This window comes from Coregonus clupeaformis, chromosome 3 (assembly GCF_020615455.1).
Source record: "Coregonus clupeaformis isolate EN_2021a chromosome 3, ASM2061545v1, whole genome shotgun sequence".
Classification (NCBI taxonomy): Eukaryota; Metazoa; Chordata; class Actinopteri; order Salmoniformes; family Salmonidae; genus Coregonus; species Coregonus clupeaformis.
The window spans coordinates 23,128,166-23,247,394 of record NC_059194.1 but is presented as its reverse complement, the minus strand read 5'-3'; the positions used below and the strand labels follow the sequence as shown (position 1 = coordinate 23,247,394).

General features: G+C 44.8%; 7 protein-coding genes, 1 long non-coding RNA gene and 2 other non-coding genes across 13 annotated transcripts; 4 read left to right on the top strand and 6 right to left on the bottom strand.

Moving 5' to 3' along the window:
- Window positions 1–4,908: 4,908 nt before the first annotated feature.
- LOC121542356 (GTP-binding nuclear protein Ran) lies at window positions 4,909–8,822 on the bottom strand. The gene is made up of 7 exons (XM_041851762.2): window positions 8,776–8,822; window positions 7,794–7,857; window positions 7,587–7,671; window positions 6,371–6,496; window positions 5,759–5,946; window positions 5,455–5,625; window positions 4,909–5,288 (listed from the first exon to the last, which is right to left on the bottom strand). The coding sequence occupies exons 2-7, from the start codon at window positions 7,824–7,826 to the stop codon at window positions 5,244–5,246; spliced, it is 648 nt and encodes a 215-aa protein (XP_041707696.1). The 5' UTR covers window positions 7,827–7,857; window positions 8,776–8,822; the 3' UTR covers window positions 4,909–5,243.
- Window positions 8,823–9,110: 288 nt separating this feature from the next.
- On the bottom strand, window positions 9,111–21,239 carry LOC121542342 (NADH dehydrogenase [ubiquinone] iron-sulfur protein 8, mitochondrial-like). Of its 2 annotated transcripts, XM_041851747.1 has the most exons (7): window positions 21,092–21,239; window positions 20,295–20,349; window positions 20,082–20,150; window positions 19,761–19,850; window positions 10,811–10,983; window positions 9,945–10,073; window positions 9,111–9,575 (listed from the first exon to the last, which is right to left on the bottom strand). In XM_041851747.1, exons 2-7 carry the CDS (start codon window positions 20,332–20,334, stop codon window positions 9,444–9,446), a joined length of 633 nt encoding a protein of 210 aa, XP_041707681.1. In that variant the 5' UTR covers window positions 20,335–20,349; window positions 21,092–21,239; the 3' UTR covers window positions 9,111–9,443. The 2 variants fall into 2 exon arrangements, with proteins under 2 accessions (XP_041707681.1, XP_041707686.1); XM_041851752.1 differs by lacking the exon at window positions 19,761–19,850.
- Window positions 21,240–22,924: 1,685 nt separating this feature from the next.
- On the top strand, window positions 22,925–30,483 carry LOC121542322 (titin homolog; the record flags this gene model as incomplete). Its single annotated transcript, XM_041851725.1, has 10 exons — window positions 22,925–22,997; window positions 25,223–25,374; window positions 26,013–26,112; window positions 26,210–26,317; window positions 26,456–26,562; window positions 26,719–26,833; window positions 26,937–27,002; window positions 27,196–27,385; window positions 27,582–27,739; window positions 27,889–30,483. Coding segments are annotated over exons 2-10 (3,585 nt in total), but the record flags the coding sequence as incomplete, so codon positions are not given.
- Window positions 30,484–30,656: 173 nt separating this feature from the next.
- rad9a (RAD9 checkpoint clamp component A) lies at window positions 30,657–34,645 on the bottom strand. 2 transcript variants are annotated; one of them, XM_041851735.2, is made up of 13 exons: window positions 34,553–34,645; window positions 33,853–33,982; window positions 33,669–33,739; window positions 33,434–33,507; window positions 33,307–33,355; window positions 32,887–33,001; window positions 32,646–32,745; window positions 32,438–32,544; window positions 32,182–32,288; window positions 31,993–32,057; window positions 31,785–31,892; window positions 31,454–31,691; window positions 30,657–31,353 (listed from the first exon to the last, which is right to left on the bottom strand). In XM_041851735.2, exons 2-13 carry the CDS (start codon window positions 33,884–33,886, stop codon window positions 31,231–31,233), a joined length of 1,191 nt encoding a protein of 396 aa, XP_041707669.1. In that variant the 5' UTR covers window positions 33,887–33,982; window positions 34,553–34,645; the 3' UTR covers window positions 30,657–31,230. The 2 variants fall into 2 exon arrangements, with proteins under 2 accessions (XP_041707669.1, XP_045063590.1); XM_045207655.1 differs by lacking the exon at window positions 34,553–34,645 and adding an exon at window positions 34,248–34,533.
- A 2,413-nt stretch (window positions 34,646–37,058) lies between these two features.
- zgc:113229 (uncharacterized protein LOC550612 homolog) lies at window positions 37,059–42,769 on the top strand. The gene is made up of 5 exons (XM_041851716.2): window positions 37,059–38,984; window positions 39,141–39,289; window positions 40,310–40,775; window positions 41,706–42,047; window positions 42,199–42,769. Exons 1-5 carry the CDS (start codon window positions 38,007–38,009, stop codon window positions 42,439–42,441), a joined length of 2,178 nt encoding a protein of 725 aa, XP_041707650.1. The 5' UTR covers window positions 37,059–38,006; the 3' UTR covers window positions 42,442–42,769.
- A 5,842-nt stretch (window positions 42,770–48,611) lies between these two features.
- Window positions 48,612–48,683, bottom strand: trnad-guc. Its single transcript has one exon. It is a non-coding gene; the product is annotated as a tRNA-Asp (tRNA).
- Window positions 48,684–52,837: 4,154 nt separating this feature from the next.
- trnad-guc lies at window positions 52,838–52,909 on the bottom strand. Its single transcript has one exon. It is a non-coding gene; the product is annotated as a tRNA-Asp (tRNA).
- A 4,143-nt stretch (window positions 52,910–57,052) lies between these two features.
- ssrp1a (structure specific recognition protein 1a) lies at window positions 57,053–76,421 on the bottom strand. Of its 2 annotated transcripts, XM_041851698.2 has the most exons (19): window positions 76,361–76,421; window positions 75,694–75,775; window positions 73,054–73,239; window positions 63,139–63,244; window positions 62,726–62,919; window positions 62,382–62,482; window positions 62,022–62,151; window positions 61,703–61,806; window positions 61,391–61,519; window positions 60,933–61,157; window positions 60,773–60,845; window positions 60,644–60,649; window positions 59,390–59,513; window positions 59,040–59,082; window positions 58,825–58,957; window positions 58,359–58,526; window positions 58,073–58,170; window positions 57,734–57,935; window positions 57,053–57,635 (listed from the first exon to the last, which is right to left on the bottom strand). In XM_041851698.2, the coding sequence occupies exons 2-19, from the start codon at window positions 75,745–75,747 to the stop codon at window positions 57,570–57,572; spliced, it is 2,142 nt and encodes a 713-aa protein (XP_041707632.1). In that variant the 5' UTR covers window positions 75,748–75,775; window positions 76,361–76,421; the 3' UTR covers window positions 57,053–57,569. The 2 variants fall into 2 exon arrangements, with proteins under 2 accessions (XP_041707632.1, XP_041707634.1); XM_041851700.2 differs by lacking the exon at window positions 60,644–60,649.
- A 6,902-nt stretch (window positions 76,422–83,323) lies between these two features.
- Window positions 83,324–93,703, top strand: LOC121538264. The gene is made up of 3 exons (XM_045206552.1): window positions 83,324–83,338; window positions 91,902–92,048; window positions 92,356–93,703. Exons 1-3 carry the CDS (start codon window positions 83,324–83,326, stop codon window positions 93,682–93,684), a joined length of 1,491 nt encoding a protein of 496 aa, XP_045062487.1. The 3' UTR covers window positions 93,685–93,703.
- A 4,042-nt stretch (window positions 93,704–97,745) lies between these two features.
- LOC121546417 lies at window positions 97,746–105,707 on the top strand. The gene is made up of 4 exons (XR_005996384.1): window positions 97,746–97,826; window positions 98,018–98,107; window positions 104,496–104,538; window positions 105,411–105,707. It is a non-coding gene; the product is annotated as an uncharacterized LOC121546417 (long non-coding RNA).
- Window positions 105,708–119,229: the final 13,522 nt, after the last annotated feature.

The following is a 119,229-nucleotide window of genomic DNA, read 5'->3' as shown; positions in this document are numbered from 1 at the left end:
GCTTCATTTTTGCAAACACATTGTTAACCTATGATTAACCAGCTAAACAGCTGCTATTGGCAAACGTGTTTGGAGTAGGACTGGGGAAATTATTGTATAATTATCGTCTTAAAGAGATTCTCTAGTACTTTTGTATACTTTTTAGCCAGTAGTTCTGAAAGTAGCACTCACGGGCCAAAAGTGGTCCCCGAAAATTGCATATACAGCTGCGGAAAAAATTAAGAGACCACTGCAAAATTATCAGTTTCTCTGGTTTTACTATTTATAGTTGTGTTTGGGTAAAAATAAAATTTGTTTTATTCTATAAACATTTCTCCCAAATTCCCAAAAAATAATATTGAAATTTAGAGCATCTATTTGCAGAAAATGACAACTGGTCAAAATAACAAAAAAGATGCAGTGTTGTCAGACCTCGAATAATGCAAAGAAAATAAGTTCATGTTCATTTTTAAACAACACAATAGTAATGTTTTAACTTAGGAAGAGTTCAGAAATCAATATTTGGTGGAATAACCCTGATTTTCAATCACAGCTTTCATGCGTCTTGTCATGCTCTCCACCAGTCTTTCACATTGATGTTGGGTGACTTTATGCCACTCCTGGCGCAAAAATTCAAGCAGCTCGGCTTTGTTTGATGGCTTTTGACCATCCATCTTCCTCTTGATCACATTCCAGAAGTTTTCAATGGGGTCCAGGTCTGGAGATTGGGCTGGCCATGACAGGGTCTTGATCTGGTGGTCCTCCATCCACACCTTGATTGACCTGGCTGTGTGGCATGGTGCATTGTCCTGCTGGAAAAACCAATCCTCAGAGTTGGGGAACAATGTCAGAGCAAAAGGAAGCAAGTTTTCTTCCAGGACAACCTTGTACGTGGCTTGATTCATGCGTCCTTCACAAAGACAAATCTGCCCGATTCCAGCCTTGCTGAAGCACCCCCAGATCATCACCGATCCTCCACCAAATTTCACAGTGGGTGCGAGACACTGTGGCTTGTAGGCCTCTCCAGGTCTCCGTCTAACCATTAGACGACCAGGTGTTGGGCAAAGCTGAAAATTAGACTCATCAGAGAAGATGACCTTACTCCAGTCCTCTACGGTCCAATCCTTATGGTCTTTTGCAAACCTCAGCCTGGCTCTTCTTTGCTTCTCATTGATGAAGGGCTTTTTTCTAGCTTTGCACGACTTCAGCCCTGCCCCTAGGAGCCTGTTTCGAACCGTCCCCGCCGTGCACTTCACCCCAGCTGCCGTTTGCCATTCTTTTTATAGGTCACTTGATGTCATCCTACGGTTGTTGAGTGACATTCGAATGAGTTGGCGGTCATCCCGGTCAGTAGAGATTCGTTTTCGCCCTCTGCCGGTCTGTAGCTTTGTTGTCCCCAATGTCTGCTGCTTGACCTTGTTCTTATGAACTGCCGTCTTTGAAATTTTAAGGATGGAAGCAACCTGACGCTCACTGTATCCCTCTGCCAGTAAAGCCAGAATTGAACCCTTCTTTTCCTCACTCAAAACATTCCTTTTCAACTCTTTTGGCATTGTCAATAGTTATTTTTTGATTAATATTACTTTTGAGGTACTATTGTAGCACTGTTTTTGCCATCCAGCTGGTCCTATTGCAAGAGGATAGTGATGACCACAAAAGTGGTTTTTATACTTTTCCTCATTAAATAAGATTTGGTTCATGTGATCACCTAATCAGTATCTAATTCAGTAGAATGAGGTGTGCCTGTGTTGGAATTCAACAGACACTGGAATGGCTGTCATACATGTCGAGATGCTGATTTAAGAAAAATGTGCAGTGGTCTCTTAATTTTTCCCACAGCTGTATGTCACATATGTGCACCACGTCATTGCTCTCACTCTGCTGTGTCCACTGAGCTGTTGGGCCTGTCCTGCAACATTTTACTATTTTATTAGATGCTCTTATCCAGAGCAACTTACAGAAGTGATTGCATACATTTTTGTACTGGTCCCCCGTGGGAATCAAACCCTGGCGTTGCAAGCGCCATGCTCTATTAAATGAGGCACACGGGACCATCAACCTCATTTGATAACACTGTGCAGGCCTCTTGCTAGCTTTCGCTCAAATGCGAGGGACTGAAGCTCATTGGCTAGAACTCGAATTGCATGGCACAGCTTCAAGAAAACGGTTGCTTTCAAACTACAGTGGCCTCCATCATTCTTAAATGGAAGAAGTTTGGTACCACCAAGACTCTTCCTAGAGCTGGCTGCCCAGCTAAACTGAGAAATTGGGGAGAAGGGTCTTGGTCAGGGAGGTGACCAAGAACCCGATGGTCACTCTGACAGAGCTCCAGAGTTCCTCTGTGGAGATGGGAGAACTTTTCAGAAGGACAACCATCTCTGCAGGACTCCACCAATCAGGCCTTTATGGTAGAGTGGCCAGATGGAAGCCACTCCTCAGTAAAAGGCATTTGACAGCCCGCTTGGAGTTTGCCGAAAGGACACTCAGACCATGAGAAACAAGATTCTCTGGTCTGATAAAACCAAGATTGAACTCTTTGGCCCGAATGCCAAGCGTCATGTCTGGAGGAAACCTGGCACCATCCTTACGGTGAAGCATGGTGGTGGCAGAATCATGCTGTGGGTTTGTTTTTCAGCGGCAGGGACTGGGAGACTAGTCAGGATCGAGGGAAAGATGAATGGAGCAAAGTACAGAGAGATCCTTGATGAAAACCTGCTCCAGAGCGCTCAGGACCTCAGACTGGGGCGAAGGTTAACCTTCCAACAGGACAACGACCCTAAACACACATCCAAGACAACGCAGGAGTGGCTTCTAGACAAGTCTCTGAATGTCCTTGAGTGGCCCAGCCAGAGCCCGGACTTGAACCCGATCGAACATCTCTGGAGACCTGAAAATAGCTAGGCAGCGACGCTCCCCATCCAACATGAAAGAGCTTGAGGATCTGCAGAGAAGAATGGGAGAAACTCCCAAATACATATGTGCCAAGCTTGTAGCGTCATACCCAAGAAGACCCGAGGCCGTAATCGCTGCCAAACGTGCGTCAAATTACTGAGTAAAGGGTCTGAATACTTATGTAAATGTGATGTGTTTTATACATTTAACTTTTCTAAAAACCTGTTTTTGCTTTTTCATTATGGGGTATTGTCTAGATTGATGAGGGGGGAAAAAACTATTATCCATTTTAAAATAAGGTTGTAACAAAATGGGGAAAGTCAAGGACCAGTATGAAAATATATGCGCTCCGGATAAGAGTGTCTGCTAAATGACTAAAATGTAAATGTCTGAATACTTCCCGAATGCACTGCATTAATTAGGTACAGTGGGGAAAAAAAGTATTTAGTCAGCCACCAATTGTGCAAGTTCTCCCACTTAAAAAGATGAGGCACGTCAACTATGACAGACAAATTGAGAAAAAAAAATCCAGAAAATCACATTGTAGGATTTGTAATGAATTTATTAGCAAATTATGGTGGAAAATAAGTATTGGTCACCTACAAACAAGCAGGATTTCTGGCTCTCACAGACCTGTAACTTCTTCTTTAAGAGGCTCCTCTGTCCTCCACTCGTTACCTGTATTAATGGCACCTGATTGAACTTATCAGTATAAAAGACACCTGTCCACAACCTCAAACAGTCACACTCCAAACTCCACTATGGCCAAGACCAAAGAGCTGTCAAAGGACACCAGAAACAAAATTGTAGACCTGCACCAGGCTGGGAAAACTGAATCTGCAATAGGTAAGCAGCTTGGTTTGAAGAAATCAACTGTGGGAGCAATTATTAGGAAATGGAAGACATACAAGACCACTGATAATCCCCCTCGATCTGGGGCTCCACGCAAGATCTCACCCCGTGGGGTCAAAATGATCACAAGAACAGTGAGCAAGAATCCCAGAACCACACGGGGGGACCTAGTGAATGACCTGCAGAGAGCTGGGACCAAAGTAACAAAGCCTACCATCAGTAACACACTACGCCGCCAGGGACTCAAATCCTGCAGTGCCAGACGTGTCCCCCTGCTTAAGCCAGTACATGTCCAGGCCCGTCTGAAGTTTGCTAGAGTGCATTTGGATGATCCAGAAGAGGATTAGGAGAATGTCATATGGTCAGATGAAACCAAAATAGAACTTTTTGGTAAAAACTCAACTCGTCGTGTTTGGAGGACAAAGAATGCTGAGTTGCATCCAAAGAACACCATACCTACTGTGAAGCATGGGGGTGGAAACATCATGCTTTGGGGCTGTTTTTCTGCAAAGGGACCAGGTCGACTGATCCGTGTAAAGGAAAGAATGAATGGGGCCATGTATCGTGAGAATTTGAGTGAAAACCTCCTTCCATCAGCAAGGGCATTGAAGATGAAACGTGGCTGGGTCTTTCAGCATGACAATGATCCCAAACACAACGCCCGGGCAACGAAGGAGTGGCTTCGTAAGAAGCATTTCAAGGTCCTGGAGTGGCCTAGCCAGTCTCCAGATCTCCACCCCATAGAAAATCTTTGGAGGGAGTTGAAAGTCTGTGTTGGCCAGCGACAGCCCCAAAACATCACTGCTCTAGATGAGATCTGCATGGAGGAATGGGCCTCACCAAATACTTATTTTCCACCATAATTTGCAAATAAATTCATTAGAAATCCTACAATGTGATTTTCTGGAGGAAAAAATGCTCAATTTGTCTGTCATAGTTGACGTGTACCTATGATGAAAATTACAGGCCTCTCATCTTTTTAAGTGGGAGAACTTGCACAATTGGTGGCTGACTAAATACTTTTTTCCCCCCACTGTATAAGGAACCTTAAGTAATTTATTTCCGGAATTGACCCCAACCCTAGCCTTATATCAGCTACTTAAGATTAGCATCTACCATGCTAAACTTCTACCCCTAGTCACACGTTAAAACACTTAGCAAAACAATGAATCAGAGAACTGCATGTTATATTGAGAATGTTTTTATTCAAAGTTTATTCCCCCCCCCAAGTGCTTCCGGTTGGTCGGCCTTAGCCCAGCGTGTGCCGGGGAAGGGCAGAGGGTGGTGCTTGATGATGGTGAGTAACATTGCCATGCCAACACTAGGGCGGTGTCTTACAGTGAAACTAGAGAACCACACGACTTCACCATGTTTGTATTTCTTTCCGTTTTAAAACAAGCGAAACAAAAAAATAGAGTTCAAAAATAAAAAATAAATCTGCAACGGGATTTTACAGTAAAGGGGCCAAACTCAGACAACTTCCTACCACGCGGGGGGGGTGAGAGATCATAGGTAACAGGTTAAAGGTCATCATCTTCATCTGGGAGCGCTGTTTCTGATGCAACCTGGAGAGGGTGGAGAAAGTGAATAACGGTTAGGACGATACATAACAAAAGACATTGATATATGTAATAATCTAGCCAATCTAATCCAATTTCATCTGATAACATTTGACAGTCTGGTCTCTATGCAGTCAATATACCCGTGCTGGGCCACTGTGGTTCTACTCACTTTGAGGTCGTGCTCGTACTGCGCGGCGAGAGAGGGGTCCATGAGGATCTCTGGGGGGGCGAGGGCGGGCATGGCCACAAACTCCAGGTTGGGGTCTCCAATCAGCTTCCGCGCTAGCCACAGGAAGGGCTTCTCAAAGTTGTAATTACTCTTAGCAGAGATGTCGTAGTACTGAGAGAGAGGAGGGGGGGTCACAAATGTTGCTTATTTACCCATTATTTCATCAGGGCAAGTCTTTCAGTTTGCACAGAAACCCAAATACACTGCATAAGAACAGTCTACTGTACTAAAGTGTAATAATTACCTGGAGGTTCTTCTTGCGATGGAATACGATGCTCTTGGCTTTGACTTTCCTGTCTTTGATGTCCACCTTGTTGCCGCAGAGGACTATGGGAATGTTCTCACAGACACGCACCAGATCACGATGCCAGTTGGGTACGTTCTTGTAGGTGACTCGAGATGTGACGTCAAACATGATGATCGCACACTGGGCTGGAGAGTGGAAGGTGAGAGTACAAAGTAGGAGTGGAGAGAAAAGAGAAAGGCACAGATGGAGTGAAGAGTCAAAGAAAGCAAGAGAAGGATATAGAAAGGGAGAGTCACAACATGAATCTACTCAACACAGCATCCTTAGAGGGGGCAGTGATTACCCATTGTTAGAATAGCTATTGTCATTCATTAGAGTTCCTGGCCCTGGAGGGCACAACTTCTTCTGGTGTCAAATGGGCTATCAGAAGTACTCTGCTTCAGGGCAAGGTTAACAATGGGTGCAGGACTTTAGCCATTGGTTATAAGAACTTGCCATTGACCTTCCATACAAAGCTCTGTATGCAAGTATTTTAGTAGAGCACAGAGTTCTTCCTCCTGGTCATGAAAAACTCCAGGATAAGCTAATAAGCACTGTTTTATACCATACCTTGGATGTAATAGCCGTCTCGGAGCCCTCCAAACTTCTCCTGCCCGGCTGTGTCCCACACGTTGTATTTGATGGCCCCTCTGTTAGTGTGGAAGACCAGCGGGTGCACCTCCACCCCCAACGTGGCTAGAAGGAAGGAAAGGGGAGAGAAGAGGGGAAACACAACAGGAGAAATGAGGGAGGGGAGAGATTGCAGGAAATAAGGGAGTTAGGTGGAGGGAGAATGGGAAAGAAGAGAAAGGGACAGTTTTACAAGACAGGTCCTAAGAGGCTAGAATGGTGTCTGTGTTTCACTGTGTCACACGCTTTCTGCACATTGCTATTTACATTTAAGTCATTTAGCAGACACTCTTATCCAGAGCGACTTACAAATAGGTGCATTCAACTTAGGATAGCCAGTGGGACAACCACCCCCTGCCCCTTTTATTTTTTATGGGGGGTGTGGGGGTTAGAAGGATTACTGTTATACTATTCCAGGTATTCCTTAAAGAGGTGGATGAACGTAGTGCCCTCGTTTGGGTCTAAGGTCTGATCAGAGCCTGAAGGTAAGGAGGTGCCGTTCCCCTCACAGCTCCGTAGGCAAGCACCATGGTTTTGTAGTAGATGCAAGCTTCAACTGGAAGCCAGTGGAGTGTGCAGAGGAGCGGGGTGATATGAGAGAACTTGGGAAGTTTGAACACCAGACGGGCTGCAGCGTTCTGGATAAGTTGTAGGGGTTTAATGGCACAGGCAGGGAGCCCAGCCAACAGCGAGTTGCAGTAATCCAGACGGGAGATGACAAGTGCCTGGATTAGGACCTGTGCCGCTTTCTGTGTAAGGTAGGGTCATACTCTGCGAATGTTGTAGAGCATGAACCTGCAGGATCGGGTCACCGCTTTGATGATAGCGGAGAAAGCTATCTGATGCCTCCATCCAACCTTTCATATAGGAGGCATCTGCACCCTGACAGTTGAATCTGCCACCATGGCTCCCTCCCAATGCCTAAAACTCTGATTAAGCGTTATACAGTATGAAAAAATGTATGGGGGGGGGAATGTATGCACTCACTAACTGTAAGTCGCTCTGGTAAGAGCGTCTGCTAAATGACTAAAATGCAAAACTATTACAGGCTGTGTTCAGAGGCCTAGCACCCATTTATCATCCCATGTGGCTGTGTTCTCACTATAAATTGTGTGTTGTTGGTTTAAGTAATTACATGCCAATTGGAGTGACTTACCAACATATTTCTTCTCAAACTCTCCCGTCAAATGTCTTTTGACGAAAGTGGTCTTTCCTGTTCCTCCATCGCCAACCAACACAAGCTGAGAGGAATAGAAGTTGAAACATGGGTGGAAACAGCAGCTAGTTACCCATGACCAAACTCAAAATATAATCCTGCTTCATGTTCTAAAACCGTAGACGTCTGAGATATAATAGCCCTCACCTTGAACTGGACCTGTGGCTCGCCTTCTGCCATTGTTAAATGTGTTGTGGTTTTTGATGTTCTCCTAAAAACAGGACAGGGCGCAGTAATGGTTAGCTAGTTACATAACCTGGGTAGCTGGGTTAACTAACTAGCTACAGAGTTAACTGGTTTGCTAACTAGTTGGTAATGATGGGATCGCTAAACTGCAGCAAACTTTCGACATATCGAGACAGCAGCACGCGCCCAGGAACTAGCTAACAAACAAGTAACCTCGCTAGTTAACGCTTGTTTTAGGGCGGTTTTAATTCTAGCAACTTCTTCCAAATCCATTGCATATTTTCCGACATTTGACAACACGATATTAAAACGTGTAAACAATCAGATGATTACAATCGAAATGCAGTTATATGCCTTCTAAATGAAATATTAATCAGTGTTTTATTTGATGTACCTAGTACGGCATGCATTTTTAACGCAGAGGATGGCTAGCTAACAGTTAGCATTTGATGAGTGCGCCACTGATTCAGCAGGCTGCCGCACTTTTCTAGTTTCGACTGGAACAATGTCTGTGCAGCGCTAAAATCTGTCCCCGTTTAGCTAGCTAACAGGCTAAGTAAACGTTTGTTGTGTAAAAACTAACTCAGTCTCAAAGCACAACTGGTAGAATCTGTTATTTGTATGGACAATAACAATAGATAGCGAAACATCCTCAATCACAGAAACAGAACAATTTTTTTAAAAGTCTCGAAATCCAGTTAGTTAGCATTTCGCAAAGCTAACGTTCGCTGCAAGCTAACATGGTAGCTAACGTTCGCTAGTATGGTCTTGAAAATCAATAAAATGGTCTAATAACTCCGCATATTATCAAAATATTTACTAAACTGAGTGTATAAGTACACCAATAACGTTCGTTAGTGTCTCCAATGAAACCCATTTTATTCACAATGATTAAAAATTGAATTTAGACAAGCATCACATCAGGAAAAATGTTTAGACTCACCGCTGTTGAAACGAAGAGGAAAAGAGTAAATGGCTGCGTTCGCGGGAGATTCAGCGTGGATCAGTCAGTTTCCGCCCATGTCATGTGATCAACGCCAGCAATACAACGCTTTTGTTACAACTCCCGATGATTTCATACACGTACAGATGTAGGATCTTAATTTGAGCCAGTTTGCTAGAGCAGGAAAATAATCCTGCAGCAACATGAAATGTTTATTATGCCGATAATGATGAATGGACATTTTTGTAGGTGTTGACACATTTTTCATTAGGGCAAATCAAGCTACAGTATCTACAGTGCCAAGCTATCACTTTTTAACTTCTTCCAAAAGTGGATGAAGAGTACACAAAGAGGCCTTCAGAACATAATTTATTTTCTTCATACAAATACATAACCTACAATTTCATCTACAGTTATAATACTTAAAAGTTTTTGTTAATGGACAAAATGTGCATGAGGTATACACTGATCAAATAATGATTAATGTACAATTTGTGTGTGCACTTTTACACTTGTGTTTATTTGCCTTTGACAATAGGCCTACTGGCTCTCTCTGTTAAAAGTATGATCTATTGCTTTGTTTGTGTAATATTAATTGACATTAGATTGTCTTAGTGTTTACGGTATGCATAGTATATGTAGTTAGGTTGGTTTGCCAGTACGATGGTCTATCTATAGAGGTAGTCTGCATGTATGTTGGCAGCAATCTCTGACTCCCACTGATCTCCATTGTTCAGTAGCTTCTCTTTGTTGTACAGCAACTCCTCGTGGGTCTCCGTGGCAAACTCAAAGTTTGGACCCTGAAGGACATGAAAGAGAGAAATAAGTCCAGAAAGCCCTAGAATACTCCAGAAGTTCTGGAATAGGCTACTGAATGTTCTGTTTTAGAAGTTGACAAGCTGAGAGAAAGAAAGATATATTTTCCTCAGATTATTTTCCTTTTTGTAATTTAACTTTTTGCACATCATTACAACATGGTACATAGCCATAATTTGAAATGTTTCTATTCCTTTGAAACTTTTGTGAGTACTGTTTACTGTTTTTGATTGTATTTTTCACTTTGGTTTATTATCTATTTCAATTGCTTTGGCAATGTAAACATGTTTCCCATCCCAATAAAGCCCATTGAATTGAAAGAAAGAAAGAGAGATGGGTTGTCAGCTGTTTACCTCCACAATAGCATCAACAGGGCAGGCCTCCTGGCAGAAGCCACAGTAGATGCACTTGGTCATGTCGATGTCGTAGCGAGTGGTCCTCCTGCTACCATCTGCACGTGTCTCAGCCTCAATGGTAATGGCCTGGGGCAGACAAGGGGCAGCAGAGAGAGGACATAATGAGCAGGAGGAGGGAATGTAAACCATGTGAACTCTATGGGGACTTAACTGGTCTTTGTAGGGGTTACCTGGTTGGGGTAGCATTCCATAGTAAAGTATATGAAGTTACCTATACCCTGGGTACTGTTGTGAACTGCAGGTACATACAAGCAGGTATTACTGATGTATAAATCAAATCAAATCAAATTTTATTGGTCACATGCGCCGAATACAACAAGTGCAGACATTACAGTGAAATGCTTACTTACAGCCCTTAACCAACAGTGCGTTTATTTTAAACAAAAAAAGTAAGAATAAAAAAAAAAAAAAAAAAAAAAAAAAAGTGTTGAGAAAAACAAAGAGCAGAAGTAAAATAAAGTGACAGTAGGGAGGCTATATATACAGGGGGGTAACGGTGCAGAGTCAATGTGCGGGGGCACCGGCTAGTTGAGGTAGTTGAGGTAATATGTACATGTGGGTAGAGTTAAAGTGACTATGCATAAATACTTAACAGAGTAGCAGCAGCGTAAAAAGGATGGGGTGGGGGGGCAGTGCAGGATAGGCCTATTTACAGGCCTATGTATAGGCCTATTTACAGAAGTTTGTAGTACTAGTGTGTATAGTGACCAGGGCATTGAGGGCAGTGTAGTGCATTGCCAGTGCCAGTGTGTGTATAGGGTGCCAGTGTGTGTATAGGGTACAGTAGGTGTGTATAGGGTCACCTGGGCAGGGCAGACAGCCTCACACAGCTTGCAGGCGATACAACGTTCCTCTCCGTTGGGGTACCGGCGCAGAGCGTGTTCACCACGGAAACGAGGAGACAGGGGACCCTTCTCAAATGGGTAGTTGATGGTAGCGGGCTCGCGGAAAAGGTAACTCATAGTCATCCCCAATCCTGGAGGAGTATGGGAAGACAGGTAAAGGAATGTTATAGAATCTATTAAACAAGAGACAAAATTCACAAATTCTACAGCACAACCGCAGAGTAATGTCTTAAGTGTAAAACTAATTCATGCCTTTTGGTAGAGCTATAAAGTCCGAAAGTTATGGGCAGAGTTAGAAAACTGTCTGTCAGTTTTACAATGTAAATGTACTTTTAATCCGTCTATCTGCCTCTTCCATCAATCCTATTAGCCAATCTGGACCCCTACAAATCATCTGGGCTAGACAATCTGGACCCTTTCTTTCTAAAATTAGCCGCCGAAATTGTCGCAACCTCTATTACTAGCCTGTTCAACCTCTCTTTCGTAACGTCTGAGATCCCCAGAGATTGGAAAGCTGCCGCGGTCATCCCCCTCTTCACAGGGGGTGACACTCTAGATCCAAACTGTTACAGACCTATATCCATCCTGCCCTGCCTTTCGAAAGTTTTTGAAAGCCAAGTTAACAAAACAGATCACTGACCATTTCGAATCCCAACGTACCTTCTCCGCTATGCAATCCGGTTTCCGAGCTGGTCATGGGTGCACCTCAGCCACGCTCAAGGTCCTAAACGATATTATAACCGCGATCGATAATAGACAGTACTGTGCAGCCGTCTTCATCGACCTGGCCAAGGCTTTCGACTGTCAACCACCGCATTCTTATTGGCAGACTAAATAGCCTTGGTTTCTCAAATGACTGCCTCGCCTGGTTCACCAACTACTTCTCAGATAGAGTTCAATGTGTCAAATCGGAGGGCCTGTTGTCTGGACCTATGGCAGTCTCTAGGGGGGTACCACAGGGTTCAATTCTTGGGCCGACTCTTTTCTCCGTGTATATCAATGATGTCGCTCTTGCTGCTGGTGACTCTCAGATCCACCTCTACGCAGACGACACCATTTTGTATACATCTGGCCCTTCATTGGACACTGTGTTAACAAACCTCCAAAACGAGCTTCAATGCCATACAACACTCCTTCAGTAGCCTCCAACTGCTCTTAAACACTAGTAAAACTAAATGCATGTTCTTCAATCGAACGCTGCTGGCACCCGCTCACCCGACTAGAATCACTACTCTCGACGGGTCTGACCTAGAGTAGGTGGACAACTACAAATACCTAGGTGTCTGGTTAGACTGTTAACAATCCTTCCAGAATCAAATTAAGCATCTCCAATCCAAAGTTAAATCTAGAACCGGCTTCCTATTTTGCAACAAAGCCTCCTTCACTCATGCTGCCAAACATGCCCTCGTAAAACTGACTATCCTACCGATCCTTGACTTCGGCGATGTCATTTACAAAATAGCCTCCAACACTCTACTCAGCAAATTGGATGTAGTCTATCACAGTGCCATCCGTTTTGTCACCAAAGCCCTATATACTACCCACCACTGTGACCTGTACGCTCTTGTTGGCTGATCCTCACTACATATTCGTCGCCAAACCCACTGGCTCCAGGCCATCTATAAATCACTGCTAGGCAAATCCCAGCCTTATCTTAGCTCATTGGTCACCATAGCAACACCCATCAGTAATATGCGCTCCAGCAGGTATATCTCACTGGTCATCCCCAAAGCCAACACCTCCTTTGGCCACCATTCCTTCCAGTTCTCTGCTGCCAATGACTGGAACTAATTGCAAAAATCTCTGAAGCTGGAGACTCTTATGTCCCTCACTAACTTTAAGCATCAGTTGTCAGAGCACCTTACCGATCACTACACCTGTACACAGCCCATCTGAAATTAGCCCACCCAACTACCTCATCCCCATATTGTAATTTATTTTGCTAATTTGCACCCCAGTATCTCTATTTGCACATCATCTCTTGCACATCTATCATTCCAGTGTTAATACTAATTGTAATTATTTTGCACTATGGCCTATTTATTGCCTTACCTCCATAACTTCCTACATTTGCACACACTGTACAGTGGGGAAAAAAGTATTTAGTCAGCCACCAATTGTGCAAGTTCTCCCACTTAAAAAGATGAGAGGACTGTAATTTTCATCATAGGTACACGTCAACTATGACAGACAAATTGAGAAATGTTTTTCCAGAAAATCACATTGTAGGATTTTTAATGAATTTATTTGCAAATTATGGTGGAAAATAAGTATTTGGTCACCTACAAACAAGCAAGATTTCTGGCTCTCACAGACCTGTAACTTCTTCTTTAAGAGGCTCCTCTGTCCTCCACTCGTTACCTGTATTAATGGCACCTGTTTGAACTTGTTATCAGTATAAAAGACACCTGTCCACAACCTCAAACTCCAAACTCCACTATGGCCAAGACCAAAGAGCAGTCAAAGGACACCAGAAACAAAATTGTAGACCTGCACCAGGCTGGGAAGACTGAATCTGCAATAGGTAAGCAGCTTGGTTTGAAGAAATCTCCCTCGATCTGGGGCTCCACGCAAGATCTCACCCCGTGGGGTCAAAATGATCACAAGAACGGTGAGCAAAAATCCCAGAACCACACAGGGGGACCTAGTGAATGACCTGCAGAGAGCTGGGACCAAAGTAACAAAGCCTACCATCAGTAACACACTACGCCGCCAGGGACTCAAATCCTGCAGTGCAAGACGTGTCCCCCTGCTTAAGCCAGTACATGTCTAGGCCCGTCTGAAGTAATAAGTATTTGGTCAATAACAAAAGTTTCTCAATACTTTTATATACCCTTTGTTGGCAATGACACAGGTCAAACGTTTTCTGTAAGTCTTCACAAGGTTTTCACACACTGTTGCTGGTATTTTGGCCCATTCCTCCATGCAGATCTCCTCTAGAGCAGTGACGTTTTGGGGCTGTCGCTGGCAACAGACTTTCAACTCCCTCCAAAGATTTTCTATGGGGTTGAGATCTGGAGACTGGCTAGGCCACTCCAGGACCTTGAAATGCTTCTTATGAAGCCACTCCTTCGTTGCCCGGGCGGTGTGTTTGGGATCATTGTAATGTTGAAAGACCCAGCCACGTTTCATCTTCAATGCCCTTGCTGATGGAAGGAGGTTTTCACTCAAAATCTCACGATACATGGCCCCATTTATTCTTTCCTTTACACGGATCAGTCGTCCTGGTCCCTTTGCAGAAAAACAGCCCCAAAGCATGATGTTTCCACCACCATGCTTCACAGTAGGTATGGTGTTCTTTGGATGCCTGGCGGCGTAGGGTTTTACTGATGGTAGGCTTTGTTACTTTGGTCCCAGCTCTCTGCGGGTCATTCACTAGGTCCCCCCGTGTGGTTCTGGGATTTTTGCTCACCGTTCTTGTGATCATTTTGACCCCACGGGGTGAGATCTTGCGTGGAGCCCCAGATCGAGGGAGATTATCAGTGGTCTTGTATGTCTTCCATTTCCTAATAATTGCTCCCACAGTTGATTTCTTCAAACCAAGCTGCTTACCTATTGCAGATTCAGTCTTCCCAGCCTGGTGCAGGTCTACAAGTTCAAACAGGTGCCATTAATACAGGTAACGAGTGGAGGACAGAGGAGCCTCTTAAAGAAGAAGTTACAGGTCTGTGAGAGCCAGAAATCTTGCTCCTTGTAGGTGACCAAATACTTATTTTCCACCATAATTTGCAAATAAATTCATTAAAAATACTACAATCTGATTTTCTGGATTTTTTTTCTCATTTTGTCTGTCATAGTTGACGTGTACCTATGATGAAAATTACAGGCCTCTCATCTTTTTAAGTGGGAGACCTTGCACAATTGGTGGCTGACTAAATACTTTTTTTCCCCACTGTATATATATTTTCTGTTGTATTTTTTGACTGTTTTGTTTATCCCATATGTAAGTCTGTGTTGTTGTTTTTATTGCATTGCTTTGCTTTATCTTGGCCAGGTCGCAGTTGTAAATGAGAACTTGTTCTCAACTGACTTACCTGGTTAAATAAAAAAATTAAGTTCAATCATTTGAAAATAAATTAGACGACCAACAGGACATTAAAAACTGTAATATCTTATGTTTCACCGAGTCATGGCTGAACGACGACATGGATAACATACAGCTGGCGGGATATACGCTACATTGGCAGGATAGAATGGCTGACTCCGGTAAGACAAGGGGTGGCGGTCTGTGTATATTTGTAAACAGCTGGTGCATAAAATCTAATACAAAGGAAGTCTCTAGGTTTTGCTCGCCTGAGGTACAGTATCTCATGATAAGCTGTAGACCACACTATTTACCAAGATAGTTTTTATCTATATTTTTAATAGCTTTCTATTTACCACCACAAACCGATGCAGGCACTAAGATTGCACTCAATTAGCTGTATAAGGCCATAAGTAAACAGCAAAACGTTCATCCGGAGGCAGCGCTCCTAGTGGCCGGGGACTTTAATGCAGGGAAACTGAAATCCGTTCTACCTAATTTCTACCAGCATGTTAAATGTGCAACCAGAGGGGGAAAAAAAAACTCTAGACGTCTTTTACTCTACACACAGAGACGCGTACAAAGCTCTCCCTCACCCTCCATTTGGCAAATCTGACCATAACTCGACCCTCCTGATTCCTGCTTATAAGCAAAAACTAAAGCAGGAAGCACCAGTGACTCGTTAAGGAAGTGTTCAGATGACACAGATGCTAAGCTACAGGACTGTTTTGCTAGCACAGACTGGAATATGTTCCAGGATTCATCCGATAGCATTGAGTACACCACATCAGTCACTGGTTTCATCAATAAATGCATCGATGACGTCATCCCCACAGTGACCGTACGTACATACCCCAACCAGAAGCTATGGATTACAGGCAACATCCGCACTAAGCTAAAGGGTAGAGCTGCTGCTTTCAAGGAGCGGGACTCTAACCCGGACGTTTATAAGAAATCCCGCTATGCCCTCCGACGAACCATCAAACAGGCAAAGAGTCAATACAGGACTAAGATTGGATCGTACTACACCGGCTCTGACGCTCGTCGGATGTGGCAGGGCTTGAAAACTATTACAGACTACAAAGGTAAGCACAGCCGCGAGCTGCCAGTGACACAAGCCTACCAGACGAGCTAAATCACTTCTATGCTCGCTTCGAGGCAAGCAACACTGAAGCATACATGAGAGCATCAGCTGTTCCGGGTGACTATGTGATCAAGCTCTCTGTAGCCGAAGCCGATTTAAGCAGGTCAACATTCACAAGGCCGCAGGGCCAGATGGATTACCAGGACGTGTACTCCGAGCATGCGCTGACCAACTGGCAAGTGTCTTCACTGACATTTTCAACATGTCCCTGACTGAGTCTGTAATACCAACATGTTTCAAGCAGACCACCATAGTCCCTGTGCCCAAGAACACCAAGATAACCTGCCTAAATGACTACCGACCCATAGCACTCACGTCTGTAGCCATGAAGTGCTTTGAAAGGCTGGTCATGGCTCACATCAACAGCATTATCCCAGAAACCCTAGACCCACTCCAATTTGCATACCGCCCCAACAGATCCACAGATGACGCAATCTCTATTGCACTCCACACTGGCCTTTCCCACCTGGACAAGAGGAACACCTACGTGAGAATGCTATTCATTGAATACAGCTCAGCGTTCAACACCATAGTGCCCTCAAAGCTCATCACTAAGCTAAGGACCCTGGGACTAAACACCTCCCACTGCAACTGACGGGCCGCCCCCAGGTGGTAATGGTAGGTAACAACACATCTGCCACGCTGATCCTCAACACGGGGGCCCCTCAGGGGTGCATGCTCAGTCCCCTCCTGTACTCCCTGTTCACCCATGACTGCATGGCCAGGCACGACTCCAACACCATCATTAAGTTCGCCGACAACACAACAGTGGTAGGCCTGATCACAGACAATGATGAGACAGCCTATAGGGAGGAGGTCAGAGACCTGGTCGTGTGGTGCTAGGATAACAACCTCTCCCTCAACGTAATCAAGACAAAGGAGATGATCGTGGACTACATGAAAATAATGTGGAATGAGCACGCCCTCTTTCTCATCGACGGGGCTGTAGTGGAACAGGTTGAGAGCTTCAAGTTCCTTGGTGTCCACATCACCAACAAACTATCATGGTCAAACACACCAAGACAGTCGTGAAGAGGGCACGACAAAGACTATTCCCCCTCAGGAGACTGAAAGGATTTGGCATGGGTCCTCAGATCCTCAAAAAGTTATACAGCTGCACCATCGAGAGCATCCTGACTGGTTGCATCACCGCCTGGTATGGCAACTGCTCGGCCTCCGACCGCAAGGCACTACAGAGGGTAGAGCGTACGGCCCAGTACATCACTGGGGCCAAGCTTCCTGCCATCCAGGACCTCTATACCAGGCGGTGTCAGAGGAAGGCCCTAAAAATTATCAAAGACTCCAGCCACCCTAGTCATTGACTGTTCTCTCTGCTACCGCACGGCAAGTGGTACCGGAGCGCCAAGTCTACAGTGAGGGGAAAAAGTATTTGATCCCCTGCTGATTTTGTACGTTTGCCCACTGACAAAGACATGATCAGTCTATAATTTTAATGGTAGGTTTATTTGAACAGTGAGAGACAGAATAACAACAATAAAATCCAGAAAAACACATGTCAAAAATGTTATAAATTGATTTGCATTTTAATGAGGGAAATAAGTATTTGACCCTTCTGCAAAACATGACTTAGTACTTGGTGGCAAAACCCTTGTTGGCAATCACAAAGGTCAGACGTTTCTTGTAGTTGGCCACCAGGTTTGCACACATCTCAGGAGGGATTTTGTCCCACTCCTCTTTGCAGATCTTCTCCAAGTCATTAAGGTTTCGAGGCTGACGTTTGGCAACTCGAACCTTCAGCTCCCTCCACAGATTTTCTATGGGATTAAGGTCTGGAGACTGGCTAGGCCACTCCAGGTCCTTAATGTGCTTCTTCTTGAGCCACTCCTTTGTTGCCTTGGCCGTGTGTTTTGGGTCATTGTCATGCTGGAATACCCATCCACAACCCATTTTCAATGCCCTGGCTGAGGGAAGGAGGTTCTCATCCAAGATTTGACGGTACATGGCCCCGTCCATCGTCCCCTTTGATACGGTGAAGTTGTCATGTCCCCTTAGCTGAAAAACACCCCCAAAGCATAATGTTTCCACCTCCATGTTTGACGGTGGGGATGGTGTTCTTGGGGTCATAGGCAGCATTCCTCCTCCTCCAAACACGGCGAGTTGAGTTGATGCCAAAGAGCTCCATTTTGGTCTCATCTGACCACAACACTGTCACCCAGTTCTCCTCTGAATCATTCAGATGTTCATTGGCAAACTTCAGACGGCCCTGTATATGTGCTTTCTTGAGCATGGGGACCTTGCGGGCGCTGCAGGATTTCAGTCCTTCACGGCGTAGTGTGTTACCAATTGTTTTCTTGGTGACTATGGTCCCAGCTGCCTTGAGATCATTGACAAGATCCTCCCGTGTAGTTCTGGGCTGATTCTTCACCGTTCTCATGATCATTGCAACTCCACAAGGTGAGATCTTGCATGGAGCCCCAGGCCGAGGGTGATTGACAGTACTTTTGTGTTTTTTCCATTTGCGAATAATCGCACCAACTGTTGTCACCTTCTCACCAAGCTCCTTGGTGATGGTCTTGTAGCCCATTCCAGCCTTGTAGGTCTACAATCTTGTCCCTGACATCCTTGGAGAGCTCTTTGGTCTTGGCCATGGAGGAGAGTTTGGAATCTGATTGATTGATTGCTTCTGTGGACAGGTGTCTTTTATATAGGTAACAAACTGAGCTCAGCTCATTACCTGTATAAAAGACACCTGGGAGCCAGAAATCTTTCTGATTGAGAGGGGGTCAAATACTTATTTCCCTCATTAAAATGCAAATCAATTTATAACATTTTTGACATGCGTTTTTCTGGATTATTTTGTTGTTATTCTGTCTCTCACTGTTCAAATAAACCTACCATTAAAATTATAGACTGATCATTTCTTTGTCAGTGGGCAAACGTACAAAATCAGCAAGGGATCAAATACTTTTTTCCCTCACTGTAGGTCCAAAATGCTTCTACCCCCAAGCCATAAGCCTCCTGAACAGCTAATCATGGCTACCCGGACTATTTGCATTGCCACCCCATCCCCCTCTTTTACGCTGCTGCTACTCTGTTTATTATCTATGCATAGTCACTTTAACTCTACCCACATGTACATATTACCTCAATTACCTCGACTAACTGGTGCCCCCGCACATTGACTCTGTACCGGTACCCCCTGTATATAACCTCCGTACTGTTATTTTATTTTACTGCTGCTCTTTAATTATTTGCCATTTTAATTTTTTTCTTAAGCTGCATTGTTGGTTAAGGGCTTGTAAGCATTTCACTGTAATGTCTACACCGGTTGTATTCGGCGAATGTGGCAAATAACATTTGATTTGCTTTGATTTGTCTATTGGCATACTTCAAGACACGGTATATGGGTTAGACAATATTATTTTTGTCACATATTGAAGAAGCTATTACTTAAATACTGGGAGTCAAATGATACTCCACCATTAAGAGAATGGAAGAATCGAATGCTTTATTATTTAAATATAGAAAAAAAATCTGCCTACAGACAGAAACAACATAACACAATTTGAAGTCATAGGGGGCAGTCTTACAAGTATTAGAAACAACATAGGGTGTGGATACAGTGGGAATGTGAGTCTGAGCAAATGTGATGTCATTAATGTTTGTGGAAATGTATTTAAAACGTTAAGTTGTTTATTGTTTTTGTCTATGTAAATTCCACAAATAGTAAAATAAAATACAAAAAATAATGTAATTCAGGCCTTCGGTGTGTGTGTCACCTCTGAAGAGCTCTGTCCACAGGAGAGTCTGAGCAGCTCGGTCTGTGATGGACCTCATATCAAGGGGAAGCTCTTTGGCATTCACATACTCTACACACACACAGACAAACAGACAGACACAGAGAGAGAGGAAGAGAGGCAAATAATACGAAAGGAAAGGGAGATACCTAGTCAGTTATACAACTGAATGCATTCAACCCAAATGTGTCTTCCACATTTAACCCAACCCCTCTGAATCAGAGAGGTGCGGGGGGCTGCCTTAAATCAGAAACACAATCAAATGAGTAATTACTGCTAAATTTCAACATTTGTGTTACTTACTGTACATCCCTCTCTGTACACTGAGGCTGAAGTGTCGAACCAAGGCAGGGCTGTTGACTCCAAAGGTGCCTAACGAAGAAACATAGAGGACAGTGACACAGGTAGCCATCACCCCTAAATGAATGCAGACAGTCATAAGGATGCAATGCAAGTCCACAATTCACTAACATTGGAAGCTTCTGGGCAATTTAATTTACAGGTGTCTCGTGTTACCTGGCCTGGAGCAGTAAAGCAAACACAATGCAGTAGACATCACAGAAAGAAGAAACTGGAGAGAGAGAGAGAGAGAGTTGGTGCATTTGTTGAAAAGTCAATGTAAAATAGACAAAATATTGGATTCTGATCCCACATGTCCAGCAGCAAAAATAACCCTTCCATGTGACCTCCAGTGAGCACATCCTAAACACATAAGCTATTTGTTAGTGTGCAAGGTGGTGAACAGACTTCCAGGCAGCTGCTTTACCCTGCACTTTCCTAATCTCCCGTCCACAATCTGGCCCTTACGTCACACTGACCTTACAAATAAATGGCATACAATTATAGCCGCACAAACATTTAGGCCTACAGTATAGGTTACTACTGTAGGAATAAATATGGTTAATGTCACTGGCAAACAAAGTTGAAAGAAAAAGCGTGCAGGTCCTCTTAAATCACGTACAGTGTGATATAACATTAACTAGGCTATGATTTGATAAATAAACCTTGAGGAAAAACGGTTCTAAAAAATAAAATAAAAAACACTTTAATAATAAGGCACTATGGACGGTAGGCTATATGAGCTGTCTGTAGCCTATGACAGGTGAAGCCGTCCGGTCAACAATAACTACATGCTACGCACTTGAATATCGTTTGGACAAGTGACGCTCAGTATATCCTTATATTTTCTGAGCATTGATAGTAATTGAAAATGCAGGAATACCAGTTACAAAACTAAATAAACATGACAAATGACTACTTTGTGTAATATAACTGCAAACAGTATCAATCATTGTAAAGATATATAAACCTACCTGCTCCGACAACTTGCCTGTGATAGCATACGCAAGGGGCAGCAGTCACGCCTCGATCACATCGACAGTCTTTTGCATTTTGGTACACCAGAAGTACATTCATTTCCAATGGAATCTGCGTTTGCCTTGCAGCATTGCATTGCAGAGTCTGTTGCAGTGCGTTCTGTGTGGTGCATATGTTGGATTTATCGAACATATGCTCAAACTGTATGCGTAGGCCTCCTGTAGACTCCACTTTTCCAAGCACATACTTCACAATTTTCGACACCTCAAATGGGTTTCCTACATATGCATCCTAACAAAACAAACGCATCCCAACAAGAAGCGATTCATGATCATTTACACATTTATCCTCCACTCCAATTTTAGACTACTACTGTTGTCCATTCAGAACATTTATTTTCACCAAATTCGCTTCACCGACCTCTACTGGACACCGTACTTACAAATATATACTGAACAAAAATATAAATGCAACATGTAAAGTGTTGGTTTCATGAGCTGAAATAAAAGACCCCAGAAATGTTCCATAGAAAAGCTTATTTCTCTCAAATTTTGTGTACACATTTGTTTACATCCCTGTTAGTTAGCATTTCTCCTTTGCCAAGATAATCCATCCACCTGACAGGTGTGGCATATCAAGAAGCTGATTAAACAGCATGGTCATTACACAGGTGCACCTTGTGCTGGGGACAATAAAAGGTCACTCTAAAATGTCACACAACAAAATGTCACCAATGTCTCAAGTTTTGCGGAAACGTGCAATTGGCAGAGCTGTTGCCAGATATTTTAATGTTAATTTCTCTACCAGAGAATTTGGCAGTACCCCAACCAGCCTCACAACCACAGACCACATGTAACCATGCCAGCCCATGAAAAATAACTTTTTTAAATGTATTTTTTAGGAGCTTAGTCCTGCTTTCAACTTACTCTTGAATGCACAACGTGCAATTTCGCAATTGGGTAGTGCATAATCAGTTTTCCTCTTGTCATAGCAGGCATTGCATCCCTCATGTCAGTCATTCCAATGCTGGAATGGTGGCCTAAATGAAAACGTTTGGGAACCCCTGGCGCAGCAGGTCGAATACATTCAGGGACGTGTGGGTATAAGGTCGAATCCCATTGAAGGCACACTTCTGAATTTTTAAAATGTGAAAACACACTTTCTGCACTGTTGTTCAAATAATTCGTTTTATTTAGTATAGTATAAGGTTCTGTTTAAGCACCCTAAAGAATGCCATAGCTTTCGTTTTTTAAAAAGAGTAAACTTGACGGCAAAAAAAGGGGAGCTTGATGTAAATCTGGCATTACAAATGATTATTAGCTAAGAAAGCCAACGATTTACCGCTACGCCACGGAGGTTTGATGAAAACAGCGGAGATAAAAAAAAGTTAATCTAATAATCACACGCTCCTATTTATTGCTGACCAGCAGATGTCACTAATGTGCATTTTGAACCGATAATGAAAAAGCTCTGAGTAATGAACCGTTTTTTGGCACAATATGGTGAAAGCTCCTATCACTACGCTCTGGCACTGTCGCTCTCAGAGGAACTCAGAAGAGGCGTGGAAAACAGCAGCGTGGGCCTGGGTAGACATTGTCGCCATTTTAAATGTGGCAAATTGTTAAGGTTTGCTTACTTAATTTCTCACTAATTGTCCAGTGCATAGTCAACTAAGGTATTATTACTTACACAACATCACCCTCCTATTATAAAATGCTATAACACTGTAATTCACACACACACACACATTATTGTAATTACTTCCTATGAGTGTGTTTGATAGAGAGAGCAAGTGACAGCATCAATAGCGGAAGTTTCTCTCTTCCTCTCCAATCTCCTAACCAAACACTTCTCTCCAGCAAGCATCCCACCCAGTGATCAAAGAGGAGAGAGGACTCAAAGGTATTTGATTTTACATCGTTTTACATCATTACTACTTTATAACTACCAGGTGTGGTTACAGTCACAGTTGGTGGCATGGCAGGGAGTAGATAGGGTATCACTTCTGCTTCAAATGGAACAACTTAATCTGTTGATGCTGTGGCTAGATTATGTAGCACCACACTGTATGTTTGTGCTGTATGTATGTATGCATGTACAGTTGAAGTCGGAAGTTTACATACACTTTAGGCAAATAAATTTAAACTCCGTTTTTCCCAATTCCTGACATTTAATCCTAGTAAAATTGCCCTGTCTTTGGTCAGTTAGGATCACCACTTTATTTTAAGAATGTGAAATGTCAGAATAATAGTAGAGAGAATGATTTATTTCAGCTTTTATTTACAGTTGATGTCGGAAGTTCACACACACCTTAGCCAAATACATTTAAACTCAGTTTTATACCATTCCTGACATTTAATCCTAGTAAAAATTCCCTGTTTTAGGTCAGTTAGGATCACCACTTTATTTTAAGAATGTGAAATGTCAGAATAATAGTAGAGAGAATGATTTATTTCAGCTTTTATTTCTTTCATCACATTCCCAGTGGGTCAGAAGTTTACATACACTTAATTAGTATTTGGTAGCACTGCCTTTAAATTGTTTAACTTGGGTCAAACGTTTCGGGTAGCCTTCCACAAGCTTCCCACAATAAATTGGGTGAATTTTGGCCCATTCCTCCTGACAGAGCTGGTGTAACTGAGTCAGGTTTGTAGGCCTCCTTGCTCACACACGCTTTTTCAGTTCTGCCTACACATTTTCTATAGGATTGAGGTCAGGGCTTTGTGATGGCCACTCCAATACCTTGACTTTGTTGTCCTTAAGCCATTTTGCCACAACTTTGGAAGTATACTTGGGGTCATTGTCTATTTGGAAGACCCATTTGCGACCAAGCTTTAACTTCCTGACTGATGTCTTGAGATGTTGCTTCAATATAGCCACATAATTTTCCTTCCTCATGATGCCATCTATTTTGTGAAGTGCACCAGTCCCTCCTGCAGCAAAGCACCCACACAGCATGATGCTGCCACCCCCGTGCTTCACGGTTGGGATGGTGTTCTTCGGCTTGCAAGCCACCCCCCTTTTTCCTCCAAAGATAACGATGGTCATTATGGCCAAACAGTTCTATTTTTGTTTCATCAGGCCAGAGGACATTTCTCCAAAAAGTAAGATCTTTGTCCCCATGTGCAGTTGCAAACCGTAGTCTGGCTTTTTTATGGCGGTTTTGGAGCAGTGGTTTCTTCCTTGCTGAGCGGCCTTTCAGGTTATGTTGATATAGGACTTGTTTTACTGTGGATATAGATACTTTTGTACCTGTTTCCTCCAGCATCTTCACAAGGTCCTTTGCTGTTATTCTGGGATTGATTTGCACTTTTCGCACCAAAGTACGTTCATCTCTAGGAGACAGAACGCGTCTCCTTCCTGAGCGGTATGACGGCTGCGTGGTCCCATGGTGTTTATACTTGTGTACTATTGTTTGTACAGATGAACGTGGTACCTTCAGGCATTTGGAAATTGTTCCGAAGGATGAACCAGACTTGTGGAGGTCTACAATTTATTTTCTGAGGTCTTGGCTGATTTCTTTTGATTTTCCCATGATGTCAAGCAAAGAGGCACTGAGTTTGAAGGTAGGCCTTGAAATACATCCACAGGTACACCTCCAATTGACTCAAATGATGTCAATTAGCCTATCAGAAGCTTCTAAAGCCATGACATCATTTTCTGTAATTTTCCAAGCTGTTTAAAGGCACCGTCAACTTAGTGTATGTAAACTTCTGACCCACTGGAATTGTGATACAGTGAATTATAAGTGAAATAATCTGTCTGTAACAATTGTTGGAAAAATTACTTGTGTCATGCACAAAGTAGATGTCCTAACCGACTTGCCAAAACTATAGTTTGTTAACAAGAAATTTGTGGAGTGGTTGAAAAACGAGTTTTAATGACTCCAACCTAAGTGTATGTAAACCTCCGACTTTAACTGTATGTATGTATGTATGTATGCAGCCTAGATTGTAAAAGGTTTTAAACATCTTAATTTCTAATATACAGGATGAGTATTCTGTCGCACTTGTACTTGCTTTCACTCTGAACACACACAGTACAGATACACAACACACACACACACGCACAGAAGTGAGCACTATTTTGTAACTGAAACCATTGTCTCTCCTCTCTCTGTTCTGTAGGGTAAGATGCTGAGTGCGTCCACCCCGACCCAGACGCTCCCCAGCGGAGAGGACAGTTCTGGTTCTGACAGGGGGTCAGAGGTCAGTGTTGGAGCTCCAGCCACAGAGACAGACCGCTTCGGCTTCATCCTGGGGAATGGATCCACTGCTGGGTCAGTACTAAGCAGAGCCTCTGGCTCAGCAGCACTGAAAACCAGTTTTTGCTCTCTCTCTCTCTCTTCACTGCAGAGGTGACCATTCTCTTTCTCTCTCTGTTTTTTAAAGATTGATTAGTTAAGATAAGAGAAACAATGCATTTCTGGTGAATAAAAGACACTAAAGACATCCTATAGCTTGCAACTTGCAACTGAATGCAAAAAAACACAGTTATGGCAGGAAAGGTGACAGTTCAGCATCACAGACAGAAACCATTTTTTTCAATAGATGCAAATACAAGTCAGTCTTTATTTAGTCCAAAGAATGGACCCAGGTAGAATCAGAATACAAATATAACAGTCACCTCCTACACTCTCTCACTCACTCTGTGTCGTTGAACATCCTGACCTGTTGCCATGGAGACAGTCGCACCGCCACCTTGTGGTTTTCCTGTTTCCTGTGTGTCTTTATGGTGTTTTCGTTCTCTGTGACGAGAACTGAAGGTGCAGTTGACTCATCTCAGTAAATGTGCAGATAATTTGGTCTACAGAAACAGGTGAGCCATAGTGAGGAGTTTGTTACCTGCCCTAGACATTTTATTATGACAGTTTTGTTTAAAGTGCTCACCATATTCTGCTGATGATATGTTGGTCAGGAGTGAAGGCCCGCCCCCTGAGCTCGTTAGACAGAGAGAGACCAAGTGGATCAACATCATCAGCCAATGGGATCGTGTCTTACTAAAAAAGTCCAGCAAGGTGTGTACTCTGCCTTTTAAATGTAACCTTTTCTGGAACACCAAACCCAGGTGTTTATTCTGGCATGACCCTTACACACCCTCCACCTGTCTCTCAGGTCAAAGAACAGTGTCAGAAAGGCATCCCAGCATCCCTCAGGGCTAAATGTTGGCCACTGCTGTGTGGCGCCACAGACAGAATGCGCCACAACAAGGACCTCTATCAGGTAAGAGAGCAACCACCTCTACAGATAGAACCAACAATTAGAACCTTACTGTGCCATTTGTATGATATACTTACTGTAAATCTACAAATATTGCAGAGTAAAACCTACTCATCAGGTACATCTCTCCCCCGCTATCAGACTCTGGACTCCAGGCCCGCCCTACAGAGCTGGGTGGACGTTATAGAGAGAGACTTAGACCGCCAGTTCCCTTTCCATGAGATGTTCCTCTCCAGAGACGGCCATGGGTAACAAAGCCTTATAATACTACAAATGGAATGATGATGATATACGAATCACATCTTTCTCCATCTCTCCTTCTTGTAGAGTTGTATAAATATCGTCTAGAGCGTTATCCCGTCAATGTCTGGTTCATCTGAGTGTTTTGTTGTTTGTGTGGGCAGACAGCGTGGTCTGTTCCGGGTGCTGAAGGCCTTTACTCAGCTGAAGCCTGAGGAGGGCTACTGCCAGGCCCAGGGACCTGTAGCAGCTGTACTGCTGATGAACATGCCTACTGAGGTACTGTTACAATCACCATGTTATCACCAGTGATCCTTCATCATCACGTTGAAAGGACTGGACCTTCGATCTCTCTTAATACCTTTGCTTTCCCCTCCTATAGGAGGCATTCTGGTGCCTGGTGCAAATCAGTGAACAGTACCTCCCTGGCTACTACAGTCCCCTTCTGGTAAGATGATGGCTCTACACGCACCGTTACTTTACTACACATGATCAATTTGGGATACAGTGTACTCGACAGTATAAACTGCATACGTGCTACTGTTACATCAATATGTTTTTCCATCAGTAAAGGGTTTGGATGTTGTAACATAGCTGAATAGCAGCTCTCCAGACACTTGTCTCTTTAATGTTGTCTGTAGGAGGGGGTTCTCTTTGACGCAGCCATGCTGACCAGGGTGCTGAAGAGGACGTGTCCCGCGGCTCACAAGCACCTGCAGAGACACGGCGTGGAGCCTCTGATGTTCGCCACCGATTGGTTGATGTGCCTGTTTACACGCCACCTACCTTTTAACACCCTGCTCAGGGTCTGGGACCTGTTCTTCTGCTACGGTCTGTACCTGAATAAGGGAATTAATTAATCCATCATCTATAGTCATATTTATTCATTCTATCAATCTTCTATCTATCCAATCTACCTATTCTTATTTCTTGGCCCTTCTGTCCACACTCAACGTTGAAAGAATCTCTCTAAGAGATTTGATTGCTCTGTTTCCCTCCTTGTGTTGTTTTTATCCCCCTCCATCAGGAGTGCGTGTGTTGTTCCAGGTGGCGGTGGTGTTGGTGCGCAGGGCTCTGGGCCGGGTGGAGCAGAGGGAGGCTTGCGATGGCCAGATGGAGACTCTGGAGAGGCTGAGGGGTGTGAGGGAGCAGGTGCAGAAGGAGGACGACACCTTCATTGCAGAGGTCAGACACCTGGCCTCAGGACCGATACACATGTACACCAGTTATACTTGAACTATCTTACCATGTATATAAATACACACACCTGTGTGATAGCATATAAACCCGCACTTTTACCACCTCCCCTCTATCTCCCTTTCACCCCCACCTAGGTGTGTTCTGTCCCCCTGTCGAGTAAGGATCTGGAGAGGCAGACAGAGAGAGAGCTGGAGAAGTGGAGAATGGAACGGCCCGCCTCCACCTTTGATCCCCGGGGTCGTTGCCATGGATATCGGATGGCGTGGGCGAGGGCTCAAGAGATGGAGGAGGAGAGGAACAGGAAGAAGAGGGAGAAAGGTAACCTGTCCCTTCCTCCGATTTCCTCGCACTCCCTCCTCTCTCTCTCTCCCTCACTCCTCCGCAATAGGAAGAAAGGGAGCAAGACAGACACAGGAGAGTGCGAGGGAGGGAATCTGAGGAGAGGAAGTGAGATGGATGGTAGTCTAGTGAGGGCTCAGGGTGTTCCACCTCCAGCTACAGAGGATAGGGCCCCAGTGGAAACGAGAGAACCGTTAGAACACAAAGAACCACTAGGACAGGAGGACAGAAGCCAGAAAACCCAGCTGACCCCAGATTCAGACGGAGAACCGTCCCAGCAGCGTCAGCTCACCTCTGACCACAGCGTCACCTCACAGGGTCAAGGAGAGGAGCAGGGGGGTTTCAGCCAGACCCATGCCTCTGAGCAGTACAGCGACAGCCAGACACAGGAAACTAACCACAGTAAAGGCACCATGCAAACACAGGAAGTACTGAACAAACAGTCAACAGCGAGTGCAAATATCATCACAGAGCACATAGTGACAGAGACGAAGGGTGAGGCAGAGAAAAGCAAGGATACAGAGACACATGCAGAAGCAAATACAGAGGAGGAAACTGCTCCACACACAGACACAGAACTGAAGACATACACTGAAGCAAAGACAGAGGAAACAGCTCCACACACAGACACAGAACTGAAGGCATACACTGAAGCAAAGACAGAGGAAACAGCTCCACACACAGGCAAAGAACTGAAGACATACACTGAAGCAAAGACAGAGGAGGAAACAGCTCCACACACAGACACAGAACTGAAGACATACACTGAAGCAAAGACAGAGGAGGAAACAGCTCCACACACAGACACAGAACCGAAGACATACACTGAAGTAAAGACACAGGATGAAACAGTGCCAGAGACCCACACATATGCAGAGACCCAGATACACGCAGAAGCCAAAACAGAGGAGGAAATGGAGGCAGAGGTACAGAAAGGACTACATACAGATAAAAGTGTAGGGACCGAGACAGACATGGGGTCAAAAACAGAGACTCAAACAGATGTGAATACAGACATGGAGACAGACACACAACAAGAGGCAGATGTAAACTTAGAGGCAGAAACAGACATGGGTTCACTGACAGAGACAGAGAGAGACAAAGACACTGACACAGAGACACACACCGACAAGGAGATAGAGGCACGTACCGAGATACAGTCACAAAAAGGGACAGAGACACACACAGATGAAAAATCTGAGGCAGAGAGAGAAACAGAGGTAGAGGCACATACAGAAACAGAGACACAGGGAGAAAATGAGTCAGCAATGCACATAGAGGCAGACACAAGAGTAGATGCAGAAACAGACTTGGGGTCACAGGTGGAGGCAGAAACACAGACAGAATCAGAGATAGAGGTGCCTGTATACACAGGGGTCGAGACGGGCACAGACGAAGCCACTGAGACAAACACAGGGATAGAGACGGCCATGGAGTCTCCAAATGAAATTCAGAGACAAACAGAGACAGCAAAGATAGAGGTACAGTACACAGAGCCCTCTAGGATAACACCAGCCAATCAGAGCCAGGTTTCTCCAGAGTTGACCTCCACTACTGAGCCTGAGGGGGAGAGGGACTCATCAGGCCAAACAGGCCAAGACCAGAAGCTACCTGAAGAACCCCAGAATCCAGTCAGAATCCATCCAGAGGAGAATCAGGAGACCCAGAACGTCAGAGAGAGTGAAGGAGAGAAAGAGGAGGAAGTATTCACACTTCCCTCTCAGGAAGACTCAACTGAAATCCTTCCATCATTACATCAGGGGGAATCACTGAAAGCTGACTTCCCTCCCATACCTGGCAACCCAAAGTCACAAAGTCAGAGTGAGAAGAGTGAGTCTCCCCCTCCTACAGACTCAAAGGCAGGCTCTGGCAACTCAGTGTCCACACACGCTGATGTCTCGTCCGAAAGGACCACGCCCCGTGATGGACCGTGGGCAAACCCTTCCGGAGACTTCCGGCTCTGCAAGTCCTCCAGCTCCCGGAGGCTCACCCGCAGGCTCTCTGAGGATCTCTTCACTAACCCCAACCAATCACAACCCACCTTCACACACTCCAATCAATCAAATACAAGTTTAATTCAGTCCAATCAACCACAGCCCACACCTCCCATTCATGTACCAAAGCACACAGAATCACCCCAACGAGTGACAGGGAGCACCCCGGCCACTGTCCCACCTCAGACTGGGCCCACACCAGACAGAGGGCCGACCGACACCCCCAGGCGATTTGGTCTCTTCCGCAGGCACAAAGATCCCGTCCCCAAAATCCTGATCCAGGACTTCAGTGATGGGACGGGTGAGGGGCGCACGGTCAAGGGGAAGGAAGAGGAGGAGAAGCTGAGCTCCAGAGAGAGGAGGAGGAGACGGAGGGAGCAGGAGAGGAGGGAGAAAGAGGAGGAGAAGTTACGGAAGAAGAGGGAGAAGGAGTTGGAGAAAGAGAGAAAGAGGGAGAGGAGGAAGCCTCAGACGAGGGGGAAGAGTTTTCAGGTGCAACCCAGCAATGTTCCCCTCCCTGGAAACAGTGGCTCACAGACATTTGGTTCCAAAAGAAACTCAACTCCATCTATGGAGACATACTTTTAATAAGCAAGGAAAGAAATCGACATACTAAGTTTTTACAAACCACAAAAATGACCCATAAAACATCTCATCCAAGTGTAGACTTAAAAAATTAAAAATGTAAATAAAACAATTTATATTTTCAAACTGAGGAAAAAATGTTTGTTTTTTTATTCTAGGGCTTGTGTACATTGATCATCGACATAAACAGGAAGTGCTTGTTGTCCATTTCCTCATAATTCCAGAATCCCCAGTGTGATATCATCATCATGGTCCAATAAAAAGGCTGAATGTCCCGTCACTGTCCCTCAGAGAATCTACTGAGTGCAGACTTTCTTCTCAAAGCTGCAACGGTCATTAGAACTAGAAAGGTCTGCATACTTTAAATCCAGATTCAAAAAAATTATTACAAGGTTAAGTCTGCATCCAATGTGATTAGTACAGTCTTCAGATTAGATCCAGACCTTTTTTAATCTCTTTAAATATCTCCTCGCAGGGATTCTATAAGTAGGTTTAACAAACAGTCTCCCAAACACATACACACACAAACACACGTGGCTTCAACTCCACCACCCCAGGTCATGGCAATGATGCTTGGGTGTCGTCGTCGCTGTCACTGGCCAACACTTCTTGGCTCTTGATCGTCTGATTGGTCAGTTGAGAATCAGAGGGACAGACTGACCCGAAAAACAGCGAGCGGAACTGAGCGGGGATAAAGTGAGAGATGGGGGAGAGCGGTTCGTTTTACATTGATCCCAGCAGTTGTATAAGTAACAGCAAGCCCTTTGACAACAAAGCTCACCTTTTTATTTGGAGGTCTTTCAGTGTCCTCGGTCTCTTCCTCCTCCTCCTCCTCTCCGCTCTCTAGCCTGCGCCTGTGTATGGCTACAGATGGCTGAGTTGTAAGTGTGTGATTGGGCGAGGGGGACCGGGGTGCAGGGGCATCGGAGGGACCTGCTAATTCACTGGTCTCCATGGCAATGAGGTAGGAGTCAATGTCGTCGTTCATAAAGTCGTCAGGAGGTGGCGGCGAGCGAGCTCTGGGGAGAGCGGAGAGGATTCTGGGTAAAGAGCAGGGTCCTGTACAAAGAGGTATGACTGTTCTGAATGTTTGACAGTTAATGTTCAATTACTGTTTTGTATTATTGTTGTTATGGTTACGGAGGTTGGAATCATCAGACAGAGTGGCAAGCACGAAGTTCACCTCCAGAACACTGTCTGTTACACTTAACACCAAGGGTCTGACAAAAACAGATACACAGAAATTAGTGATACACAGGAAACAAAATATCCTAATACCTTTCATATTGGTATGTGTGAGTTGTGAATATGTATCCTTACCTGCCTGGCTCATCAAAATACACAGAGACAGGAAGACCTGTGGATTCTGCAAACACCAGCAAGCCCTGAAAGACAAGGCAACACTTCATTAAGTGGCCTGCTATGATGCCTTCAAATTACTTATGACATACCACGCCAGATTATAACAACAGTAATAACCCATTTGACAAGTGACATAACCCCACATACCCTCAGCTCCTTTAGGCAGAATGTGATGCTGGTCTGAGCTCCGACAGCAAAGTGGTCAAACTCATCAGAACTCAGACACAGTTCAGTCAGCATGGCTTTGGATTGCTCTGCAAGAGAGAGAGAAAGGGAGTGGGGGGAGATTAAATATATTACTATCATGTTGCTATATTGGGTTATTGACTTATTAAAAAATACAAAATAAACACTATACCACCAACACTTCAATAGTGTAGAAAAACAAAACGTTTCTCCTCACCTGCCTCGTCATCTACATGGTTCCTGAACCACACTCGTTCTCCACTCACTGACACACTCACCTCTTCCAGAGAGGGAGGGAAATGCAGCACTGTGTCAACCAGCAACCTGGAGTAAAGAAAGAAGGACAAATAAAAGCGATGCACAGGAGGTAAGATGACAGGAGAGGAACACTGAAAAAGAGAGAGCGAGAGAGAGAATGTGTTGACCTGGGCTGGGCGCGAAGCATGTTGGCACAGCTCTCTTTATCAAACACGGCCTGCAGACTCTCACTGTCCTGGAATGACAGGTTGTGTGTCTTCAGCAGCCCTACAGAACGCAAACACACACACACACAATTGATATGCCTTGGTTAGGGGAAAGCTAAGGATGTAAGGAAGTTTAAATTGGTTGACACTCTTTAGATAAAACTGTTCTATGGTTATTTTATGGCACTTTAACGGTCTGTACCATGTTTGCAGTGCAGGGTGAAGGTGAGACGACTCTTCTCTCCATCCAGTTCAATGTGACACTTCTCTACTGTCTTCTCCAGAGACGACAGGGACCTGAACACAGCCTGCACACACTGAGAGAGAGGGAGAGAGAGAGGAGAATAAGTAGACAGTATTAAACTGTAGATAACAGAAATGTGTCAAACAGGGTTGGGCTTAATTCGAATTGAAGGCAGTCAATTCAAGAAGTGATTAGAATGTAAAATTCAGAATATTTTATTTTTTATGAATAACTTATACTTCTCAGTTTATTGAGAAGTCATTGAAAATAAATGTAATTTTTTTCCATTATTGAATTGTTATTTTAGTTTACTTCCTGGATTGACTGCCTTCAATTCGAATTGAGCCCAACCCTGGGGTCAAAGCAATGTGTCTGTACCTTGATGGCCATCTTGCAGCGAAAAGCATGTCCACAGGGAATGGTGTACCTGTAAAAGAATGTAAGCAGCCATAGGTAGTGTACCCTATCTTTCTTTCGCGTTCTCACACACACACACACACCATACCTGCTGAAGAAGAGTGGGGAGAAAAGGAAGCATGCGTAGGCTGAGCGGGACGAGTTCACAGAACGCAGAGCCAGCTGGGAGACAGGAAACAGGAAAGATATACTTTACAGTTTCAGCCCAATCCCTGGGCCGCAATGATGTCTTGGCAACAATAGTGTAGAAGTTAGTGAGAATGAGTGTCAGTGTATTTTGGTATGCATATCCAAGTGTGTGTGTGTGTATCATGGTAAATCACCCCATTCTCCTGTGGCTCCAGGTACAACTCATCACCTATCCTGGACAGAGAGTGGATGGCCTTGGCCAGCACTGTAAAACACAGACACACAAATCATCACAATTTCATTCAAGAAAAAGGCATGTAACTAGCTAGCTAGGTGGTGGTATAAAATGTATTCTCAAATGTCAGGTGGGATAAGTACCTTTCACGTTGCCCCCTGTCACAACGCAGTCCATGTCAGGGAGGTGACAGTACTTCAGTGTGAGTGGCCTCTCTGGATGCAGGGTTGTTTGAGTTACCTTACAGGTATACAGATCACACTTTCATAGCGCCTGGACAGGAAGGGTGTGTCAGTCAGAGACATATATAGCTACAGTTACAAGGGGTTTCTTGGCTACTCATCCCTCGCAGAAAGCTGACAAATATCAAGGTGACTATGTTTGATAGCAAATTATCAGTGAGCAAAGGTTGCTCCAGGGACTTTTGAAATGGGTAGCACTTGTCAACATGATTGCAGAAGGAAGCTAGCCAGCAAAAAATGTAATTCCAAAGGAGTAACGTTATATTAATGGCAAATTAGCAAAGTTATTTACTGACCAAAGATTGCTAGCGACGTTATAACACCAGTTCACAATGTAGCTAGCTAAGGGTACTTGCTGCATGGATAGCTTGTTAGCTAGCTAGCTACTTAGCTAGCTAGCAAGCTAACAGTACCAGCTAGCTAGCTAGCTAGTTGAGTAAAGTGAAATCTGTTTAGCTAGCTAGCATTTTAGTCAGAAACTATCATTCCTGCTCGACTGGCTAGATTCAGAAGGTTTGTGCATTATACCGGCCATTAATATTATTCACTAACTTCCATAGCTAGCTATAAATATACACAGCAAAGCGTTGTAAATACTCACTTTGTTTACTTCAAAGCCGCCATAACGCGCCTCTTTCCGGCCGACCAATCAGAGAAACGAATGGGCGTGTTCTTGGTGATGAAGGGCCTGCGCATATACTGATCTGTCTGTATTAATGATGGGAAGTTCGGCTCTTTTCTGAGAGCCGGCTCTTTTGACTCGGCTCCCAAAGAAGAGCCGGCTCTTTCGACTCCCGAACGGCTCTTTATTTAGGATCTTTTGTAGCCTATATTTTACCTTAACTTTGAAAAAAAATCATGGTTTATGTGTTGAAAACCCTTTTGCTTTCAGTGTTTTTATGAGAGACCTTATAATGCCTAATTCTGTGCATTTATTCTGTGACAAAACCACTCTTACATTTGTTTATTTCAATTAAACTTTTTTATTGCACAAATTAACAATAAACTTCAAACAAATCCACAGAACAGAATCAAAACCAGAACCAAACTCCAGCAAACAGCATTAGTCCTCAGGGCAGGTTGGCATTCAGGAAGATCAGATGCCTCAGCTTGGATGGGCTGATAGGCCTGATACGATTTCGCCTCTCCGTGAGTATCTGCCCTGTTTTGGAGAAGATTCTCTCAGAAGGAACTGATGTGGCAACAATACATAGTCTCCCCTCCATCACATCAGTTGCAGTAGGAGAGGTTATACTTGCACGCATGGGGATGGCAGTAGACGTTACAGCAGCTGTTGTTCTGGTATGAGACACACCAGGATCAGTAGATGGTGAGCTGGCTTGCCCTCTCTCCTCTAACTGCACTGTAGGATGGACAGTTCTTGTATGTCTATGCAGGTTTGTGGTGGAACCTGCTCTTATAGTGACCTTCGTTTTGCAGTGAAGGCACTCTGCTTTCTTGTTCCCAATATCTTTAAACTGCAGCCAGATGCTGCTTCGCTTTCTAGTGTCACTCATAGTTAAACGACACGACAATGCAAGACGCACACACGCTCCTCAGTCCGCTCTGTCTCTCTCTTCACTTGCAGTGGAGTCAAGTGGTGTGTCTGCCCCGCCCCCTCTCTGTTTACACATCCTTAATTCTCACGTGAATGCCGCATGCTGGTCGCCATGCTGGCCAATCATAACAGACCTCTGTGAAAGTGAAACCTAAGCAGCGAATGGGCAAAAAACTGGGAGCCGGCTCTCACTCGATGCGAGCCGGCTCTTCTGATTCACTACAAAGAGCCGGCTCTCAGAGCCGATGCTTGTGCGCATGACCCATCACTAGTCTGTATCTTTGGGCAGCTTCCAAACAACGCGGAGTATCAAGTCTAATCGGTAAATCCTTCATTAGAGAAACAGGTCCTATCAATCAATTCACACACTCCACAGCTTTCAATTGGAGGTTGTAACTATACTGAACAAAAATATAAACGCAACATGGAACAATTTCAATGATTTTACTGAGTTACAGTTGGTAGAGCATGTCGCTTGCAACGCCAGGGTTGTGGGTTCGTTTCCCACGGGGGGGGCAGTATGAAAAATGTATGCACTCACTAACTGTAAGTAGCTCTGGATAAGAGCGTCTGCTAAATGACTAAAATGTAAATGTAATCTATGGATTTGACATGATTGGGCAGGGGCACAGCCATGGGTGGGCCTCCCCAGCGAATCAGAAGGAGTTTTCCCCCACAAAAGGGCTTTATTACAGACAGAAATACTCCACAGTTTCATCAGCTGTCTGGGTGGCTGGTCTCAGATGATCCCACAGGTGAAGAAGCCGGATGTGGAGGTCCTGGGCAGGCGTGGTTACACGTTTGGGTGTACTGCCATATTCTCTAAAACGACGTTGGAGAGAAATTAGCATTAAATTATCTGTCAACAGCTCTGGTGGACATTCCTGCAGTCAGCATGTCAACTTGAGACATCTGTGGCATTGTGTTGTGTAACAAAACTGTACATTTTAGAGTTGCCTTTTGTTGTACCCAGCACAAGGTGCTGTGTAATGATCATGCTGTTTAATCAGATTCTTGATATGCCACGCCTGTCAGGTGGATGGATTATCTTGGCAAAGGAGAAATGCTCACTAACAGGGATGTAATCAAATGTGTGGCAAAAATTTGAGAGTGGCGCAGTGGTCTAAGGCACTGCATCACAGTGCTAGCTGTGCCACTAGAGATCCTGGTTCGAGTCCAGGCTCTGTCGCAGCCGGCCGCGACCGGGAGACCCATGGGCGGCGCACAATTGGTCCAGCGTCGTCCAAGGTAGGGGAGGGTTTGGCCGACTGTAAGTCGCTCTGGATAAGAGCGTCTGCTAAATGACTAAAATGTAAATACTGTTTTTGTCTGTATGGAACATTTCTGGGATATTTTATTTAAGCTCATAAAACATGGGACCAACACTTTACATGTTGCGTTTTATATTTTTGTTTATATAACATTTGTTTGCAAAGAACATCTCACAGTTGTTCAAAATCACTCATGTTCAAAATCAGCTTCAACATGATCAAATTTCTGTTAGAAGAACAAAAAGGATTTTGTAAATGTATCACAGATATATCTTCGTGTGGAACAGTAGAAGCAATGTCTTTCCTAATGTGAAGCCAACTCCTTTTGCTCAGACAAAAATAGCCCCAAAAAAGCCTCCTGACCACACTATGCTGAGAAAGAGGGCATGTGCCAGTGTATACATGTGTGGCAGAGAGACAGAATGAGAGAGAGAGAGAGAGAGAAAGCAAAAGAGAGAGAGAGAGAGAGAGAGAGTCACTGTCACTTGTGGATGAAAGGGCTATAGAGTAGTTAGACCAGCCTCACTGGTCTTTCTCGTTGGTCTGGGTGCATGTCTCTGTCTGTAAGGCCTGTGGAATGCTGATGACCCTCTTCTCCTCCTAGTGATGACATGATCACTCCCCGATCGAAAGAAGGAAAACTTCTCCACCACGAAAATAGGCACGTGTGACTTCTAGAGATAGAGAGAAACAAACAGGAGAGTGAGATAATTTGATAGAGAGGAAAAGGAAGAGAGAGTGCCAGAGTGAGAGAGAGCGAGAGAGTGTAAGAGAGACAGAAGAGTTTGAGCGGTTTTTAGCGTTGCTGTTTTTTGACACTGCGGAGTCGACAGAGCAATGTTACAACTTTTCTGACAACCCATGGAGGACTGGAATGAGCATGCAACAGACAGAGGAAATAAGGGGAAAGAATATGTCAACAATCCATCGGGAAAAACTGGTGAAGTATGACAGTGGAGAATGACTGGAATGAAAACGAGAACAACCCTAACATGCTTCCTAACAAGACAAAAGACGCCAGGGCACATGCCTGAAACTGAACTAAGACTGAGGACAAACACAAGGAATATTCCAGATTGTTCTCTGTAACTCAATCTCAATAGCCGCTGGTCTGTCTAATCCATAATCCATATACAGCATATCATATTATGTACTGTATGTTTGTTTGTATATACCATCATTGGTCTAACCTAGGGGGTCTGATGTAAGAGTGCTCTCTGTCCTGGATGTCTCAACCAAGCCCCTCCGTGGACACCCAGACTCTGCTTCAGTCCATGCTCCAGAGACTGAGGCTCCAGCCTGGCTCAGAGACCCAGCACGGCAGGCAGGGACAGGCCCCCCACGGCCCCACCACAGCTGCCCAGGGCCAGGGGGAGGATGGGGGGAGACCTGGGGCTAACATCATTGGCAATGGATCTGTGGCGCTGTCTCCGGCTGATGATGTCAGAGGGGCTGAGGGCAAAGGGGGATGTGAGAAGGCCAGGAAGCATGAGATGAGGATGTGGGACTCCAGGGAGGAGTTTGGGATACCGGCTTGGGACAGTAATGTTTGGGGATCCAGACGGAAAGAGAAAGGGGAGGAAGGGAGGAAGCAACCCACTGGCAGTCTCCCCAAGTTGGACAGGGGACAGATGGTGTCATCCCCTTCGGCTGCTCAGGGTGCCCCTGTCCTCACCCCCTCCCCCTCACAGGATGCTGGCAGTGAAAGAGGTGACCCAGGGGGGTCAGCGGGGGCTCTACCAACAATGATGACCTTCACAGGAACTCAAACCGGGAATGAGGGCCACATTGACCCATCACCTCTGGGTAACTCATCTCTAAACTCCAAGACCAAGGGTGCTCAGAACCATGATGGGTCGGTTCTAATGGCGTCAAACTCTGACTTTACCCCCAGAGTCTATGATTGGTCCTTGAAGAGCACAGAATTATATCCAGACATGGGGAGTCAAATGGAGAGGTGGCGGCCTTTGGAGAATGGGTCAGAGATTCCGGGACATGATGTCATGGAGATTATGTCACCCAGTCAAGGTGTAGCAGAAAACACCTCGTCAACTAAGATGATGAAGAGATTGTCTGAGAACACAACACAGAGATGGACACAGAGGATAAAGGAGAAATGGAGGGACAGGCATGGGAGTTTTGGGAAGAAAAGGAAAGCGGAGGATGGAGTGAGAGAAGAGAGGAAAGATGCAAAACAAGTTAAAGTAGGTACAGTAAAGTTTACTTTGACTCATTTTATTTATTTGATGATACAGATCATTTCATTAGCAAATACATCAACAAGTAACATCTTCGCTAACCTTTGTTAGCTTACTGACTAGCATTACACTCGAAGATTCAATACATTTTTCATTCAACAGTTTCCACGGCAACATCAGCTGTCAACCAGAGAAGATAAAGTCACTAAGATGTCCAATAAAGAAGGCGATACTCAGTCACCAATCAGAGAGGGCAAGGAGGAAGCCCCTCCCACTCTGTCAGAAGACAGTGGTACAGAGGGTCAGTTCAGGTCGGTTCAAAACAACCAGACAATCAAACAGCTGTCAGTGTAGCAGATCAGCGTCGATATGTGTTAGCGGCCATGGTTTGGTTGTTCAGCCTCTGTGCATTTGGCTAACTCATTACCCAAGGAAGTAGATTATAACTACTGTCTTGTGATTTGATGTGCATTGGTTCAAATGTAATATGTGTACCAGTTTGCCTATAGTTACGGCATGGAGTATTTCCTAGTCAGGTCATGAAAACCTTTTTGCCTTAATTATACACTATGGAACAGCGGGGACTGTGAAGAGACACACAGGCACAGACACACATACACATGATAAGACCCGCACTCTACACACACGTACAGACAGACACACATACACATGATAAGACCCGCACTCTACACACACGTACAGACAGACACACATACACATGATAAGACCCGCACTCTACACACACGTACAGACAGACACACATGCACATGATAAGACACGCACTCTACACACACGTACAGACAGACACACATACACATGATAAGACCCGCACTCTACACACACGTACAGACAGACACACATACACATGATAAGACACGCACTCTACACACACGTACAGACACACATACACATGATAAGACACACACTCTACACACACATACACATGAAGGGATCCTTAATAAATACAAATACAAACAGGGCTAAGAGATTCTTCTGACTATGTGATCTAACTAGGAATAACACCTTGCTCAAGATATTACCTACCTATGATTTCACATCTGAGTAAGTTCTGTGTGCTATTTGTGTATGCAAGGGGAGGTTGTCATAGCTGAGACATTAGTTAGGGTGATACTGTGCACTTTCAGCTTTGAGGTGTCAGACACACCCTAGTCACTGACAGTTACTGTCTCTCTCACTCGCACACACACAGGAAGTTCTCAGTTCCTGTTTTAGTTAGTATTGAGTAAGACAGTGGTGCTTTGATAGATAGTTATATACTGTATGTACATGTTTGATATATCTAATCTAGTATTCCTTATTTGTCATGACAGATCCCCAAGTTCCTTTGAGTTCAGTCTTGGATCCTTTAGCTTGTTGGAGGAGATCCTCACAGGGCAGGAGTGGGCCAGGTTTCTAAACCCATCACAAGTAGACGCCTCAGCCAATCAAACACCAGCTGAAGAGGTCACAAATCAATCAGAGACCAGCCAGAACCGCCCACAAGATCATGAGAGCGCCCAATCAACTTTGACCTTGGACAGAGTCAGCCAATCAGGAAACGTGAACAGTCAGTGGGACTTCAGACCAAGTGAATTGGACCAAAGTTATGATAGAAGCGCTGATGTTTCTGCACCTGTCAATATGAATATCACAGAACCAAGCCTTGTCCAAGAACAGAACAGTAAATGTGAACTCATCCAATCAGCACCAAAGGAATACTGTCATGTCCAATCACAAACCAGCTCTGATGAAGTGAGGCCAAATCATATCCCTGTGTTAGAGTTCTCCTTCATTAAGGTAAGATTTCACTCAAACATTATTGGGTAGTTTCCTGGATGCAGATTAAGCCTAATCCTGGACTAAAAGGTAATTTAAATTAGGAGATTCTCCATTGAGTTTGCATTTTAGTCCAGGACTAAATTTAATCTGTGTCCGGGAAATCGCCCCTATAGGCCTTAACTTAAACCCTATCACTAACCTTTTATGTAACCCTGAATTAACTCATCCTGATTAACTAAAATATATGCCTTTGGGGGGGTTCTACTAAGATACCATATGGAATTGTTTCAAGATGGTCATACCATGGATCATTTAGCTATTTGATTTGGAATTTTAGGACCACTGTAGGTATATAAAAAAATAATAATGAATTTGTCCTTTACTACTGTACTATAGCCCATAGAAATGCATTGAATAACATTAATAAATGGCAAAACAGAGTAAAAAAAAGAATCATAAGGAATAATTTTTGAAGTGTCTGTCCTATATCTAGGAGTTATAAGAAAGCTCAGGAAATATTTTAGTTTTTTTGACACATATTTAACCCCTTTTTTTGTTGGCACAAAACTACCTCCATACTTCCACTCATTTTTTAAACCAGTACCGGGTTACCTTCAGACGAGTGTAGCCCAAACGGTTTGGACACTACAGACAGAAGTTGGCACATCGGCGGTACTGACTTCAGACGAGTCCAGTGGGACCAAACCGATTTTCGGGATGTCTCATGGTCTGACAAACACCGCTGTAGTTCCACCGCAGATGCGGAAGGTCAACATAGGCGGATGCAGTGGATTGACTCAGCCCTTGCAAAAAAACGATATCTCTATCTTAAACTGACAGATTTTGATGGGGATTTTTGTATTATGTTACATAGATTGATGCACTGGTGCGTCAGTAATAGACTCTTAAGGATTAAAGTTGATAATAGTGTACCTTGTTGTTCCACAGCCAGTGGAGGTCTTGGACAGCTCTGCCCTGAAAAGCAGGGTCCACCTGAACAGAAAAAGAGTGCACCAGTCACAGGAGAGGGAAGAAGAGAGGGAATGTTTAAAAGGAGAGGGGAGAGAGAGAAAAGAAGACAACTCAGTCCCATCTGATGAGGACAAGAGGGAAGAGGGGGACATCTTCATGATGCCTCTCTACCCCCTGAAATCCTCCCTTTCCCCTCTCACTCCATCCTCCCCCTCTTCCTCCCCCTCCTCACATCCCCTTGTCACCCGAAGTATACTGCGACACTCCATGTCTCAAGATTTAGAGTCCTCACTATCAATGGAAACAGTGACCAAAAAGGTAAGGACAGATTTTACTCTCAGTTGTCTGTCCCACACTGTCAGCATTTGGACTACTGTAAATTGAAAAATCACCTGGGGCATTCACCCAACCCTTCTCTCTCACTCTTTCTCTCTGTCTCTCTCTCTCTTCTCTCCTCTCTCTTTCTCAGAGGCGGATGTCAAAATCTCGTCACGTGCGGTTCTCTGAGGAGGTAGTTACCATGCCGCCCAGCCTCCTGATCCAGCAGGATTACGAATCAGAGGAGGATTGTGGGACAGAGGAGTACTCCACACTAGAGGAGAATGCAGTGATGAAGGAGGAAGTTGAAGTTGTGCCGATGATGCCACAGCCCACTGCTGCTCTCCCCGCCTGGATATTAGCTCTGAGGAAGAAGACAAGGAAGAAACACTGAACAATAACTGGCTCATCCTTGTGCTTATCCTTGTCTACCCTTATTTAAACAAGAAATTACCTTGAGAATCTCCTTTGCAAGAGAGACTTGGCAATATAGTGAAAGCACTTTGTAATTACTTTTGCATCTTTTTTTTTGCTTCGCTCAATCTACAAGCAAACACACTCATGTCATTACATGATCGTTATGTTTATGTCTGAAAATGTTCTAAGTACATTAGCATGGAATGTCAGGAGACAATAGTTATAATGGACTGTTTCTCTCTCTAAATTCAATTCAATTTGCTTTATTGGCATGACGTAACAATGTACATATTGCCAAAGCTTACTTTGGAGATGTACAATATTAACATAATTTTCTCTCTCTCTCTTGTCTCTCTCCTCTCTCTCCTCATCAGTCCTTATTAACAGTGGTATAACACCATTAAGAAGCTCTTTAGCTGATCTATTAGTGCTGTGATGGGTCCTTGGTGAGAGGAGGAGTGCACAGGTTGTGTATGTGTGTGTGTGTGTGTGTGTATATGTATATGCGCATATTTGTTTTCCACCAGGTTCCAAGATCACTATAAGTCCACGTAATCTCTTCTCATACCCCCTTAAACCCCCCATCGTTATAGTACATCACAAATGGAGATCATAAGAGCAAGACAGAGATGGAGAAAGGGATGAGGCCAGGTACCTGTAACATATGAACTACAGAGTATGTACAAAGGTAATGGGACCAGGGCAAAGCTTTTATGTGGCGGCAGACTGTGTAACAACTATAATATTGAGAGTAACAATTTATAAAGTCCCCTGTAGCTCAGTTGAGCATGGCGCTTGCAACGCCAGGGTTGTGGGTTCGTTTTCCCACGGGGGGCCAGTATGAAAATGTATGCACTCACTAACTGTAAGTTGCTCTGGATAAGAGCGTCTGCTAAATGACAAAAATTTAAAATAAAGTTATTTTAAGCTATAATAGTTTGTTTTTACTCATTTATTCATCCCACCGTACAGAGATAGTTTGCCCCAAAAGATTGGAACATTTTAAAAGTTCTTCAAGGGGTTCAATTGTTACCTTCACCCACATGAACATGGAACATATCAACAGCTGCTGATGAACTTAGGAAGTGGGGGAGGATCCTCCTCTCTGCCGATTGGTTGAAGTGGAATGTCACTCAAAGCTGCTGCTGCTGCTGCGTCTTCTTCTTCTTCTATGGTATAATGCGGTCCACAAATGTTTAAGGTGCATGCCGCCACCTACTGTGCTGGAGTGTGCAATTAATCATGGTTTGCCTAATTCTGTACTACAAGGAAAGAAAAAAAATCAAAAGAAAAAAATCCCTACTAACTTCTAACAAACCCTGTCTCATGTCACTCAAATTATAACCAACTAATTGCAGCATTACCGCAAAAATTGAGCAGGAAAGTGGAAGGGGGAGAAGCTAAGGAACTTGTCTGTCGGCCCTGCATTAAAGACCAAAATTGGTTAAAGAACATTGTGATAAATAAGAAAGTATACCAGTTTAATTTAAGGACCCAAAATTCGACAGCTGTGCCATAGAGGTTGCAAAAAAGTTGGGAAGAGATTTTCGATTAATTGATTCCAAGGCACATTGTTTATGAACTGATACACAAAACGAAGCCGGATTCAAAACTTAGTTTTTCAATTTTAAAGATTAAACAAAAATCTTGCAACCAATAGAATGTTATATATATATGGGGGATACAACCATTTTGCTGCGAAGAGACAGAATCATTAGCTCACCTGTTTTGGTACTGCCCATACAGTGGGGGAAAAAAGTATTTAGTCAGCCACCAATTGTGCAAGTTCTCCCACTTAAAAAGATGAGAGAGGCCTGTAATTTTCATCATAGGTACACGTCAACTATGACAGACAAATTGAGAAGAAAAAAAATCCAGAAAATCACATTGTAGGATTTTTAATGAATTTATTTGCAAATTATGGTGGAAAATAAGTATTTGGTCACCTACAAACAAGCAAGATTTCTGGCTCTCACAGACCTGTAACTTCTTCTTTAAGAGGCTCCTCTGTCCTCCACTCGTTACCTGTATTAATGGCACCTGTTTGAACTTGTTATCAGTATAAGAGACACCTGTCCACAACCTCAAACAGTCACACTCCAAACTCCACTATGGCCAAGACCAAAGAGCTGTCAAAGGACACCAGAAACAAAATTGTAGACCTGCACCAGCCTGGGAATACTGAATCTGCAATAGGTAAGCAGGTTGGTTTGAAGAAATCAACTGTGGGAGCAATTATTAGGAAATGGAAGACATACAAGACCACTGATAATCTCCCTCGATCTGGGGCTCCACGCAAGATCTCACCCCGTGGGGTCAAAATGATCACAAGAACAGTGAGCAAAAATCCCAGAACCACACGGGGGGACCTAGTGAATGACCTGCAGAGAGCTGGGACCAAAGTAACAAAGCCTACCATCAGTAACACACTACGCCGCCAGGGACTCAAATCCTGCAGTGTCAGACGTGTCCCCCCTGCTTAAGCCAGTACATGTCCAGGCCCGTCTGAAGTTTGCTAGAGTGCATTTGGATGATCCAGAAGAGGATTGGGAGAATGTCATATGGTCAGATGAAACCAAAATAGAACTTTTTGGTAAAAACTCAACTCGTCGTGTTTGGAGGACAAAGAATGCTGAGTTGCATCCAAAGAACACCATACCTACTGTGAAGCATGGGGGTGGAAACATCATGCTTTGGGGCTGTTTTTTCTGCAAAGGGACCAGGACGACTGATCCGTGTAAAGGAAAGAATGAATGGGGCCATGTATCGTGAGATTTTGAGTGAAAACCTCCTTCCATCAGCAAGGGCATTGAAGATGAAACGTGGCTGGGTCTTTCAGCATGACAATGATCCCAAACACACCGCCCGGGCAACGAAGGAGTGGCTTCGTAAGAAGCATTTCAAGGTCCTGGAGTGGCCTAGCCAGTCTCCAGATCTCAACCCCATAGAAAATTTTTGGAGGGAGTTGAAAGTCCGTGTTGCCCAGCGACAGCCCCAAAACATCACTGCTCTAGAGGAGATCTGCATGGAGGAATGGGCCAAAATACCAGCAACAGTGTGTGAAAACCTTGTGAAGACTTACAGAAAACGTTTGACCTGTGTCATTGCCAACAAAGGATATATAACAAAGTATTGAGAAACGTTTGTTATTGACCAAATACTTATTTTCCACCATAATTTGCAAATAAATTCATTAAAAATCCTACAATGTGATTTTTTTTCTTCTCAATTTGGCTGTCATAGTTGACGTGTACCTATGATGAAAATTACAGGCCTCTCTCATCTTTTTAAGTGGGAGAACTTGCACAATTGGTGGCTGACTAAATACTTTTTTTCCCCACTGTATGTAGCTTGTTTTTGGTCACAGGTTCAGGAATGGCTGAAGAATTACAACATTTACCTGAAGCTAATTCTGCAAATAGCATTGCTGGGTGATTTGAAAAGTCATAGTCAATCGATCAATAATATAATACTCTTAGCAAAACATTTTATCATTAATTTACAATCTGTAGAAACAATGAGAATAGAAAGGTTCAGGACGTTTGTGAAACATCACAGCACAGTTGAAAAATATATGGCAGCTAGAAATCAAAACTGGATGTTTCATCAGAGGTACATCAAATCCAATTTTATTGGTCACATACACATATAATATAATAATAATATGCCATTTAGCAGACGCTTTTATCCAAAGCGACTTACAGTCATGCGTGCATACATTTTTTTGTGTATGGGTGGTCCCGGGGATCGAACCCACTACCTTGGCGTTACAAGCGCCGTGCTCTACCAGCTGAGCTACAGAGGACCACATATTTAGCAGATGCTATTGCGGGTGTAGCGAAATCCTGAAGGATGGGACTAAAAATAACAAAAAAACAAGATAACTAATGTAAAATATACTGTGTCCGTAAAATGTATATAGTATGTATAAGCTGGAAGTAGAAAGCTAAGTATTGTTGTCCATTAGTTTAGTCCAATTAGGGGAGGGTTAGAGGAAGATAATAAATGAGAAAAATAAAATATATATTTACCAATAAATATATGGGGGATTGGAAATGATGCAGACAATTACATTGATAGAAGCCACAATATATCTGCAATATTAAAGCTGATCTACCCACCCAAACAAAAATGGATGGACTATGTACAAAAAGTGCTGTAATGTCTAAACGGTTCACCCGATATGGATGAAAATACCCTCAAATTAAAGCTGACAGTCTGTACTTAGCTCATAGTCATTGTATCATTTCAAATCCAGTGCTGGAGTACAGAGCCAAAACAACAAAAAATGTGTCACTGTGCCAATATTTCTGGAGCTTACTGTATTTGCCTCAAATCTAGGGTTAATGGTGGTAACATTCAAAACGTATTACATGGCCTCCTTTTAAAGCATACAGTCTGAGTACAGAAGCCTTACCAGTCCCACAGAGGTAAAGGTGGCTACTACGTTGATCAGAGTAGGAACTGTGTTGAACTTCCCCGCCTGAAAGGACAGAGACAGATGAATTCCATATGATACACAGATAACAGGTACGAAAGCGCGCACACACACACACACACACCCTAATCCACACTCACGAGGCCAGTGACCAGGATATCAAAGCGGATGGCGTAGGCCTTGTGGAGAGTGCTGAACTCTGTCCCATTCTCATTTTTGTCATATTTGGCAAATCTGTGGATGGAGATAGAGGGGGAGACAGTGTCAATGAACACAGCAATAAAACAAGGAAGAGGGGGGTAAGGAAATTGGAGAGGAGAAAAGGGGGGTGGAAAATGACCTGAAAGAAGAAGGGGAGAAGGAGGAAGAAAGGGGGATTCCCTTGAATGGTACTAAACTGAAAGGGGTTTCAGTACTTGAAGTTGTATCCCTTAGCGATGCCGTTCTTCTGAAACACATCGTCACGTAAAGGAGTAGTGTGGTTCACATCTCTCTTCTGACACATCCAGATTACACTGCCATTCAATGTTGATCGCAATCTCTCCACCCTGATAGAGGGAGATAGAGGGAGTGAAGAGAAGGGTGGATAGGTGAGGAGGGGGAAGAGGAAATGTAAAGAGAAGCATGTGGGACTGGAGATATATAAAATGGAGAGGGGAAGAGAGGTTGAGAAACCAGAATGAGAGAGAGGTGGAGAGTAGAGGAAAGAAATTGATGGAGATATAGGAGAGGATGAGGGGGAAGAGGGGATGAGATAGGTCTCACTGTCTGAGCGATGGTGGAGAACTTCTGTCCTGTGTAGCGCAGCACTTCTCCCACCTTGAAGATGGGTCAGTGGCGGTTGTGCTCCAGGTCATATGTAGAGCTCCTGATATAAATTGCATTCAGGGACGACGGGAAGTTCCCTCTGTGGGGGAGAGGGTGAGAGGGAGAGGGAGAGGGAAGGTAAAAACGAGAGTGATAGTGCCAAATCTCCTTCAGCAGAAAAGAGAGAGCAACGAGTTGACAGGAAAGTGGGAGGGAGACCATAGGAAAGTAGGGGTGCTGGGGGTGCAAGGGGAGAGGGAAAAAATGGGATATTTAAAAATTTAATTAATATTCAAACTGTAGGCTACAACCAATCATTGACAATGCACTACCGCGAGGTTGAACATTTCCGGTTCATTCCTTCCTGTAGGCTAGCAGTTAGCATTTACAAGATCAAGGTCAATCAAAATCAAAATGTCTCCGAATTCTTTTTCAGATATATTCGTTTCCCATTTAACAACTAATGTTTTGCACAAAGTAAATCACCTCACACACTGGAAATCTACAATGGATTCACAAAAGTCTACCTACTGAGAATGCGTAAATGTCCAAACTGTAAATGAAAGCAAACTCGGACTTTACAAGAGGCAGTTGAGAATTCTACCACGAAATCAAACACAGATTTATACCTCTGGGGATTGCATAATTGTCGACGATCCATGTTCGAAAGCTGTTGCATTGGACGGGAATCGAACCCGGGAATCGAACCCGGGCCTCTCGCGTGGCAGGCGAGAATTCTCCCACTGAAACACCAATACATTGCAATTCTGAAATTACCCCACAGGCTGGAAGTCGTATATCAGAAAGCATTAGCTTGAACTCCAATCGTTTATTCTGCTATGTGGATTTAGCGACGTGTTACACCCTAGATACGCCTTTAAAAAATTATAAAAAACTCTACACTCCCCGTCGGGGAATTGAACCCCGGTCTCCCGCGTGACAGGCGGGGATACTCACCACTATACTAACGAGGAGCAGATAGTTTAAGTTTACCCCATTATAGTAAAAAACTATAAGGTCTCTTCCCTCAGCTGGCATACCATATTGTTACTTAATTGGTGGATATAGTGCTGACAAGCTATTATGCACAGAACGGTGGGTCGACCGTGTGAACAAATTAGGAGTGTTGGGTGCGATGGACAACTACAAATACCTAGGTGTCTGGTTACACCGTAAACTCTCCTTCCAGACTCACATTAAGCATCTCCAATCCAAAGTTAAATATAGAATCGGCTTCCTATTTCGCAATAAAGCCTCCTTCACTCATGCTGCCAAACATGCCCTCGTAAAACGGACTATCCTACCGATCCTTGACTTCGGCGATGTAATTTACAAAATAGCCTCCAACACTCTACTCAGCAAATTGGATGTAGTCTATCACAGTGCCATCCGTTTTGTCACCAAAGCCCCATATACTACCCACCATTGTGACCTGTACGCTGTCGTTGGCTGGCCCTCACTACATATTCGTCGCCAAACCCACTGGCTCCAGGTCATCTATAAATCTCTGCTAGGCAAATCCCCGCCTTATCTTAGTTCATTGGTCACCATTGCAACACCCACCCATAGGATGCGCTCCGGCAGGTATATCTCACTGGTCATCCCCAAAGCCAACACCTCCTTTGGCCGCCATTCCTTCCAGTTCTCTGCTGCCAATGACTGGAACGAACTGCAAAAATCTCTGAAGCTAGAGACTCTTATCTCCCTCACTAACTTTAAGCATCAGTTGTCAGAGCAGTTTACCGATCACTGCACCTGTACACAGCCCATCTGTAATTAGCAGCCCAACTACCTCATCCCCATATTGTTATTTATTTTGCTCATTTGCACCCCAGTATCTCTATTTGCACATCACCTTCTGCACATCTATCACTCCAGTTGTAAATGAGAACTTGTTCTCAACTGGCCTACCTGGTTAAATAAAGGTGAAATAAAATAAAATAAAAAGTCAGTGTGAAAAAATTAGGAGTGTTGGGCGCTAACCCTAACCCTTCTCACAAACACGTACATGTAATCGGTTTTGCTCTATGACGCTCACAAGCCACACAATAGTAGTATTCTATCCTGGTACAAAAGCCCCAACGAATGAAAACCCTGGACCTACTGCATCTAACACCTGAACGATGACAAGAGTGTCAAAGGAAAACGATAGCAAAAATCGTGGGACTGCACAAACCTACTTCTGCATACTGTGTTGGGAAGCACAGTTCGGGCCCTGTGAGGCAGTGGCCAGGACCCTAAAGACAGAGATCCAAGGCAAGTGCTTTCGTCGCCCTCAAATGTGCCAATGTGCTGAGGGAACAGGTCAGGGCACTGAGAGATGACCTCGTCGTGGAGGAGATGACACACAATGCTTGTATTAAAATAAAATGTTATTAAATGAATGACACAGATAGACAACACAAGGTTAAACTACATCCAATACTTACAGTGAGTGTACTAGCTCTTTCCATGACATACCAGCAGCGGTGGAAAAAGTACCCCATTTTCAAACTTGAGTAAAAGTAAAGATACTTTAATAGAAAATGACTCAAGTAAAAGTGAAAGTCACCCAGTAAAATACCAGTGGTGGAAAAAGTACTCAAAACTCATACCTGAGTAAAAGTAAAGATACCTTAATAGAAAATGACTGAAGTAAAAGTGAAAGTCACCCAGTAAAATACTACTTGAGTAAAAGTCAAAAAGTATTTGGTTTTAAATATACTTAAGTATCTAAAGTAAATGTAATTGCTAAAATATACTTAAGTATCAAAAGTAAAAGTAAAAGTACTAATCATTTCAAATTCCTTATATTAAGCAAACCAGATGGCACAATTTTCTTGTTTCTTTAAATGTATGGATACCAGGCACACTCCAACACTCAGACATCATTTATAAACGAAGCATTTGTGTTTAGTGAGTCCACCAGATCAGAGGCAGTAGGGATCACCAGGGACGTTCTCTTGATAAGTGTGTGAATTTGACACTTTTTCTGTCCTGCTAAGCATTCAAAATGTAACGAGTACTTTTGGGTGTCAGGGAAAATGTATGGAGTAAAAAGTGCCTTACTTTCTTTAGGAATGTAGTGAAGTAAAAGTAAAAGTTGTGAAAAATAGAAATAGTAAAGTAAACTACAGATACCCCAAAAAACTACTTAAGTAGTACTTTCAACTATTTTTACTTAAGTACTTTACACCACTGCTGACCAGGTGAATCCAGGTGAAAGCTATGATCCCTTATTGATGTCACCTGTAAAATCCAGTTCAATCAGTGTAGATAAAGTGGAGGAGACAGGTTAAAGAAGGATTTTTAAGCCGTGAGACAATTGAGACATGGATTGTGTATGAGTGCCATTCAGAGGATGAATGGGCAAGACAAAAATGTAAGTGCCTTTAAACGGGATATGGTAGTAGGTGCCAGGCGCACCAGTTTGAGTGTGTCAAGAACTGCAACACTGCTGGGTTTTTCACGCTCAACAGTTTCCTGTGTGTATCAAGAATGGTCCACCACCCAAAGGACATTCAGCCAACTTGACACAACTGTGCATTGGAGTCAACATGGGCCAGTATCCCCGTGGAATGCTTTCGATACCTTGTACTCCATGCCCCGACGAATTGAGGCTATTCTGAGGGAAAAGGGGGGTGCAACTCAATATTAGGAAGGTGTTCCTAATGTTTTGTACACTAAATGTACATAATAATGTACTAATATGACATGTAACATCGATAAAACAAAGATAATAATGTAACAATGAAACAATGAAAAAATCGAAATAAAAATAATAATGATAGCCTGATATAAATATTAAATAAGAATGATTCCATTTAGGACCCAGCCCACTCGGCACAGACGTCAATTCAACATCTATTCCACGTTGGTTCAACGTAATTTCATTGAAATTATGTGAAAACAACGTTGATTCAACCAGTGTGTGCCCAGCGGGAGGTGATGGCATGTGCTACCCAAATCGGCCTCAAGATGCCAACAGACAATGCGCCCCCCAAAAGTGAGCAGAACCCCAGCCCACTATCGCCAAACAATACTCTGAAGCAGTGGATCTGGTGCAATCAGAAGTGGAGAGAATATTAGACCTGGAAGAGCTAGGGATATGAGCAAGACGAGAGAAAACCATCATTGACGCAGCAAAAGGAAGCACAACTCAACTGGATGCACAGTCCTTTGACTCCCTTCACCTCCCCATGCAGCTGGACACAGGCCGCCTGCTGCTCCAACTCCACAGGTTGGGTGACATCACAAAAAATACCCCATGCAGCACTGTCCCACAGGTTGTTCGACTCTGACCCAACTTCACCCACAAACAAGAGGTCTCTTAAGAGAAGAAGAAACCCAAATCAAACTATAGCTAATTAGCATTTTTGAATCTGAGAGCAAAAAGAGCCGAATATATTGATAAAAGTCACCTTGTCCTAGAGAGATTTACACAGTTTTCAAAACGTCACGCCAGGGTAAGCTTACACGAAACACAGCCCTTATTTGAAGTGTTTCTAAAATTCCCTATGGGAAAAATGAATGGTGGAAAAACAATTGGAACCATTTCCCTGTTTGACCGCTAGGTTTTATGGGTATTATGACACTTCCACTGTGGGGACTTACATGCCCTGATGAGGGCCTTTATCAGAATCACCCCCAGCACAAGGCCACTTTTGGTGTTTTATGACTGCCGGCTAGCCTGGCCCTGCAGACCAATGGTTTCATACGCTGTGTCTGTGCGGTTAGTATTCTTTATTTAATGTGTTTTGAGGATGTATTAATAGAATTTGGGTGTTTTCCAAAATGTTATATTATTGCAATGTTACACTTCAGCTCCACTATCAGGGTTGTGTTGCTATGCCATCAGTGTCACATCAATGTGACGTTCTACCTGAACCACAGAGCCTGTTGTTTTGAGAGCAGAGGAACAGAGGGGAAGAGCATCTTTATTCTATTTTTCCCTACTGTACCATACCATATTCATCGATTATGCATAAGTACAGTACATTTGGTCCAGTTTTTCGCAAGTAGTCATTAAATTGTTGCACTAAATGATCCTCTAATTACACAAGTTGCTTTTGTTTACATTGTGAACCTAGCTAGGCAATGTAACTAGCTCGCTCGTAGTAGTAGCTTCTTGACTTCATAAAAGTCTTTACTCCCCGTCGGGGAATTGAACCCCGGTCTCCCGCGTGACAGGCGGGGATACTCACCACTATACTAACGAGGAGTAGGTGGTTTCATTTTGCCCCATTATAGTAAAAAGCTATGGAGGTCCATAAGGCCTGTTGTTTTGAGAGCAGAGAAACAGAGGGAAAGAGCATCTTTATTCTATTTTTCCCTACTGTACTGTACCATACCATATTCATCGATTATGCATAAGTACAATACATTTGGTCCAGTTTTTCGCAAGTAGTCAATCAATTGTTGCTAGTGGTTGTACTAAATGATCCTCAAATTACACAAGCTGCTTTTGTTTACATTGTGAACCTAGCTAGGCAATGTAGCTAGCTCGCTAGTATTAGTAGCTTCTTGACTTCATAAATCTTAGTAAAATAACCAGAGGTGTCTAGTGGACACCATACGCAACCAAAATCAACTTTATTTCTCATTATTTCAATTCACAATATAGAATGAACGCGCGCGTCAGCCATCAAAAATGTAACCTCAGCGATTCTTGAGGTTGGGACGCTGCCATTGGATGTGACGCAACACGGGCAGCATAGCAGCTTTCATTGATTTCAAAGGAAGCATTCCCTCAACGACTGATGTCTGACAGCAAAGCCGCACCCGCACGCCCGATGGTGTTGCGTAGCATGGCCATTAATGTGTTGGCTTCAGAGGAGGCTGGTGTGAGAGCTGTAGGAGGATGGGCTCATTGTAATGGCTGGAATGGAATAAATGGAAAGCTATCAAACACATATGGAAACCATGTTTGACACCGTTCCATTTAATCAATTCCATCCATTACAATGAGCCTGTCCTCCTATAGCTCCTCCCACCAGCCTCCTTAGGGTAGGTTAAACAGAGCAAATGAAATGTGACCATACTTTATTACATATATCATCAAGGATGCTATTTAGGCCTACAAAGCATTTGCAAAGTTATCAACAGCTATTGTTTCAATTCAACCCAGAATTCAACTATATTGAACAAGAAAAAAACAATTTTACTGAGTTACAGTTCATATACAGTCCCGTGTAGCTCAGTTGGTAGAGCATGAAACTTGCAACGCTAGAGTTGTGGGTTTGATTTCCACAGGGGACCAGTACGAATTAAAACGTATGCACTCACTACTGTAAGTCGCTCTGGTTAAGAGCGTCTGATAAATGACAATAAGGAAATCAGTCAATTCAAATAAATAAATTAGGCCCTAACCTATGGATTTCGCATGACTGGGCAGGGGCACAGCCATGGGAGGGCATAGGCCAGGCCCAGTCAATCAGAATGAGTTTTTACCTACAAAAGGGCTTTATTACAGACATAAATACTCCTCAGTTTAATCAGCTGTCCAGGTGGCTGGTCTCAGATGATCCCGCAGGTGAAGAAGCCAAATGTGGAGGTCCTGGGCTGGATTGGTCTGCGGTTGTGAGGCCAGTTGGACGTACTGCCAAATTCTCTAAAACGACGTTGGAGGCGGTTTATGGTAGGGAAATTAACATTACATTCTCTGGCAACAGCTCTGGTGGACATTCCTGCAGTCAGCATGCAAATTGCATGCTCCCTCAACTTGAGACGTTGTGTAACAAAACTGTACATTTTAGAGTGGCCTTTTGTTGTACCCAGCACAAGGTGCACCTGTGTTTAATCCGCTTCTTGATATGCCACACCTGTCAGGTGTATGGAACATTTCTGGGATCTTTTATTTCAGCTCATGAAACATTGGACCAACACTACATGTTGGGTTTATATTTTTGTTCAGTATAAAAATAGACAATACATATAGGCCTAGGGTTTAAGCTCTAGTTGATTTAAAATGTAATGATATTTAGTGACATTGATTTTTGTTTGGTTGTCAATGTAACCAAATATCAACATTTGAAGGAGATGTATCTTCTGCTTAGTTCCATATGTGCCACTGTCTTAGTCTGGCTTTAAATCCAGTTGTTCTACAAATTAATAATTTCTATATTGGATTCACTTATTTTTGGTTGAGTTGGAGAGGTGAATGCAACATAATTTGTTAACTTGTCGACAAGTTAATAGGCTATTTATTGTTCCAGTTTGTCTACAGATTAATAATTGATATGTTGGAATCACATCTCCATCTCAACCAAAAATATAAGTTCAGGAATAGGGCTAAATCAAATCAAACTTTATTTAAAGATTGATTTAGTCTTAATAATAATAATAATAATATGCCATTTAGCAGACGCTTTTATCCAAAGCGACTTACAGTCATGCGTGCATACATTTTTGTGTATGGGTGGTCCCGGGGATCGAACCCACTACCAGCTGAGCTACAGAGGACCACGGTCTTCTTTAACTTAGTACCCGATGGTCACTCTGACAGAGCTCCAGAGTTCCTCTGTGGAGATGGGAGAACCTACCAGAAGAACAACCATCTCTGCAGCACTCCACCAATCAGGCCTTTATGGTAGAGTGGGCAGAGAGAAGCCACTCCTCAGTAAAAGGCACATGACAGCCTGCTTGGAGTTTGCCAAAAGGCACCTAAAGGTCTCTCAGACCATGAGAAACAAGATTCTCTGGTCTGATGAACCCAAGATTGAACTCTCTGGCCTGAATGCCAAGCGTCACATCTGGAGGAAACCTTCCACCATCCCTACGGTGAAGCATAGTGGTGGCAGCATCATGCTGTGGGGATGTTTTTCAGCGGCAAGGACTGGGAGACTAGTCAGGATCGAGGCAAAGATAAACAGAGCGAAGTACAGAGATCCTTGATGAAAACCTGCTCCAGAGCGCTCAGGACCTCAGACTGGGGCGAAGGTTCACCTTCCAACAGGACAACGACCCTAAGCACACAGCCAAGACAATGCAGGAGTGGCTTCGGGACAAGTCTCTGAATGACCTTGAGTGGCCCAGAACAGATCAACATGTGAACAGTACTCTGCAGAACAGAACAACATGTGAACAGTACTCTGCAGAACGGAAAAACATGTGGACAGTACTCTGCAGAACAGAACAACATGTGAACAGTACTCTGCAGAACAGAACAACGTGGACAGTACTCTGCAGAACAGAACAACGTGGACAGTACTCTGCAGAACAGAACAACATGTGGACAGTGCTCTGCAGAACAGGACAACGTGGACAGTGCTCTGCAGAACAGAACAACATGTGGACAATACTCTGCAGAACAGAACAACATGTGGACAATACTCTGCAGAACAGAACAACATGTGGACAGTACTCTGCAGAACAGAACAACATGTGAACAGTACTCTGCAGAACAGTAAACACAGAATAGTAGACGCCTTTGAGAGATCAAAACAAACTACATGACATATCACTATGGGTCTAATGATAATGGCTATTATAGTCATGCTTAGAGTCATCCACACAGTGTGTTAATGCAATAATTTCAACAGTTGTGTTTGCCACGTGTGTAGTGTCTAGAGACCGAGCTGGAAGATAGCATCTCTTCTTTTCTTAAGTGGTTCCATTCAATTTAAGCATGATGGAGGCCACTGTGTTCTTGGGGACCTTCAATGCTGCAAAAAAAATGTGGTACCCTTCAAGTTGTACAAACATCTCAAGGATGATCAATGGAAACAGGATGCACCGGAGCTCAATTTCGAGTGTCATAGCAAAGGGTCTGTAAAGTGTGTTTTAATTATTTAAATGTGCACCAAAAAAATTACCTATTTCACTGTCATTACGGGGTATTGTGTGTTGATTGCTGAGGATTTTTATTTATTTAATCCATTTTAGAATAAGGCTGTAACGTAACAAAATGTGGAAAAAGTCAAGGGTTCTGCATACTTTCTGAAGGCATTGGATCGCCCAGTACAGCCGCTAATGCCAAACTATCTACAGCAAACTTAATTAAGAGCCAGTTAATACAAAACATGAAAAAGGTGTCTTTTTGGAAGTGTGTACTGCTATTATCGTTTGTGTAAATGAGGGTGTGTTAATGCTGTCCTCTTCTGTCTCCTTTTGATGTTCCATCTGATGTGGTTGCTAACCTCACAACATGTTATAGCCGAGTGTGTGTGTGTGTGAGGGAGGGTTTGTGGTCTTGAGGGTCTTTTCAGGGTATAGAGACCAGTCTCTAGGGGTTTAAATCTCATTCCACTACCAGATAGTCCTCCACTCATAAAATACATTAATCCTCCCACCTGGCTCCATCCCAATCCTCCCAAATGCCGCCCCTCCCCCATCTCATTACCTTTAATTTCCTCAAGCGCCCACAAACAATCACTCAGATTTTATTTAAAAAGATGTATTCTTTCACTTTGAAAAAGACAAACTTGACATGGCAAATAAACAAAAATGCACAGAATTGCAGTTCTTCATTTCTCTAAACAGTTCAAAATGACTATAAAAAAAAAGACTGAAGACCCCTCTGCATGTCTCAGTGCTATTAAACTACAACCATCCCCATGGGGCGAATAGAATAGAACCCAGTAGAATCATGGGTAATGTGGTACATAATATGCTGTTAGATAGATTGGACTTAGTCTGTTGAGAAACCCTCTATTTAGCATCAGGAAAACAAATAGTTTGTCAGCACAGCAAGAGGTATTCATTTCTGAGAATGTGTGGGACATCAGAGTGGAAGTACAAATTCTTGGTCCATTTAACGCTTAGTGTGTGTGTATGATATGATCTGCGTGTCTTCGTGCACCGGTCACTGAGTAAACTTGTCCAAATGTTCCCCGTTCGTTGTGATGTCATCAGCAGGTCCAGCAAGGCTCCTCCCCCTCTCCTCAGTCAGAGTCCTCTTCAGAGCTGGGGGGTGTGGTCATCGCTTCCTCTTCTTCCTCATCAGACTCCTGAGACAGACAGACAGACGGACAGAGAGAGAGAGATATTCTTCACTATGATAATCCCATCAATTCATCCTATTGTTGCCATAGTGACAGTGCAGTACCTTGCCCTTCCTCTGGGGTTTGCCTTTGGCTTTCTTGGCCTTCTTGGCTTTCTTGCGTTCACCGTCAGACGAACTCTCCTCGCTGGAGATAAACTCTCGGCTCTTAAAACTGTCGTTCCCTCCTTGCTCCTTTTCCTTCTCTACTCCTCCAGACTTCCTCTTCTTGTCCTCCTTCTTGCCTCCCGCCTTCTTCTTGCTCTCCCTGATGGAGTGAAACGCAAAAGCATGGTCAACATGGTCATACATTTGAGGTTGTTTTTGTGTTTAAAACAGGGTTACGAGTGCGTGTGTCAGAGAGCTTCTAAGTGCACCTGGTAGTGTGTGTGTGTGGTCTCTTACCTCTTGGCGGGTGTGGAGGAGCCTCCACCATTCTCTCTGTATTCCTTCATGGCTTTCTCATAGTTCTTCTTAGCCTCGTCTGCCTTCCCGTCCCACTCCTAGCAGAGAGAGACCTTTTGTTATCAATCTGTTCTCCTAAATAATGGTTTAAATACAGAATTACAGTTAGCTAGGGTGACAATTATTTTATTCAAAATGCCCAAACAGAAAAATGGGAGAGAGAAGAGCAGAATAGAGGAAAAAGAGAAACTGGGAGAGCAAAGAGAAAGCTCTCCCCCTCCCTCACCTCTTTGTCGTCCTTCCCTATCTGTTTCCACATCTCTCCTGCCTTCTTGGAGATCTCTGTGATGGAGATTCCGGGGTTTTCCGACTTGATGCGCTCGCGGCTGGAGTTGAGCCACAGCATGTAGGAACTCATCGGCCTCTTGGGGGCGTTAGTGTCCTTCTGCTTCTTCTAAAAGACAGAGAGACCGAGCAAGAGAAACATGAGCACTCACCCACACACATATCACCCACACACATATCACCCACACACATATCACCCACACACATATCACCCACACACATATCACCTGCATAAATACATTAACTATGCAATTGCTGCCATAGGTCAATATGAAGGTATATTTTTCTCTGATACAATAAACTTAGATATTACTGTTCATGACTCCCTCCTCATCCATTCCCCCCTTCTTTCTCGCACCTCCTCTTTCCTCTTCTAGTTTACTCCTAATCCCTCTCCTCTCTCTCACCTCTTTACGTGGTTTCCTCTCCTTCGTCTCTTTCACTACTTTGGCCTTCTTTGCAGGTTTCTTCTTCTTTCCCTCCTCATCGCTGCCATCCCCCCCGCTGCCGCTGTCGCTCTCCGACGCGTTACTGTCATACCTGAGGGAGAGACAGGGGAGGAATACTGTTAAACAGAGAGGGGTGGGGGGGGACGAGTGAGGGATGATTGGTAAAAACTCACTCCTCAGCGACATCACTCTCCTCTCCAGGGTTGAAAGACTCATCTAGTAAAAAGAGAGAAGAAAATCACTAACACAGCTCTCTCCCAAACCTGCTGCTCTCTTGGACATGGACACAACAAGCTCACAACAGCCAGACCTATGACGTTTTTACATTTCTTCATGTATGAATGAGTCCCATTAAGATCTCTTATTAGGGAGGCCCTGATTGACTGTGGGAGCTGTCACTCAGCGGTCTAGCCACCCTAATGGTTGCAGGAGCTGGCACATAGCGGTCTGGACACCCTATCGGCTGTGGGAGCTGTCACTTAGCGATCTGGCCACCCTATTGGCTGCAGCAGCTGTCACTCACCGGTCTCTTCGTCTGAGTCGTTGCTGCCGTCTCCTTCCTCTCTGATCTTGCCCTCGGCTTTCATCCTCTCCAGGTAGGCATCGTGCTGGTCGTCGTCTGAGTCACTGTACTCGTTGTTCTTTGCCTTCATGCCATGTCGGGGGGCAGCAGAGAGTCAGACTACACTACCCATGATGCTCCAACAAGGCCCTGTATCTCTTCCTATGGACAGCAGTTTACTGTACAGAAGGGGCTGTGTTCCAACAGTTTACAATGGCTTCCTTTCCTTACCTCCTTACCTTTAGGACTACTGCTGGGAATGCAGAGACTAGGGGAGAATCTCATTGCATTTCCTTGATTCATCGCGTCCTTAAAACCCATTGGATGAGAAGGTCAAAGACCTCTGACCTTCTCATCTAATGGGTTTTGAGGAGGAGGCTAGGAGAGAGGACGCGAGGAATCAAGGAAATGCAATGAGATTCTGCCTAAGTTAAAAGCTAAGAAGCTAGACCAACAGGAGGAAGTGGCGAACAGGATCCTTTGTAGTTCTTGACCATTCAGGTGACCTCAAGGTAATAGTTTGTTGCCGTGGCAACTACCACCAAGGGGCAACAGAGTGGGCTGTTTATATTACCAGAGAGCATTTTGGGAGAAAAATCAGGACTTCCTGTATTTGGTTTAGAGGATGTGTTTCGTCTTTCAGTTAACACACTGCAACACCTTGGGCAATACATTAGTCAAGACAATACAGGCAACCCCCCCCTAACCCCACACACAGCATGTTTTACTATCCTTGTGGGGACCTAAAATTGATTTCCATTCAAAATCCTATTTTCCCTAACTCCTAACCCTAATTGTAACCCTAACCCCTAAGCCTAAAATAGCCTTTGTCCTTTACTATCGTTGGAGACTTTTGGGGATTTCCGGTCCCCACAAAGATAGAACAAGACCACACACACCTCTCTCTTTCTCACACACTCTCCAAAACACATCTGTAGATGTTTTTCACACAAAAATGTGGATAATCATAATCAGTAATCATATACCGATTAGTAGATCATTAATGGTTCTTCACAGCAATCAACCACCATGATTAGAATTATAGCACACTCCCCCCAACACCCACAGACACGCCCCCCCAACACACACATACAGACACGCCCCCCCCCCAACACACACATACAGACCCCCCCCCAACACACACACCATGCGAGCAGTAATCGCTCCAAACCAAAAATCAAGCCAACACTCCCAAACCCCCGTAACCATACCAACCTTCTTCTTCAGGGGTACACAACAGACAGACAAGAAGAGAGTGACATCATCAATATTTATAAACACATCATTTATCTTGGAGAGGAGTCGAATGTATTTCCACCACAGTAAACATCTCCTAAAGGTTACCTCCTTGAATCCTCTGTTCTTGATGTCGAGTTTCTTGGCGTTTACAAAGTCAAACAGCTTCCCGTACTCTTCTCTGTGATGGAGAGAGAAAAAAACCCAGAAACCATGACTTAGGCAAAGAATCAATACGGTTGCGTGTGTTTCTAAGTCCCCTCCATACCTCTCTATGCTGCTGAAGGTAAACTGGTTGCCCTGCTTGGTCTCCACCTCGAAGTCGAAGGAGCGCGTTGTGGTGGTGCCTCTGGCGAAGTTGACACAGGAGATCTCCTCGAAGCGCAGGTGCACGGGGGGCTTGTGCACGTAGATGAAACCCCTCTCCAGGGGGTAGAGCAGGCCTGACTGCGCCTTGTAGGAACATGTTATACACTGGGCCCCAGGGGTGTTACTACAGGGGAGAGGAGGGGAGGGAGACTCAATTATTATGAAATACATAACACAGTGTTTCATGATAATGTGTTTATACTGTAATGCCTCTAAAGGAACAGTGTACAGCACCACAAGAGGAACATTGGTGCATATTTGCAAGTGATTCTGCATGCGTGAATTGGTGATCGTGTGTGTGTGTGTTGGTGATCGTGTGTGTGTTGTGCGTGAATGTGTTGGTGATTGTGTGTTTACCCCTGGAAGTTTCCGGGCACGGTGATCTTCCTGTTGACCAGAGCTTTCATCACCCTACTGACCATCTCATAGAGAGAACCGGACATGTTCTTACTGAGTTTCCCTTCATAACGCTTCTCCACCTCCTCCCTATGGAGAGAGAGGGGCAAGAGAGGGATGGTAGAGGGAGAAAGAACGGGGGAGAGGGGCCCAACGAGAGAGAGGAGAGGGAAACAGAAATTGTATTAAGGGATTCTTGACACCCAACAATACGAGTTCATTCTTCCTCTCCCATGTGGTGTTGAGCTGCTGTCCTTTCTTTCTCCCACTCACTCGCTCATGTTGAGGGTGAGGTGGAGCTCCTCCTCCTTAGAGAAGTGCAGGATGAGGAAGTGGTAACGCGTCTGTCCCTGCTTGATGGGCGGGTCCAGACTGATCTACAGACAGAGGGAGGGGGAGAAGAAGAGCGGGAGAGAGAGGGAGAAGAAGACATAATGATTATGAATCGAAGACGATGGCAAAGGGTTTGAAGTGAGAATGATTACAGTGTAAATGCATTGTCCACACGTTTGGTGCCAAACACCAACTTAATACAATCTACACTCGACTGTCAACCACTCACCTCAATCAAAACACACACACACACACTTACCACAAAGAACATCTGCCTCTGGTCCTTGCTTGGTAACAGGAAGAGACGCAGCACGGTAGTGTAGGGGATCTTGTAGTCAAAAGTCTTACCATGGAGGTGGAGGAAGGCAGGGTAGATAAGGATATCATACCTGACACACAGAGGGAGAAGAACGTGGGTGAACAAGGGCAAGAAAGAGAGGAAGACCTTCCTTCAAAGTAGGTGTTTGTCTAGTATGTGGTAGGTTTTTGTTGGAAGGGGGGGGTAGTGTTAAGCCAAGTGAACAATGTTGCTCAATCTGATAAATAGAGAGTAATGTTCAACAAAACAATGATGGCTAATACTGATGAATAGTGGTTCATGGTGCTGATGGCAGTGTACCTGCCCCTGGGTGTGAGGCACTGCAGCTCTTTGAAGACACACACAGCATCTCCTGTAGCCTGGATCACATCTGCCTTAGACCGCACGTTCTGGGCAAACGCCTGACAGGGAGGGAAGGAAACAGGGTTCAAACAGGAATAACATCAATCACTGCATCAATGATCTTTGTGTGAAAATTAACTGTTTCTGAGTATAGGGACATCTGTAGTGGTAGCGCCATCTGCTGGGGAGAAGTCAGTAAGGCACTGACGATCACTCCATTCAACCAGCGGCAGGACAGAGTGGTTGGTTAGTGGTTGTTAGTTCTATCTCCGGTACAGGTCCGGTAGTACAGCGTGGGTTACCTCCACGGGGTCTGCCCCCTCGTCTGCGGTGCCAGGGGGGACGTAGAAGCGGACCTCCATAAGAGAGACCTCAGCGTCATCGTTCTGGTGGAACTCCAGCGTCACCTCGTTCTTTCCTGTGGCACACTGGGACACGCTGGCCAGGGGGATCTCAAACACTGAGCTGTCATTCACGTCAAACGACAACAATGGACCTGTGGAGGGAGGGGAAAGGGGGGGTTCAAGACTACAGCTCCCATAATGCACCACAACATAGCTGGAGGAACGCTACAATGGGCTTAGTAAGAGAGATCCAGAGATGAAAAAAGTTGTTTTCTAAATGTCCCAGCCATCCAAGAAGTCTTTTTAGAGTGATTAGACCCACTGCTGGTGATGTGTGATGGGTGTTTAGTGAGATTTAGTGGGTGTTTTACCAGAGAATTTAGCAGTGCCCCAGTTCCAGCCCTTCACACACATGTCCTTCTCTGTCAGCTCCACCTTGTAGTTGGCCTTGAAGAACTCAGAGATCCTCTCATAATCCTGCAGAGAGAAAGGGTGGAGAGGAGGGAGGAGTGGAGGGAAAGAAGAGGAGTGGGGAAGTGGAGGGGGAGAGGGGAGTGGGAGTGGAGAGAGGTAGATGGGGGGGAGTGGAGGGAGATGAGGGGGGAGTGGAGGGGAGATGAGGGGGGAGAGGAGGGAGATGAGGGGGGAGTGGAGGGAGATGAGGGGGGAGTGGAGGGAGGAAGTGGAGGGAGGTCAGGGGGGGAGTGGAGGGAGGTGAGGGGGGAGTGGAGGGAGGTCAGGGGGAGTGGAGGGAGGGAGATGAGGGAGGGAGATGGGGGAGTGGAGGGAGAGAGATGAGGAGGGAGTGGAGGGAGGTGAGGGGGGTGAGGGGGGAGTGGAGGGAGATGAGGGGGGGGTGGAGGGAGATGGGGGGAGTGGAGGGAGGAAGTGGAGGGAGGTCAGGGGGAGTGGAGGGAGGTGAGGGGGAGTGGAGGAGATGAGGGGGGAGTGGAGGGAGGGAGATGAGTGAGGGAGTGGAGAGGGGGAGTGGAGGGAGGTGACGGGGGAGTGGAGGGAGGTGAGGGGGAGTGGAGGGAGGTGAGTGGAGGGAGGTGAGGGGGGAGTGGAGGGAGGTGAGGGGGAGTAGAGGGAGATGAGGGGGGTGGAGGGAGATGAGGGGGGTGGAGGGAGGTGAGGGGGGAGTGGAGGGAGATGAGGGGGGAGTGGAGGGAGATGAGGGGGGTGGAGGGAGATGGGGGAATGGAGGGAGATGAGGGGGAGAGTGGAGGGAGATGAGGGGGAGGTGAGGGGGAGTGGAGGGAGGTGAGGGGGGAGTAGAGGGAGATGATGGGGGTGGAGGGAGATGAGGGGGGTGGAGGGAGATGAGGGGGAGTGGAGGGAGATGAGGGGGGGGTGGAGGGAGATGAGGGGGTGAGTGGAGGAGATGGGGGAATGGAGGGAGATGATGGGGGAGTGGAGGGAGATGAGGGGGAGTGGAGGGAGATGAGGGGGAGTGGAGGGAGATGAGGGGGAGTGGAGGGAGATGAGGGGGGAGTGGAGGGAGATGAGGGGGGAGTGGAGGGAGAGCAAAATAGAAAAACAGAGGAAAGATGTTCTCAGTTAAATCCTTACTGCCCCCACTATTCAACAGTGAAAAACAAAGAAACATCCCCTCTTTCCTTCCCCTTGATGAGGAGGCTAACTAATCAAAGCTCAATCCGGACGCTCTCTCCCTCTCCGCCGCTTACAATCAGGCTGTTTATTTATCCTGCAGGCCCGATTAGAGCTGGAGCACACAGACGCCGCAATCACTTCCACATGTGTGTGAAGGACAGAGTGCATGTGTGTGTTTTTGAGAGAGAGAGAAGGAGAACGTGTGGGAAAGAGAGTTTCTGCACCTGGGTATCAGCTTGTCTGTTAGTTCAGGGGTTTTCAAACTTTTCCACATATTAAAATGAATTTATTTGGTATACCAATTAAGTTGAGAGAAACGTTTGCAGTTTTAAAGTAAATTTCATGCAATTCTATGCATTTTGCCATGGCTAATGCTGTGTTCCTCTGCTCAAACGTTAGAACAAAATAAATGGGCATGTACCCTGAATGCACAGTTTTGGGATTTATAAAATGTTTTCCTGACTATTAGTTCTAAAAGATGGTTTAAAAATGAAGTTCAATATCTTTTCTGCATGCTTTCTATCTGCTTTTGGTCATTTAACCCTTAACACGCGTACCTGTATACGGGTTGAAAATGGCCAATTTGGGCACTGATAAACACCTCAATTGGAACACAGTGGCTGTACAGTAACATGCTCTCCATTTCATCAGAGCTCTGTCTCTGCGCTTCACAGCGCTGTATGGGTTTTGACTGACAGCCATTCTGAACTTGAGCACCTCGTGGGACAAGAAGTTGCCCCCATCCCTCCCACTAATTTGGCAACTTTTGCAAATGTTTTATTGTCTGAGTTTGGAAAATGCTGTAAATTAAGAGGACAATGTATCTTGTAAGATGATATGTTGAGGATTATAATAAATACTGCTTTGATGTCATACAAGCAAGCCAAACACCTGTGAGTCCATATGTGCACTTCACATTTCCATATCATAAAACTCATGTCATATACAGGGTCAAGGTTTATGATCACTATGTTTGATGTACAGTTACAAGATGACATGGCGTCATACCCTGGGTTGTTCTGAACAGACTGAGCCTGTTTGTCTATTGAAGAAAAATTGCTACGGCACACGCACCTGAATGCACTAAAGGCTCCTTAGGCCTTTCTATGTGCACCAAAATGATTATCGGTATCCCTTTAATCACTACAAGTGTGCTTGCTCTAGTTCTTCAACGGCACAGCTAGGAGAGCTTATTTGAGTCACAGAAGTGCATTGAAATGCCTTAGGAACTGTGCACACTTTGGAGAGGTGTGTGGCCACTTGGAGACACCAGTTAGTTATCTCACTCAAACCCTTGTCATTTTGTAGTCTTTTGTTGCACCTACCTTACATTTGGAACGTATCCAGAGTATTTTCAACGGCAAAGTACAATACATTTAAAATCCACATAAAATCAATCAATTCAATCTTGTGTCAGCTGAACTGTTGTGTCCTCATCTTTGGTCTAATATTTTCTCATAATCTCAAAACTGTTCCTTTCAATTGCTACCATGGTTATGAATATGTTTTCATATTTATTTTTGTCCAATTAGGGATGATACCAGTATCGCAATATGTTTTCCAAGGCAAAAATGAAAACACAAAGCAGACCAAACTCTTTGGTCCTTTAAACACCTGTTGTATGTAAATTATAGTGTGCTTTAGCATGGAAAATAAATAAATGAGACTCTGGGTGACAACATGATTTGGGCTGTTTTCCTAAATTAGTTAAATCCGCTTGGTTTCCTTGCCATGATACTAATGAGTATCGCAATACTGGTATCGTTCTGGCCCTACTATCCATATAAAAGGGTTAAATTGACACAAACTCTTTTTCTATCCTAAAAATGTGCACTCAGACGGCCCGCTTAAGAACTTTGTATACAGAAAACCCCCTGTAATTAGCTCAAATTACTAATTTCCTCCATATTAAAGGGTTTGTTCGAGATTTTGGCAATGAAGCCATTTATCTACTTCCCTAGAGTCAGATGAACAGGAATAGCTAGCAGGCCAACTGTTCCTGTAGACTTCCAGTCATTGTGCTATCGCTAGTTAGCATTGCCATGTAAAACTAACTTCCGTCATACTGGACACAGAGACATACAAATGGTATTCGGTTGTAGCTAGAGATAATAATAAAAAATATATTTTAAAAACATCCTTTTCAAAATGCGGACCCCCTGCAGTAACTCGGACCCCAGTTTGAAAACCCGTGTTAGGTTATTCGAGTGTGAAAGCCCACAGTGTATGTGTGTTGGACAGAGAGAGAGAGAGAGAATATACGCCAGACTGTGTGTGTATGCGTGTCCATCTGTGTGTGTATAGAACATCAGATCAGTGTGTTGACAGCATCTCTGCGCGTGTTTGTGAAGATGTATGAAGACATTGTGTTTGTGTGTGACAGCACGTGTATACAGATCTAAGTTTACATTATATAGTATACACTGGATATAAATCTGTGTGTGTGTGTAATGAGTGGCCGATAACTGTGTAAAGATGTACATATCAATGTGTGCGTGCGGTGTGTTCCTGCTGTCCCCATCAGTCCCTATGTGTAGAGCTCAGTCTCTCATTACTGCTTTGGCAGAGTGCTGTTGCTTACCTCACACAACCATAAAAATAACTCATCCCAGCCTCCCCGTCCTCTATCCACACACACACACCAATTTCCTCCCAAAAACAACGGTCCCAATTCTCCCTCCACCCCTTCCCTATCTGTTCCACTCCAACACCCCTAACTAATATGATGCCCTGTAACACAGATGCTGCTATGTGATCTTGACACCAGTGTCCTTCGCATTAGAGGACACCGAGTTTTGCAACAGGAAACGAAAAACAAGCGTTTCCTATTGGACAGGATTGTCCTTTGTTTAATTTATTTTTATTGTGCCTAGTGAATAGACCCAGTTATGGCTAATACAGTCGAGTCCAGATCAGTGCAAAGCAAACTCAGAGTAAGTGCAGTGCGGTTTATAAGATGAACCAAATTAGTAAACAGATGACTCGTGATAAGTGGATTTCATATTTAAAACTCGTCAGTGCACTTCACCAGTCCTAATTCAAATACATTATCTTTACTTGTTTAGGACAGACATTCAAAACATTGTATATACATGAGTAGGCTGAGGTGGTGTCTAACCAGTGAGGATATTAGGGCTGTCCAAGAGTCGTCTGTTCTTTCGACCAATCGATTGGTTGAAAATGTAAAACGTATCTTTTCATATATAGACACATCCTATGTGTTTTAATCAAATGAATGATATGCACTGAGCTTGTCTGATGCTTTAAGCGCACTGTTTGATGAATGAATTAAGGAACACAAATAGAGGGAGTCCGACCGCAATCCTGTCGGGCTGTATCACCGCCTGGTACGGCAACTGCACAGCCCGCAACCACAGGGCTCTCCAGAGGGTGGTGCGGTCTGCCCAACACATCATAAGGGGCACACTGCCTGCCCTCCAGGACACCTGCAGCACCCGATGTCACAGGAAAGCCAAAAAGATCATCAAGGACATCAACCACCCAAGCCACGGCCTGTTCAACCTGCTACCATCCAGAAGGAGAGGTCAGTACAGGTGCATCAAAGCTGGGACCGAGAGACTGAAAAACAGCTTCTATCTCAAAGCCATCAGACTGTTAAATAGCCATCACTAGCCAGCTACCACCCGGTTACTCAACCCTGCACCTTAGAGGCTGCTGCCCTATATACATAGACATGGAATCACTGGTCACTTTAATAATGGAACACTAGTCACTTTAATAATGTTTACATACGGCTTTACTCATTTCATACAGTACCAGTCAAAGGTTTGGACACACCTACTCATTCAAGGGTTTTTCTTAATTTTTTACTATTTTCTACATTGTAGAATAATAGAAGAAATCAAAACTATGAAATAACACATATGGAATCATGTTGTAACCAAAAAAGTGTTAAACAAATCAAAATATATTTTATATTTGAGATTCTTCAAATAGCCACAGCTTTGCACACTCTTGGCATTCTCTCAACCAGCTTCCCCTGGAATGCTTTTCCAACAGTCTTGAAGGAGTTCCCACATATGCTGAGCACTTGTTGGCTGCTTTTCCTTCACTCTGCTGTCAGACTCATCCCAAACCATCTCAAATTGGGTTGAGGTTGGGAGATTGTGACGCAGCACCCCATCACTCTCCCTCTTGGTCAAATAGCCCTTACACAGCCTGGAGGTGTGTTGGGTCATTGTCCTGTTGAAAAACAAATGATAGTCCCACTAAGCCCAAACCAGATCGGATGGTGTATTGCTGCAGAATGCTGTGGTAGCCATTCTGGTTAAGTGTCCCTTGAATTCTAAATAAATCACAGACAGTGTCACCAGCAAAGCACCCCACACCATATCTACACATGAGGAAATCATCTGTTCACCCACACCGCGTCTCACAAAGACACGGCAGTTGGAACCAAAAATATCAAATTTGGACTCCAGACCAAAAGGACAAATTTCCACCGGTCTAATGTCTATTGCTCGTGTTTCTTGGCCCAAGCAGGTCTCTTCTTCTTATTGGTGTCCTTTAGTAGTGGTTTCTTTGCAGCAATTCGACCATGAAGGCCTGATTCACAGTCTCCTCTGAATAGTTGATGTTGAGATGTGTCTGTACAGGGGGGTACCGGTACCGTTGACTATGCAACGGTACCCCCCTGTATATATAGCCTCCCTACTGTCACTTTATTTTATTGTATATATAGCCTCCCTACTGTCACTTTATTCTACTTCTGCTCTTTTTTTCTCAACACTTTTTTGTTGTTGTTTTATTCTTACTTTTTTGTTTAAAATAAATGCACTGTTGGTTAAGGGCTGTAAGTAAGCATTTCACTGTAATGTCTGCACCTGTTGTATTCGGCGCATGTGACCAATAAAATTTGATTTGATTTGATTTGTTACTTGAACTCTGTGAAGCATTTATTTGGGCTGCAATTTCTGAGGCTGGTAACTCTAATGAACTTATGCTCTGCAGCAGAGGTAACTCTGGGTCTTCCATTCCTGTGGCGGTCCTCATGAGAGCCAGTTTCATCATAGCGCTTGATGGTTTTTGCGACAGCACTTAAAGAAACGTTCAAAGTTATTGAAATGTTCCGTATTGACTGACCTTCATGTCTTAAAGTAATGATGGACTGTCGTTTCTCTTTGCTTATTTGAGCTGTTCTTGCCATAATATGGACTTAGTCTTTTACCAAATAGGGCTATCTTCTGTATACCACAACACAACAACTGATTGGCTCAAACACATTAAGGAGGAAAGAAATTCCACAAATTAACTTTTAAGAAGGCACACCTGTTAATTAAAATGCATTCCAGGTGACTACCTCATGAAGCTGCTTGAGAGAATACCAAGAGTGTGCAAAGCTGTCATCAAAGCAAAGGGTGGCTATTTGAAGAATTTCACATATAAAATATATTTTGATTTGTTGAACACTTTTTTGGTTACTACATGATTCCATATGTGTTATTTTATAGTTTTGATGTCTTCAATATTATTCTACAATGTAGAAAACAGTAAAAAAATAAAGAAAAACCCTTGAATGAGTAGGTGTTCTAAAACTTTTGACCGGTAGTGTATGTACTGTATTCTATTCTACTGTATTTTAGTCAATGACACTGACATTGCTCGTTCTAATATATATATATATCTTAATTCATGATTTTACAGTAGTATCTAACAAGTCACAACAATACACATATATCTAAAAGTAAAGAATGAATTAAGAAATATATATATATATTTTTTTCTTTTCTTAATTCATTATTTTACTTTTAGATATGTGTGTATTGTTGTGACTTGTTAGATACTACTGCACTGTTGGAGCTAGGAACACAAGTATTTCCCTACACCCGCAATAACATCTGCTAAATATGTGTATATGACCAATAACATTTGATTTGATTGTGCTGCCTGGCTCAGACTTGCTACGCTAAAAAAAGAAAAGAAAAAGACAGCGAGTGACTGAAAAATTGTAACCGCCTTTATTACAGCATAGCAAAGATTAAAAACAGACGAATTTATGAAATTGTGTGAGGCTTGGTGCTCACGGAATCAGTAGGCTATTAACCAAACACTCAAACAGGCAACAGAAGCAGGATCTGTCTTATTTCTGTAGATACAGTGCATTCGGAAAGTATTCCGACCCCTTGACTTTTTCCACTTTGTTACGTTACATCCTTATTCTAAAATTGATAAAAGTATTTTGTTCCCTCAATCTACACACAACACCCCATAATGAAAAAGCAAAAACTGGTTTTTAGAAATGTTTGCAAATGTATTAAAAATGAAAAACAGAGATACCTTATTTTGATAAGTATTCAAACCCTTTGCTATGCAACTCGAAATTGAGCCCTGTTTCCCTTGATCATCCTTGAGATGTTTCTACAACTTGATTGGAGTCCACCTGTGGTAAATTCAATTGATATGACATGATTTGGAAAGGCACTCACCTGTCTATATAAGGTCCCACAGTTGACACTTCATGTCAAAGCAAAAACCAAGCCATGAGGTTGAAGGAATTGTGCGTAGAGCTCAGAGACAGGACTTGTGTAGAGGCACAGATCTGGGGAAGGATACCAAAAAATGTCTGCTACGTTAAAGGTCCCCAAGAACACAGTAGCCTCCATTATTCTTAAATGGAAAAAGTTTGGAACCACCAAGACTCTTCATAGAACAGGCAACCCGGCCAAACTGAGCAATCAGGGGTGAAGGGCCTTGGTCAGGGAGCACTCTGACAGAGCTCCAGAGTTCCTCTGTGGAGATGGGAGAACCTTCCAGAAGGACAACCATCTCTGTAGCACTTCACCAATCAGGCCTTTATGGTCGAGTGGCCAGAGTTTGTCAAAAGGCACCTAAAGGACTCAGACAATGAGAAACAAGATTCTCTGGTCTGATGAAACCAAAATTGATCTATTTGGCCTGAATGCCAAGCGTCACGTATGAAGGAAACCTGGCACCATCCCTACGGTGAAGCATGGTCGTGGCAGCATCATGCTGTGGGGATGTTTTTCAGCAGCAGGGACTGGGAGACTAGTCAGGATTGAGCGAAAGATGAACGGCGCAAAGTACAGAGAGATCCTCAGACTGGGGCGAAAGTTCACCTTCCAACAGGACAATGACCCTGAGCACACAGCCAAGACAATGCAGAAGTGGCTTCAGGACAAGTCTTCGAATGACCCTGAGCGGCCCAGCCAGAGCACAGACTTGAAACCGATCAAACATCTCTGGAGAGACTTGAAAATAGCTGTGCAGCGACATTCCCCATCCAACCTGTCAGAGCTTGAGAGGATCTGCAGCGAAGAATGGGAGAAACCACCCAAATACAGGTGTGCCAAGCTCGTAGCGTCATACCCAATAAGACTTGAGGCTGTAATCACTGACTAGGTGCTTCAACAAAGTACTGAGTAACAGGTCTGAATACTTATGTAAATGTTATATCCATTTTTTATTTTTCTTACATTTCTAAAAACCTGTTTTTGCTTTGTCATTATGGGGTATTGTGTGTAGATTGATGAGGGGGAAAAACGATTTAATCAATTTTAGAATAAGGCTGTAATGTAACAAAATGTGGGAAAAGTCAAAGGGTCTGAATACTTTCCAAATGCACTGTATATATGGATGATTTATAAAGCCCGGCACATCAAGAGTTAGGCTATTGATTATAGACATAATTAAGTTGGGGTTTCCTCTCTCCACACATTTCTTAGACAATTATGGCAAGGGCTGTTTCCTCACCTCCTAACTCTGCTGCTTCCGCATTGTTCTCAACACCAATATGCTGGTTACCTTTGCAATTATGCACATAGCAACATGGTCTAGGAAAAGGCAGCAATTCAACAGCGCGTTGATGTGTTTCAGAAGCACGGACAGTGACCACTATCCAAAGCGGGAGAAAGCGCATTTGTTATAAAATAATATAATTGTTATTTGTATTGCACCATTGTTCTTACATAATATAACCATAAACAATTTCAGTATCACATGTCTTAGACTGATGGACTGTGCCATCCCCGCCACAATGGATCAGTCCACTCAGACAGGAGCCAATCAGACAGGTGTCTTGTACACAATGATTTGTTTATGTTGCTACTGCTCGACTAAAGAAATCTCGGTCGACCAACAGCCTATCGACCAAACAATCGACTAAATGGGGTCAGCCCTAGAGATATAGAGGGTGAACACATCAAAGTGACTGACTGGCTGGCTGCTCCACCAACCGATGTTAGAATTCCTCATGAGTGACAGTGTGACACCATTGTCTAAACCCTCACAGTCAGAAGATCAAATCTTCAAAAATACAATGACTACCCTCAGAAGCCCAGCTTTGCTTCTCTCTCTGTAGCAGCTACCCTCAGAAGCCCAGCTTTGCTTCTCTCTCTGTAGCAGCTAACCTCAGGAGCCCAACTTTGCTTCTCTCTCTGTAAAAGATAACGTCAGGCGATCTGGTAAACACTGGTAAGGCTAGATTATACACACATGCACACATCCACTCTTGCACAATACACATACACAGTCACTCACAAACACGTGTGAACAGATCAACAGGTTTCTCTAAAAGCTCACCAGACACCTACCCACGCAGTACTCACACAGAAACACAAAACCACAGCAGTCACTCACACAACCATTTTCAAACAAATTCTCTCACTCGTTCACACACACACACACTGCCTCACCGTGTCTCTGAAGCCGTCATATTTGTAGACATGTCCGGTGCTGGTGGCCAGTTTGATGCCGTGTCCCAGACACACACGCCTCCATGTGGCCACAGACAGCTCTGCTGCCGGGATGTTGTCCACCTTCCCCGTCTTACTGCTCTTATACACCAGATTCTGCTTACTGAACCGCAGACGACCGTCGTTCTGCAGAGAGACCACACACACATAAATACACGTAGGTTACTGGTTGGTGCAGGTGCCAGATTGTGGCAATTTATTTGTATATCCATTACAATACTCTATTTTCCTTGGCTAAAAAGAAAACACGAAGCAAAGACTTCACTCTATGGTCCTTTAAAACCTACTTTTGTCAAATATGATGTACTATTGCGTTCAAATAAACAAATGTGACTCTGGGTGACAACATAAGGTTGTTGCTAACATTAGGACTGTTTTCCTCAAGGAATTAAGTCCTCTTTATTCTGGTATAGTGACAACCCTAATATCCATGTGTACTTCAATCCTGGTCCTGGAGACCCACAGGGTGTGCAGGTATTTGTTCTACATTGATCCCAGGCAGGACTAACACACCTGATTCAACTAATCAAGGCCCGGTTTCCCAAAAGCATCTTAAGGCTAAGTTCATCATTAGAACCTTTGTAGGAGCATCGTTAAAACTCTAAGCTGTTTCCCAAAACCTTTGTTTCTAAAGTTGCAATTGAAAACGCTTGTTATTTACCGACTGCGTCGTTAGATTCTTTTTTTGTCCTTCCGCGTCACTTTATAGACAGAATATCTTTGCCTTGATGACAGCTTTGCACACTCTTGGCATTCTCTCAACCAGCTTCATGAGGTAGTCACCTGGAATGCATTTCAATTAACAGGTGTGCCTTCTTAAAAGTTAATTTGTGGAATTTCTTTCCTTATTAATGCATTTGAGCCAATCAGTTGTGTTGTGACAAGGTTGGGGTGGTATACAGAAGATAGCCCTATTTGGTAAAAGATTAAGTCCATATTATGGCAAGAACAGCTCAAATAAGCAAAGAGAAACGACAGTCCATCATTACTTTAAGACATGAAGGTCAGTCAATATGGAACATTTCAATAACTTTAAAAGTTTCTTCAAGTGCAGTCTTAAAAACCATAAAGTGCAATGATGAAACTGGCTCTCATGAGGACCGCCACAGGAAAGGAAGACCCAGAGTTACCTCTGCTGCAGAGGATAAGTTCATTAGAGTTACCAGCCTCAGATTGCAGCCCAAATAAATGCTTCACAGAGTTCAAGTAACAGACACATCTCAACATCAACTGTTCAGAGGAGACTGCATGAATCAGGCCTTCATGGTCGAATTGCTGCAAAGAAACCACTACTAAAGGACACTAATAATAAGAAGAGACTTGCTTGGGCCAAGAAACATGAGCAATGGACATTAGACCGGTGGAAATCTGTCCTTTGGTCTGATGAGTCCAAATGTGAGATTTTTGGTTCCAACCACCGTGTCTTTGTGAGACGCAGAGTTGGTGAACGGATTATCTCTGCATGTGTGGTTCCCACCGTGAAGCATGGAGGAGGTGTCATGGTGATTTGCTGGTGACACTGTCTGTGATTTATTAAGAATTCAAGGCACACTTAACCAGCATGTCTACCACAGCATTCTGCAGCAATATGCCATCCCATCTGGTTTGCGCTTGGTGGGACTATCATTTGTTTTTCAACAGGACAATGACCCAAAACATACCTCCAGGCTGTGTAAGGGCTATTTGACCAAGGAGAGTGATGGAGTGCTGCATCAGATGACCTGGCCTCCACAATCACCCAACCTCAACCCAATTGAGATGGTTTGGGATGAGTTGGACCTCAGAGTGAAGGAAAAGCAGCCAACAAGTGCTCAGCATATGTGGGAACTCATTCAAGACTGTTGGAAAAGCATTCCTCATGAAGCTGGTTGAGAGAATGCCAAGAGTGTTCAAAGCTGTCATCAAGGTGACATATAAAATATATTTTGATTTGTTTAACACTTTTTTGGTTACTACATGATTCCATGTGTTATTTCATAGTTTTGATGTCTTCACTATTATTCTACAATGTAGAAAACAGTAAAAATAAAGAAAAACCCTTGAATGAGTAAGTGTGTCCAAACTTTTGACTGGTACTGTATATTTCATGATGTGTAACATGTGCCAAATCTGTGATTTGTGCAATATTATTGGGTAAGCATTAGAATAAACCACCTCAATATTTGCAGCCATAGGTGGTAATCTCTCTAGGAGCTGAACCGTCGTCAGTGTTGTGAAATAATTATAATGTTAAGATAATATTTGAATGTAGAAAGCTGATCCGAGACCACCGCTGCCTTTCTTTCGATTCTGTCAGTGTCGACACATGATCCAACGACGCACTTTGCGAACGCTCTTTCTGTGTGGTGTTTTGGGAAACGCATGTTACATTTTCAGCCTTTGTAGGAACGATGCATTGTTAAAAAGACTCGTAAGCCTAAGTTCCATCGCTATCGTGAAATCAGGCCCAGGTGTGTTAACTGGGACTGGGCTAGAACAAAAGCCTACACACCCTGCTGATCTCCAGGACCAGGATAGAAGGACACTGGTTAGTTAAAGACACTGATGGAGGATGGCATGACGAGGTAGCTAGTTACTGACCCAGGACCCCTTGGATTCCTGGTAGATCTCGTTGAACTCCAGCGTGTCTCCCATCTCTGCCTCTGCAAGAAGTGATGCTCAGCTGAGGACACAGAGGAAGATCATGTCAATCAGTTAGCAAGCTAGCAATGTTTTTTCAGGAGCCCAAGTTGTAATATACCTAGCTATTTTGCTAATTATTTTGAGTCAACAGGTGACACAGACGGTTGTTGCCATTTCATTTAATATCTAACTAGTTAGCTAACCTTACAAAATAAAAACCTGTAGTTAGGCTAAGTAGCTAGCTTGCTAGCCAATTACAACATACGCTAGTTAGCTAAATATTTATAAAAGACAACTCAATGAGGTTATAAACGCTTAGTAGTAAGTGAACAACAATCAGCAAGCTGTAACTAGCTAGCTGCTTTATTTGTGGCTAGAACACGCAGATCCTAGCTAGCCAGCTATCGTAGAAAGTAAGCGAGAAGGCTAGTAAATGGATGCCAGTGTGGCTAGCATGCTAGCTGGCTAGTGATGATGTTGAGTTGCTTCGATAACTATTTGAATCCTATGGATCAATAGTAGCTACGACAATTTGACTTGTCTCGTTTATCTGGTTTTATACACATATATATGCAATCCACAAAATATCTCCCTAAATAAAATGAACAAAAACTTCATGTCTTACTGTAAATGTGATGAGGAGACCTCGCCGTTTCCCGCGTGAAGCGTCAAGGCAAGAGCTGACGTCACCGGAAATAATCCGTGCTACTTTTGCATTTACTTCCGTTTCGTTCTGATTACCAAAAAATAACACTTTTTAAAGATGTTCGGCTGTGTTGGTCTTTCGCCTGACAATAACATAAACAGCTTGGCATCCTCTAGAAACAGGTGAGAATTGTTTAATACGAAAGCTTTCCGTCTTTAGTTAGGCCTTGTCTTATGAAACGCAACCCTCATCGTTTTCGGAACCGCCTGCAATGACTGCTCACAACCACTAAGGGGTGCACGCAGCAACCTGTTAAAATAATTGTTCACCGTGATGACGGATGGATGATGATAAAGCCATCGGTCGGCCATGTTGGCACTCCCCAGTAGTAGCAGTCCTCAATAAGAATGAATGGGATTCTACAGTATTTCAATTAAATGTTTCAAGGACAAAATTAAATGTATTTAAGTATTGTTTTGTTGTAGTGGGGGTAGTAACATTAGTAATCTAAAAAAAAGTATACTTAGGTCACATAATATAAAGCATGCATGAGAGCATCAGCTGTTCCTATGTGATCACGCTCTCCATAGCCAATGTGAGTAAGACTTTTAAGCAGGTCAACATTCACAAGGCTGCAGGGCCAGACGGATTACCAGGACGTGTACTCCGAGCATGCACTGACCAACTGGCAAGTGTCATCACTGACATTTTCAACATGTCCCTGACTGAGTCTGTAATACCAACATGTTTCAAGCAGACCACCATAGTCCCTGTGCCCAATAACACTAAGATAACCTGCCTAAATGACTACCGACCCGTAGCACTCACGTCTGTAGCCATGAAGTGCTTTGAAAGGCTGGTCATGGCTCACATTAACACCATTATCCCAGAAACTCTAGACCCACTCCAATTTGCATACTGCCCCAACAGATCCACAGATGATGCAATCTCTATTGCACTCCACACTGCCCTTTCCCACCTGGACAAGAGGAACACCTACGTGACAATGCTATTCATTGACTACAGCTCAGCATTCAACACCATAGTGCCCTCAAAGCTCATCACTAAGCTAAGGACCCTGGGACTAAACATCTCCCTCTGCAACTGGATCCTGGACTTTCTGACGGGCCGCCCCCAGGTGGTAAGGGTAGGTAACAACACATCTGCCACGCTGATCCTCAAAACGGGGGCCCCTCAGGGGTGCGTGCTCAGTCCCCTCCTGTACTCCCCGTTCACCCATGACTGCATGGCTAGGCACGACTCCAACACCATCATTAAGTTTGCCAACGATACAAAAGTGGTAGGCCTGATCACGACAACGATGAGACAGCCTATAGGGAGGAGGTCAGAGATCTGGCCGTGTGGTGCAAGGATAACAACCTCTCCCTCAACGTGAACAAGACAAAGGAGATGATTGTGGACTACAGGAAAACAAAAGAGGACTGAGCACGCCCCCATTATCATCAACAGGGCTGTTGTGGAACAGGTTGAGAGCTTCAAGTTCCTTGGTGTCCACATCACCAACAAACTATCATGGTCCAAACACACCAAGACAGTCGTGAAGTGGGCACGACAAAGCCTATTCCCCCTCAGGAGACTGAAAAGATTTAGCATGGGTCCTCAGATCCTCAAAAAGTTATACAGCTGCACCATCGAGAGCATCCTGACTGGTTGCATCACCGCCTGGTATGGCAACTGCTCGGCCTCCGACCGCAAAGCACAACAGCGGGTAGTGTAGTCCCGTGTAGCTCAGTTGGTAGAGCATGGCGCTTGCAATGCCAGGGTTGTGGGTTCGATTCCCACGGGGGGGCAGTAAGAAAATGTATGCACTCACTAACTGTAAGTCGCTCTGGATAAGAGCGTCTGCTAAATGACTAAAATGTAAAATGTAGTGCGTACGGCCCAGTACATCGCTGGGGCCAAGCTTCCTGCCATCCAGGACCTCTGTACCAGGCGGTGTCAGAGGAAGGCCCTAAAAATTATCAAAGACTCCAGCCACCTTAGTCATAGACTGTTCTCTCTGCTACCGCACGGCAAGTGGTATTGGAGCACCAAGTCTTGGTCCAAAAGGCTTCTTAACAGCTTCTACGCGCAAGCCATAAGACTCCTGAACAGCTAATCATGGCTACCCGGACTATTTGCATTGCCACCCCATCCCCCTCTTTTACGCTGCTGCTACTCTGTTTATTATTTATGCATAGTCACTTTAACTCTACCCACATGTACATATTTGTCACGATCGTCATAATGATTGGACCAAGGCGCAGCGTGATATGCGTACATCTTATTAATAGTGTACTGGCAACACGATACAAAATACAAAACAACCAAACGAAACGTGAAGTCCTCGGTTAACAACACAAACCAACACGGAACATAGAAAACGAAACCTAGACACTACACAAAGAAACTAACACCCTGGCTCAACATACAAGAGTCCCCAGAGCCAGGGCGTGACAGTACCCCCCAAAGGCGCGGACTGCGACCGCGCCAACATAAACCCAACAGGGGAGGGGCCGGGTGGGCATTCCGCCTCGGAGGCGGATCCGGCTCCGGGCGTGACCACCACCCTCTAACAACCCCCCCGTAGCGCCCCTGGTCTGGTCCCGCTGGCTGGAGCTGGACTGGACATCGGTGGAGCGGATTGCTTAGGATCCGGTGTGGAGCAGCTGACCGGTACCTGACCAGGCACCGGTGAAACAGGCACGGGCTGTGCCGGACTGACGACGCGCACCACAGGCTTGGTGCGGGGAGCAGGAATGGGCCGGACCGGGCTGACGACGCGCACCATTGGCTTGGTGCGGGGAGCAGGGACGGGCCGGACCAGGCTGACGAAGCGCACCACTGGCTTGGTGCGGGGAGCAGGAACAGGCCGGACCGGGCTGACGACGCGCACCATTGGCTTGGTGCGGGGAGCAGGAATGGGCCGGACCGGGCTGACGAAGCGCACCACTGGCTTGGTGCGGGGAGCAGGAACAGGCCGGGCCGGGCTGGCGACGCGCACCATAGGCTTGGTGCGGGGAGCAGGAACAGGCCGGGCCGGGCTGGCGACGCGCACCACAGGCTTGGTGCGGGGAGCAGAAACAGGCCGGGCTGGGCTGGCGACGCGCACCATTGGCTTGGTGCGAGGGGCAGGAACAGGCCGGGCCGGGCTGGCGACGCGCACCACAGGCTTGGTGCGGGGAGCAGGAACAGGCCGGGCCGGGCTGGCGACGCACACCACAGGCTTGGTGCGGGGAGCAGGAACAGGTCGGGCCGGGCTGGCGACGCGCACCATAGGCTTGGTGCGGGGAGCAGGAACAGGCCGGGCCGGGCTGGCGACGCACACCATAGGCTTGGTGCGGGGAGCAGAAACAGGCCGGGCCGGGCTGGCGACGCACACCATAGGCTTGGTGCGAGGGGCAGGAACAGGCCGGGCTGGCGACGCGCACCACAGGCTTGGTGTGGGGAGCAGGAACAGGCTGGACCGGGCTGGCGACGCGCACCATTGGCTTGGTGCGAGGGGCAGGAACAGGCCGGGCCGGGCTGGCGACGCGCACCATTGGCTTGGTGCGAGGGGCAGGAACAGGCCGGGCCGGGCTGGCGACGCGCACCATTGGCTTGGTGCGAGGGGCAGGAACAGGCCGGGCCGGGCTGGCGACGCGCACCATTGGCTTGGTGCGAGGGGCAGGAACAGGCCGGGCCGGGCTGGCGACGCGCACCATTGGCTTGGTGCGAGGGGCAGGAACAGGCCGGGCCGGGCTGGCGACGCGCACCAAAGGCTTGGTGCGGGGAGCAGGAACAGGCCGGGCCGGGCTGGCGACGCGCACCATAGGCTTGGTGCGGGGAGCAGGAACAGGCCGGGCCGGGCTGGCGACGCGCACCACAGGCTTGGTGCGGGGAGCAGAAACAGGCCGGGCTGGGCTGGCGACGCGCACCATTGGCTTGGTGCGAGGGGCAGGAACAGGCCGGGCCGGGCTGGCGACGCGCACCACAGGCTTGGTGCGGGGAGCAGGAACAGGCCGGGCCGGGCTGGCGACGCACACCACAGGCTTGGTGCGGGGAGCAGGAACAGGTCGGGCCGGGCTGGCGACGCGCACCATAGGCTTGGTGCGGGGAGCAGGAACAGGCCGGGCCGGGCTGGCGACGCACACCATAGGCTTGGTGCGGGGAGCAGAAACAGGCCGGGCCGGGCTGGCGACGCACACCTAGGCTTGGTGCGAGGGGCAGGAACAGGCCGGGCTGGCGACGCGCACCACAGGCTTGGTGCGGGGAGCAGGAACAGGCTGGACCGGGCTGGCGACGCACACCATTGGCTTGGTGCGAGGGGCAGGAACAGGCCGGGCTGGCGACGCGCACCATTGGCTTGGTGCGAGGGGCAGGAACAGGCCGGGCCGGGCTGGCGACGCGCACCATTGGCTTGGTGCGAGGGGCAGGAACAGGCCGGGCCGGGCTGGCGACGCGCACCATTGGCTTGGTGCGAGGGGCAGGAACAGGCCGGGCCGGGCTGGCGACGCGCACCAAAGGCTTGGTGCGGGGAGCAGGAACAGGCCGGGCCGGCGACGCGCACCATAGGCTTGGTGCGGGGAGCAGGAACAGGCCGGGCCGGGCTGGCGACGCGCACCATAGGCTTGGTGCGGGGAGCAGGAACAGGCCGGGCCGGGCTGGCGACGCGCACCATAGGCTTGGTGCGGTATTGGTGGGATCTTCTGTCATGATCGTCATAATGATTGGACCAAGGCGCAGCGTGATATGCGTACATCTTATTAATAGTGTACTGGCAACACGATACAAAATACAAAACAACCAAACGAAACGTGAAGTCCTCGGTTAACAACACAAACCAACACGGAACATAGAAAAGGAAAACTAGACACTACACAAAGAAACTAACACCCTGGCTCAACATACAAGAGTCCCCAGAGCCAGGGCGTGACAATATTACCTCAATTACCTCGACTAACCGGTGCCCCCGCACATTGACTCTGTACCGGTATCCCCTGTATATAGCCTCCCTACTGTTATTTTATTTTACTGATGCTCTTTAATTATTTGCTATTTTTCACTTATCAATTTTTTACTTAACACTTTTTTTTCTAGCATTGTTGGTTAAGGGCTTGTAAGTAAGCATTTCACTGTAATGTCTACACCTGTTGTATTCGGCGCATGTGGCAAATCAAATTTGATTTGATTTGATAATTAAAGAGTATGCATAAAGGTGTTTTTAATAGAATAAATGTGGCAAAAATGAATATAGACATTAACAAATGCATTTCTATAGCTTCCAAAATATTTTTTACAATGGTGTGGAGTGCCAAGATGGTCCGTGCTATCCGGGTTCTTTGGGACATCCCTACCCATTGACATGTAAAATGGTTAGGGTTAGGGTTAGGTAAGGGTTAGGGTAAGGGTAAGGGTAGGGGCATCTTGACCGTGCCAAGATGGAGGCACGGTGGCTTCAACATAGCGCCCCCTATCGGTCATCAAGAGTATATATAAATAATTGGACCCATCCCAAATAGCCTACTGTACCACTTTGGCAAAGGAATTACACTAATAAGTTACTAAAATCCTGTAAAACCTTTGTAAATCCAATATCAACATACTATGTTATATGACTACTATGAGCAGACACATATCAATGTTTTGATAATAATGAAATATTAGTTTTGAAATTGTTAGATTTAACATTGGTCTCTATCATTCCTCTCTCTCTCTCTCTCTCTCTCTCTCTCTCTCTCTCTCTCTCTCTCTCTCTCTCTCTCAAGGGCACACGTTGAATGACAGGTGGAGGTGAGAGAAGGAGATCAGACTAATCTAACTGTCAATAAAACTAATGCCAAATGAATGAATATAACACAAAGGAGAAAATTAGGAGTGGAGCAGGCAAACATTCACATAGGCTAATACACACACACACACACCTAAATACACAGTGACCACACACAGACATCACGCTCTATTCATAGACCCTATTCACTTAACTTCAATTCAAGTAGGCTGTTTTAATTCGCTGAGGTATATTACATTGACATAACATGTAGGCCTGCAAATCTCCTGATGAAACATCAAAAGAATGAAATAAGTATATGTTTGATGAAAAGGAAGAATCACTGAGAGATATAAATTAGTTGTGACAAGTTCCAGTCATCCCAGCTAGCACATATGGTTCCTTGGAAGTTGTAGGAACATACGTTGTTGGTTTCACATTGGTTCTGGGAACGAAGCCACAAGTTTGCTGACCCGTAAAACTGAATGTTTTTTAAATATTCTTAGAATAGAAGTGAAAATGTCGCCTGTTCTGGTTGCAAGGATGTTCTGAGAACGTTTTACTATGGTTCCCTTAAAGTTTTCCTGGGAGTTCTTATTAATGTTCTGAGAATGGAAGTTATAGGTTATTTGAAGAGAACATGTTTCAATAACACTGCTAGCTTAGTTTGGGTTAACTGTTTTGAACACCAAACAGACAGGACACATGGAAATTCATTTGCTTGGGCATTAATCAGGCAAACACATTAATTTTTTTTATTGTGGCACGGCATCAGTGAGATTTGAACCTATAAACTTCTGTTGTTTATTCATGGCATTAGTCCACTGCGCCACCAGGATGGAGCTAGCATGCCATGTTTTTTTTTACTCATACAAAGTTGTTCATTTTAGTCTATTCAAACAGACTCAATTTCAAAGGAAACAAGCACTCATTAAGATCAGGTGTGGCCAATTAATGGGTGCAGCCAACACACCTGATCACACTTAAAGGAAAGGTTGCGCGATATATATTCCACAAATCTAACAATGTAGATTGATTATATTCCATCTGAATGGTCTTAATGCAAAAGTGTATATTTTAAATTATACAATTCTATTTTCGCAATTTTAATTACATTTATGAAAAACTCCTATACCAACAATCCACTGCGGCATTGATGTCAAGAAAGGAACAGCCTGCTGGTGGCTTCGGGGATGGAGGCCAATCGGGTAAGTAGGTACTAAAGTGCCCAAAGAGTTATGTCATGTTATGTTGCTAGTAGGTGATAAAAAAAAACAAAGATAGCCAGCTATCTAAGTGCACCGGGCCATGCAAAATTAACTGGACCACTCAGATCTAGCATAGTGTTTGGGGATGGAATGAGCTAGCTAGCAAGCAAGCTACAACAACTCCATCAACACTGCATGTTTTGCAGAAATGAATGGTCAAAAAACTTAGCGGATTAATGTCATTGTTTATTTCAAGGTATGTCTTTATTTTTGCTAAATTGCTTGATATTTATTGGCCAATATAACTTGAAGGATATTGTGGTAGCCAAACTTGAAGGATATTGTGGTAGCCAATGTTTGTGTTAGCCATTATACCTGGTAACGTTAGTAACGTTAGCATGTGGCTAGCTATAGCCACCATCGGCCAACAACAGAGTTTTAGCCAGTTTGGTTCTAGACGTTCAATGTCTACTATGATGGTAAAGGTTTATCATGATTTGGTGCTGACGAGAAGTGCTGAACTGCCAATAAGTTATGTGTTTAAAGGCTGCTAGTGGTTAGTTAATAGGTGTAAAAGGGACTATGCTAAAAACCTGCGCGCTGTATAAGTGTATTAAACAAATATATAATAATCTGATACATAATACAAAAATCACAGGATATGGTCAGATGATAAATTGGGTTATTCAGAGGCTAAATATTTTTTTCTAAAACAATGTGGACTTGGTATGATGTGTGTCTTTACCGTCTTATGTGGACAGTGACTTCACTCCTGCTGTGTTCACTCTGTGTTCTTCTCTTGACGTCACTTTTCCGAACGCTTTTCCGACATGACTTTGGTCAAATTCGGATAAAATATAAACTTTGCCCCAAAATACAAATGTAAAGTAATATGTGGGATTGGGACTTTTAGTTGGAAGGAGGAAACCAATCAGAATGTTTAACAGCAACCTAATTCTGCAGTCTTCCCTTTAACAAGATGGAGGATAGAGTTTTGTTGATGCTGAGAACGGAATATATATGTTTTTGAATAACATTCTTAGAACGTTCTTAGAATGTTAGTAATGTTTTCTTGTGATTTTTATGGAAAGTTTTCTTAATGTTCTGAGAACATTACTTTAAAATAGAACCATGAGGAAACCTGTAGAAAATGTTATGCTGAAGTACTGAAATTCCCACAGAAGAACGTTGTTGTGAACATTACTTTAAATAGAACCGGTGCTTGACTGCTTGACTTAGACTGAAATATGTGCCAGTACTCATTTTGGGTGCTGGTACTGTTTATATCTAGATGCAGGAGCTCCACAATACTTTGGAGCTAATATTCTATAAGGAACAAGAGCTCAAGCAGTAGAACATTTGAGGTGCCGGTACTCAGCTCCAGTGAGCTCCTGCCTAAGTCAAGCACTGAATTGAACCATGAGGAAACCTGTAGGAAACATTATGCGGAAGTACTGAAATTCCCACCTAAGAAAAATATGGTTCTCAGAACGTTATGTGCTAGCTGGGTATCCTGCGGCGCTCCCAGAAAGTTGTGGGAAGGTTGTATGCAAAATAACCATAGGACAACCACTCTCACCAAGCTCTAAGAAACATGGTTCTCAGAACGTTATGTGCTAGCTGGTGTGGCTCCTTCAAGTTTAGTTTATGCGTCAACTTTGGTGAATCACCAGGAGGATAACGAAATAAAGGAAGAGAGAGATGGGAGGAGGAAAGGAGGGGGGCAAAAAACTTTCTCCCTCCTTACAAAAACCCTCCGTCGTCAGTCTGTCACACAAACCATATGCCCGTCAAGTCTACGGACCGTCAACGTCAGCCAGGCGGATTTGATGCGCACACCTCGGCTTGGATAGACAGGGACCCACCGATGGAATTCGGTTTTATCGATATTTCTTTATCAACTAACACATTTTTCATTAGAGAAAGTCTGAGTTCCATGGACGTAGGATTCAGAAATGAATTTTTTTCAAGATAATATATTTTAAATTGGACTAATCCAGAAGAAATTAAAGTTGAATAGGTTAAACTAACAAAAGAGGATACGAATTCATCATTACGCATTTTGGCAAGTTGTCTTTGGATAAAGCCTTGCTGATTTAATCATTGTGCACTGAAAGGAAATAAAGTAATTTGCCAAAATAAAAAATGCATTTTGGAGGTAAGTCCCAGTAAAAATGATCAAAGCTTAATATCTCCCACAATAACAGGCTTATAAATGTGTGTTTATTTATTATAATGATGATTCATATGATTAAGATAATAACGATTGTTACTATGAACCGATAGCTTTTACAAATGAAAATGTTACAAAACACACTTGTGGTATTTCTGTTATTTGATACTTTTGAGATTATCCACAGTAGGAGTTCCCAGTTCGTTGTATATTTTGCATAATAATATGATGATGACCAAGGTGAATTTGCATTTAGTTTTCTCTACCACTTTTCTCAAATTTCAAAGTAAATTTCAATGGATATATGAATCCTGAATATTTTCAGATAATAGCAGAAATCCCTCCCCAATTGTAATAACATAAAAATATAACAAATACATAAAACACATTTATCTGAGAATACAGAAGAAACAGAGCAGTTGAACTTTTGTCTGCAGATATAATATATATTGATACTCAAAATATGAACAAATACTGAGATCAAATGTTATAACAAAAATCGCTTTGAGAACTTCCCTGTTATATTAAAGGGATTTGCAGTGTAGGACATTGAGGAGGCAATTTGATCTGAATGTAAGTTTTCACAAGCTTAGAAATGACAAATGTTTTTTAAATTACCACTAGTGTGTGTGTGAAAGGGAAGTTTCCTTCATTGTAAAAAATGGCTTTGGTTGAGAGGTGCAAGAGGTAGCTAAAGCCCTTGTCTAGTTAGCTGTCACTGATATGAGAATGTAGATGATTCACGTTAGTCAGGGTGTGAGAACACACACACACCTACCCCTTGGGACAGCCTATGTGGCTGCTGTTCCATGTCTGTGAATTGGGGTTAAAAGAGGGAGGTTAAACATTGTGTGACGAAATGATGCTATAAGCCTTAAAACAAAAGAATAATAGGATGAAGATTTCCTCTCTCCCTCTCTCTCTCCCCTCTCTCTCTCCCCCCTCCCCCCCTCTCTCCCCCCTCTCTCCCTCTCTCTGTCCCCTCTCTCTCTCTCTCCCCCCCCTCCCCCCCCCTCTCCTCCCCTCCCCCCCTCTCTCCCTCTCTCTGTCCCCTCTCTCTCTCCCCCCCTCTCTCCCCCCTCTCTCCCCCTCTCCCCCCTCTCCCCCCTCTCCCCTCTCCCCCTCTCCCTCCCCTCCCCCACTCTCCCCCTCTCTTCCCTCCCCCCTCTCTCTCTCTCTCCCCCTCTACCCCCCCCTCCCCCCTCTCCCCTCTCTCTCTCCCTGCCTCTCTTTCCTCCCACTATCTTTGTTCCTCCTCTCTCCCACACTTTCAGGTGGTCTTCAATAAAGTAATAAGGTTAAAACAACAACCCCCCCTCCCATACAAATGATACAATATCAGTTATATAACTAAAGCACTTGAAATGACCTCAAGTTGTCCCAGATCTGAGCAAACAAAGAATATAGACCACAAGTTCAAACAGACAGACCATATTGCCTTTGACCTCTGTCTGTCTGTCTGTGTGTGTGTGTGTGTTTTTCTCTCTGACACATGTTATGGCTGTGAAGGCTGAATTAGTGTCGGTGTGTTTTAGATAAGTGTTTGTGTCCATGCGGAAACCAGAGCACATCCACTCTGTTCAAGGGTTCAAACCCACGCCTGGATCTAGAGCAGAGAGACAATACAGGAGAAAGTAAAGAAAAAGCGATTGACCACATCACATCCTTTGCTCAGCCCCATCCTTGACTCTTTGTGTGTGAGAGGGAGAGACAGACAGGGGTAGAAAGAGTGAGAGAAAGAGATTGAGAAAGTGGTGGTGCAGGATTAATGCAATACATATTCCCTATTGACAGGAGTTAGTAAGAGGGGGAATGATACAAAATTAGTTGGTCACGCTTTGAACAGTTACACATGCTGTTTACATTTTTCCCAAATTAACATGGCCCCTCGCTTCATCTCTCTCTCTCTCTCTCTCTCTCTCTCTCTCTCTCACTCTCTCTCTCTCATCCAAGTCCTTTACTCCATCTCCTCCTCTCTGTGTTTCTCTCTACCTCCCTCTCTTTATGTCTGTCTCTCTCACTTTCTCCCCCTTTCTCTCCCTCTCTCCTTCTCAATTTGTTTTCTAAAGCAGAGACAGACCGGATAAATTGAATGGAAGGCTCTTGTTTTTTTTGTTGTTGCATATTTATTTTTTAAGTGTAACCCAGGGGTTTGGATGGGGAGTTAGGCAGAGCAGGGGGAGGTAAATTAGAAACCTACATCTGAATGTCTGAAAAAAGGAAGGAAGAATGGAAAGAGGTAGATGGAGGGGATGAGGTGAGCTAATTAGAGAAAGGAAGAGAGACCAAAAAGTGAACATTGAAGGAGAGAAAGAAAGAGACATGGAGAAAGCTAATATTGATCATTAGCGGTGGATGGAAAACTGAGAACGAAGTGTGTAATAAAATCAACAGAAAGTAAAAAATAATTAAAGACAGATTTCTCTGGTAAGGAGAGGGAATAAACAAATGGGGAGAGGAAGATAATTAAATCATAGAGAGAGGAATACAATATTAAAAAGAGAACGTAGAGTTTGTTGGAATAGCACAGAGGGTTTCGTTGTAATCATAAAGTGGTATTGTATGTTTTTATGCCTCTCTATTTCCCCTTTGGTTTTCTGTCATTGATGTTCTTTGGCAATCCAGGCTCCATTCCATGCCAAGTAGATCAATTTGAATTTCAATATGAACTCCAAGAAGATATCTCCAGGGATAAGAGATGGGGAGAGAGAGTGTGTGTGTGTGTGTACATATGCCCAAGCACATGTATGTGTGTTTCAAAAGATTGGTGCGATGGTTCTTGTGTGTGTGTGCGTGTGTGTGTGTGTTGAGTTAGTGAAGGAATGCACGTTTGATTGAGTACAGACTGCACATAAATCTGTGCTCTAACTGTACACAGGCACACAACATCGACCCTGACCCTGGCTCCCCTACCCCTCCCTCCCTGCGGCCTATATGCATGTTACTGTCCAGCCAGCCAGGGTACAAGTGTGTGCATGCGCACCCGTGTGGGTGCCTTACTTTATGGTGAAATAAAATGATCTGGATTTCAGGATGGATAGAATAGAATGTAGAATATAGAATATAGCACCGCTTCCAATCCAAGTGCTAATGCCATTTAGCAAACTCCGAGCAGGGTTATGGTCAGATGACATGAAAATAGAGCTCTTTGGCCAAGCACACCAGTGGTGTTGAAAAACAGAAGCATATGAAGAATAGTAGCTCATACCTTCCTTAAAATATGGTACTGGATGTTTGAGGTTACGGGACTATTTTGCTTCCACTGGTCCTGGGGCCCTTGTTAATAAGGTCAACGTCATCATCAACTTTACCAAGTACCAGGACATTTTAGCCCAAAACCTGGCTGCCTCTGCCAGGAGGTGGAAACTTGGACGCAAGTGGATCTTCCAGCAAGATAATAACCCCAAACACACATCAAAATACACAAATAAATGGTTAATTGACCACAAAATCAACATTTTGCAATGGCCATCTCAGTCTCCGGACTTGTACCCCATTGAAAACCTGTGGTTTGAATTTAAGAGGGCAGTCCATAAGCGCAGACGAGGAATATCAAGGATCTGAAAAGATTCTGTATGGAGGAATGGTCTAAGATCCCTCCCAATGTGTTCTCCAACTCATAAAACGTTTTAGAAAAAGGCTCATTGTCATTATCCTCACAAGGGGAGGCTGCTGGAGTATTGAAAACCGGGCTGCCAATCATTTCGAACCTTATCTTTTTTAGATTTGTTTTATTACTTCTCTGAGCAATTGTATAAAATAAATATCCCACTTAGCATACAACATAGCACAGTATTTATATCATTTATTTTATACAGTCTTTTTTGCTCATCTTTATCAAGGGTGAAAATAATTGTGGACCTGACTGTAGCTGATAGCAAGTCTTCTGTAGTCTGTAGGATCTGTAACCCAGCCCTGAGACCAGCCCGTGCCCTGACATTAAACTTTGAACCCTAACCCCAATGTTCAATCCCGACCGACCCCAGACTCCTTAACCCTTAACCTCAAATCAAGCCCCATACATTTTATCCTATAGCTGGCATCCATAAGAATGTGCAAAGTTTTACATCTGCAATCAAACCATAGATTAAGATAAATAATCGAACATGGTTTAGAGAATGGAGAACTGTGTGTATAGGCACACACACACACACACACACACACACACACAGACAGGTCATGGAACCTCTGTTGTTGTAATCTGATCATGCCTGTGAGAATGTTCTGGCTTCAACCTGGCCTGTGGAGTTGGTTGTTAGTGCCAGGTACTGCTCCCCGCTCCCTGCACAGAAGACTGAGGGCTTGGGCTTTACGTTATCATAACCTTTACCATCCATAGTAAAACTGTCTCATTCTACAGAAGACGCCTGTGCATCAAAACGGCATTCTGCCAGACTGCCTTGTGTTTTGCATTAAAACACATGCAATGTGAAGTGTTCCGGCTGTGTGTTAGGAAGTTACCTAGATTAGTTATTTTCTGTAGAAACGGTATCCTCAGTTGTTTGACCTATTTCCCTACAGTATTCCTCTATGTTCCAAGGGAGAGTTGTTGAGCTGTTGCGATTCGTTCTAAATATTAAGGTGTGTCAGGTGTTGAGGTTTTGTGATTGAAAGGAGTTGACATGTTTTGCTGTAACTGTTAAACTGATTCAGATGAAAGGTGTTGAGGTGTGTTAAGGAGTAATATGTTGAAATTAATGACGTTAAGAAATGTGTTCTATAGTGGAAAAAAGTGTTGACTGTTTTAAGTCCTGACATGTTTTGTTAGTTCTGAGCAGAACAAGGTGTCCGCATAATTGTTTGTGAGTTGTTCAAAAGCTCCACTTAAGTATTTCACTGCCCGGGGGCAAACTGATGGAGGGAAGAATGAGGGAGTGATAGAATGAGAGAGAGCACTAATCGGGGTTAATAAGCTGCTGACATTTTGGCCTGGGGCAAAAACCAGAATACTTCTAAAGAGGAGAAGAAAGAGAGGGGGTAAAGGAGAAGAGAAGAGAAGAAATTGAGAAAACAATCAAGGACCTGAAGACTTTCTACAAATAGATGGAGGGACAGAGAGGAAATGAGAAACAGAGGGAGATTGCAGGATTAAGAAAGACATGCGAGAATAAGTGGAAGACGGTTTGAAAGAGAGATAGAAGGAGATCGAGATGGATTGGATAGACAGAGCGAGAAGGGGGATGGATGGATGGGGGAACAAAGAGATGGTCACACCTTGTACAGAACATAATGCACACCTGTTGAACAGCAGCATGTTTAAGATTCATAATTACACAGACCCATGCCCTGCTGTCTGTCTGCCTGTCAGCCTGGAAGACAGAGCGAGACAGGGACCATGAAGAATACATGCATGGTGGAGGAAGGGAAAAGAGACAATATAGGGAGGATGAAAAGGTTCTTGGAAAGCAAAGGGCAAAAGTGAATAAGCGAGAGAGAACAGATGTGTGTGGCAACAAGATGGAGAGAGGGGGGGAGAGATTAAAGGATGCATAAAAGGAGAGCGTTTGGGAGGTTATGACAGCTGAGTCCTGGGGGACAGACAGACAGGGGAAGAGTTCTCTGTGTGTTCTGTGTCTCTCAGTGGGCCTAAGGGACAGGGAAGTGGACAGGCACTGAGCTCTCTACCATTGACATAGATCATTTGGCCACAATTTTCCCTGTGTGAAGCTGGAAGAGAGGGCCTTAAAAGGGTCCGCACATTAGCCCCCCTTGGTCACCTCCAACTACGCACACACGCGCATAACGTATGCATGCACTCATGTAAACAGGCACACACGTTTAACCTTAAACACACACATGCACACCACTAATGCATAGCATTTCAAATGCAAACAACAAAATCATGCACATATACGTATGCAAATCTACAAGCACTCACATACCAACATAAACACTTATACAACACCAACGTAAACACAAGCAAATTAAGGCAAATAAGAGACAAAGGCATGCATTCCAAACAAATGCACACAAATAAACATACGTACTGGACACACAATGTTGATGATAATAAAGTAAGCCAGATACTTTTATATCTCTGCTGTGTGTGTGTGTGTGCGCGCGCCTGCCTGCGTGCCATGCATGCTTGTGTGTGTGTGCATGTGAGTGTTAGTGTGTGTAAGGAGTAGATTGAACAGTGAGACCATTCGTCTGACTGTTTGATGCTTTGAGTGAAGTTTTATTTGATACCAAAGAAAACATTTGACAGCCAGAACCTCTAAAATTTGATTGAAACTGAAAAGTATTATTGGCAGTTAGATTACTTAGATTTGCCAATATATTCAGACAAGACCATCACCATAGAGACAAATAAACAGCCTTGTGTGGTTTGAATCTTCAACAAATACTGATCTCCTTTGATTGTATTCTTCCCCAGTCCATCACATCCAGCTCACACTGCTATTGGCTGCAGCCGTAGCATCGGTCCAGGTCCCAGAGCCCTCCCTCAGCCTGTCCAATGAGAGGACTTCCATTGAGAGGACGTATGAGCTGACCAAGTACCTGGAGCATCAGCTGAGAGAGATAAAGGACACCTATGTGAGTACTGTACTGTTATATAGATACTGTGTTGACGCACATTTATGTTGGAGCATGTCAATGTTTCTTTCCAAAAGTGTTTGAATTCACCACATATTTGAGAAGCCTGGTTCCAGTCTGTTTCTGCTCCAGCCAACCCCTTGGTCTTTGCTATGGGGAGTTTGCTAACACAGAAACCGACTGGCACCCAGGCTTGTGTCTGAGCACAACCAATCCATGTCTGATTGCACATGTTGGATTAAATATTCCTTCTCTTCCTCCATCTCCTCCCTCTGTTCCCCATCCTATCCCCTCTTCCCTCCCTCAGCTATCCTACCTGGGCCCTCCGTTCAGTGATCCAGACTTCTCCCCTCCACGGCCCAACAGCACGACACTATCCCTGCCCAGCGCGGCCACCCGTCTGGAGCTGTGGCGGGGCCTGGAGAACCGTGCCAGGCTCGCCCAGAACCAGAGGGCCTACTCTGTCCTGCTGGGGGCGGTGAGGGAGCTGGCCCGCTCCACCCTCTGCCCCTACCTCCAGAGCTCCCTGCTGCACTTCTCTACAGGCCTGGACAGTCTGCTGGGGTCTATATCAAGCCTCATGAACACTCAGGGGTATGCCCTGCCTCCTGCTGGGATCGAGGCGCAGTACCTGCAGAGAGACACAGGGGGTGACAGAGAGGCGATGGGACGCAGGCCATCTCCACTGATGAGTCAGGGTCTCTATAAGGCAGGGGCGGAGGCGGGGCCAAAGAGGCATCCTCTTGGTGATCAGATGGGTGCTGGGACCACCAGAGGGGCGGTGAGAGGACAAAAGGAGGAGAGCACCAGGAGAGAAATGACAGAGAGAGAGAGGGGGAGAGCGGGTAGGAGAGCGGAGGTGACTGGGGCTGTGGTTAGGAGCGTGGGATCGAGGCAGGAGGAGAGAGGGGAGCGAGGGAGGAAAGGGAGGAGAAGAGAGGCAGAAGATCGGGAGGGGGCTAGTGAAGACAGGGAAGAGTTGGAGAGAAGGGGAGGGAGGGACAGATGGGGGAGGAGGCTGCTGAGTGTTTCAGAGGAAGGAGAGAGAACAGTGAAGCAGGGTCCACTGGACTCTGACGCCAGAGTCACTCTGTCCTTTTCAGACAGACAGACCTTCCCCCAACAACAACAACTCCTAAACAACAATAACAACAACAACTACGATCACAACAACCTCTACAGCTACAACTTCAACTACCACCCCCAAAATAAGGACAGAGCCAGAGAGGGGGATACAGAAAACAGGGCGACAGAGGAGGAACAATACATCATCCGAGAGTCTGCATCCCTCCCTTCCTCCTCTCCATCCTTCCATCCCCAGCGTCGATCCCCTCGCTCCTTATTCTCCCCCCCCCTCTCGCCCCTCTCCCTCTTCTACCCGTTTGGCACGGGGCCGGGGGAGGGACACACCCTGTTGTCAGAACCAGTTCCACTGTCATTGAGGAGGGGTCCCCCCTTGCTGCCGCCCCCTCCTCTGCCCCCCATTCTGTCCTCCTCCCCTCTGCTGGCGGTGCGGCCAGCACTCAACGACTTCTCCAGGAAGGTGGAGGGCTTCTGGGTACTGAGGGAACTGCAGAGCTGGCTGTGGCGCTCCGCCAAGGACTTCAACCGCCTCAAGAAGAGACTCCGAGTCTGACAGACAGAGAGGAGGGAGGACACACTCTCGCTCTCTCTCTCTCTCTCTCTCTCAAACACACACACAGTCTGAGAAACTGAGAGAACACACACAAACAGAGACATACCCACACATAGAACCTGAGAACCGGCACAAACACACACACACACACACATTTTCACACAGACAGTGTTGGAATATCTACCTAGTGCTGAACCATGGAAAAGGGGCTTTCTGGCCTGCCATCAGCCTGAGCACACAATGGCACATCCGGGGATGGAAAAGGACCAATTGTCTCAGTCTGTGGACAATATCAGCACTGTCACCAATGACATGACATAGCAGGTCATTGATCTGCCATTGGAACTTATTTACTGGACGCAACGCCTCACATACTGGACATAAAGGTGGTGATCAAGCAGATAGACAGTCATGTCATTGACTGAAGGCTGATTCAGAACAACAGTGAATCACTAGACATGAATCTTCGCCCAGGGAGGAAGAAATAGTTATGAATGGAGAGAGACAAAGAGAAGAAGAGGGAGAGGAAATGGCAGGATGGAGAGAGGGTAGAAGGAGAGTGAGTGGGAGAAAGAGAGAGAAAGGGGGAGTCTGAGTCAGGGGCTGACCGTTGGAGACGGGGCAGTGGAGGTTGCTGAGTAATCAGAAATCTGCAGACACATACAGTAAACCCTGCATAGACACCCACCGGACACACACAGTACAGACCCATTTCCAGGCGTACCAGTAATTTGTGAATTGGCCAACTGTTTTTACAGTGAGTTTTTTGACACTTTTAGCTATGGAATGGGCATCTCAGCCTTTCCCTCTGCTTGTTTCAGCCAAATGCAACACAAAAGCCCCTAACCTTGGCATGGTGGGGTTTCTATCAACTGCCTTGTGTCTTTACAGCAGGTCTGGGACCTGTACAGTAATGTCCAACAGTGTGTATGTATAGAGTTTAGGATTAGATTATATCTGTGATATTTATTGAACAAGATGTTTTATTTATTTTCTTGTGTGAATAATACTGTCCTACATCATATTGGAGAGTCTCCCGAGTGGCGCAGTGGTCTAAGGCACTGCATCGCAGTGCTAGCTGTGCCACTAGAGATCCTGGTTCGAGTCCAGGCTCTGTCCCATGGGGCGGCGCACAATTCGTCCAGGGTAGGGGAGGGAATGGCTGGCAGGGATGTAGCTAAGTTGGTAGAGCATGGCGTTTGCAACGCCAGGGTTGTGGGTTCGATTCCCACGGGGGGCCAGTATAAAAAAATAATGTATGCAGTCGCTCTGGATAAGAGCGTCTACTAAAATGAGATGGAAGAGAATCAAATATGAGCTTTTGTACTGAGATGAATGTTATTGGTCGTTTGGGGAGTGAGGTTGTTTTTGAACGTTATGGGTTTGACTGTGTTGGTTTGGGTGAGGGGTACAACTGAAAGATGTGGAAGGGTGTGCATTTCCTAAAACAAAGAGCAACTCACATTCATCAAAAACAAGACGAGTGGAATGAGAGTTTTATTTGTCTGTCTTGACTAAATTTACGATGTCTCTTTTTCTTTCATTTCCCCCCTTCCGCCATCCCTCACTATTCCCTTTCTGCTCTCTATCCTATTATCTCACGCATCTCGCCTTCCCAAAAATATCCCTCTAAGTTTAGGAGCATAAACACACAGGTACAAACACAACCCTTAAACATGTCCACCTTCACCCCCTCTGTCTCTTTCTGTTGCTCTCTCTCTTTCTCTCTCTCACTCACTCTCTCTCTCTCTCTCTCTTCCATTTCCCTCACATTTTCTCACTCTCGTTCTCCCCCCTCTCTCTCGTTTCTCCTCAGGCTGGAAATTAAGGGATCAATGAAGATCCCACTCTTTTCACCTCAGCTACACACCTGCACTGTGCACAACCGTTTCCCAACCCACTACACACACACACAAACACATAGATACACATACACGGGGCTGGCTCTAGCCTTTTGGGAGAGAAAGATTTACATTTTCAAGTGAATTTCCTGCAATTCTACATGTTTTGCCATGGGTGGAAATAAACGTTTGATATTTTATAAAAAAGTCATGCAATTCTACTCATTATGCCATGGCGCAGATATTTTTTTCTCTCAGCTTTACAGCTAATTTCCTGCAATTCTACCCATTTTGCAATGGCGTATGCCATGTTAATGATATGACTGAGAGATACTAACAAAATCAATGGGGGCCCCCTGGAGGTCACAGCCACACCATCATCCCAGACACCCTGGTCCCACTTCAATTCGCATACCGCTGGAACAGATCAACAGATGACGCTATCTCAATTGCACTCCATATTGCCCTCTCTATTGCACACCCACCTGGACAAGAAGAACACCTATGTGAGAATGCTGTTCATTGACTAAAGCTCAGCATTCAACACCATAGTGCCCTCCAAGCGAAATTACTAAGCTAAGGACACTGGGACTGAACACCTCCCTCTGCAACTGGATCCTGGACTTCCTGACGGGCCGCCCCCAGGTGGTGAGGGTAGGCAACAACACATCCACCACACTGACCTTCTTCACGGGGGCCCCTCAGGGATGCGTGCTTAGTCCCCTCCTGTACTCCCTGTTCACCCACAAATGCATGGCCGCGCACGACTCCAACACCATCATTAAGTTTGCCGATGACACAACGGTGGTAGGCCTGATCATAGACGACGATGAGACAGCCAATAGGGAGGAGGTCAGAGACCTGGCAGTGTGGTGCCAGGACAACAACCTCTCCCTCAACGTCAGCAAGACAAAGGAGCTGATCGTGGACTACAGGAAACGGAGGGCCAAGCATGCCCCCATTCACATCGACGGGGCTGTAGTGGAGTGGGTCGAGAGCTTCAACATCCTCGGTGTCCACAACACTAAGGATCTAACATGGTCCAAACACATCAACACAGTCATGAAGAGGACACCACAATGCCTCTTCCACCTCAGGAGGCTGATAAGATTTGGTGTGGGCCCTCAGATCCTCAAAAAGTTATACAGCTGCACCATTGAGAGCATCTTGACTGGATGCATCACTGCTTGGTATGGCAACTGCTTGGCATCACCGCAAGGTGCTACAGAGGATAGTGCATACATCACTGGGGCCAAACTCCCTGCCGTCCAGGACCTCTATTCCAAGCGGTGTCAGAGGAAGGCCCTAAAAATGGTCAAAGACTCCAGCCACCCAAGTCATAGACTGTTCGCTCTGCTACCGCATGGCAAGCGGTACCGATGCACCAAGTCTGGAACCAACAGGACCCTGGACAGCTTCTACCGCCAAGCCATAAAACTGCTAAATAGTTAGTCCGGGTAGCTACTTGGTTAACTATTTAACTATCTGCATTGACCCTTTTTGCACTAACTTTTTTTGACTAATCACATACGCTGCTGCTACTGTTTATTATCTGTCACTTTATTCCTAGTTATATGTACATATCTACCTCAATTACCTCGTAAACCTGCACATCGACTCGGTACTGTTACCCCGTGTATATAGCCACGTTATCGTTAGTTATTTTGTATCTATTATTAGTTTTATTATTATGTGTTATTACTTTTCTATTATTTCTCTATTTTCTTTCTCTCTGCATTGTTGGGAATGGCCCGTAAGTAAGCATTTCACTTTTAGTCTACAATTGTTGTTTACGAAGCATGTGACAAATACATTTGTATTTGACACACACACACATTCACTGACTCCCAACCCAAACAGAGAGAGACAGAGGGAAAGGGAGCGGTAATGGTTAAGTAGGAAGTGGTTTGTTGTCAATGCTGACACATGATCATACACGCTCTGACTCAGTAACTATGAGGGAAAGTGGGGGAAAGGGTTAACTCTGAGAGAGCACACACACACAGCGGTGTGTTTTTTACATTTGGTAAGAGACATTAAAGGGGCCGCCACCAGCGGTCAACAAAGACCACTTTGTGCCAGTGTGTGTTTGTGCATGTGTTTGACCCTGTGTGGGCTGTGTGCGCCCCACGTGTGTGAATCATTCTAGGGGCATGTGTTATAAGCGGGTATGAACGAGGCTCCCCCTTCACAACTATGCCATTTCTACTCTCACGCTCTCTCCCACAACACACACTCACACAGTCTCAACATTTCTCTCTGTATACCTCTGTATGGATGAGTAGATTGATGATGTAACTGGTGAGTGTTTCCCAATGGTTAGTCTGACCAGTGGCATTTTGTTGTTATTTATGTATAATGTTCCATTCTCTAAGGCTCCCTGTAGCGGTCTGTATTATGTTCCATTCCCTCAGGCTCCCTGTAGCAGTCTGTATTATGTTCCATTCCCTCAGGCTCCCTGTAGCAGTCTGTATTATGTTCCATTCCCTCAGGCTCCCTGTAGCGGTCTGGGAAAGCCCTGTCCAGATGAGTGGCAGTCTGTGACCTAATAGAAGAGTTATGGCCTACAGAGGAGTTGACATGTAAGTCCTCTTGTTAAGAACTTTTATTTGCTCTGTGAGGCAACGATCTCTCTCTCTGTTTTTCTCTCTCCATACACACAGATGCTCGTTCCTAAGTACAAATCTGACCCCCCCCCCACCCCCTCTCTCTCTCTGTGTCTGTCAGTCTCTCGCTCTGTCACTCTTTCAATCTCTTCCCCATATGACCCTTTGAATCCCTTTCTTTTTCAGTCCATCTATCCGAATGTTAACCAGCCTGTCAGTCATTCTGTCCGTCTGTCCGTCCGACTACATTTTCACCACAGGTTTATCCATGTCTTTCTCTCATTATCATCACCCTTTCACTCGAATTCTCTCCCTCTTTTCATGTCTATCTTCAGTTCTCTTTCTCTTTCCATCTCTCTGTTTTGCTCACCTGCAGCACATAAAAATTCCTATTTTATTTATCCACAGAATTGTTGAGTCACCCAGGGATTTACTGCATTCCTCCTCTCTCTCTGCACAGCTACATAGCATTGACTTGTTTTTATCTCCCCTCTCTCTCTCTCGCGCTCTCATCCTGTCTTTACATACATTTATTCTCTCACACTCTTGAATCCACCTCCCACCTCCTGTCTCTCTCCTCCACCCCACCTCTCCCTGGCCCATCCCTTCCTTTTACCTCATGGCCCACACCTGCCCCACCCTCTCCCCGCTCTGGGCCATTGCCATGCAATGGAACGTTCTGCCTCCACTAACTTAGCTGGAGGGTGCTGGGTTGGGCTGAACCTCTTAACCGCTAGGCAGGGGTTGCCCGAGGGCTTGGGATGAGCTTGATTTATGAGTTAATCAATTCGTCCTCTGTGTGAGCGTGTAACCACTGAGGTGTGTGTTCTATTATCTGGCTGTTTTGTGTCTGTTGACTCGGCTACCTAGGAAAACACAGCCTGCTGTTGCTATATGTGTTAGACCTTATAAACATGTTTTCAAAAGAGATTAGGAGGGTGGTTTTGGATTCAATTCGTAGGATGTTTGGCGTGTGTGCGAGAACAGAACCAGATGAGAGGGCTGTTTGATGATCATCTAATAAGTCTGACATGAATGTTGGCAGCCCATCAGATGAATACAAGACAAAGCAGGAGACAGATACAGCAAGAAATAGAATAGCTTTGTATTTTTGGGCCAACCTATTGTCAGGTAAATACAACATGACGGAATCTGACTTGGACTCCAGATTTGTTTAGTTCTGTTTACGAGTAATTATTTTCAAAAGTGCTCTCATAAAGTGTTATGATTCACATTCTGTCAGAGAGCGTTTGTTCTGTGGCCTTAAAAGGAGTTCTGGTAGTAGGGGAAGTTAATGGAGCATTTAGCATGTTGGCGCATCACGGTCAATGGTCCATGTTGACGTGTAACGGTTTGTTAAAGTATTTATGGCTGGTTAGGAGCAGCTGGAATTATGTTGGATCGAACGGCGCAGGTAGAAAATCAACAAATAATACCCTACCATAAAATCGATTTAGTCCTACCACAGGCCAACAGCCTGAATGGACAAGACACCACCACTCAACACACCCTGTAACTCTGTGTTGGCAGAGGTATTCGGGTGTACGTGACTTGCCGTCAATCTCAATTTTCTGCGACTTACGTTCCATCCCTGCAGTACAGTTGATAACCATTGCTATAAACAAAACAAAAAATCAAATCATACTGAGGCATTTATCACTTGTTGGCCTATCCCCCTGTACTTGTACTGATCTACTACTCACCACTCCTCTCAGGATCCCTCCCCCTTGATCCATCTTCCGCTACTTTCTTCACTGCCTCAGCATGCACCAACTTCTGCACTACTATAACACTGAACCTCAACCTGGCTCTCTCGCACTGGATATTTCTGATCCCCAGCCCCATGGGCACCCCTAAAATTAACACATACCACTACTTTCCCCAATGCTACACATTCCTTTGTCTCATGCCCTTCTGCACACACCTAGGAACCTCCCTCCTACACTCTGCTGCCACATGCCAATAAGCTTGACACCTGTAACAACGCAAGTTATTAGGCACAATAGCTTGTACAGGATAACATACAGTATATCCTAACGTCACTTTGTCACTGCGTTCCAATATATAGGTCTGTGCCCATATATGGAGTTCCTGCGCTAAGGCTGCGGTTCAATACTGAAGACAAGCCCATATATGGAAGTTCCTGTTGTGGGTTAGGCGTGTCATCTGAAGATTAAGCTCTCCTGCCAAAACTGCTTTATAAACTACATGACCTAGAGAGAGACACATACACATACTGGTCAAGAGCAATCACACAGACATATTCTTTCTTGCTCACACAAAACTATTTCCACGAACCATGAAAGCAAACCAAATATTTTGCCAGTCTAACAGTGGAAAATACATACAGGGCATATCTTTCAATGGTCCATTCAAAACCCAATGGTGATACGATGCTATTTATTCATTTTATCCCTTTTGGTTTTTGCAACACAAACACATTTAGACAGGCCTAGACCAAAACAAAGTCAATCCCAAGTATGTGTCTGTCTGCCCAGATATAAATGGACAGGCCTGGACTTTGATATTGTAATGAGAAGTTATTCTCGTTAAATACAGTGTGTGGTAATGGCTAGTTGGTGTTAAAAGGAAGTAATGGTCTGTGACAGTGTTGATTCCTCAACAAAGGTTTTAGGAGGTGAGTGATTTGCGCAACGACCAAACATGATTGGCACTTTCTACAATCACATCAAAGTGGTGACTGCTGTTACTGTTACTACATTTCTGGACCAAACATGCAGTTTGAAGAATAGGACACAAAAAAATATAATTGATGTCAATAACGTTTATTAGAGGCACAAACACAATCACTTGATTTTTCCTCTACTGTTGGTTTACAGTAAGATCCTATTGGCTGAAGCACTTACAGTAACTAAGACTTACACCACATTCATAATAATTTATCTTTTGACTATGTTTCACTATCAATGACAGAATCAGAGTGACAGAGAGCTATAGATCATTTTCAGTGAGTGTCCACTTGTCACTGGTCTTTACATTAAGAATCTCCTCTCTCTCTGACTCCTATGTGGTCAAAGGCCAGGGTTCAACCAATCACAGCCTTCTGAACCACAGACATGAGGTCATACAGGCGAGTTGAGGAAAGGAGGAGAGAGGGAGAGAGAAGCACTAGAACATTGTAGGAACAAGATGTTTGAAAGGGATGGAAAGGAGAAAGGTGACTGTGAAGAAGAGAAGGATGTGAAAATGACAAATTAAAAGAGTGGATGTGACTTAAGAGGGAAGACAGAGGCTAAGGTTGGAGAGGACACAGGAAAGAGAGAGAACCCAGCTAGCACATTTGGTTCCATGGAAGTTGTGGGAACATACGTTTTTGGTTTCCCATTGGCTCTGGGAACAAAGCCATAATTTTCCTGACCAGTAAAACGGAATGTTGTATTAACGTTCTGAGAACAGAAATGATAAGTTATCTGAAGGCAATCAAATAACGTTCTGAGAACATGTTTCAATAAGCAAGCATTTCGCTACACCCACAATAACATCTGCTAAATATGTGACCAATAAAATTTTATTCGATTTGAATAAGACTGCTAGCTTAACTGTTTTGAACTCCAAGCACAGATAGAAATTAATTTGCTTAGGCATTAATCATGCAAAAACATGTATTTTTTATTCAAACCTATGATCTTCTGTTTTCTATCCATGGAATTAGTCCACTGCGCCACCAGGATGGAGCTAGCATGCCATGTTGTTTTTTTTACTCATACAAAGCTGTCCATTTTAGTCTATTCAAACAGACCCCATTTCGTGGCCACATACCTCAACACACTTAACAAGATAGAGGATAGAGAGAGTTTTGTTGATGCTGAGAATGGAATGTATATGTTTTTAAATAACATTCTCAGAACGTTCTCTGAACGTTACTAAAGTTTTCTTGTGGTTTTTATGGAAAGTTTTCTTAAAGACCCACCTCAGAGGAAGTTGCCGCACCTAATTCGAGTAATTCCTGTCCTAGAGCAGAAATTCTCGTTTAGCTTCCAGCTCAAAGGCTGCTAAAAAATATTCAGGAATTGAGGGTGGGAACTCTCTGATGATTCCCATGTGTAGCAGAGAAATAACAACAAATAGCACAATGACTGACAGCCGACAGTGTAACTAGCTAGCATGCTAATCTTAGCTAGCTAATGAAAGATATGTGACCACCATTTCAGTTAAGACAGGTGAAAATAACTATTTCAGAAAAAGACTACCAGCCTATCTGTCAAGAGACGAGTCTCAGCTAAACCGTGCCTATACGACCTGTTGACATGTTGAGGGTTAACGATTGTCTGACTCTTGCCGTTTGATAATTCCAGTGAAACCGTGTCGGATTCCAGACTGCATTAATATTTGGACATGCTCACAGACCTTATCAAATAGCTATATTCTTTGTTCTCTCTGTTATCTTTTCAGCAGGCTAGCTAGCTATGTAAATTGCGGCCACAAATCCGCCATATAAATAGAAAGAATGTAATCTCCGCTAATATGGATAGCCAAACTATTGAAGCAATGGGCTCGTTTTGCATGGCCCGCTGCCCCAGGTGGGTGAAGATTTTTGAAATGTGATTTCTACTGTTGTGGGCGTTTTAATGTTCTCAGAACAATTTGAGAACATTACTTTAAATACAACCATGAGGAAACCTGTAGGAAACGTTATGCTAAAGTACTGAAATTCTCACAGAAGAATGTTGTTTCTTAACGCTTTCTGAACTATTTAAGAACATTTCCAATGTCAAACCAGTTGGAGAACGCTCCTAGAACATCACCAAAATTCAAATGAAATGTAAATATGTTAAAACTTTTAGGAAACATTCTGTTAAAGTAATGAAATACCACAAAAATAATGTTTTTTTGTCAAGTTCCTTAAATGTGCTGAGAATGTACCAAAGCCGAGTAAATGTCCTGCACCATTCCCAGAAAGTTGTGCGATGGTTGTATGCAAATTAACCACGCTCTCACCAAGCTCTACGAAACAAATGGTTCTAAGAATGTTATGTGCTAGCTGGGAAAGTCCTATCCATGTTTAGCCAGGGGCACTATTTTCTCTCACACACTGCCTTTTGCTAACCTAAACCTGGCCTCAAAGTTTTATGAAAGCATGCTTTTAAACTCACTGCATGATCTTATCAAGCAGCTCTACCCTGCTAAGCAGCCTGGTCTCATAGACTAGATGTAATATAGTAAATGTAAATCCGGGATGGTCAAATTAGTATGATATGTTACGTTTTGTATGGTTACATAAGACAGATGGTTACTTAAGGCAAAAACAAAAGTAGGGTGGGTGGGCGTATAAAGCGAAAGTCTAGCAACACAAAGTTTGCGAGTTCGAATTTAATTACAGACAACTTTAGCATTTTAGCTAATTAACAACTTTTCAACTACATACTACTTTTTAGATACTTTGCAACTACTTAGCATGTTAGCTAACCCTTCCCCTAACCTTGACCATTTTAGCTAACCCTTCTCTTAACTCTAACCTTAACCCTTTTAGCTAACCCTTCCCATAACCCTAACCCTTTAACCAAATTTGTAACATATACTACGAATTGTAATTCGTAACATATCATACGAAATGGATGATGGACATCCACAAATTATTACATACCATACAAAACCTAACATATCATACTGAATGGAGTGTCTCGGAGTTACGTACAGAATAATACCAAATGCTCTGAGACCAGGTTGCGCTAAGCACTGCCTAAGCTTCTTCACCCTCACCCACCTCCATTTGTTATCACTTCTAATCTCCCTCTTCCTATCTATGTTCCCCACAGCCCCTCTCTCTTCCTTCATCTCTCCCCCACATTTTCCTTCACCCTTTTTCACTTCCCTCCCTGGCTTTCCGTCTCCCTTCCCCACTCCCCCTTCTCTCTTCCCCATCCCCCTTTAATTTACTTGTTTGCTGTACCTCCTCTCTATCTCTCCCCTCCTACTTCTCTCATTCCTTCCCCTCTTCATGCTCCCTCTCTCTCCGCCATTTCCCTCTCACCTCCATCTCCCTCCCCCTCTCTCTCTCTCCCCATCTTCCCCTCCTCGCTTCTTCCCCTGTATGATTTACTCAGTCTGCTTGGAGGCACTCATTACCCACCTCACATTGGTTCATCGTAGCCATAAAAGGCAGAAACTGAACAAGAGCAGTATAGAGGACAGCACTTAAGGCCGGAGACAACAACCTCTCCACCATTCTTTCACTTTTCCATCCCTCCACCCCCCACCAACTCCTCCTTTTGTTTTGTCTTTCACTCTCATCCCTCCGTCCACAGTTAATGTTACGTTAACCCTTCCTATGTTCCCTTGCTATATGCTCTCTCCCTCTATCCCTTGCTCTCTCTCTTTTCTGCTGTCTTTCTTTTTATCCCAGGCTCATCCATCATCTGCTGTTGCCGGCGGTAACTGGCTGTCGGGTAATTATCTCATATTTATGCAAATATTCTTGTCCCATATTGGTTCCCTAAACCCATCTAAAGCCTGTTCTCAGGGGTTGATGTCATAATTCAACCCAGAGTAAGAATTATGGATGGCCCACAGGCACAGCAGCTGTACTTGATGTTCTCATCTTTGAGAGTAGTAATGTTCAATGAAGTGTAAAGAAGAGAGTGTGTTGAATGTGCTAATTGAGGATCTTTGGCTACTGAGCAGTTGCTAACCTAACACAGAGGTCATGGTTAGACCTATATATTGAGCTGTTTCCCCAAATGGTGAGTTGGAACGTACAGGTTGTGACAAAAAACCTTGTCTGACAAAGTTCTAAGAACCACTGTTCTGTATTATCCTCTGCTGCTTCCCAGTGGTCACAATGGTCACAGCAGGCACATATCTCTCCTCTGTGTACTGTGCAGTATACTAGATGCTGTATGGTCTACTCATTTCTCCACCTGTGTGTAGTTTACAGTTAATAGGAAATTTGACTTATGTTTTTTCATGATGGAATCAAGGGATGAGAGTTTAGCGAGGTATCGTGCGACTCCTGCTACTCTCTGACAACTCAGAGCCTCTCCACATAATGGAAATTAAGACCACATTTTGTGTGTGTGTGTGTGTGTGTGTGTGTGTGTGTGTGTGTGTGTGTGTGTGTGTGTGCGTGTGTGTGCACGCTCATTGCTGATTGCTGTCTGGACCTTATTAAGTAGAAAACAGATTTAATAATGATAATGAGGTCTAATAGGAAGGAATTTCCCTGACTTTGTCAAACTGCAGCCGCATCACAGAACTGGTTTTAAGCAGGGTTGGGGTCAATTAGAAACACACACAAACTATGATTTTTTTGTGAACATAGGAAAGAGACTTTCTGATGGAGCAGCCAAAGATGGTGGATAAATGAAGATAGTTCACTCCGGCTGTTTACCATTGAAAAAAAAAAGTAAGTTCTGGTCTACTTAAGTGGGTGTGTCCCATAGACACAAATTCAATAGCAGCTGGGTCTGATCTACTTAGTTCATTGACTTTCATTGAACCAGAAAAAAAAATGGAAAAAATTGCGAGTGGGATGTCTCGCTACCTCTTCCATCTCTTAAGCAGCTATGGTTGCGTTTAGACAGGCAGCCCAATTCTGATATTTATTTCACTAATTGGTCTTTTGACCAATCTGATCAGCTCTGAACAATATCTAATGTGATTGGTCAAAAGACCAATTAGTGGAAGAAATATCAGAATTGGCTGCCTGTGTAAACCACTGAGGTATAATAATATCTTCAGCTGTGAGTGATGAAAAAACAATCTGCCTCAACTACAATTATTTGAATTATCTAATGGATGTTTTGTGCACAAAGGTGATGACTAAAGTGTCTTATTAGGAATTTTCAAATCTGATTTCTCCATGTAGCCGTGTATACAAATTGTCTTTCTGGGCCGGGCATCAGTTAAACAGCAATACCAAAGCAAAAATTTAGGACTAGTCAAAGTCGTACTTCTAGACCAGAACCCTGGCCCCTTGGCGTAAACGCAGCCTAAATGACCTGGCCGACCGAATACAGAACGAGACCTCTGACCTCTCACCTGTGGAGCTAAGACAGCTTGAGTTATGGTTGCCTTTAACCACAGATCTAGGATCAGATTACCCTAATGATTACTGTTACATCGGTAAATAAAATATTTTCCCAACACTTTTCCTGGCTGCCACTGCTCTTGCTCAACCAAAAATGTTCTCTGTGTCATCACAACTTTCTGTCATGAGCCCTCTCACTCCACTGGGTTACCACCTTAAGTTGTTTCCACTCTGCTCACCACTCTCTCTCTACTCAGCCTAACTAGCTACACCTGTCCCTGCTCTGCTCGGCTCTAATTACTCTGCCAGCTGCGCTGCATTACCCACTAACCTCTCCCAGTATTTATAGCCCTGTCTTTCAGCTCTCCTGTGTCAGATCGTCTGCAAAGCTCACACCCGGAACCTGTTTGCTCGCGCTTCTGGCTCACCCTGGTTTTGTGACCCCGGACCTGCCTGGTTTTTGGATACTCTTCTGCCTCAGGAGATCCAGACCTGCTTCTGCCATTACGACTCCTGACTACTCTTCAATCCCGGTAACTCTGACCAGCCTTCTGCCTTGCTACTACGTATTTTGGATTGCCCTTGAACTGTACTGCTGCCTGGTTTCATTCCGCCCCGTTGTGTCTGTGTTTCCTCCCCCAGGACTTCTGGACCACCAACCACCGGCGTCATCGGACGCATCGCTGCCACTGGGGGAGGCACAGACCCAGCACATCGGACGGGATAACCCCTGGAGCCTTCACTCACTCCCTACATCCCTTTCCCTTTAAGTTTAAATAAACTTTCTGGTGTGACGCAATTGTGGTCCTCTTGTCGTCTGTCTGAACCGTGACAGTACGATCTGACCATCATGGACTCAGCGCACACTTCCCCGACATGGAAACCGAAGAGCCTGAGCAACCCACCGCCATGCTACGCCTGGAACACACTGAGAGAGAGCTAGGCCGCATGAGCGGCGTCATCTCCTCTCTGCTTCAGGTCGGCCACCAACAGCATCAGCAGTTCCAGCAGCACCAGCAGCAGTCCCAGCAGCAGCAACAACAACTCGCCATGATCATTCAACTCCTCACCAACCTGACCCCAGCCAGTCTGCCCACCAGCCCTGCCCCCGAGTTACCTGCCCCGGTCATTGCAGCCGCTGTCCGGAACCCAAGATTGGAAACCCCGAGCGGTTCAACGGCGATTCAACCCAGGTCCGGCCATTCCTGACTAGCTGCCGACTTCAGTTCTCCTTGCAGCCAAGGACCTTCGCCACGGAGGGGGCTAAAGTTGGGTATGCCATCACTCACCTGACGGGCCGAGCTCGACTCTGGGGAACAGCAGAGTTCGAACGTCAAACCCCCGCATGTGCAACCTTCGACCTGTTTGCTGAGGAGATGCTGAAGGTGTTTGACCTGGATTCCCCAACCGCAGAGGCGTCTCGTGAACTGTTCAGTATTCGACAAGGCAGACGTACAGTCGCAGACCATTCCATCGACTTCCGAACCCTGGCTAGACGAAGTTCTTGGAACACACCATCGTTGGTGGACGCGTTCTTCCATAGTTTGGCTGACTATATCAAGGACGAGTTGGTCTCCCATGAACTGCCTTCCACTCTTGATGAAGCCATCGCACTGACTGTCAGGATCGACAGTAGGATACAGACCCGTCGTCGTGGGAGGGGGGCGCCAAGGTCCACCTACTACCGGCATTCGGAGAGATCCGACTGGGCTCCTGTCATCTACTGCCACTCACCCAGGTCAGCTTGATCAGTCTGAGCCTATGGAGATTGGGCGAGCCTCTCTCACTCCTGCAGAGCGCCAGCGACGCTTCACCTCAAACCTCTGCCTCTATTGTGGAGGTGATGGACATCGTGTGGTAACCTGCCCTTTAAAGGGCCGAAGCTCACCGGGCATAGGGGGAGTCCGGTTGAGTTCAATGACCATCCAGTCCTCCGACCGCAAACCCCTGCTGCAAGTTCACCTCCGCCTCCCTGACTCAACTCACACCCTGGCTGCTCTGGTGGATTCTGGCGCCGAAGCCAACATAATGGACATCAAGCTGGCACGCCAACTGGGACTGGAGAACCTCCGTTTGACACCTCCTATTCCTGCCCGGGCACTGGACGGACACTTACTCGGATCGGTCACTCATGTCACGGCCCCGGTCTCGATGGGTCTGTCCGGAAACCATCAAGAAACTATCCAGTTTCACCTGCTCCCCTCTCCAGGCCAACCCCTCATCCTGGGTTACCCATGGCTCCGCCCGGCACAACCCTCAGCTCGACTGGGTGACCGGGGTGATCAGGGAGTGGGGAGAGGACTGCCACCGAACCTGCCTGCTTGCCGCCGCACTACCCCCTCGACCAGTACCTACTAACTCCGCTCCTGACCCCTCCAAGGACCCTGTGTCGATTCTGCCAAGTCCCTGCATCGTTGCAGCTCTGACCTGGGCTGTTGAGGAACAGGTGCTGGAGGCTCTCCGTAACCAGCCAGGTCCCAGCACTTGCCCAGCTGACCGCCTTTTTGTCCCCGAAGACCTGAGGTCCCAGGTCGTTCAGTGGGGACATGACTCCCGCCTAGCTTGTCACCCTGGCTCCACCCGCACTTACAACCTGCTCGCCCAGAGGTTCTGGTGGCCCTCTCTGAGGAAGGATGTACGGGAATTCGTCCAAGCCTGCCCCATCTGCAACCAACACAAGTCGTTCTGCCAGCCCCCCAGCTGGATTGCTGCAGCCCCTGCCTGTGCCCAGGAGTCCGCTGGTCCCTGCTGCGCCTTGTCCTCCTCCTCCACGGCTCGTCGATGGTGGTCTGGTTTACACCGTCCGCCGCCTGCTTCGGTCCAGACGGAGGGGTAGGGGTCTCCAGTACCTCATTGACTGGGAGGGCTATGGACCTGAGGAAAGGACCTGGGTGCCAGCTAGTCGGATTGTGGATAGGACTCTCATCACCGCTTTCCACCAACGGCATCCTGATCAACCTGCAATCCGTAGGGGCCGCCCCAGAGGGATCCCTAACCGTCCTGCCCGCTCGGCTTCCTGTCCTGTGCCTGATCCTGTCTCGGGACCTGTCCCATCTCCCGACCACGGCCCTCCGGCTTCCTCCGAGGATGAGGACGTTCGCTCGGACCGTTCGGAGGAGTTCTAGCCCTCCTCCGGCTCCCCTCCTCCCGCCCGGCGTGGTGTTGCTCTTGGGACTTCTGGGGCCGTCCCTTGGGGGGGGGGTTCTGTCATGAGCCCTCTCACTCCACTGGGTTACCACCTTAAGTTGTTTCCACTCTGCTCACCACTCTCTCTCTACTCAGCCTAACTAGCTACACCTGTCCCTGCTCTGCTCGGCTCTAATTACTCTGCCAGCTGCGCTGCATTACCCACTAACCTCTCCCAGTATTTATAGCCCTGTCTTTCAGCTCTCCTGTGTCAGATCGTCTGCAAAGCTCACACCCGGAACCTGTTTGCTCGCGCTTCTGGCTCACCCTGGTTTTGTGACCCCGGACCTGCCTGGTTTTTGGATACTCTTCTGCCTCAGGAGATCCAGACCTGCTTCTGCCATTACGACTCCTGACTACTCTTCAATCCCGGTAACTCTGACCAGCCTTCTGCCTTGCTACTACGTATTTTGGATTGCCCTTGAACTGTACTGCTGCCTGGTTTCATTCCGCCCCGTTGTGTCTGTGTTTCCTCCCCCCAGGACTTCTGGACCACCAACCACCGGCGTCATCGGACGCATCGCTGCCACTGGGGGGAGGCACAGACCCAGCACATCGGACGGGATAACCCCTGGAGCCTTCACTCACTCCCTACATCCCTTTCCCTTTAAGTTTAAATAAACTTTCTGGTGTGACGCAATTGTGGTCCTCTTGTCGTCTGTCTGAACCGTGACACTTTCAGAGATATTTAAACAAAATGATTTTGTGGTAAGTTTATCAAATGTTTTGAAATTTGGAAAAAGTTGTAGATATATTCCAATGAAGTTAGATCTATAGTTACCATGGTAGGCCTCTTTTCTAAAAACAACATTTCATGAAATAACTAAAAAAGTGTGAACTGTAGCCATTTATTTTATTCGGCTAAGCATGACCTTCATCCACATTTCAAATTTTTTCCAAACGTTGCTTTTTTGTGTCAGCAATTAGACATTGTTCTTAGGGGGGGCTAGTTATCCCCTAGTACCCTAACACGTTAAGCCTCCAGAATAAAGGCTTTATAACTTGTTATAAGCATGTGTCACAGGTATTTGTATTGATTATGGATCCCCATTAGCTGCTGCCAAGGCAGCATCTAGTCTTCCTGGGGTCCAGCAAAATTGAGGCAGTTATATACAATTTTAAAAACATTCCGATACATTTCATAACAGATTTCACAACACATTAAGCGTTTGCCCTCAGGCCACTCCTCTACAGGTGTGACTAATGCCCCTTGATTACTGTGTACGCTTCAGCCCACATTATCTCATTGATTGATGGATTGAGTAATTGGCCCCTTTACAACCTTAGATTAATTTGTTTGTGGCCACGCAGGAGCTCTTTTGGAAGCGTTGGTTTTGCTAAGAGAAATATTATGTTGATGGAATGATGACTGAAGTTGTGTAATGCTTTCCCTCCACTGAAACCTGCTTTGGTTTGATTGAACTGTTACTTATTTTTGTTTTGTTCCCCATTTTGTTTGCGAAGCTAAAGCTAGCTTTCTTTATGGAAGTGGACATTTTGAGAGAAATAAATGAACTTGTGAACCCTTACCTGCCTCTGACTTTCATGGATTACCACTCAAAGAACCTGTGTGGCCTATCTTATGAGTTATTCAGACCTCCCTTTGGTCTTGGGTGGTGTAGTCGGATCTATGGTACTGAACTGAGTTTAGTCACAGCCCCTCTCCACCAGGGTGTGACATACACTATATATACAAAAGGATGTGGACACCCCTTCAAATTAGTGGATTCGGCTATTTCAGCCACACCTGTTGCTGACAGGTGTTTAAAATCATAGACAAAACATTGGCAGTAGAATGGCCTTACTGAAGAGGTCAGTGACTTTCAACGTGTAGGATGCCACCTTTTCAACAAGTCAGTTCGTAAAATTTCTGCTCTTCTAGAGCTGCCCCTGTCAACTGTAAGTGTTGTTATTATGAAGTGGAAACGTCTAGGAGCAACAATGGCAAAGTGGTAGGCCACACAAGCTCACAGAACGGGACCGCTGAAGCGTATAGCGTGTAAGAATTGTCTGTCCTCGGTTGCAGTCCTCACTATCGAGTACCAAACTGCCTCTGGAAGCAACGTCAGCACAATAACTGTTCGTCGGGAGCATCATGAAATGGGTTTCCATGACCGAGCAGCTGCACACAAGCCTAAGATCCCCATGCGCAATGCCAAGCGTCGGCTGGAGTGGTGTAAAGCTCGCCGCCATTGGACTTTGGAGCAGTGGAAATGTGTTCTCTGGAGTGATGACTCACGCTTCACCATCTAGCAGTCCGACGGACAAATCTGGGGTTGGCGGATGCCAGGAGAACACTATCTGCCCGAATGCATAGTGCCAACTGTAAAGTTTGGTGGAGGAGGAACAATGGTCTGGGATTGTTTTTCATGGTTCGGGCTAGCCCCCTTAGATCCAGTGAAGGGAAATCTTAATGCTACAGCATACAATGGCATTGTAGACGATTCTGTGCTTCCGACTTTGTGGCAAGAGTTTAGGGAAGGCCCTTTCCTGTTTCAGCATGACAATGCCCCCGTGCACAAAGCGAGGTCTATACAGAAATGGTTTGTCGAGATTGGTGTGGAAGAACTTGACCTTCCTGCACAGAGCCCGGACCTCAACCCCATCGAACACCTTTGGGATTAATTGGAACGGCGACTGCAAGCCAGGCCTAATCGCCTGACCTCACTAATGGTCCTGTGGCTAAATGGAAGCAAGTCCCCACAGCAATGTTCCAACATCTAGTGGAAAGACTTCCAAGAAGAGTGGAGGCTGTTATAGCAGCAAAGGGGGGACCAACTCCATATTAATGCCCATGATTTTGGAATGAGATGTTCGACGAGCAGGTGTCCACATACTTTTGGTCATGTAGTGTATGTGTAAGGTGGGGGATTTAACAATATATATATTTATTTAGGTCCTCAGGACTAAACTAAAACTGAATTGAAGAGCAGCTTATATACTGTAAGATAATAAGAACATTAACATGATTAAAAGGAAAAACGCATTAATAAAAACATTTGAATGTGAACATCTACCCCATCTAGTGTCCGTTTAAAAGCCTAACTAATGATGGAAATGAGCTTTTCCTGGCGCCTGTTTGAAGTGCTTGTCACCATGACGTTTGACATTTAAAAAAACTTGTCTGAGCAGCATAGGCTATATATTTGCATATAGCAAGCCTTGCAGAGTTGTCTTATTGAGATACAAATATCATTTTGGTGCATAGTGGGATACACACACACACAAAGTCGGATTTATAAATAGATGTTGTAAAATAAATATACAGTACCAGTCAAAGGTTTGGACACACTTACTCATTCCAGGGGTTTTCTTTATTTTTACTATTTTCTACATTGTAGTACCATTACGACTGGTCTGCCGACGTAATCGTCTGATGTGGTTTCAACAGGCTTCCCGTTGCGACGACCACAAAGTTCCATCTGCTAGCCCCGGCCCGCTAGCATGTGCAATAAACAGCCGTGCCTCCTGCTCGCCTGTGGTTTAGCAGCCTACGATCTGCTCCCGGACTTACTTAGTGCTGTTCACTGGACCTTATGATCACTCAGCTACACAGCTAATGCTAACTAGAGACCCAAGTTAACTAGAGACCCAAGTTCAGCTCAACCACCCTAAGAGAGCTTCTTTGTTCCACCCCCCATACACGCGGAGACCGGCTCAATCGGAACCTCCAATGATGCTATCTCTTTCATAGTTACCCAATGCTTAGGTGTACCTCCACTGTACTCATATCCTTCCATATCCTTGTCTGTACATAATGCCCTGAATCAATTCTACAATGCCCAGAATTCTGCCCCTCTTCTCTGTACCCAATGCACTAGAAGACCAGTTCTTAAAGCCTTTAGCCGTATCCTTATTCTATTCCTCCTCTGTTCCTCTGGTGATGTAGAGGTTAACCCAGGCCCTGTAGCCCCCAGTATCACTTCTACCCCCCAGGCGCTATCATTTGTTGACTTCTGTAACCGTAAAAGCCTTGGTTGCTTGCATGTTAACATCAGAAGTCTCCTCCCCAAGTTTGAGTTATTCACTGCGTTAGCACACTCTGCCAACCCTGATGTTCTAGCAGTGTCTGAATCTTGGCTTAGGAAGGCCACCAAAAATTCAGAAATTTCCATTCCGAACTAAAACATTTTCCGTCTAGATAGAACTGCCAAAGGGGGCGGAGTTGCAATCTACTCTAGAGATAGCCTGCAGAGCTCTATCATACTATCCAGGTCTGTGCCCAAACAGTTTGAGCTTCTACTTCTAAAAATCCACCTTTCCAGAAATAAGTCTCTCAATGTTGCCGCTTGCTACAGACCCCCCTCAGCCACCAGTTGTGCCCTGGACGCCATATGTGAATTGTTTGCCCCCCATCTATACTCAGAGTTCGTACTGCTTGGTGACCTAAACTGGGATATGCTTAACACCCGGGCCGTCCTACAATCTAAACTAGATGCCCTCAATCTCACACAAATCATAAAGGAACCTACCAGGTACAACCCTAAATCCGTAAAACATGGGCACCCTCATAGATATCATCCTGACTAATTTACCCTCTAAATACACCTCCGCTGTCTTCAACCAGGATCTCAGTGATCACTGCCTCCTTGCCTGCGTCCGCAATGGGTCCGCGGTCAAACGACCACACCTCATCACTGTCAAACGCTCCCTAAAACACTTCAGCGAGCAGGCCTTTCTAATTGACCTGGCCCGGGTATCCTGGATGGATATTGACCTCATTCCGTCAGTAGAGGATGCCTGGATGTTCTTCAAAAGTGCTTTCCTCTCCATCTTAAATAAGTATGCCCCATTCATAAAATTCAGAACTGAAAACAGATATAGCCCCTGGTTCACCCCAGACTTGACTGCCCTTGACCAGCACAAAAACATCCTGTGGCGTACTGCATTAGCATCAAACAGCCCCCGCGATATGCAACTTTTCAGGGAAGTCAGGAACCAATATACACAAGCAGTTAGGAAAGCAAAGGCTAGCTTTCTCAAACAGAAATTTGCATCCTGTAGCACTAACTCCAAAAAGTTTTGGGACACTGTAAAATCCATGGAGAATAAGAGCACCTCCTCCCAGCTACCCACTGCACTGAGGCTAGGAAACACTGTCACCACCAATAAATCTACGATAATCGAGAATTTAAATAAGCATTTTGCTACGGCTGGCCATGCTTTCCACCTGGCTACCCCTACCCCGGCCACCAGCTCTGCACCCTCCGCTGCAACTTGCCCATGCCCCCCCGCTTCTCCTTCACCCAAATTCAGATAGCAGATGTCCTGAAAGAGCTGATAAATCTGGACCCCTACAAATCAGCTGGGCTAGACAATCTGGACCCTTTCTTTCTAAAATTAGCCGCCGAAATTGTCGCAACCCCTATTACTAGCCTGTTCAACCTCTCTTTCGTATCGTCTGAGATCCCCAGAGATTGGAAAGATGCCGCGGTCATCCCCCTCTTCGAAGGGGATGACACTCTAGATCCAAACTGTTACAGACCTATATTGCCTTTCGAAAGTATTTGAAAGCTAAGTACCTTCTCCGCTATGCAATCTGGTTTCCGAGCTGGTCATGGGTGCACCTCAGCCATGCTCATGGTCCTAAACGATATAATAACCGCGATCGATAAAAGACAGTAGTGTGCAGCCGTCTTCATCGACCTGGCCAAGGCTTTTGGCTTTTGACTCTGTCAATCACCGCTTTCTTATTGGCAGACTAAATAGCCTTGGTTTCTCAAATGACTGCCTCGCCTGGTTCACCAACTACTTCTCAGATAGAGTTCAATGTGTCAAATCGGAGGGCCTGTTGTCTGGACTGGCAGTCTCTATGGGGGTGCCACAGGGTTCAATTCTCGGGCCGACTCTTTTCTCTGTGTATATCAATGATGTCGCTCTTGCTGCTGGTGTCTCTCAGATCCACCTCTACGCAGACGACACCATTTTGTATACATCTGGCCCTTCATTGGACACTGTGTTAACAAACCTCCAAATGAGCTTCAATGCCATACAACACTCCATCCGTGGCCTCCAACTGCTCTTAAACGCTAGTAAAACTAAATGCATGCTCTTCAATCGAACGCTGCTTGCACCCGCCCGCCCAGAATCACTACTCTCGGCGGGTCTGACTTAGAATATGTGGACAACTACAAATACCTAGGTGTCTGGTTAGACCGTAAACTCTCCTTCCAGACTCACATTAAGCATCTCCAATCCAAAGTTAAATCTAGAATTGGCTTCCTATTTAGCAACAAAGCCTCCTTCACTCATTCTGCTAAACATGCCCTCGTAAAACTGACTATCCTACCGATCCTTGACTTCGGCGATGTCATTTACAAAATAGCTTCCAACCCACTGGCTCCAGGTCATCTATAAATCACTTCTAGGCAAATCCCCGCCTTATCTTAGATCATTGGTCACCATAGCAACACCCACCCGTAGTATGCGTTCCAGCAGGTATTTCTCACTGGTCATCCCCAAAGCCAACACCTCCTTTGGCCGCCATTCCTTTCAGTTCTCTGCTGCAATGACTGGAACGAACTGCAAAAATCTCTGAAGCTGGAGACACTTATCTTATCACTTTCAGTATGTTTATAGAGAAGGACATTCAACAAGCACAGCACTTACACAAATGACTGATGATTGGCTGCGAGGAATTGATGATAAAAAATATTGTGGGGGCTGTTTTAATAGGCTTCAGTGCAGCTTTTGGCATTATCAATCATAGTCTGCTGCTGGAAAGAAACGTTTGTGTTATGGCTTTACAATGGATAAAGAGTTACCTGTCTAACAGAACACAGAGGGTGTTCTTTAATGGAAGCCTATCCATTAAAGAACAGGTAGAATCAGGAATTCCCCAGGGCAGCTGTCTAGGCCCCTTACTTTTATCAATCTTTACTAATGACATGCCACTGGCTTTGAGTAAAGCCAGTGTGTCTATGTATGCGGATAACTCAACACTATACACGTCAGCTACTACAGCGACTGAAATGACTGCAACGCTTAACAAAGAGCTGCAGTTAGTTTCAGAATAGGTAGCAAGGAATAGGTTTGTCCTAAATATTTCAAAAACTAAAAGCATTGTATTTGGGACAAATCATTCACTAAACCCTAAACCTCAACTAAATATTGTAATGAATAATGTGGAAATTGAGCAAGTTGAGGTGACTAAACTGCTTGGAGTAACCCTGGACTGTAAACTGTGATGGTCAAAACATGTTGATACAACAGTAGCTAAGATGGGGAGATGTATGTCCATAATAAAGCGCTGCTCTGCCTTCTTAATAGCACTATCAACAAGGCAGGTCCTACAGGCCCTAGTTTTGTCGCACCTGGACTACTGTTCAGTCGTGTGGTCAGGTGCCACAAAGAGGGACTTAGGAAAATTGCAATTGGCTCAGAACAGCTGGCCCTTAGATGTACACAGAGAGCTATCATTTCATTTTAGTCATTTAGCAGACACTCTTATCCAGAGCGACTTACAGGAGCAATTAGGGTTAAGTGCCTTGCTCAAGGGCACATTGACAGATTTTTCACCTAGTTGGCTCGGGGATTAGAACCAGCGACCTTTCGGTTACTGGCACAACACTCTTAACCACTAAGCTACCTGCCGCCCCGAGCTAACATTAATAATATGCATGTCAATTTCTCCTGGCTCAAAGTGGAGGAGAGATTGACTTCATCACTACTTGTATTTGTGAGAGGTATTGACATGTTGAATGCACTGAGCTGTCTGTTTGAACTACTGCCACACAGCTCAGACACCCATGCATACCCCACAAGACATGCCACTTCATTTCATTATGTTTCGCAGTGAAAAAAAAAGTTATCATGGGCACACAAATCCCAAATAATGTAGGCCTATACCATTGCAAAATCTAATGCTTCTAACTGAAAGAGTCAACCATAGGACTACTGTCATTAACATGTTGGAAGGATTGGATGCACATTGCTGTCTAGCTGTAGGCATAGCCACGGGAAATAGGGGTGCTGAGGGTGCTGCAGCACCCCCTGAAAAAACATTACTAGTCCTATATTAGTGGAGCTCAGCTGAAGCCGCCACGTAGAAATAAATGGTTTAAACCATGACAGAGAGGTGGGGGTGTTTGTTTCATTGGAAGCTTTTATTTTCATATTTACCACTGCATTTTAAACAAATAGGAGAATTGTTAAATTACCATTAGACATAGGTAATGGTTGTCAAAGTTGTCAAAGTTGGACTTTTGTTGAGTTTTAGAGGAGCTAACTTCTCATTCAGGGGAGCTGAGCCCCCCTGGCTCCCCCATAATTTGCACCATGTTTGCAGATACAGTATATACACTGACAGAGATAATATATAAATAAAACAACATAAATCAAAAGAAAGGAACCACTGGGTTAGACAACCACATACCCATAAGAGAGGATTTGGTGTAAACCATGCATGTAAAATAGTTTTCTTTACCGTTGTAAGAGCAGCAAGGAGAAACCTACAGTGAGTAAAAAGTCTGATTTATTAATAAATTACTATTTTGTCACTTTCATGTATTCATTAAATTAGAACAAGTATTACAAACAATACAATTAACCTTTTCACAGAAGTTCCAATTGTCATGACCATGGCCTGTGTATTCATTTCGCCTGTTTAGCATAGCTCTGCTCCGTTCTGCCCCCTTGTGGAGCTCTTTTTTAGTGATTTTTTTCAATGCAACCTATTATTTTTATAGCAGTGTTAGCTTTTATGCTACTTCATTGTAATATTGTTTTATAGCTATATCCTGATATTGTATTTTAATTACTAATAATCCCTCTTTATTCTGTACTTTCAGAAACCACACACACAAACAGTATTGAACATTATTTGCCAACATCATAACTGGAACTGGACATCTTTCTTGCTGAAGATTGAGGCCAGCTTTTGTATGGTAGCAACATACTGTTTGAATATACACTCATTTTGTCACGCCCTGGCTCTGGGGACTCTTAAATGTTGAGCCAGGGTGTGTATATTTCGTGTTGTGTTTATTTCTATGTTTAGTTTCTAGATCGTTTAGATCTATGTTGGCCAGGGTGGTTCCCAATCAGAGGCAGCTGTAGCTCGTTGTCTCTGATTGGGGACAATACTTAGGCTGCCTGTTGGCACCAGTCAGTTGTGGGATCTTGTTCCGTGTGAGGTATGTTATTTTGTCTACCTTGGACTTCACGGTTCGTTTGTTGTTTTGTCGTGTGTTCAGTACGTAAATAAATATGAATACATATCACGCTGCGCCTTGGTCCTTCTCGTTAATGAACGATCGTGACACATTTAGAGTTTTACTGGAGGAAAGAACGGCAAGAAACGACATAGGCCTATATGTAATGGTTGCATATTTTATTAAGTATTGATAGTGGTTGAACAACAAAAAATTAAAATAAAGGCAGCTCTCTGCCCACCCCTAAAGGCATAGTATCATGGCAGGTTACCAGTCAAGTCAGCCAGTCAGTCAGTCAGTAATTGCTGCAGATGTGCTCAATATGGCTTGAGCGTACGGTACTTCCCAAAGCATGGCGCAACACACAGGGGTGTATCACAAGCTAAACACATGTACTCTGTCAACCTCCTCTGCTTCCTTCTCCTGGTGCTGGACAGGCAGACTTTGCAGTGCCTCCGTGTGCGACTGCCTTGAGCCGCAGTTTGAGGGACTTCGGAGAGAAAACGCTGAGCAGTGAGGCGTAGGGGATTGTCTGCAGCAGGACGTCCCCCAGTGGATGGGCACCGAGGGGTCTGGTACTCCTCCAGCAGCTCTCTCATAAGGTTCTCTCGGTACATTTGGTAGGTCATCACCTCACCTGTGAGGGAGAGGATGAGGGAGTGGAGAGGACGATGGGGGAGTGGGTAGGTGGGTGACATATTTTCAATATAATTGCATAATGGAACTGTATGTCCAATTTAAAAAAAAAGACTTGATCCGTAATTATCTCACCT

Bases quoted from the DNA above. Each gene is read 5' to 3' on its own strand.
- LOC121542356 (XM_041851762.2), bottom strand. From the start codon at position 7,826: ATGGCAGAAGGCGAGCCACAGGTCCAGTTCAAG. The intron at 7,672-7,793 runs GTGAGGGCTATT...TATTCCTCTCAG, and splicing joins AGCCACAGGTCCAGTTCAAG to CTTGTGTTGGTTGGCGATGG. The intron at 6,497-7,586 runs GTAAGTCACTCC...CCTTCCTTCTAG, and splicing joins GTTTGAGAAGAAATATGTTG to CCACGTTGGGGGTGGAGGTG.
- LOC121542342 (XM_041851747.1), bottom strand. From the start codon at position 20,334: ATGTCTACTGCATTGTGTTTGCTTTACTGCTCCAGGCCAG. The intron at 19,851-20,081 runs GTAAGTAACACA...GTGTGTGTGTAG, and splicing joins TGTACAGAGAGGGATGTACA to AGTATGTGAATGCCAAAGAG. The intron at 10,984-19,760 runs GTGACACACACA...ATACTCCTCCAG, and splicing joins GTGGACAGAGCTCTTCAGAG to GATTGGGGATGACTATGAGT.
- rad9a (XM_041851735.2), bottom strand. From the start codon at position 33,886: ATGGACTGCGTTGTGACAGGGGGCAACGTGAAAG. The intron at 33,356-33,433 runs GTATGGTGTGTG...ATTCTTTTACAG, and splicing joins TCCCCACTCTTCTTCAGCAG to GTACACCATTCCCTGTGGAC. The intron at 31,354-31,453 runs GTGAGCTTTGTT...ATCCCCGCTCAG, and splicing joins AAAGACCTCCAAATAAAAAG to TTCCGCTCGCTGTTTTTCGG.
- zgc:113229 (XM_041851716.2), top strand. From the start codon at position 38,007: ATGTCTCAACCAAGCCCCTCCGTGGACACCCAGACTCTGCTTCAGTCC. The intron at 38,985-39,140 runs GTAGGTACAGTA...TTCATTCAACAG, and splicing joins AAGATGCAAAACAAGTTAAA to TTTCCACGGCAACATCAGCT. The intron at 39,290-40,309 runs GTCGGTTCAAAA...TTGTCATGACAG, and splicing joins GGTACAGAGGGTCAGTTCAG to ATCCCCAAGTTCCTTTGAGT.
- ssrp1a (XM_041851698.2), bottom strand. From the start codon at position 75,747: ATGGGAGACACGCTGGAGTTCAACGAGATCTACCAGGAATCCAAGGGG. The intron at 61,807-62,021 runs GTAAGTGTGTGT...CTCTGTCTGTAG, and splicing joins AGAGGCAGATGTTCTTTGTG to ATCAGTCTGGACCCGCCCAT. The intron at 57,636-57,733 runs GTACTGCACTGT...TGTCTGTCTCAG, and splicing joins AACCCCAGAGGAAGGGCAAG to GAGTCTGATGAGGAAGAAGA.
- LOC121538264 (XM_045206552.1), top strand. The intron at 92,049-92,355 runs GTGAGTACTGTA...TCCCTCCCTCAG, and splicing joins GAGAGATAAAGGACACCTAT to CTATCCTACCTGGGCCCTCC.